The 128,284-nt window shown below is 42.8% G+C and overlaps 2 protein-coding genes, 3 long non-coding RNA genes and 1 other non-coding gene across 9 annotated transcripts; 2 read left to right on the top strand and 4 right to left on the bottom strand.

The window, feature by feature from the left end:
* Nucleotides 1–2,486: 2,486 nt before the first annotated feature.
* LOC118351963 (uncharacterized) lies at nt 2,487–7,359 on the bottom strand. The gene is made up of 2 exons (XR_004808287.2): nt 7,229–7,359; nt 2,487–3,461 (listed from the first exon to the last, which is right to left on the bottom strand). It is a non-coding gene; the product is annotated as an uncharacterized LOC118351963 (long non-coding RNA).
* Nucleotides 7,360–9,711: 2,352 nt separating this feature from the next.
* On the top strand, nt 9,712–23,035 carry LOC112678756 (uncharacterized). Its single transcript, XR_003147818.3, has 3 exons — nt 9,712–9,875; nt 17,136–17,266; nt 21,411–23,035. It is a non-coding gene; the product is annotated as an uncharacterized LOC112678756 (long non-coding RNA).
* On the bottom strand, nt 12,929–13,030 carry LOC112678962 (U6 spliceosomal RNA). Its single transcript, XR_003148030.1, has one exon. It is a non-coding gene; the product is annotated as a U6 spliceosomal RNA (small nuclear RNA).
* An 11,021-nt stretch (nt 23,036–34,056) lies between the features above and the next one.
* LOC118351950 (uncharacterized) lies at nt 34,057–37,632 on the bottom strand. The gene is made up of 2 exons (XR_004808233.2): nt 37,329–37,632; nt 34,057–36,264 (listed from the first exon to the last, which is right to left on the bottom strand). It is a non-coding gene; the product is annotated as an uncharacterized LOC118351950 (long non-coding RNA).
* A 5,583-nt stretch (nt 37,633–43,215) lies between these two features.
* On the top strand, nt 43,216–100,499 carry MED4 (mediator complex subunit 4). Of its 4 annotated transcripts, none has more exons than XM_049099231.1 (8): nt 43,216–43,370; nt 43,599–43,711; nt 88,399–88,465; nt 92,370–92,540; nt 94,650–94,707; nt 96,352–96,438; nt 97,906–98,037; nt 99,608–100,499. In XM_049099231.1, exons 2-8 carry the CDS (start codon nt 43,689–43,691, stop codon nt 99,778–99,780), a joined length of 711 nt encoding a protein of 236 aa, XP_048955188.1. In that variant the 5' UTR covers nt 43,216–43,370; nt 43,599–43,688; the 3' UTR covers nt 99,781–100,499. The 4 variants fall into 4 exon arrangements, with proteins under 4 accessions (XP_048955188.1, XP_048955189.1, XP_025334095.1 ...); XM_025478310.3 differs by lacking the exons at nt 43,216–43,370; nt 43,599–43,711 and adding exons at nt 53,056–53,234; nt 53,686–53,755; XM_049099232.1 differs by lacking the exon at nt 43,599–43,711 and having other exon boundaries at nt 43,254–43,370.
* A 3,311-nt stretch (nt 100,500–103,810) lies between these two features.
* NUDT15 (nudix hydrolase 15) lies at nt 103,811–114,053 on the bottom strand. Its single transcript, XM_025478312.2, has 3 exons — nt 113,701–114,053; nt 110,764–110,960; nt 103,811–106,555 (listed from the first exon to the last, which is right to left on the bottom strand). Exons 1-3 carry the CDS (start codon nt 113,856–113,858, stop codon nt 106,413–106,415), a joined length of 498 nt encoding a protein of 165 aa, XP_025334097.1. The 5' UTR covers nt 113,859–114,053; the 3' UTR covers nt 103,811–106,412.
* Nucleotides 114,054–128,284: the final 14,231 nt, after the last annotated feature.

Below are 128,284 nucleotides of genomic sequence, written 5' to 3' on the forward strand. Positions count from 1 at the left end.
TGGATTAACACCCACCCCGATGACCTCTTTTCAATTTGGTTACCTCTTCAAAGACTCTATCTCCAAATCCAGCCACTTTCTGAGGGGTCAGTCACAGGTACTGGTGGTTTAGAACTTTGACGTGTATTTGGAGGAGGCAAAACTTAGCCCATCCCATAGTAATTAAACAACACTCGCGTCAAGAAGAAAAATGGAGGGGCACCCGGGGGGCTCAGTATTTGAGCATCTGCCTTTGGCCCAGGGCATGATCCTGGAGTCCCGGGATCGAGTCCCACATGGGGCTCCCTGCATGGAGCCTGCTTCTCCCTCTGCCTGTATCTCTGCCTCTTTCTCTGTGTCTCTCATGCATAAATAGATAAAATATTTTTTTAAGAAAACAGAAAGCCAAGGACTGGATAGGCTGAGATCAAAGACTAGACTCTGCGCTCGAAGCACGCCTGGTCGTCTCTAGGCAGCGACACTGTGTTCACCGCGCTCCAATGCTTGCTACCTGCAGTCTTCCTTTTCAGTGCTTTGGTATGTTTTGTGGCTTCTTCATTTAACAGGTTGACAGGAAGAAAACAAATTTCCATCTAGTTAGGATGAGATGCAACTGACATTTTAAATTTATCTTCTCTTCAGAGTGTCAGAAAATGAATATTTATTCTCTGATGCCTGATATTACGAAGTCATTCATTATCTTTCAGGGAACAGATTGGGTTGTGCATTGATACCTGCTGAGTTCCCAGATGAGCATATGTCACAATTCCCAAAAAAGGGCTCAGCTGCTTCTAAGTCTCCAGAGCAGTAAACACACCCCGGTCGGGGGAATGAACTCTGTCCGGCCTCATTACTTCTCTGTGACTCATTTTTGATGATTTTCAAAATTCGGAACAATTTTTACAGGGCCCTATGTAGACTCTACCTAATTTACCTAATTGACAATCCGCTTCCTCTAAACCTGTATCCGTTCTGGTCGCCAATCCTTCACGCCACGTGGCAGGCCGTACGTAAATTCATTAAATTCGTTTTAAATGGATAAAACTAAAACAGATTCTTGAAGCTGGATAGACCACAGTCACAAAGTGTTTGTTCCATTGCGTTCCTACCCCTCATCGCCCCCGCTCTGTTCCAGGACCAGACAGAAATTTATACAGTGACTTGACAAGCAATACAGGATTGGTATCACCTGGTGGTGAGGGGCCTGGCCTGCAGGGCGGCAGCCCCACCTTCCACCCCCCTGCAGGATCATGCAGGGGGACCCACTGAACCCCTAGGAGGCCCTTAGAACAAGGCCCGGCACCCAGTGACACACACGACGTATATTGTGAGAGCTGCTCTTATTATTAGACTTCGCAGGGCAGACTTTCCCGTGGATGGGCCCTTGCCCTCTCACCCCCCTCCGACAGGACCAGTGCTCTACGACGACCTTGAGCGCTTCTGTTACATCTTAATAAGATAAACACTTGACCTCTTAACTATGTGAAATCCACTACCTGTGCTTAGCTGGATCCACCCAACTGCAGCGACTCCCTTTTCTATGACCAGTAAAGTTAGAATTTGTGTAACTTTATCTTATTTTATTTTAGATTTTATTTATTTATTCATGAGACACAGAGAGAGAGAGGCAGAGACACAGGCAGAGGGAGAAGCAAGCTCCTTGCAGGGAGCCCAATGCGGTACTCGATCCCGGGATGCTGGGGTCACGGCCTGGGCCAAAGGCAGCCACTCAACCCCTGAGCCACCCAGGGACCTCCAAACAATAACCTCTTACTCCATTCATACTGCAGCCCCTGCCAACCGCCATTCTACTTCCTCTCTCTATGAATTTGACTACACTGGGTTTCTCATTATGTAAGTGGAACCTTACAGTACTGGTCCCTTTGTCTCTGGCTTATTTCACTCGGCATGTCTTCAAGGTTCATCCATGTTGCAGCATGTGTCAGATCACATTCCTTCTTAGGGCTAAGACCAACTTTTTTATTTTAGTGGTTGCAAAACATTCCCTTTCTGTTGTTGTAGTTTTAGGTGTTTCCCCCTTTTTAACGACTCCGCCAATGAACGTTGGGCTCCGTATTTAAATGTCCCCAAGTTTTTTGAGGCCTACCGTAATAATGCAAGCTTGAAAAAAAAAAAAAAAAGGAAAAGTCTAATGTCCAGGAAATCTCACTAAAAACACGTCTTTTTGGTTTTATCAGACATAAATAGATTTTAAGATGCATTTCAGATTTTGTTTTAGAAGCCAGGGAAATGTTCAGATGTGTGGCTTTGTTGTCTTTCAGCAATGATTACCACATCATCTTGGCCAATATATTCACTAACCATAAAAGGAGAAAAATGTGCATTTCCTTGATAATATTGAGAATGAGTTGGCAAGTGATCCCTGAGCTCTGGGATAGGCTAAAAGGTGAAATGGAAGATGTTTCACCCTGCCAAGACTTGAGTTCAAGTCCTTAAAAATGGTTTCTTTTCCAATAATCGTTAAGACTTACAATTGCAACACTGGATGAGGAAGCTTCTGGCACGTATTTTATTTCAGACAGCAAACTATTGATGAGAAAAGCAGGGAGACATCAGATGAGAAAAACTGACAACAACCTTGGTAGTTTAAAATACATTTTTCAGTATGAATGGGGGCTCTGGTAACAAGCCTGGGCCTTCGAGGGATATGGATATCCTCTTTTTCTTTCTTTCTTTCTTTTTTTTTTTTTTTCTCTTTTTCTTATAGGGAGGGAAACTTTTCATTGGATTTTATTTTATTGTCCCAGGTAGAAGAAACATTTTTATATCCATTATTCATATATCCTGCCTAACACAAAAATTATTTAAGTAAATTGAGAGAAAATTAAAGAACATAATTTAAGAAATCTGAATATAAATTCTCTGGCTTGTTTTTTTATTGTTGAGGCATGGAACTTTCCTCTGAAGAGATGAACAGAAACTTCAACACGAACGTGAACTCTGATGACAGTGAGGAAATAACTCAGAGCTTCTCAGATGGTAGTGGCTATGTTTTGTCTACCTAGGGTGGGTCAGCTCAGTCCTCTATTGTAGTTAGGATTTTCTTGGCCCATAAATTGAGTAACCATATGCTGTAGATTTTCTGGAACAGCCTTCATTTAAAATATTCTTTCCTGGTGTTAGACCATGTGTCAGGCCATGTGTTCTGACATTTTTATGGAAAATGTGGTCAGCTTACCCATAGTTTTCAATAGTTCCCTGATGGGTCTTTCCTTCAAGGTACCCAGAGGCATCCGGGTTGGGGTGTGAGTTCTACACATTCTCCAGGAGTCAGCTGATGTCTTTGCATCTCTGTGAAGTCCAACCTGCCTTTGGCAACCATTTCCAGAAACTTTCCCTCTCCATTTCTCACACCATTTACAGAATGTCACAGCCAGCCCAGCGTTCGGTGGTACGTGGTCTTACGTTGCTGTTGTTGCTGCATGTGGTTTAGCTTCATCTCCTCGACTACCTTGTGCAGCCTGGAAGAAAGGAACACCGCCCGATTGCTCTCACAACCTCCCCAGGGCATCACACCATACTGGGCAGACGCAGCTCCAGTTTAAACAAAAAGATTCGTTGAGTTTTTTGTATCATTCAGGGAGAGGAGCCCCTTGGGAAACGTCTCTACCTGAACCCTGTGGTGAACCTGTACTTACTAGGCTATTGGTTAAACCCTCACCACATTCTTGCCAGAATTCAAATATAGATTTTTGGCACCAGATTTCTATTCCAAAGTATTCATTTGATAACAAATAAGTAAACATATATTTGAGGGAAGAGGGGAGTAGAAATCCAGCCCTTGGGTTCTCGTATGTGCTAAGTACAAGAGCTAAGGTTTACGACTTTATGATTTTGTCCGAGACATAGACATAGAATTCCATAATTTCTTTTTCAGGTGTCTCTTCTTTTTTGTCTCCTCACTCCGGAGGCCCTCCCCAACTGTGGTGCTCTATTCTGTCAACGTTTGTTCCATGGGAGTTGCTCATGAGGGAGACAGGAGATGATTGCTCCCAAATCCACATCTCTTGAAGCAGCTCTTCCCTGCGCTCCAGCCAACTGCTCACGGGCAGGTGGAGGGTGTAGGAGAGAGAGAGGGTGAAGGCCTGGGAAGCTTGGGGACACTCGGGCAGCACCAGGCATCAGGGAGCCTTTTCGAAGGATTCAGAACAGATGAGATGGAGTAGATTGGGGTGGGGACACCTGTGGCCCGGATTTCAGAGGGCGTGGGCTCCAGATCGCTTAGTCCCCATGTCCTGAGGCACCTCTGAAGGCCTTGCGTCAGCTTGTGCCTCTATCACGCCTCCTTCCCAAGACCCCATTCCTATTAGTATTAATGCTCATCTTTTTTCCAAGTAATTGGAATGTTTAAGAGAATCTAATTAGCCATATGTATACACATACTGCATTAGATTTATAAGAGTTATTTAAGTACCTGGGGAAGATTTTGCTCATTAGGTTGTAAATTTGCTCTGCAGGCATTTAACATGTGTAAAACAAGAATTGACTCTGTTAAATTTACAAATGCAGTTTAAAATGGTTAAGGGGGTGTAATTATCCAAGTTTGTAAATGATATTGATTGCTTAATTTAACTTCTTTACCATGAGCTAACCAAATATGAATCAAAGAAAAGTGAGAGAATTATTCTTAACTTGCAATATAAGATTACTAATTTGAACTCAAGGAAAACTTGATTTTTAATTCTGTAACTTTAAAGAATGAATATCAATTTGATATCCCAATAAATACAGTTTTTTCTTTAAAAAAAAAAAGATTTTATTTATTTATTCATGAGAGACACAGAGAGAGAGGCCAAGACACAGGCAGAGGGAGAAGCAGGCCCCATGCAGGGAGCCCAATGCAGGACTCGATCCAGGACCCCAGGATCATGGCCTGGGCTGAAGGGAGATGCTCAACCGCTGAGCCCCCCAGGTGCCCCAATATAGGTTTTTTTCCTACTTCTAAAGATTTCTTTTCCGTCCAAGACATAAAAAACAAACAAGCGAACCTCTGATAATATTAAAAGACAGACCCTAAATATGTTTACATGTAAATGACCCCTTATTGGCCACAGTCTCTTTTTTCTTCTTATGGGGTCCTGAAATTTCTGGAATATAAATGATCCACAAGAGCCTTCCTTACCTAAGGAAGGGAATTGTTAGCACTTTTAAACTTTCCCGTTAAACACAAATTTCCTTCAATATCAGGCATGGGATATGGAACATGTTTGCTTGATGAAATGGAATTTGCTCCTTGATTTATAAATGATCTACGTTAACCCAAGCCTATTACTAAACAAATCACGGAGACTCTTTAGAGCTAGAAAAGTATCTCAGACCTGCTACCTTCCTCTCTCCTCCTGCTTCCTCCTGCCCCCTCTTAGTTTCTCTTCTTGGGGGCAATCCACAGGAAATAAAGAATGAGGATGCCAGCAGCTTCAAACACACATGCAAAACCTAATGTCTTTGATATGGGGAAAGCTGGAACTCTACCCTGCTGCTTCTTTACTTCTGGACGGTGCACTGCTGTCTAAAACTACAAACGAGGGGTGCCTGGGTGGCTGGGGGGTGGTTAAGCATCTGCATTGGGCTCAGATTGACCTCAGGGTCCTAGGATGGGGTCCCACAGTGGGTTCCCTGCTCTGCGGCGGAGGGGGGGAGGGAGGGGGGGTGCTTCTTCCTTTCCCTCTGTCCCTGCCCCTGCTTAGGCTCTCTCTCTGTCTCTCTGAAACAAATACATCTTAAAAAAAAAAAAAAAGAAGGAAAAAAATAAAATAAAATAAAATAATAAATAAATAAAATAAAATAAAATAAAATAAATAAAATAAAATAAAATAAAATAAAATAAGGTGACAAATGAACCCACTACCATGGCACAGGTACACAATGCCTGATGAAGTGCCCGGCCAGACTCTAGAGCTCTTCCGTGTACTTGCTCTCTTCAGGCCACAGTGACCGAGTGGTGGCAGGTGGCCTACACCAGGGCCAATCACGACCACCTTACCCTCTAGACAGCTACGTACTTTTTGTTTGTTTTTGTTTTGTTTTGTTTGTTTTGTTTTGTTTTTGCTTTGGAGGCTTCTTGCTATTCATACTTGATTTTATTGAGGAAAAAAAATTCCTCTAACACTACCTTCTGGATTAGTCCAATTGAAGAGAACCCTGTCACTGCAGACAAACTATAAAATAGAAAAGCAAATGAAAATGACCATATGCAGGGACTTATCAACGCTTATCAGTGTTTCTTGCTATTATAAGACCCCAATAAAATTCACAAATGAATTAAATATTTGGATGCTAAAGCGTATACCAGATGCAGCTCTACTGCATCACCTGAGAGTTAAACCTTCTCCGTGTATTTAATCAGCCTCCTTTATCTTTTGTGTGTTATATGTTTAAAGCGATAAAATAAATTGTCCTAATAAAAAGGCCACTATTGGGATGCTTGGGTGGCTCAGGGGTTGAGCATCCGCTTTGGGCTCAGGGCATGACCCTGGGGTCCCAGGATCGAGTCCCGTGTCGGGCTCCCTGCATGGAGCCTGCTTCTTCGGCCTGTGTCTCTGCTTCTCTCTCAGTGTCTCTCATGAATAAATAAATAAAATTTAAAAACAAATAAAGGCCACTATTTTTTTTTTCTGCTTCATATATTGGGATTTCAAATGGGAGTTCATTTTTAGAAAGGATTCTCTGCTAAGGAAAGTCTGAAAAGCCACTGATTTACATCAAGCTAAAAGCCTCTTATTTTTCCTCTAGGATTTCAGTCCTCGTCCTTCCTTATCTTGTTGCACAGAAACACCACCAGCAGCGTGCTCGTTCTCCTGAAGATTTCATATTTCCTCCCTCTTCAATAATCTACAAAGGCTCCTTGTAGACTACTAAACTAAATTCGGTGTTTCTGGCCTGGCTTTCCGGGCAGAAATAATCTGACCTGACTTTAGCTTATCCAGACATGTTCTTTCCTAGCCACTCACACAGATCCCTCGAGTCTGGGAAAGGTCACTGTGTCCCCACTTCCTTGTCTGCTGCCCCTGACAGGTCCTGTTGCTCCCCCTGCTCTGGGCCACCACCCATCTGGGATGTGGCCTGAGAGAAATGAAGCCCACTTGCCATCAGCTCTTTCCTACGCCCCAGCGTCTTCTGCATCTTGGTTCATTGTGTCCCTAAATCTGAGACTCTTCCCCTCCCCCTTTCCCCTCTCCTACTTCCTCGGGATCCTTCGCAGTCCACACACCTGGAGACTCTTTATTACCTTCCTGAGTTCATGATGATCTCTTCTTCCCACAGGTTTGTGTTTAATTTTGCCTAATTTTGCTTTCTTTGTTCTATGGTCTTCCCACCAGGATCACAAACTTCTGTATTTCTTCATGAGCTTGTGATGACCAATGGGGCTTAATCCTTGAAGGGTGGGTGGAGTTCTTGGCTGCAATTACATGCCCTGTCTTAGTCCCATCTGTCACTCACTGATTCTGCGATTTTTTATTTTTTTACATTTTTAAAATTTAAATTCACTTTGCCAACATATAATAGAACACCCAGTACTCATCCCATCAAGTGCCCTTCTCAGTGCCTGTCACCCAGTTAACCCCAACCCCACACACACCCCTTCCACAACCCTTTATTTGCTCCCCAGAGTTAGGAGTCTCTCATGGTTTGTCTCCCTAATTGTTCCCACTCAGTTCCCCTCCTTTCCCTTATAATCCCTTTCATTATTTCTTATATTCCCCCTATGAGTGATTCTGCAATTTTAACCAAATCCTGTAAACTTTCAGAGTCTCATTTTCCCCTCTGTAAAATGGGAATAATGAAATCAGTTGGGCTTTAGAATACAGTTGTCACAGACGGAGTGCTCTGCCGCTGGTTTAGGCTAGCTGTCTTAGTGGAGTCACCATGGGTGAAGAAATGATTATTGAGTTGCTCTGGTTCAGAAACCCAACCTTATTAACCCACCCAGAGTTGATGGGTTGTAAGACTCTGAATCCTGAGATTATAGCTCACAAGAGACTGGTGGTTCTTTTGGCTCCTTTTCTGCATTTGCTCCCTGCGTCACTTCTCTAATCCCAAACACTGTTTTTACACACCGGTGACAGTCAAATGTTCGGGGCCCAGTCTGGATCTCTACTAAGCTTCATGGCTGTGAATCTAAAGGGCCCCTTGACATTTCCCCTGGGAGAGCTCACATGCTTCTCAAATGTCACGTGTTCAAGATGAACTCTTGTCCACTCCATAAAGTCGACATTCCCACCCAGGGCCACATCTAGTCTATGCCTCGTCCCTCCTTGCTCATTGGTGAATGGATGGCACCTCCTCAACCCAATTGCTCTTCCCCTACACACAGTCTATCAACAAGGTCTAGTAACCCTATTCCTGGGCATATGGCAACGCTGTCCCCTTCTGCCTACTGCCACCATTCTTGTCCACATCACCATTATCCCTTGACTGGATTATTGCAAAATTCTCCAACCTGGTCTCTCCATTTCTACTTCAATCCTCCCTCTCACCCATTCTTTCTATAGCAAATGGAAGGATCTTTTAGGAGCACAAACGTCATCATATCTCGTCCTAACTTTATATTTTGCATTCCAAATAATTCCAAATCATCTCTGAGTGGCCTCTGTGGCCCTTTGTGGTCTGGTCTGCCTCCCTCTCCAGGTCATTCCTTGTGGTCCTTCTCTTCCCTGACCCCATCCGATCTGTATTGGCCCTTCCGATCCTCAAACACGACAAACTCTTCACTGTCTTCTGACAGTTTTCTCTTTGGTTCCATCAGCTGGTTGACTCCCGGCTCCACGTAAAGTATCAGAAGAGCCTCTCTTACTCCTCTAGCCTGATACACACTTAGTGCAAGGTGCAGTTGTGGTTTTATTCGTGTGGTTACTTGTTTGCCCCTCTCTCCTCTGGACTGTAACACCAGGGCAGGAGCTACTTACCACTGTATGGTGCCAGCCGGATGGTAGGGGCTCCCTAAGTGTTTGCTGAATGGATACTCACTTGTTCGCTTTATAGGGATTGCTTTCCAAGTGGTTCCCTTTCCCAGTGTCTGCAAAGCTGGTCAAAAGAAAAGTACTTGTGTGATAAACATGGACAATGTGAACCAAAATATTTGCATGGTGTCAGGAGAAACTTTGGTCCGTGAACTTGACCAGTCTGGTCTCATACGGGCATCCCTCTTGATGAGATTGTGCTGGATAAACATCCTTCCCAGCTCTTCGGCTTCTCTGCCCTACTAATACGTTTTCGTGATCACAAGCAATTGCAATTTTTCAGGCGGTCAGATCACAATACCATTGATTAGGTAATAGAATTACTCTACTACTAATAATAGGAATCACAACCATAAATGTTCATATCATACTTTATGATTTTCTAAGTGCTCTTAATGGGCATTATGTCTTTAATCTTGGAGTCTGGGCCTGGAGACACATCTGCTACCTCGGTTGATTTGGATGGATCCCAAGCTCTGTCTGGAGGAAAGACTACTTCAGCTGAGTGCTGATGTGAGGCTTTTTTTATATTGACTTTGGGTGGTTCCATCTCCAGATGGTGACCTTTTGGTCACCACATCCTCAAATTCTAGAGGCTTTTACTGGATATAGTCCCCACTTTACCAATTATCATTCCTCCTGAGGTTGTTAAGGCAGATAAATGGGGTAATACTAATAATAACAAATGCTCAAGTGCTCAGTGTGCAGGGCAGTGTCCTAAGTGCTTTACACACACTCCAGTTCACTCAGTCCTGGTAGCTGCCCCAACTCACAGGACGGCCCTGGACTCATCTGCCCACTGGTGCAGGGAGGACTAAGACCCAGGAAGATGAGGTGACTAGTCCCCTTGCCAATAACTGGGGGAGCTGGGACCTGAAGCCAGCAGACGGACTCAGGACTACATGCTCACGGCAGGTAGATCTGTGAGGGCTTGTTCACTCTTCCCTGACCGAGTTCTCCAGGCACCATCATCCAGCCTCAGGAGCGCTTGCCGGGCCTCAAGGCAGCTCAAGGCAGCCACCTCGGTGGTAGGGAAGGCAGGCTCACACAGGCCTGGCCAGGGTGGGTGGGCGTGGGCCCCCTGGTCCAGGGTGGGCTGGGGTGAGCCATGTGGGTCGGGGTGGGCTGTGGTGGGTCAGGGTGAGCCACAGTGGGTCGGGGTGGCCCACGGTGGGCCAGGGATGGGGGACAGGGTGGGCCGGGGTGTGCCACCAGGGGTCGGGGTGGGTGGCGATTGGCCACACCCGGGTGGCCCAGGATGGGGGGAGCTGGGGTGGGCAGTGGTGGGGCCGGGGTGGGTCACAGTGGGTTGTGGGGCCGGGGTGGGTCCCGGTGGGCCGCGGTGGCTGGGGTGGGCCAGGATGTGCCAGGGTGTGCTGCAGTGGGCTGCGGTGGCCCGGGCTGGGCCACGTGGGTTGAGGTGGGCCGGGCTGGGTCGCAGTGGGCCGCAGTGGCTCAGGGTGGGCTGGGGTGGGCCAGCAGTGAGCCGGGCTGGGCCATGGTGGGTTGGGGTGGGTCCCGGTGGGCCACGGTAGCTCGGGGTGGGCTGCGGTGGGTCGGGGTGGGCCGCGGTGGGTCGGGGTAGGTCCCAGTGGGCCGCGGTGGGTCGGGGTGGGCCGCGGTGGGTGGCGGTGGGTCGGGGTGGGCCAGGGTGCCCTGTGCTGCGGGAATGAAGGCCCGCTGTGCCGGCCCACGCAGAGCAGGGGACCGCGGCTCCTCCTGCAGTGCGGTCAGGGAGGGCTTCCGAGACGAGGCGACGGGCCGCTGAAGCCTGGGGGGCAGGCCCAGGCGGCCCAGACCCAGGGCAGGAGCGGGGTGTCCCGCAGGGCAGAACCTGCCGCGACTCCCGACGAGCCCGGGGCAGTCCGTGTGGCGCTCCCGGAGCGGGGAGCGGGGAGCGGGGAGCGGGGAGCGGGCCCGGGGACGCTGGAGAGGCAGGGCCCAGGCCCTGGCAAGGCTCCGGGGCTTCGCCCCAAGGGCCTCGGGCCACCTGGGAAGGGGGGGCACTGCGGAGGGCAGGGAGGGGCAGGCAGAGGTCTGGGGGCTGCAGTGCTGGGGGGCGGGGGAGGGCCGGGCAGGGGGGCAGCGGGGCTGCACCGGGTCCAGGAGGGAAAAGGAGCAGGACCGTGGGCGACGCAATGCGCAGGCCGGGGTGGGGGTGCGGGGAGGGCAGGGGGCCAAGGTCTCCATTTGCGCAAGGTCTTCATGATGGAAACCGGAGTGGAGCACGGAAACTGGAGCAGGTGTGCGGCCCCGGGGGCTCCGTGGAGGAGCAGCTGCCTTGGGCCCAGGCCTGACGCCGGGCCCCGGGATCGAGTCCCGCATCGGGCTCCCCGCAGGTGCTTCTCCCTCCGCCTGGGTCTCGGCCTCTGTCTGGGTCTCTCAGAAATAAATAAATAAAATCTAAAAAAGGGGGGGAGGGAAGAAAAGATAAGAAAAGAAAAAAAGAAAGGAAAGAAAGGAAAGGAAGGAAGAAAGGAAGAAAAGAAAGAAAGATAGATTTGAGTGCGGAAATTGTCGGAGTGATGGATCGAATTTCAGGGGTGTTGACACAGAAGGGGATGTGCTGTCCACGAGGCACCTGGCTTGCACGGGTCACGGAGGAGGAATTGGGCTACAGAGTTTCTCTGACTCTGAGATGGTCGTTTTTCATATTTACTACTTCCAAAATTAGAATGTGGCTTAAAAAAAACCTGTTTGTTTGTTTTTTTAAATAGTGTTTTAACAGTGAACTATAATCGATGGTGTCTTAAAATAGACAATAGTCTGTAAAATAAGATTATTTCATAAAAACGTAACTAATATGTATTTAATGGCATTTTGAGAAATCAGAGAAGGGAAGCCTTTAAAAACACCCTTTATCTTTAAAAAAGAGAGAGAGAGAGAGAGATCATCTTTAGTGAAAGTACAATTCAGCAGCAGCACCAAATTTTGACACCATTGCCAAACTGGTAAAGTTTGAGTAATGAGGCTTTAACCACAAATCTTAGGGGCTTGAGGTGTCTGTTCTAAGTCCAGACCATTTCTTGCTCCTGTTTCTACCTGAGACAGAATTGTGCCTAGTGTTAACTTGATGAGCCACCTGTCTCCACGTTACAAAGGTTTGCTTGTCAGCCTTCCACAGAACAATGTGCTTTTGAAATTCAGTCCGTCATCCGTTTTCCCTGAGCGTAAAATGCTGAACCTTTTCCTGTAACTATGGCAGCAGAGTGTCCCTACTCACCCCACCTACCGCCCCACTCAGCCACATAGGTGGGGCAAGAGCTAAAGAAAGAGTAATGTTAGTTTAGGAGAAGAAAAAGACTTAGCAACATCCCTTTCTCAAATCCTACATCATTTAGTCTCTGAGTTGTTTTTTGGCCAAAATACTATCTTGCATTGTTAATTTAATATTCATAACTGTGTATAAAACCTTCCCGGGATCCCTGGGTGGCGCAGTGGTTTGGTGCCTGCCTTTGGCCCAGGGCACGATCCTGGAGACCCGGGATCGAATCCCACGTCAGGCTCCCGGTGCATGGAGCCTGCTTCTCCCTCTGCCTATGTCTCTGTCTCTCTCTCTCTGTGTGTGTGAGAGAAGGGGCCCAGGCCCCTTCATAAATAAATAAAATAAAATAAAAATTTTATAAATTTTTATCATAAATAAATAAAAATTAAAAAAAAAAAAACCTTCCCGATTAGATTTTTGCTTAGCAGGGGAGCAAACAACTATAGCTACTCCCTACAATCCTTGGTTCCAGAATCTTTACCTGCCTTTCTGCTTCGCTTTCACCAGATCATTCTGGAGCCTTCGATTAAGGCCTAGGTCTCACCCAGACCACCACTTAGCACGGCCAAAGCTCAAGGGAACTTTTCATTGCAGCAAAATATACATAGCATAAAATTTATCATCTTAAGCATTTTAAGTATGCAATTCAGTGGTATTAAATAGATTCCTCACACTACGCAACTATCACCCCCACCCATCTCTCAAGGAAACTTTTACAAATTTTGCAAGTCATCCTTGTGCAGAGGCCATGCTAATCTTCTCTGTTTTGTTCCAATCTTAGCACGTGTGCTGCTGAAGCAAGCACTCACCAGAAAACTTTTAAAAACAAAACTTTGCTTTCAACTTGTCTATGAGGCCGGCATTACCCTAATACCAAAACCAGATAAAAATACTACAAGAAGAAAATTACAGATCGATAGCTCTCATGAACATAGGTGCAGAAATCATTAACAAAATATTTAGCAAATTGAATCCAATAATGTCTAAAAGAATTATAGACCACGACCGTGTTGGATTTATTCCAGAAGTTCAAGGCTGGTTCTACATTTGAAAATCAACCCATGTAATCCACTATATCAGTAAAGAAAAATAATCATATGATCATATCGATCGATGCAGAAAAAGCATTCGACAAAATCTTACACTTCTCTATTACAAGAACTCTGCACAAACTAGGAATAGAGAACTTTCGCAACATGATAAAAAAAAGAAATCATCTATAAAATCCCACATCAAACATACTACTTTATTGTGAGAAACTGTATGCCTTTTTTTTAAGGTCAGGAAAAAGTCGAGATATCCTCTCTCACCGCTCCTAATTAACAACATACTAAAACCCCTAGGTCGTGCAGTAGGACAATAGAAGGAAACAAAATGTAAACAGACCAAGAAAAAGAACCAAAACAGATCTTTACTCAGAAACAAAGGTCGGCACCTCAAGTCCCTTTTAGAATTTGTAGACTTTCTTTATTGCATATCTGTCTTCTGTTTTGAAGATTTCTACACTTATTTGTATTATTGCCTTCCTTCTATTTTCTTGAGTTTCAGTTGCTGTTCTTTTTCTAGCTTCATAAGATGGAAGCTAAACTCATGTGGACTTTCAATTTTTGTTCTTCTCAAATATATACACGTAAAGCTATGAATTTCCCTTTCAGCCCTGCTTTATCTATATCCCAAATGTTTTGGTATGTCACATTTTCATTATTATTCAGTTTAAATTAATTGATTAATTAATTTATTTAAAAGATTTACCCATTTATTCATGAGAGACCCAGAGAAAGAGGCAGAGACACAGGCCAAGGGAGAAGCAGGCTCCCTGTGGGGATGAGTCCAGGACCCAGGGATCATGCCCTGAGCCAAAGGCAGGTGCTCAACCTCTGAGCCACCTAGGGGCCCTTAAAATAGTTTATAATTTTACTGCAATTTTTTTTCTTAGACCTACAAGCTATTTAGAAATGTGCTGCTTAATTTTCAAACACATGGGGGGTGTCTAGTTATCTTCCTGTTACTGATTTCTAGTTTGATTCCACTGGGGTCAGAGAACACATTTTTTTATGAGTTCACTCTTTAGGAATTGTTTGAGACTTGCTTTATGGCCTAGCAGGTGGTCCATGTTGATAAGGGTTCATATGCTCTCACAAACAGCATGTATGTGGCAATTGTTAAGTATGAAGTTCTGTAATATGTCAATTATGTCAATTTGATTATTTGTGTTGCTCAAGTTTTCTATATTTTTGCTGACTCTTTGTTTCTTTTATCAGCTATTTAAAGAGGTGCTAAAATCTCCTGTAATGATTATTGGTTTATCTATGTCTTCTTTTGGTTCTGTCAACTTTGCTTAACATATATTGAAACTATGCTACATTTTCCACAAATTAGTTATACATTATAAATTATTAGGTGCACACAAATTTGGGGCTGTTTTATCTTATGTAGACTGACGTTTTTATCATTATGAAATTTCCCTTTTTAATCTCTAGAAATAGTTCTTCCCCCAAAGTCTTTGTTGACTGATATTAATATAGCTCTACCAGCTTTCTCTTGGTTAGTGTTTATATGGCATATTATTTTCATTCTTTTTTCTTTAAATCTTTTTATTTTTATATTTAAATTGAGTCTCTAGTAAATAGCACATGGATTTTGCTTTTTTATCCAAAAGCAATTTTGGTCTTTTAATTGGAGTCTTTTAATTGGTCTTTTAATTTTGGAAATCTATTAAGATTTAATGTAATTCTTGAAATGTTTATATTTACTATCTTGTTATATGTTTCTATTTCTGTTCTTTACTGCTTTATTTCTCCTTTTTTGGTAGAAGAATCAAGTTTTTTTTTTTTTTTTAATTTTATTTTTTCCTCCTATTTTAGCTTACTGGTTATTAGCTTTTAGAGGTTCTGGGTTATTTCATCTTTTTTTCTAAAAGGAGGGCAGATGGTACAGGCCAATCACCTTAATCCTGTCAAGGGTTGTTCTAGGCTTTCTTAGGGTTGGTCCTTTTGGGTTTACCTTCATTACCAAGCTATGGTCTTCCTGGAGTCTCAGTCAGAGATTTGGGTATTGCTATCCCAAGTTGGTGAACCTTGTACTCCACCCTCAATCTGTTCAATTCCATGCTGCTGCAGAATCTTTGTACAAAGCGTTCCGTTAGCTTTCCTATAGTCATGGCTATGCTGGCTTAGTTTGGGAGTTAGCAAACACCTCAATAGGAGATTGCTCCTAGCCTCCCGGGTTCACTTGTCGGCAATTCCCCCCTATGTGAGGTTTTACCACCTAAGTCCCAGCCACTTTGGCAACTTTGAACTCCAATCTGTCTCCGCAGCCCAATCGAAGAATAGAGTAGCTACCACTTACCCTATTCCTTGCCCTGTGAATTGGGCTGGGGTGAATACAGAGCTCACCTACTCTTAGGGATTGTCTGCATTGGTTGCTCATCAGTGCCTTCAAATGCTTGTGATATGTATTCCTTTTTTTTTTTTTTTTTTGAAGATTTTATTTGTCAGAGAGAGAGAGCACAAGTGGGGGGAGCGGCAGGTAGAGGGAGAAGCAAGCTCCCTGCTGAGTCTGATGTGGGACTGGATCCCAGGATCCTGGGATCATGACTTGAGCTGAAGGGAGCCACCGACTGAGGCATCCCAGCTTGTGTTATATATTCTGTGCAGCTGATAATAGCTGTTTTCAACAGGGTAGTTGGTTCAGTACAAGCTACTCTATTATGGCTGGAATCAAAAGTGTTCCCCTATTACAATTGGATACACTCTATGTTATAAATAAAAAATCTAAAACAACTCAAGAGTTTTAAGATCTAAAAATCTAAGAGAACTATACCACCATCCTCAAGTATTTCCAACTTGGCATTCTGTTTAGATCCAATGCCCTTCCTTTCTCATCTTCAGCTTGGTTCTTTGGCCAGAGCTTTGCATTTGGACTGAGAAAATGAAGGTTTCGTTCCTAGACTTCTATATAACAATTATGTGATCCTGGACAAATCTCTTCTTTTTACCACTTCAGTTTTGTCATTGGTCAAGGAGGATAGCCATTACTGCCTGCCTACCTTAAGTCTTTTCAGGAACAAGCAGGACAAATACTTGCCCTGTCTTCCTGACAGAGATGGTATGAGATCAGCTTAATGTTGAAAGCAAGGTTCACAGGCTGCCATCCCCATACACACGTGAGAGCTTTCACAATTTTCAGCTCGTGGACAATTTCTTCTCGTGCTCTACTTTTCTTTTTCTCATCTTAATTAGAGCTGTGAATTAGACACAAATGTGATTGCTGTTTCTTCTGCCATCTGGGTCAGACTGTCCTGCCTAACCCCTACAATAAAAAAGAATGCAGGTGTTTGAGTGGGATGTTGGTTTTGGGAGAGCTGGCTGGCCAGGTGACTCTGACCAGAGACTACTTCCTAGAGACAGGCCGTGGAGGAACCCAAACTATCAGAAGGGTTTTGCTCAGCGTGGAAACAGCACATAAAACGCCATGAAACACTGAATGGCATTAAGCTTGGACAGCCAGATGGGGATGTTGTTAGAAGTGCAATTACCTTTTAGCTGGAATTTTGGGGCCTAATGAGACAAGGCTTCAGTGGCACAGCTCCATTTTGTCTCTGACTCTACTTTTTCTAGTTTTTATCCCTGACTAATCCTTTCTGGTGGGTATAGCCTCTTTTAGTTATTTTACTAAAGTCAGCCTGGTTGGTGTCTTGTTGTCCTTTCAGGGTCACCCCACATCTCTGCTCAGATGCCTTATGTGCTCTGTTTACAGGTTGGCTCTTAGAGCGTTGCTGCTTTTTGTTCCAAAATTTGGGGAAAGGACCTTATTATAACCTCTGTGTCTAGACCTATTATAACTCCAATAGGCTCTTTATATATTTGATCTTTACACCAGTCTGGAAGGTTATCACTTTCCTTTTACAGATTTGGAAACTAAGGATCATAGAAGCTAAGACATCTGCCCAAGGTCACAAAGTGGAACATTACACAGAATTTTCAAATTCAGGTCCGACCTCGAATTCAGAGTTCTGTCTGCCTTTTGGGGCTGCTGCAACGTAAGTACTATGTGGGTGAATCATTCCAAATTCTCATGTCACCTATAGAAGAAAAGAGACCTAAAAAAAAAAGTGATTGAGTCAAACAAAGAACCCTCTGGTCTAGCATATCTTTATGTCTTTCTACCTTAATCCATGTTTCTCCTTCTAGAATTCTGTTCATATCTACCGAGCACTTACGATGTGCTAAGAACACATAGTAGTACAAAGACACAAAGCCTACATTCAAGTAAGAGTTTGAATAGATATAACCTTTAGAGAAGGTAATTTAACAACATTTTTCATCTTTCAAATGTGCAGAACTTCTGACCTACTTTAGGAATTACTTATGTGCTCCTAAAGCCTACAGTGTAACTAAGAATAATGACAAATGTATAAATAAATGCAAAATATACAGTATCAAATTGATATAAGTATGTAAAGGGAAAAAAAGGACTGCTATCACTCTGGTTTCTACTAGAACCAGTAGTGTGTGTGTGTGTGTGTGTGTGCATGTGTGTATTTATTATTTATTTATTTATTTTTTTTTATTTATGATTATGAGAGAGATATTTATTACAAGGAGTTGGCTTATGCAGCTGTGGAGCTGGTTAGGCAAGTCTGAAATCTGTAGGGCAGGTCAGCAGGAAGGGAAGGCTGGAAATTTTTGATCAGGGGCTGATGCTGCAATTCCACAGCCCGAGTTTCTTTTCCCTCAGAGAAACTTTGGTTTTGCTTCTAGGGCCTTTCAACTGATTGGATGGGGCCCACTTAGATTATCAAAAAAGTATTCCCCTCCACTTAAAATCAATTTAAGTAGGTTTTAATCACATATACAAAATACCTTCACCTACATTAGTGTTTGACTGAATGACAGAGGACTATAGCCTAACTCTAGCATAAAGTGAACCAGCACAAGAGGGTAAAATATCAATAGAAATATTAAATATAGATGATCAACAAGCTATAGTCATATGCAAAAGCATTTAAAAAGATGGTTAAAGTATGTTACTAAAGCATATATTCAATGAAAAGAAACAAAAAATCTAAGTCAAAGTGTCTTGAACAATAAATTTATTAGTTTACAACATAGGAAAACCAGAAATAGGGTGGAGTGCTTTGGCTCTGGCCATCTTTTTGGCCCTCCATCCTTTGCTGACTCAGTTCTCAGGCTGCTTGATAGGGTGGCTGCAGCAGTCCCAGGCCTCGTCTGCATGAGGAAGAGAGAAATCATATCTTCCTATTACTCTTTGAAGAGTGGGAAACTTTTGAAATGCCTCCAGCAAAACTCCTCTCAAGTCTCATTGGCCTTAATTGGGTCATGGGTCCGTATTAGGGCTAGTCTAGTGATTAGTGAATACCATGCACTAATAGACTTAGCTTGAGTCGGTCAGTAGTAAGGAGAAGGGAAGGTTATAATTGCCCTAGACCAGGGCCTCCCAACCTTTTTGACAAGTAATGATGCATGTATGGCTGGCAGACTGGAATGGCTCAAAGTGAGCGCCTTGGGTCTCCAGACCTCCCCAGGGTCCTCCTGGTTGTCTCAAGAGATAAATATCTCTATACACCAATGGGAAACAACTTGCATGTTGGGTTAGACCAGTTAGGAATCACCCCCTAGGGAAAGGATCCATCCCCAAACTGTGAGACTTCTACGCAGTGGGGGAAGAGTGGACTGGTTAAGTAAGGACACAATGGGTCATAAGGAGAAGAGACAGGAAGGGTCTAGGAATCAAGTGATGGGAATATTTATGTCACAGAAACTGACAAATGCTACAAATCATTGTTTTCCTCTAGAAATCAGTTTTTAAACCTTTACCAGCACCTGAAGGGCCCCAAGACAGATACACTGGAGGAGGAACAGGCTTGGCTTTTATCTCCCTATTGGGAATCCTGCTCATTTTTTTTTTAATTGAGGTGAAATTCATAGAACATAAAATTCACCATCCTACTCATCCCTTTTGAAGTTTATTCAAGCTCATGGTTGTCGCCTCTTTATTCATTATCATATTTAATTTTTGAGAAGGTAACACGTTTACATTCAGAAGGTACAAAGAAATATCCGATGAAAAGCGTCCCTCTGTTTCTGTTCTCCAGTCATCCAGTTTTCTTTCCTTAGAGAAAACCCAGGGTAATGGATCTTTTGGTATTCTTTCTGAAAATTCTTAAATACATCAATCCTTAGACTATTTTTAAACACACACACACACACACACACAGCTCTAACCTTGTTTTTCTTCATCTAACAAAACGTATCAGGGATGGTTCTATTCCAGTACATATAGAACCTCCTTATTTTCACATTCACATACAAGCAGCTACTCTGAATGACTTTGAACATACCCCTTTTTGCATTCATGTGGATGTATCGTAGGACCAGTTATGAGTAAGGTTGCCCATCTTTTTATATGGTCATGGGCCATTTCTGTATCTTTTTTGTTTTTTGTTTTTTGTTTTTTTTTTTTTTGTAAACTATCTCCTTCGATCTTTTTCCATTTATTCTATTAGATTTTGGGGTACTTTTATTTTTTATTTTTTTAATTTTTTATATTTTTATTTATTTATGATAGTCACACACACAGAAAGAGAGAGGCAGAGACACAGGCAGAGGGAGAAGCAGGCTCCATGCACCGGGAGCCCGACGTGGGACTCGATCCCGGGTCTCCAGGATTGCGCCCTGGGCCAAAGGCAGGCGTCAAACTGCTGCGCCAACCAGGGTTCCCTTTGAGGTACTTTTAAAATTAAAATTTAGTAGTTCTTGTATCTGAAGGAAATTGTCCTCAAATACCTTTTTTTGTTTTTTTCTTCCTGTTTTGTCATTTATCTTTTGGCTTTGTTTCTGGTGGTTTTTTTTCCCATGAGGGTCTTTTTGTTTGTTTTTAAAAATTTTTAATATAATTGAATCAACCAGTTTTGTGTAGTTGAATTTTTTATGGCCTCTTGGTTTTATGTGATACTTCCTCACTCCAAAAATCATCAAAAAACTATTAAAAATGCAACCCAATTTTCTCTAGTACTTTTACATTTTCATTTTTTATATTTAAATCTCTGCTTCATATGGATTTTGTTCTACTTTCAATGTTTTTTTCTATGTGGCCATACAGTTTCCTCAATACCATGTGTTGAGCAATCCACCTTTTCCTCTGCTGTTTTGAAATGTCACCTTTAGATATTCATTTATAGAAGAGAGAATTGGAAGGGTTGGTACCTGCCATGTAGACAAAAGAGAGCCAGCCTTTGCTGTCTTTGGGAAGTGACAGTACAGGCATACAGCCACCTGCTTGACCCGATAGATTTCTGTTTGCTTTAATTTCCTATTTAGAATTTTGTGTAGTTGCACCTGAGTGGCTCAGTGGTTGAGCATCTACCTTCGGTCCAGGGTGTGATCCCGGGGTCTTAGATCGAGTCCTGCATCAGGCTCCTTGTGTGGAGCCTGCTTCTCCCTCTGCCTGTGTCTCTGCCTCTCTCTCTGTGTCTCTCATGAATAAATAAATAAATAAATAAATAAATAAATAAATAAATAAATAAATATCTTTAAAAAAAAACATCTTTGTGTGTGGAGGGGATGGGGCAGGTAACACACAAGTTCTTAGGACAATTGGGAAACAGATATATATATATTTATATTTATATATATATTTATATTCTTGTCTTCTGAGGAGGAGGGGGTCATACAAATGAGAGCAGAAACTGCAGAACTAAGCCATTTTTTGCTTTCAACTACTTGGTTACTTCCTCCCTTTATCAAGAAGTTCTGTGTCTACTTCTTGGGTAACATCGATTTTGCTATTATTATAACTGCAGAGAACAAAAACAGGAATGGTGAATAACATATTAAATAATCTCTTTCAGAGAAAGTAAATTTCCTACACATAAAGAAAACATTTTGACCATGGTTTTGGAGGCTGGAAGGGTTCCTCCTAGCCAAAGCTAATCTTGGCTGGGGATCTATAGACGGTGACACTGTCAACGGTCATTGTTTATGAGGTCAGGAAAAGAAAAAAAAAGGAGGAACTGCAGATAGCTGACGGAGTGGCCAGAGATTGTGACTCGGTCACATGCTGGTCTCCAGAAGTGGTCTCAGACCAGCGCACAAGGCCCTGTTGGTCTGTGGGGGTGAACGGCCCGGGCAGTTTGCTTATTCTTTGTTGCATCTTCTCCACAGAATGGGGTCCTGAGCTGCTGAGCAGAACTTGGAGGGGACAGGCGGCCTATTGGCATCCCCACATCGGGGGGAAGAAGGCTTGGCCAGCCAGGGCTTGAAAATACAAGTAACTCGAACACCCAAAGCGCTCCTCAGTACCTGGAGAACCTGGGGTGGCCTTCCCCCTTCTGTCCACATACTCTGCTGATGTGGCACCTGAGTCAGTTCTTAATCCCTTGTGGGGTCCTTGGTGTTAAAATTTCAGTTTGATTTCACTTACTCCTGTTTGGGTGGGATAAGGGAGGCCAGCCAATAGGAGAGGCTCACTGTGTTGTCCCAAACCCACAGAGTGACTCTGGGCTCCGTTTTACATCGTCTCCCACAGGGGAAATCTCAGGGCGAGTAAAAATAGAGAGCAACCTATGGCATCTTTGGTTGCTGTGTCCCCATGGTAGGTTATTGATCAGGACTGATTTTAGCCTAATAGAAACTTATCGTTGGAGGAGGTAGAGAAATCTTGTCCTTGGTCTTGTTTTCTCCAAACCCCAACTCACCTCTTACTGCCTTCTCACACTTAATCATTACTTGTCAAAAGGTCTTGTGGTCCTTAGCACTTGACGCACAATTCCATCACTCTTAGGGTCATGAGACGGGGGTCAAGACCTTTTCTCCTGTCATAGCTACTAGTCCATCAAGTAAAAATGGCAAACATGCTGGCTTTAAGTAAAATATTAAATCTAGTTATGTAAGGAAAAGATAGGGGCACCTGGGTGGCTCAGTCAGTTAAGTGTCTGCCTTCAGCTCAGGTCATGATGGGGGTGGGGGTTGGCAGGCAGGGGGTATTCTGGAATTGAGTCCTGTGTCGGGCCCCCTGCTCAGTGGGGAGTCTGCTCCTCCCTCTCCCTCTGCTCCTCCTCCTCCTCCCTGCTCATGCTCTCTCTCTCTCTCTCTCACTTACTGTCTCTCAAATAAATTTTAAAAATCTTTAAAAAAAGAGACAAACCATTAAGCATAGTATAAACACAAATAGCATTCTTAAATGCTGGCTTCTTGAAGAGGAGAAGAAGGGGAATGTATTAGCAGAGGAAGGGGGGAGAAAAGAAAGACGGGATATAAGAGGAGGCCACGGATTCAGTGGACAAAAGCAACAGTGTTGGCTCTTGTATATGCTCTCCTTTGAAGTGTCAAAATATTAAAACAACTATTTCCAGTTTTCCATTGCTTTCATTCTTAACTGTTGGTTTCGACTGTGGGAACCAAATCAACCTCCTCAATGAAATCATTTTCTAACCACAAAGGCAAGAAGAACTAAAGTTAACTACCGAAAAGTCGTGTCAGAAGCCAGGTGTTAAGGGCTGATGCCCCAAATTCATACACTATAGCCCTGATCCCCAGTGCGATGGTGTTGGGAGGTAGGGCCTTTGGGAGATAAATACGTTAGATGCGGTAATGAGGCCGGAAGCTTTATGATGGGATAAGTATCTTTATAGGAAGAGGAACACAGGCAGCTTACTCTCTCCCTGTGTACACCTCAAAAAAGAAAAAAAGGCCCTATGAAGTCACAGTGAGAAAGTGGTCATCTACAAGGTAGGAAGGGTTCTTAGCAGAAACCGAGCCTGTTGGCACCTGCATCTTGGACTTTCACCCTTCAGAACTGCGAAAAATAAATGTCTATTGGTTAAGTCACCCAGTCTATGGTATTTTGTCATAGCCACCTGAGGTGACTAAGATACCAGAGAATTGGACAACCACCTATTGGCTAAAGGTCATGGTCATAGTAGGGTTGGGGGGATGGACTATGTGTGTTTGCTCGGATTCTTCATGTGAAAGTCCTCTCAAGGATTCTGACTGTATCCGCATTTTGACATAGGCCTCTTAAATGCCAGGTTGCCTGTAATACGCAAAGGAATGAGTCACTAATGATGGAAGGTCAGGTTCCACACCACGTAAGAAATCTGTTTCTCTGTGGGGAAGGAAGAAATTTTCCATTTCTTTTTTGTCTGTTTGTTTCGACTCTGCCACAGGCCAGAGATTCTCTTCCTATGAGAGATCCTTTGTGGACATATTTGCATCAAAATATCTCTCCCTCCATTTCTCACCTCCTTTCTGACCTTGTACACATGGTTAAGTGCTGCTTATCAAGCAGCTGTTGCTGGGAAAAGGGAGAGGTTGTGTTGGGGGGGCCCTCCCTCTCCTCAGCTATCATGAGCTTCTCTGGCTCTGCTTCTGCAGGATGACAGGGAGTGTCCCACCCACTGTGACTAACACTTCTGTTGAAGCACTTAATTGCTGTCCTTCTGACAAGTCTTCAGAGCATAAGCACAAGTACGCTACACCCCACTGCAACAGATAGCTGATAAGCTGCTGCTGGGGCTTGGGTGAACAATTCACTTTCTACTTCTTTTTTAGAACCTTCCACAGCAGAATGCCTTTAAAGAGCTGGCTATTGCAACCTCTCATAGTCAATGGAGCCAATGACAATCTCATCCCCAAGAACATTGTTGGTTTGGGGGCAATGCTTTGCATTTAATGAAGACAATAACTTTCCACAACTTCTAGAAAACACAGTTTGGCTCTATGGTGGTGGCAAGTGCTTATTTTCCTTCATATCAGCCCAAAGAAGTTTTCAAAGTTCAGAGATTTTCCTCACTAACAGCTGGTTAATAACTACAGATGGAAATTTCTTTGGCAGCAGGCTGAGGAGCCCGGAGAGGGTAACCAGCGCTCAGAGGACTCTTGCCACCTTGCCACCAAGCAAGAGGAACTGGTTTTCTGCAACTGGTTTTATGACACCAGTGGGGAAACTGATTACCCTCCAGTGGAAGTGCTGCAGCTGGTTTGTTCCATATCATCATTTGCCTCCTTCTCAGTCCCTGCCTTGTGTCAACTATAGTTCCACCTTCCTCAGTTTCAATTTCAGAAATGCAATTTCCCTGAAATGGCTTTTCTCTGACAACCTGGGCTGGTGGCTGCCTCTGGCCACACCTTACCTCCAAGGCAAACAAGCACCTTTAATTTGGGCTCCCAAGTGGAAATAACAGATAGTCATCAAGAACAGAGGGCTCTTGCCTGGGCTTGCTCAGAAAATCCCCTTTGCAGAGGGGGTGCAGCTGTCTCCCCAGCTCCCTAGTTACGTGTCCCTCATCAAATTGTCAGGACATTGAATTCTGTCAAATATTAACCCTTGTCCTTGGTTGCTTTAGTGAAGAGAGATGAGGGTGGAAGGTAAAAGAGAAAGGGCATGTAGAAATCAGAGTGAGAGACACTAAGGGAGGACCGGAAGGAGGAAGGGAAAGAATGAGAGTGGGGGACCCAGCAGGTCCTCTGGGCACAGAGAGCCGCCAGCCTCACTACCTACTTTGGCCATTCGCATTGGGGGTCAGGGCTCTCACCACAGTTCATTGCTCCAGTTGGAGCTTTTGTTCTTATTGTTATGAAAAAATATGTAATTACCAAGTGGGGAATAAAACAGTGAGGCTAAAAGCTGCATGTGCAGTAAGATTCCCCCTTTGAAGTATTTGTTGGCATAAAGGTTTGGAAGGCCATAGATAGAAATTTTAAGTGTTATCTTGGAAAGGTAGGATTATAGATGAGGCTTTCTGTTCTTTTTGCTAATCTCTACTTTCTACAATGGGTGACTATTGTTTACAATAGAAAAGTTAAAGTCATACTAAAAAGGGAAGGAAGAGGCAGACATAGAGGAAGAAACAGTGGAGTCGAGGGAAGAAGATAAAGTTTTGTGAGGCATGTGATAATGCGGGCATTTAATCAAGCTATGCATTTCCCGGTTTTAATTGCCTGTTCTTTACACTCAGGGTACGCATTTGACTACTATTTACAGTTTTTTAAGAGCTCTAATTTTTAAATCTGTAGAGCTGTATTTCTTAAGCAGAGGCGCACATGGGAATCAGCAGGGAAATTCTTTCAACATGTCCTTGCCCGGGTCCCACGCTCAGAAGTTCTAATTCAGAATACCCATACGGCCTGGGTAGGAGGTTTTTGAAAAACATTCCCAGGTGTTCTGATCCTCATCCTTGTTGAGATCCACAGTGTGCAAGACAATTCACTGAAAGGAAATATTACAACTTCTAATTTCATTGATTTTCTATGGCATCCTTTAAAGATTTCTACTTGTATGTGTATTAATGCTATATATAATAATATTGATATCATAAGACATGCATAATTTGCAAATAAATGTACATATTTGAGGGTGGGTTAAAGACATTTTTCTTATAAGGATGCACAATAAAAAAAAAATGGAGACAACTGCTTCAGAGAAGTAAATATAAGTGGGATAACTCAAGTGTCCAACCAAATTAGAAATTTTTCTCCAGCCCGAGATAGAGAAATGTCTCACTGCAGATGCTGACTCATTTTGACCTACTTTGTTTCCTTCTTAGAGATGCATTACTATTTACTGGTCCTGGGTCATCATTTGTGGCGTATGATCTTCCCCAGGTAGGCTGCAGCTGTGTCCTTGGTAAATGCACATGCATATACATGCCCCAAGTACAGACGTCAGCATTTGGACGCTCTCAAAGCCTTCAAAAAGCTGATCATTATTTCGTGGTTCCTACTTGCTAAACTCTTATAGCTGCTTTGAAAAAAAGCAACTAGATTGTCTTAGCATAAAAAGAAAAGCCATTAATAATAATTAACAAATAAATATTGATTTAAAGATAAAACTATAGGAAAAAGAGTGGGAAGTAAATCTTCTGGATAAAGATAGGGAATTGAATATGCACATGTCTCCTTCTGCTTTTTTGTGTAACCTCAGTAAAATGATGGTAAATTAATTTTTCAAAGGGAAGAAATAATAGCAATTTAAAACATTTTTAACTCCTCATAGTAACAAAAATTTTGAAATTGAAAAGTAAGAAATGTGGCCAATGACACAGCAGACAGGAAAACTGAATCCTAAGTTAGCAGTGGGGAAACTCAAGAAACTAACCAGAATGTCCTAAAGACTCAGGAATTGGCAGCACTAATTGGCAGTGATGTGGGGGTCATATAAAACCACAAGGAGTGGTTCAAACTCCCTTTAGAAAACAATGAGTCTCCCAGATCCACACCCCTCTCTGCAGAATCAGGCCTGTACTCCTTTCCCCACTGCAGAGAGACTGGATCAGGGGTCTGTAGACTGGAGGAAATCAGGCAGAGATGAGGACAAGTGCTTTAGGGAAAGCAGAGGGATGAAGTGGATAGACAGAGACATGGCTCCTTCCCTGCTCTGCTCCCTTGGTGCTGGAAGTTGGAATGATGTCTCTGGGGATAAGCCCTCAAGAGTTCTCTCTGGGCATTTTGGTCCCCCCAAGAGGCAAAAAAAGGCACTGATTTTGGGGTCCTCCAAGCAAACAGCCCAGCCTCTGATCAATAACCCCTAAGATTCAGAACTTCCACTTAGCTGTTCAACCCCCATTCTTAAGTAGTAGCAAACAGTCAAGATTTCCCAGACATTTAGGAGAGCTTCTTACGTGAAATACAGAGACCAAAATGAATAGAAGAAAGCAACCTAGAGGAAAGAGAGACCATGCAAGTTGAAGAAAACATCTAATACCTTTTGACTAATATCCTCAGAGCTAAGATATGTAACCATCAAATAAGTATATGACATTAGAAAAAGGAACATGTGGGGAAAAAATAAGACCTGTTGGAAATTAGAAATAGGATGATAAAAATTAAAATTCAATAAAAAGGTTAGTAACTTAGGAAGAGTAAATCTCTGAAATTAGAGCAAAAAAGAAAGAAATGAAAGATAAGAACAAAGAGGAATCCATAACTGAAGATCTAATACATGAAAATACAATTTCTGAAAAGAGAGAACAGAGAAACCAGAGAAGAGGCAATCATTAAGGACATAATTCAAAAATATTTCCCACCACAGAGGAGCATGTGTTTCTGGAACAAAAGGGCTACCAAATGCCTACACAAAGATTGAAAATAGACCCATACCAAGACACACCAGTGTGAAATCTCAGTACAAGGAGGACAATGAAAAGATACCACAAGCTTCCAAAAAGGAGGAGAAAATAGCTCCTATGTAGACAATGATGAATCAGAATGATTTCAGGCTTCTTTATAGCAACCCTAGAGGCCAGATGGCAACAGCCTTCAAAATTCTCCAAGAAAATGATTTCCAGTTTAGAATTCTATACCCAGCCCAAACTATCTATCAAGTGTCAGGGTAGATTAAAAATGTTTCAGGCATGTAAATTCTCAAGAATTTATCTTCCACGCCCCTACCTCAGGAAGTCCCCAGCACATGTGTCAAAACATGAAGCAAATAAGAAAAGAGGACACCAGAGCTAACCCAGGAGGAAAGCACCCTGGGGTGACTGTAAAGGGAGATCCCAGGATGAGAGCTCTGCCTCAGATCCAGGTTGCAGTGCATTAGAGGGATTTGGGAGAGAAATTGTTAGAGTACCTAATATCCTAAAGATTCTGGATGTCTTGAGAGCAGACATTGGCAGGTGGCAAATATAAAGGTGTAGAAAATGAAACAAACAAAAAATAAGAGATTTATTGGCCCCAAGGACAACAACAAGGTGTCCGGGAAAGGAAGTCAGCATGATTTACAGCAGTTCAGCTGTGAATAGTGTTTTACAGTCACCCTAACACAAACACTGACAGATGAAAGCATCATGGAACTGAGAGAATGGAGAAGGGGGACAGATGAACGTATATGGTGGGAGCAGCAGGAGGAAAGACATCAAATCCTATCTTCTATCCTGGAGACAAATCAGAAAATGGCTAACGTTGAAAGGGCAAAACACATTTCAAGCTTGTTAATTTGGAGACCTGGAGATAAATATCAAAAGAAAAAGGTTTAAGTGTGGGAAATGGTAAAGAGGGATGGGGACTGCTGTTTCTCATGACAAGCCTTGTAGAACTAACACTATAGATTATGGGTATGTACAACTGACTCTTGGGGATGAAGAACAAAACAAAACAAAACAAAACCTATTAATATTTTCTTCAAGAAAACCAGAGTCCATCTCCTCTCCTTTCTGGATTCTAATTCCCACAGCTCTGCTTGCTAGAGACCTTCCCTGTTCCCTGTGAGCTTCTCCAAAAATATTCTACAGCTGTACACTTATGCTTGCCTCATACCCTGTAGTCCTGATCCAATCTTGTGATCCACCATGATCTTGATAAGAGACATTCAGTTTTTGAGGCTCCCAATATATCAGAAAAGGGGAAGTTGCAAAAATGGGATTTAAAACTGTGGGTGAGCTTTACATGTTTACATTAATAAAGAAATTCCTTTATCGGATACCAAAGTGCTGCCAGAATTCTAAATTTCAGGGCCAATGAGAATGTGAGGCCCAGGCCAAGCTGCCTCCTGCCCCGCACCTCCCCTCACCCCAGCATTGCTCCCCACCCCGCCCCTAATTTCGGGCTCAGCCTTATCCAGGGATCCATTTCTAATTTTACCATCTTCCCTTGCCCCGCCTGTCATTGTGCTATTTCCTTCCCTTCCACAGAATGTATATTATTCTGTATTTGTCTTCACTGAGCTTCATTGAGTTCTGAGCAATTCCTCTGGCACTTCCTCACCCTGCTGTCACCTGTCCTTTGAATCAATATGCTCTCCATCCTAACAACCCTCATTAATTAATTAAAATGCCCTCCTCTGCCTGTTTTCCATTTTGGTACCACATTCACATTTAATGAGCATGCTCACCATTCCATTATTCAGGTCACTGATGAAATGTTACATCACCAGCCCCGATCTCTGTGGACACCACATTTGTTATGTCCTCCCAGGTTAATAATAATCCACTGTACTCATTCTCTAGGCATGCAGCCACTCGTAATTATGTGGTTTAGAATTTAAATTTTAGACCAGTGGTTTGAAAACCTGGCTGCATGCTAGAGACACCGAAGGAGATTTTAAAAATATGGATCCTGGATCCTACAAAAACCCTGTCACACTGTGTTAAAAACTTGGCCCAACAAGTGAGCCTGGTCACCTTAGATACAGAATCTTCTTTGCCTCTTTGAAGAGAAGTTACATATTAGAGATGGTTTGCAGGACCTTGTAATAATAAAAGCGGTGGCAGGCCATCAGATTTTAAGTTCTAGTTTTCCTTTTCTTGACTCTGAAGGGAAAAAAATATTGTTAAATTTGGTCATGGCTGCTGCCTTAATTTCCTATTTCTGTTGCAAACAACTGTAGTGGCTTAAAATAATATAAACTGATTATCATACAATTCTGGAAGCCAGAAGTCTGACGTGAGTCTCACTGGGCTAAAATCAAGGTGTCAGCAGGGCCGTGTTCCATTCTGGCTCTACTCCTTACTTTTTCCAGCTTCTAGAGGCCACCCACATTCCTTGGCTCGTGGCCCCATTTTTCTAGCAATGTGAAGTCCTACTCATGCTGTTAGCTCTCTGGCTCTCTTTCTCTCTTACCTCCCTCTTTCTGCTTTTAAGGAAATTTATGATTCTGTTGGCCCTGCCCAGATAATCCAAGGTAATCTCTGTATCTCAAGGTCAGCTGATTAGAAATCATTTGTTTTTGGAGAGCCTGAGTAGCTCAGTCAGTGGGGGGGTCTCAACTCTTGATCTCAGTTTAGATCTCAATCTCATGATTGTGAGGTCAAGCCCCTCGTTGGGCTCCATACTGGGTGTGGAGCCCTGTTTTTGCCAAGTAGCCTAACATGATCACAATTTGGGGGAGTAGGACATGGACGTTATTATGGGTGGGGATATTATTCTACTTACCACAGGAGCGTATTTAGTTTTCTCCTAATAATTTTTAGATAAGATATAAGTGGATATAAAGCTCCTCAGCTAGAATTCTATATGAAGCTCATAGCCCCCTGGACACAATGGCACATCCTGCCTCCTCCCTAAAGGCCGATTCCCAGAGCCCAGGGACCAGCTGTGACCAGGGCCTTCCATATCAGACTGCAGAGCAATTGCCCACCCTTTGGCTCTGGAGACCACCTCATTAGGCCAGTAGCCCCCAGGAGGGGATCACTGTGTTCAGTATAAGCTGGAGATCTCTTTCCCACAGACACTGGGGGAGGGTGGGCCTGGAGCAGAAGCAATACAGTCATCCCTAGGGTAACCTCAATCCGTTCTCAATCTCTATGGCTGCACAAAGGATTCTAAGCCATCAATTTCCATTGGGAAGTCCCTGGCACCTTCCTATGTTCCCCATTGAGTCAGAAGCTCAAGAGGTGGGGCCCAGGAATCCGTTCTTTAAGACTTCTGGTTTAATTCTGTGTACAGTCAGGTTTACTGGTTTTGACCATACTTTTTAGTTTAATGAATATATTGTAAGGATTAAAACTGAAACCTTGCTAAAATTAAAACGTATTAGCATTAGCATCTATTACTTTTTTAGAAATGTCAGATTCTTATATATTAACATATATACATGTACTTATGTATAACATATATAATATGTTAATATATGCTAATATATAATAACATTAATAACATATAAGTGTTATTCTTATATATTACTCTCTGATAGAAAAAAAATCAGATTAAATGGATGTTCTACTTAAGAAAATCCAATGGGAAAAAAAAAAAAAAAAAAAAAAAAAAAAAAAAACAAAAAAAAAAAAAAAAAAAGAAAAGAAAATCCAATGGGTTGAAACCAGATTTACAAATAATAATAATTAGGGGTAATATTTTATATTGCAAAGTAATTCATTGTATTATTTCCTTTCAACAACAAATCCCACTAGGTCTCTTAAAATATCAGACAATGCACAAAAATTCAGTTTTTATATTGCTTTCCAGGAGAATTTCTAGTGCATCAAGCCCATGGACCTGAACCCTGATGAAGCTGGGCTTTCAGTTTGAGGAATCTCAGTGGAAGGATAAACAAAGAAGTTGACTGACTGGTCTATAGACTCTGTTGTCCAGGTCTTCCTCTCGGAGGTGGGTTAGCACCAGTTGTGCTATTGGCCGCACCCTTGTCTGTGGTCCTGCCTACCTGGCCCCACCTTGAGGCTCAGCCCTGCACTCATCCCTGGGAGGAATCCTGAGGTCACAGGAGTTTTAGCTCAGCACTGAGAACAAGCATCAGATAACCCTGATCTTAGTCCTCACTTTTGATAATTGGGATCTTGGCTTTCCTCACCAAGTATTGGCCTATAGCTCGAGCTTCTGCTTGAGGTGTCTGCTTTCTTTGGAGGCTTTTTTTTTTTTTTGAGTGGTGGAGGTGCCAAGGGAGAGGGAGAAAGAGAATCTTAAGCAGGTTCCACGCCCAGTGCAGAGCTTGGCTCTGGGCTTGATCTCATGATCCTAAGATATGATCTGAGCTGAAATCAAAAGTCAGGTGCTTAATTGACTGAGTCACCCAGGTGCCCTCTTCCTCAAAGCTTTTTTCTGCTTCTCTGAATGGCAGGCTTTCGGACTTTTAAGCTGAAACCTTAGCCATGTGCAGAACCGGAGCTGGTACCTGAAGAGATAGGTTCAGATCCACCAACCAGTGGCTTGACAATGATTTGTTCTCCTGAGCTAGGATTCTCTGATGGCCTGGCCACCTCACCCCCTTTGCTATGGACTCTCTCAAATACCCATGACATTGTAGCACATAGCTGTGTACCTGGGCTTTCTTCTTTTGGGCTCTGACTCCTGGGTCTGTTTGTAGCCTTAAACTGGGCCCTGGCCTGCTTCTATGAAGTCTTAATTCTGTTCTAATATATGCATTTCTTCTGATTAAGGGTTACATCCCATTCTCTATATCTCCAGCTGCTTGTTGAATCCTGCTCCAAACCAAACAGATCCTCTGGATCCACTTTAATGGAACAAGATCTCCCCCAAGATGAAAGTCCCTTAGATCTCAACACCTGCCCAGAATAGCCTCAGCAACTCTGAGCATAGTTGTTTGTTCTGTTGTCCATCCTTTGTAAGACCTGCCATGAGATAGGTCAGCCTTCCATCTGGCCCTCTGGTATCATGTAGTTATTTGAGTCTCAATTCTGAGATCCTGAAGTTTGATTCACTTATTTGATCCTTAATAGATTTTATAGATTTCTTCCCATCTAAATGAGCTAATCTACTCCATATGGTAGTTGTGGAATAAGGCATGTAGAGTGCCTTGTGCTTGGCCTATGGTAGGGCGATCTCACTATTTCTTCTTTCTTACTTGTCCCCTAGTGATTACTGCTCTGTGTGGCTAAAAGCTTCACATATTTCATGGCCAAACAGGTCCAGAAACTCTTATCTGGATGACCTATCTCATCTCTACTTCCTTAGAAGTCAAGAAAAGCCTGAGTCACTTGCAATTTTTGAATCTCTTTGTATATAAATAAATCTTAAAAGAATGAAAAACCAAGACACAGACCAAAGAAAATATTTGCAAAACACACATCTGATCAAGGACTTAAGTCGAAGATAAAGTAAAAAAATAAAAACAAAAACTTAAACCCTCTTAAAACAAGGAAACAAACAACCCAATTTAAAGGTGGGCTAAAGATCCAAACAGATACCTCACCAAAGAAGATATATAGTTGGCAAACACTCATATGAAAAGATCCTTAGCATAATTATGTCATTAGGAAATTACAAATTAAAATGAGATGTCCTACTACATGCCTATGAGAATGGCTAAAATCCAGAACATTGGCAACACCAAATGCTGGTAAGGGCTTGGAGCAAAAGCAACTCCTTCATTGCTGATGAAATGCAAAATGGTACAGCTACTTCAGAAAACGATTTGGTGGTTTCTTCAAAACTGCACATACGCTTACCATATGATCCAGAATTTTCACTCCTTGACTTTACCCAAAGGAGTTGGAAATGTATGTTTACACAAAAACTTGGACATGGTTGTTGTTAGCAGGGTTGTTCATAATTGCTAAAACTTGGAAGCCACCAAGCGACCCATCGCTAGATGAAGGGATACATAAATTGTGGTACCTCTGGACAATGAAACATTATTCTGTGTTAGAAAAAAATGAAACATGAACCAGAAAAGGACATAGAGGAGCCTTAAGTGTGTGTTGCCAAGTGAGAGAAGTCAGTCTGAAAAGGGTACATACTGTGTGATTCCACCTCCATGACCTTCTGGAAAAGATCAGTGGTTACCAAGGGCCCAAGGCTTGAGGAATGAGAAAGGGACAGGAAAACACGGGATTTTTAAAGCAACAAAGCTAGTCTGTAGGATACTGTGATGGTGCACATACGACCTTGCGGGTTTCCTAAAACCTGAGATCTGTGCAATGCGAAGAGTGAACCACAATGTACATTGTGGACTTCAGTTAAAAATCACGTGTCAACATTGATTCAATAACTGTGGCAAATGTACTACCAATATACTCTAACACAAAATATTAATAATAGGAAAAACTGCATGTGCGGGTGGGGGAGGGGAGGATATGGGCGCTCTCTACTATCTGCTCCGCTTTTCCATAAATCTAGAACTGTTCCAGGGAGGCCTGGGTGGCTCAATGGGTTAAACATCTGCTTTTGGTTGAGGTCATGATCTCAGGGTCCTGGGATTGAGCCCCACATCGTCCATCGGGCTCCCTGCTCAGTGGGGAGTCTACATCTCCCTCTCCATTTGCCTCTTCTCTCGTTCATGCTCTCTTTCACTCACTCTCTCTCTCAAATAAAGAAACAAAATCTTTAAAAAAAAATCCAAACTGTTCTAAGAAGTAAAGTCTATTCATTACAAAAATAAAGAAATACTAAAACAGGGTTCGTTTTAAATGTGGTTTATTTTAAATATCTCCATTTAAAAACCCAGTGCTTTTTAAACAAACACTAATATAATGCGATATAATTGTGCTGCTCATAAGGTAATTGTGGGATTATAAATATCTTTTTTTTAATTCCAGTATAATTAGGGATTATAAATATCGTAATGCATAATGCATGACAGATGAATGGTCTGGTAATGGGGGCATGTTCCAAGCTGCATGATGAGAGCTCTCTTCCTTCAGTCCTCGGAGTGCATCTCTGTTAATGTACATGAAACTTCACTTGGCAATAACCAGCATGGGGCTCCCTTACTGGGAAGCCTCTGAGAGATGGAGCAGCGGGATGGGCCCTACTGGGACTTAGCTTGGTCTTCCTGAACCCACCTCCGACCCTACCAGTTCCACTTTTGAACTGGAGCTGGCCAGCTGCTTGCAGGTTGGCATGTCTAGTGCTAACTGCATATCTACCTAAACTTCCAAGGCTCTCCTGCTTGTGATGTCCCATGCCTACCTCCTGAGCCTGGCCCCATATAGAACAATATAGAACTGTATAGAACAGTGACTGTACCATTGCGTGTTGCCTACCAGAATGCTTGTGGTTAGTAGATCTCAACAAAGAGGGGACTTGAGATTTAAAAAGAAGGAGGAATATTTCTTCACGCGTAAGGCCCTCCTGCAGGGTCACTTCTGGGTCTAACTGCCTTGGCTGCACTTCCTCTATCCCTGGGGGCAAGCTTAGTCCCAGACAGATAGAAATGAACAGACTTGTTGATTTTACTTTTCTTTCATGTTTTTCAGGTTTTTCTAATTATGACAGGAGTGAGTACTCCTAGAAAATTTGCAAGTCACAGAAATGCATAAAGAAGCACAGAAAGAAAAAAAAAATCAGCCCAAATTACCCAGAGGCAACCATTTATATATGTGTTTAATTTTATGTGTGTGTGTGTTTAGCTCCACAGTCCTTCCTGAACCTCACACAATCAGATTTCGCTCCTCCATTTTCCTGGAACTGTTCTCCCGTGGGTCGATGTCTGTCAACCTCCCTGGTGTGGTCTGGATTCCATCTCGTCTTCCTTCTCCAGGACTTGACTTCCACAATTCTTCACCTTCGCCCACATTATCCATTCTTCCCTTTAGTGGATCGCTCCTATCAGTCTGCAGACCTGCCTTACATCGCACATCTTACACTTTTCCTTGAACCCATTGCCTCCTCCCCAACCCTCTTTATAGCAAAACATCTTAAAAGAGACATCTAGATTTGCCTCCTCTACCTTCTCCCCTCCCGTACTCTTCAATTTGCTTCAGTAGGGCTGTCTTCGCTCTACTGAAAGGACTCTCACCAAGATCATCAGTGGCTCCTAGTTTGCTACATCTAATGGTCGATTCTCTGTCCTTATCTTCACTTCTCAGTAGTGTTTGATATAGCTCAGTCTCCTTCCTTCCAGAAATAATTTAGACTCTTGGCCTTTATTGACATCACACTCTCCTGGTTTTCCACTTATTTCACTCTTCCTTGTAGCTCTTTTTTTGGTCCCGCCTTCTATGTCTGACTTGGAAATGTTGACTGATTTCAGGCCTTCTCTCTACAACCTCTACTTGGTAATCTCACCAATCCCACTGTTTTAAATACCATTTCTATGATATGGACTCTCAAATCAATGTCTCTAGTTTTGGCCCTTAGGATTAGTTTCACATGAGGTTGCATGTTATCAGGAAAAGCCCAAATAATAGTGCTTAAACAAAATAAAAGTTTGTAATTTTTTTCAATGCTTATGAAAATTCATTATATAAGAATACTTATTCAATATATAAGGAAATATATTTGATGTATAAGCTTGAAGGAAAGCAAACTAGGACTTGCATGGTGGCTTAATCACCATCAGAGACCCAGGGAACTTCCCTTTATCTGTTTTATTATCCCAGATCTTGGCTTCCATCCTCAGGGCATGTCATTATTTCAAGTTGGCTACTGGACATCCAGCCATTTCATACACATTCCAGACTGCGATAGGAGAAAAGTGGAAGACAAAAGTGTTCACTTTCCAGTGGACTCAATTCCCTTTAAGGAGGCTTTCTCGTTTCTTCACAAAATGTCCACTTACATCTTGTTATCCAAAACAGAGTCATATGGCCAGGCCTGGCTGCCAGGAAGGCTGGGAAATAGTCTTTATTTCAGATAGCAGTAGAGCCAGCTAAATACCAGGGTTCTGTTACAGAGGAAGAAGAGGAGAGTGAGTCTAGAACATCTCCATTTGGATGCCTATTGGGCTTTTCATACCAAACTTGGACAAACCTCTTGATTCTCTTCACCCTCAAACCTGCTCCTCCCAACCTTTTCCATTTCAGACTAAAAACCTAAAGTGGTCAAAAAACAAAACAAGGGCAGCCCCGGTGGCTCAGCAGTTTAGTGCTGCCTTCAGCCCAGGGCATGATACTGGAGACCCGGGATCAAGTCCCACATGGGGCTCCCTGTGTTGAGCCTGCTTCTCCCTGTACCTGTGCCTTTCTCTCTCTCTCTTTCTGTGTGTGTGTGTGTGTGTGTGTGTCTCTCTCATGAATAAATGAATAAAATCTTTTTTTTTTTAAATCTTTTGTTAGGAAAACTCAAACATCCTGAAAAGTAGAGCAAATAGTCTAATAAATACCAATAGGTCCAGCATCTACCATGCTTATTTCACCTACTTTTTTGAACTGAAGTATTTTTAAAGTATAGTCATTGTGACATTGAACTCAAATTCTTCAGTTTGCGACTCTAAAACCTAAAGGCATTTTTGTGCATATCTGTGATACTATCACCACTCTTATCAAAATGAACAAACCTTGATTCCTCTCTTCTGCATCTTTTGCAGCAGGTCGATCCCCAAGTGATGTCAGCTCTCAGCCACTCCTTACTCTCTGCAATGCCACCTCATTCCATCACCCATCACCCCTAGACTTCTGCTCTAGATTCTTCCTTCTCTTTTTTTTGCACACAGTACCAAGATGGCCTTTTAAAAACTCAAACTGCATTGTAATCTTCCCTTGATTAAAACCCTCCAGGGATTTTACCCTTGTGATTAGAATAAAACCCAGGCTTCCTTGAGACCTACTTGATCTGACCCCTGCCTGCCCTTCTAAGTGCTCCTCCTCCTCCCCCCTCACTCCTGCCTTGTCTTGTATCTTCAAATACCGGAGCAATTCCTGCCTGGCTCCAGTATTTGCTGTACCTTTTGCCTGGAAGATTTTCCCCAGGTCTTTGGATGGCTGGTTCCTTTTCATCCTCAAGTCTTACCTCAAATGTCACCTCCTCACAGAAGCTCCTCTGCTCATCCTCTCTGGAACAATGCCCCCGTTCCATCTTCAATCAAGGCATAGGCTGTTCTCCTCTTCTAGTTCATGTGGCCTTTATTCCTCTTTTAAATTATATTATTTGTTTACCTATTGATGGCCTGTCTTCCACTTGTGAATGTAAGCTCCATGAAAGTATCTAGAACAATGCAAGATGCAAAATATATGAACAACAAATGATGTTGGAGAATAAATCCATAAACTGATTCCTGGATTCAAAGATGTTGCTTTGAATTTCAGCTCCACGACTTACCAGATGTAGTGGGAAAGTTGCTTAGTTTGGCATTGGAATACCAATGTCACAGAACAATCATAAAAGTTAAGGGGGATAATTATGTAAAGCACTTAGTATATACAGCATTTGATGCATAGTAAGCCCTCAAATATGATAGCTGCTATTATTATTACTGCTATTAATCATTACCTATGTGTGCCGCATATGATCCCTGTGAACATTGCCTCCTTAAGACTCTCCTTTTTTGCCCTTTTGATGCCATATACTACTGTTTTGCTACCCCTGGAATGCCTCCGGGTACCTTCTGTGACACAACCCCCACCTGATGACTGCATAATAATTCTTTCCATGCCAGGTGCCATGTGTTGCTTGCTCACAACTGCCTGGACACGAGACGAGCACCCGATTGATCTCAAGGCAGCATCTGTTGGTTGGCCTTGGTGCTACTCTGGCTCAAGAGCTCCAACCAAGTGTTCTCTATGGAGGGTGATAACCAACTAAATAAATGAGCTCATTTCTTATGAGGAATGTGGACAGAGAGTGAGAGGGAGCATGAGAGAGAGATATTGTATCAAGGGCAGGAGAAGCAGGGGCAGAGAGAACTTGACTACAAGGACGCCTGAGCTGGGCAGATGAACACGTAACCTAGTCACAACAACTTCACTGTATCCTGATGACCTTTCAGGCCCCATGAGTCTTGCTGCTATTTGAGAATGTCTTCTGGGGGTGCCTGGGTGGCTTAGCTGGTGAGCATCTGACTCTTGGTTTTGGCTCAGGTCAGGGTTTCATGGGTTGTGAGACTGAGCCCTGCATAGGGCTCTGTGCTTAGCAGGCAGGGAGTCTGCTGCAGATTTCCTGCCTCCCCACCCCTGCCTTCCCTGCCACTCACTCACGCATGCATTTGTATTCTCTCTCTCTCTCTTTCTAAAATAATTCTTAAAAAAAAAAAAAAAAAAAAGCAAAGAATGTCTTCTGGCTTTCTGTGCAACTTCACAATACCTCTATATCCGAGGTCACTTATCTGTTCCTCACATGACGAAGATCCTAACCAACACCCTCCCTGAGCCGTTTCACTGGGTTGATTTAACAACCATTTATTAGCATTTGCCATTGCTCACTGCTCATCCATTCTCATAACTTGAGGACTCCTCTCTCTGTTGGTAATTCACCAATTGCATCTCCAATCTGACTGCTATTATTATTACCTATTTGTGCTGCAGAGGTTCCAACTCAAACTTCTGGGGCCCCACAGGCACTTAAAAGAACTACCTTCCAAACAAACTTAAAATTTGTCCCCTTTCTCTCCTCTCATGCCCTCGGTGGCGCAAATATGTCCTTCCTCTTCTGTTCCCTGTCTTGGCTGATGACACTGCGCCTACTCCCAGTCACTTGGGCTAAAGATCTTGGAATGATCTTTGCAAAATCTGTTTTTATTACCTTCCACAGCTAATCAGCATCTGCTGATGCATCTGTCCCCTTTCTTCTTTTACGATGCCCTTCAAGACTGTAGCTGATGTGGCCCTTCCCCATTACCTCTCTTCCTTCACGACTCTCCCTTTTGGTCACCTGCTCCCAGGCCACTGACCTCCTTGCTTGTCCCTGAACAGGACAGAGACAATCCTGCTCCAGGGCTTTTACATCTGCTGTTCCCTTTGCCCGGAACCCTTTTCCTGAGCTCTACTCTATGTGTTCTTCATATTTCTGCTCAGATCCTTGTGTCACCTTTCCTAATCTCTTTGTTTATGCTCTAAAAACCCGCCAACTGACTCTCTTTAATCCCTTCCACTGTTTTATTTTCTCCATAGCTCTTGAACATGCTACATAATTTACTTCTTCTTTTCATTTGTTGTATTCCCCTCTCCTACTTTGTAACCCTACCTGGTTGAATATGTGCACCCTGGGAGCAGGAATTAATATCCGCAAGGCTCACTACAGTGCCTGGCAAATAGTAAACCCTCAATAACTTAGTGCTTAATCCATTAATTGATTACTCAATCTCTCCCTGCCACCATTGTTTGTTTGTTTTCTTTTTGAACAAACATTTTTCAAGATCCGTTATTATTAAAATGGGTCACGATTCTAACCTTTTGGCCCATTCGGCCACTATACATGCTTGCTCAGCAGCTGAAGGGCATACTTTAGTAGCATGTGTGAAAAGTGAATAAAATTCAAATGAAAAATATTCAAATAGTTTTCATAGGCTGCGTTCTTGTAGTCTTGCTACAATGCCAATGCTACATCCTGGGCATATGTTTCTGACCCACATGGAAAAATTATAAATCTGGCCAGTTGGAACTGCCATCTGGAATAGCACTAGATTTTTCTAATAAGCTCGGTGTCTTGGCCATTCTCAGCCATTAAGGGCTTAGAACTGTCAGAGTGGTGGTGTTCCCAGCTACCCCAACTGTGCTTTGTCCTTGCTACAAAACGCAGTATCCTGTACCTTCTGGAAAAACAGAGACCCATCTGGTTCCCCCAGGAATATAGTGGAGACTGAATCCTGCAAGAATCTATGATGTTTTTCTTTTAGTTTTCTACTTGCACTGAAGTCTTGGTCCTTCCCTCTTTTTCAATAAGTAAGTATTTTTAGAATATTTAGAATAGACTGATTAATTTTGTCTAAAAGCCATGTTATATTCTGCTTCTATTTTTTAAAGTTGTTTCTCATTATAAAAACAACATATGCACATTTCATTAAAAAATGTAAATATGGGGAAAATCATCCAAAGGTTTTTGGTATAATCACTATTCATAGTTTGCCATGTTTCTTTCTATGAATATTCTTCTAATGAATATATACTTCTTGCTTTTTTTCCAATTAAGATTACATATAACAATATGCCAATGTTAATACAAAACTCTTTATATGCATAATTCTGAATAAATAAGTAACTTAATTTAGGTAACTTCCTTTTTTTTTTCTTTTAAAAATCATTCTCCTACATTTGGACACATATTTCCAATTTCTTACATTAAACTGAAGTTGAGATTAACTTCTTTGTACATATGGCTTTCCTGACTTTGGGATGATTATCTTGGACTGAGGTTCCAGAGAGCAGTTACTCATTCATGGAGCCTGAATGATTATAAAGTGCTTGATATACAACCTAACTTCTTTTCAGAGCTGTTTTCCTTAAGCTCCTTTGGATGCAAAGAGTCACTCAGGTCACTTCAGTCACTGAGAAGTTTATGGGAATGACAATTGGAGAAATATTCAGGACAGGAATGCAGGCCGTAAAGCCAAGCCTCATGTAATGTCACAGAATGAAAAAGAATTAGCTGAGCCGTGCAGGCTGTAACTGAAGGTCATTCAGGATGCAGGGAGCTCTGAGGACTGGTTGTCACCTTGTTACCCTCCAACAGTCACAGCTCAGGATGCTCTGCCCTAGAGATCCACCATTAACAACTGGTCTGTTTTATCTTCTGTTCCTATCACCAACTCCTCAACTCTTATTTTTTTAGATTTTATTTATTTATTCATGAGAGACACCAAGAGAGAGGCAGAGACATAGGCAGAGGGAGAAGAAGGTTCCCCCCCCCAAAAAAAAATAAATAATAAATAAATAAAATAAAAAAAGAAAGAAAGAGAGAAGAAGGCTCCCTGTAGGAAGCCCAATGTGAGACTTGATCCCAGATCCCAGGATCATGCCCTGAGCCAAAGGCAGACGCTCAACCGCTGAGCCACCCAGGTGTCCCTCCTCAACTCTTCCTTATTTTCAGCTCATTTTCACCACAGAAGTAATCTGATTGGCTCAGCCAATAGTCATTATGCTTATTTAGACTGAATTTTTACTTCAGGCCCTGTAATTGGTCACTTGGACAGATTATCTTTGGCTATTCTTGGCCAAGAACCCATTTCTGTCTCAATTTTTTATGGGGCTCAGGAAAACAGAACATGACTTTCTTACATTAATCTTGTGGTAATTTGCTTGTCATTATTTTTTTTAAATAATTCTCCTTATTTATTTATTTATTATTTATTTATTTATTTATTTATTATTAATGATAGTCACAGAGAGAGAGAGAGAGGCAGAGACACAGGCAGAGGGAGAAGCAGGCTCTATGCACCAGGAGCCCGATGTGGGATTCGATCCCGGGTCTCCAGGATCGCGCCCTGGGCCAAAGGCAGGCGCCAAACCACTGCGCCACCCAGGGATCCCTGCTTGTCATTATTAAAAATATTTTGCCACCAGTGGCTGAGGCACTGATGAGTCAGTCCCAGCCAAAGCACCATGATGGAGTATCCCTGTCAGTTACCATCTCTAGATGAGGAACCAGCAGGCTTGGTACCAGTTTACATGTCCATCAAAAAGGTAAGAAATCATAGCAGCACTACTCACAATTGCCAAAAAGTGGAAACAACCCGTGTCCATCAATAAATGAATGCATAAATCAAAATGTGGCATATCCATATAGTGGAGTAGTATTCATCCATAAAAAAGAAATGAAATATTGATACAAGCTACAATGTGTATAAGCCTTGAAAACGTCATTCTAAGCGAAAGAAGCTAGACACAAAGGACCACATGTTGTACGATTCCATTCACTTGAAATACCTAGAATAGGTAAATCCATAGAGACAGAAAGGAGATTGTTGGTTTGTCAGGGGCCGGGGGAATGAGGAGCAGCTGCTTAATGAGTAATGGGATTTCTTTTTGGAAGGTTGAAAATGGATTTGGAACTAGATAGAGGTGGTGCTTGTGCAACACTGTAAATGTACTAAACACCACTGAATTGTTCACTTTACGATGGTTAATTTGATGGTATATGAATTTCACCACCACCACCACCCCCCCCCCCAAAAAAAAAAAAACCCAGCAATCCTTCTCTGGGTATATATATGCAAAAGAATTGAAACCACGATCTCAAAGAGATACTTGCACGCTCATGTCCATAGCAACATTATTCACAATACCAAGAAATAGAAGCAACCCAAATATCCACTGATGGAGGAGTGGAGAAATGAAAGGTAGCATATACATGTAATGGAAAATTATACAGCCTTAAAAAGGAAGGAGATCCTGTTGTATGCTCCAACACGCATGCAACCCGAGGACGTTATACTAAATGAAATAAGTCAGTCACAAAAAGACAAATCCTGTAGGATTCCACTTATATGAGGTATCTAAAGCAGTCAATTTCATAGAAGCAGAAAGTAGAATGGTTGTTACCAGGGGCTAGAGAATGAGGGAAATGAAGAGTGATTGTTTAATGGGTACATAGTTTCAGTGTTGCACGATGAAAAACTTTGAGATCTATTGCACAACAGTGCGAATATACTTAACACTACTGAACTATACATTTCAAAATGGTTAAGATTGTAAATTTTGCATTGAGTTTTTACCACTTTTTTTTAAAGGTAGAAGGGTGCTGAATATCTGTAATGAGAAGTAGACACTGGCTTTCCTTTTTAATTTCTACCAATTTTATAGGTTAAATCAGTATGTAGTTCTGAGGTCCCTATCTTCTTTTATTATCAGTAATGTTCATTCATTTGTTCAACAAATGTGTAAATGTTGTCCCAGCCATCAGACAGCATGCTTGGTGCTGCGGTAATGAGGTCACAAAGGACAGTTGCTGCCCTGGTAGAGTCATTGGTAGGGGCAGTCCCTACCGACTCGCACTTCTGACACAGTGAATTAGAATTAAACCTGTGTTAAGCACCAGGAAGCTGCCGCATGGGTGTTTCTCAGATTTGTATCAGGGTCCTGGCCTAGTCTGGGAGTTCTCCTTGAGAAAATGAGCTTTCAGGTAAGATCTGAAGGGTGAGCAAACATTGACTAACTCACGGGAATGGATGGATGGGATACGGTGGGGGGAAGGGTACATCACTGTTTAAAGCCCTTGAAATGAGAAGGATCCTTAAGGGATCTTGATCTTCACCTTTTTTAAGCAATGGAAGGTCAGGAAAGGGTCTTAATGGTGTGTGGAGTTGAGATATAATTAGATTAGTCTTTTAAAAATGATATCTCTGTGCAGAGAATGCAATGAAGAAGAGCTACAGAGAGTGCAAGGAGCCCACTTAAGGGGTGCTGCACTAGTCTTAACCTTAATTAGGGTGATGAGAGGATGATGGTGAAGACACTTAGCAGGTAAGATTGACACTATTTTGCAATATATTAGATATGGAGTTGCAGGAGAGGGTGAAACTAATGATGGCTTCCTACTTTAATCTTTTTATGTTTTTTTTCTCCTTTTCTGACTGAAATATTCCTGTCCATTGTTCATACTTAATTTTGAGAGCTTCCTTTTGCTTTATATGAATGGGATATTAAGGACAATAAAACCCATTTTTGCCTTTGTTTCTTTTCAAGTAAGCTAATTTTAAATTTTTCTTATAATTAAATATTTTCATTGGTATTATGCAATTTTTTGAATGTTTATAGTAACTTCAGTCAGGTTGTTGTCACAATTCCTTTGGTTGTAGGCTGACTATGTATAAATAATGCTAAAATGAATAGGTATGAATTTAAAGCTGAAGGCTAATGAGCAACTAAATTAGTATTTCAAAGAGGTGTCAAAAGATGACCCTTGCCCATTCCCCACCCCATAAGTGTGGCCAAAGTGAAAGTCAGTATCTTAAAGTTTACCTTCAGAAAGTTATTAACATCTCTCATATAGAGGTAAACGGTGAGCAAATCTCACTCCCTCTTCTGTGTCCATTCCACTCAATGCTCCCTCCTTGCAATCACTTTTATTAATTTTCAGAACCTACTTCCTCAAAGGTAAATATATGATTCCATTCTTCCTGCTTATTTTTAAAATAAAAAGTAGCATACTACACACATCGTCCTGACCCATGGTTTATTCATTGAACAGTACGTCACATAGCCCTTTTCATATCAGAATATAGAGTGTGTCTTCATTTTTCAGAGTTGTGTAGTATTACATTTTGTGCCTGTACGCCATAATCTGCTCAAACTATTGAGTTCAACCCTTTTTTTATTACAAACAATTTGGCTCTGAATAATCATACACACATCATTTCACACATGTGAAGAACAACTGTAAGATAAATTCCCACACTTAAGATTTTCTGGGGTTTGGGTAAACTACAAAGATGGATTCAGGTTGTATGGAGCCTGAAGATAATTTTGTGGGCCTTCACTAAGAAAAAGGATACAAAATTATCTAATTCAAAGTAGGTACAAAATGAATATTTTTTGAATATGAAAGCAAATAAATATTTATATAGAATATGAAAGAAAATCACAATAGATTTTTAAATTTTAAAAAGCTGAAAAATGCCATGAATATCACAGAATCTTGAAAAATAACATAAAATCTGTACTAAAGAACTGCCTGGCATATCCCTATAATGCCTTTCTCACTCCCACCCCCCCTTTTTTGGCTGCATACACAAATTACCTCTTCTATGGCCACAGTTTTGTGATATCATTTCAGAGCAGAAAGCAGAAAGATAACTCAGTCTTCTCTTTAGCATGGTTGGCTGAAAATTTTTTTAAAAAATTTTTGACAGTTGGGATTCATAAGGCATTCAATTTCACACAAACATGCTTGCGATGTGTGGTGCTGCTACAAATTTGTGTCCTACAACTCAGGAATGCTGATCAATTCTATTTCATGCGATTCCCATTTTTAAAAAGATTATAAATATCTGGTGCATTTATAATCTCTACATAATCAAGTATATCCTGGCAGGCAAAAATATCCATTTTGACCAGATATCTGTAAAAAGTAAGCATCCTGCTTATAATTTTACATACCTAATGATTAAAATAATTTCCCACAGATCGGTTTCTGGCTCCATTTATATCAAGCTTCGTTTCTTTTCCACTACCTACATGATTCTAATACCAGGCACCAGAAGACATATTCATATTTCTGTAGCAGCTGGTAGTCAGCCTAGCAGGTGGTTGGCAAAGGGAGTAGTAGAAGTATCTGTGGAAACCGGTCCAATCCCAGGATGCCTAGCAGTAACCTGGCTCTCAGGGAAGTGACTGCACAGCACATAAATATTTCCTACTAAATCTAAGCTGAATGTCCCTCCAAGTCGGCTTCCTTTACCTGATTTGAGGAGCTCCTGATGCCATTCCAATGCTATCCTTCACAAAGGAAAGCAGATGGAGAGGAAGTCTGAGTGGAAAGAGAACAATGGCTTTAACCAATTGTGATTAAAATACCTTATTTTGCAAAGTTCTCAAAAACACCATAACACATTAAAAAATTGTTGGGACTCTTCCCAGGGCCTCAAAGGGGGCCTGTGCAAGTGAGGAGTCCTGACGTTTATACTTCATTCGTTCCATAGCAAATCTCCCAAATTGCCCTTCGTGGAGGTTATACCAAATTACTGTTCTACCCATAATGCAAAGGCTTCCTTTCCCAAGGTCTTGAATGCGGAGCGTGTTATCAAATTTGGAGATTTTTGCCAATCTGATGGGGAGGGCAAAAACAACTTAAAACAGTTGCATTTTCACAAATTAGGAGTTAAATTGAGCGTTTTTTTCTTAGGCTTAAGAGCTATATGTGTTGCTTTTTCTGTGAACTCTTAGTTCATTTTCCCCCCTCTTGTTTCTGTTGGATCATTGGTCGTTTTCTTATCAATTGCTGGGAACTTCTTATACATTAGTAGATGCATTTTGATCTTGATATGAATTACAAGTCTTTTTTATCTGTTTGTTCTTATTTATTATTATCTCTTAGCCTCCTTATTATTATTCTTTGAGGTATAATTGACCTCTAACATTATATTAGTTTCAAGTATACAACATAATGATTTGATATTTGTAAACATTTGCAAAGTGATCACTACAACTAGTCTAGTTAATACCTGTTGCCCTACATTGTGACAAAAATTGTTTTTCCCTTGTGATGAGGACTTTCGAGATCTACTCTCTTAGCAACTTTCAAATATACAATACAGTATTACTAACTAGAGTCACGATGCTGTACATGACATCCCTGAGGCTTCTTTATTTTATAACTGCAAGTTTATAAACTTTGAGAACTTTCATCCATTTTTTTTCCTTATTTTGTATGTTTTTGTTGCTCTTGTTGCCACACTGAAATTTTTAATTATTATAGTGTTAACTCTATCATGATTTCATTTTTTTCTATTTGAATCTTTGATCTACATGGTATGGAAAGTGTTTTTTTTAAAAGTTGATGGTTTATATGAAGAATCTAGCATCTGTAGAAGATGGAGACATTCTTTTTTTTTTTTTTTTTTTTTGAAGATGGAGACATTCATCAAGGAAAGAGTACTGTTCCCAAGTCTCACTTAAAAAAAAAAAAAAAAAAACTATACTTCTAATCAAAGCTTAAATAATAATATGCTTCCTTCAACAAGTTAATATTTATTGAACACCCATTTCGTGCTAAATCTTTACATTTCTCTCGTTGAAAAATGCAACTCCGGGCATGAGAAAGAGTTCCAAATAAAGAAAGTAAGGACTCATTACTCTCAGAAATAGGAATAAGAAATAAGTACAGTGCTCTGTGGCCAGAAATAAACATTGTTCATGCTTCCCAGACATCTCAACATTTATAGTATTATAGATGGTTCTGTCCTTTCTTCATGGTTGGTGCCACTTGCTTCCTGTGTCCCTCTGTGGGGACGAGCAAGCTTCCTTTGTAGTGCAGGTAGTTATTTTCCAAGAAAAGATCAAATGCTCCTCTCAGCTGGAAACACCCACTCTCCGTGTTGTTTCAAAGGGTTTCTCACTCCTGCATTCCAGACATGTCCAAACTAAACCCTGGTCAGAAAAAGACCTGGCCCTGAGTTTCAAGGCAACTTGTCTTTTACTCTGGAATTAGATCAGAAAAATGTGCGTATCCTTCACTTACGATGATAATGGATTAATTACATAATAACTTTACACGAGTACTTTTTTTTTTTTTTTTTTTTTTTTTTTTAAAATGTTTTTAATTTTTTTTTTTTTTTTTTTTATTTATTTACTTATGATAGTCACAGAGAGAGAGAGAGAGGCAGAGACACAGGCAGAGGGAGAAGCAGGCTCCATGCACCGGGAGCCCGATATGGGACTCGATCCCGGGTCTCCAGGATCGCGCCCTGGGCCAAAGGCAGGCGCCAAACCGCTGCGCCACCCAGGGATCCCTTTACACGAGTACTTATTCAATATTCATCATTAACAAAAGTAGTCTTTATTCTTCTCTTGTGTTCAAAGGTGAATCACAACCTGGATTCATTTAACATTCAGTTCTGCGGTTCTCCCCTCACTGCTTAACAGAGTTCTTTGAGCAAATTTAGGGAATCAGAACCTACTTATTTTTGAAGGAAAGGGCCATTCTTTTTTTTTTTTTTTTTTTTTTTTTTTTAAAGATTTTATTTATTTATTCATGATAGTCACAGAGAGAGAGAGAGAGAGAGGCAGAGACACAGGCAGAGGGAGAAGCGGGCTCCATGCACCGGGAGCCCGACGTGGGATTTGATCCCGGGTCTCCAGGATCGCGCCCTGGGCCAAAGGCAGGCGCCAAACCGCTGCGCCACCCAGGGATCCCGGAAAGGGCCATTCTACGGCAAAATCAGGAACTAAAAGACACGCATTAGAACTGAGAGGTGCCTCTGAAATCTCTTGGTTCAATCCCTTCGTTTTAAAGACAGGGAAGTAAAGACCCAGAAAACGCTGAGTTTAATGACATGTTTCTTGTATTTATCCCAAGTCAGCACGCCCATAAACAATGCCTTCTTTATTTTTATTTGATTAATTCATGTGGTTAGTATGTGAGTTCGATTCCTTTTAAAATGCATGAAGTAAATGTTGGAGAGGATGTGGAGAAAGGGGAACCCTCTTGCACTGTTGCTGGAAATGTGACCTGGTACAGCCACTCTGGAAAACTGTGTGGAGGTTCCTCAAAGAGTTAAAAATAAATCTGCCCTACAACCCAGCAATTGCACTGCTGGGGATTTACCCCAAAGATACAGATGTAATGAAATACCAGGACACCTGCACCCCAATGTTTAAAGCAGCAATGTCCACAATAGCCCAACTGTGGAAGGAGCCTCGGTGTCCATCGAAAGATGAATGGATAAAGAAGATGTGGTTTATGTGTACAGTGGAATATTCCTCAGCCATAAGAAATGACAAATACCCACCATTTGCTTCTATGTGGATGGACCTGGAGGGTATGATGCTGAGTGAAATAAGTCAATCGGAGAAGGACAAACATTATATGGTCTCATTCATTTGGGGAATATAAAAAATAGTGAAAGGGAATAAAGGGGAAAGGAGAAAAAATGAGTGGGAAATATCAGAAAGGGAGACAGAACATGAGAGACTCCTAACTCTGGGAAACGAACTAGGGGTGGTGGAAGGGGAGGTGGGCGGGGGGTGGGGGTGACTGGGTGACGGGCACTGAGGGGGGCACTTGATGGGATGAGCACTGGGTGTTATTCTATATGTTGACAAATTGAACACCAATAAAAAAATAAATTAAAATAAAAAAATAAAATGCATGAAGTATAAAAAGTTGGGAGAAAAAAATAAATCATCCCAAATCTCTCTACTGAGGGACAGTGACTGTTGACAGGCAGCATGACTGTCACTAAGGGAACAGGCTTTGGACCCAGACAGAACTTCATCATTTAACCTTTCTGAGTTTCCGTGTCTTTATGGCTACACGGGAGATGACAACAGTCACCTCTCGATGAAGATGAGAGTGTCTTGCATGGGTAAAGCACTGAGGCCAGCAAGCGAGACGATCGTATTCAATTCCTATTAGCAACTACTACCAGTACAGTTGAGAGAACGCTCCATACATTTTTGTACCATGCTTTTCCTCACTTACTCTATCACCTGCATTTTCCAGGTCATCAAAGAACCTTTATGAATATAGATCTTTCACGTCATGACCCCCCTTTGTGGAGAAAAAAAAAAAAAAAGGAGTTATTTTCCATTCCAAAGCCAAGGTTGCATATACCTTCTCCTCGAAAGAAGTAACGCTGAATCAGCAACTGCCAACAAAGGGGAAAGGAAACAAGGGTTAATTAAGAGGAACTATTTTGGAATAAACAGCTGGATTCACAAGGGTGTGCATGAGAATGCTTTGATGCGTGCATTTAGAGAGTGAAGGATATGGAATAATTGATGGCTCTATTGGCAGATCAAAGTGTCTCAAGGGCATCACAGGCTGCGGAGTTAAACCGTTTGCACTTTTCCTGCATTTAGTGTGTGTATTTTGTGAGCATAATAATAATTTGTACGCACACAGAAGCTTTCATCTGGGGAGGAGCTCAAAGCACTTTGAAGATGTTAATAAGAAAAAGACCTGCTAATTAAGATTGCTTAAAAATAAAAACTCTCCCTTCAGCATGTTTACGTGGTTGCCGGGAGGATTCTGACTTAAAGAGATTTGTTATCACAAGTGAGTTAGTCCACGTTTTCTTTTTAAAACACATTGTTGGATTTAGTGTACTGATAAAAGGTCTTTTTCTGGACAGTCACGCCACACGTAACGAGAATAATTCAGCAGATTATGACGTGCCTGATTTGGAGAACATACTTTCACCCAGAAAATTTTGAGGTAGGGCAAAAAAGCAGTACCGTGTGGCTTATTTGGAGTGAGTTTCCAGTTTCAGACTAAACCCAGCAAAATAAGCTTAGAAGGAGGACAAAGCACTCCCAGGCCTTTCTGAAAATTATATTTGCTGAAGGAAATTCAGACAGCAAAAATCGTATGTCAGTGCATGGTGAAAAGGATGACTTTGTTAAGAATTCTACAAGCTTCTACCTCAACTTCCCTGCATCGAATACACTGAAGCAAATCTCCACACAGATGAAGTCCACTCATGAAACCTCTCCTAATCCAGCTATTAGAACTGGATGCTTCCCTTCCCTGCTCCCTGGGCAGGGAATGTTATTGGTTTAAAATATTATTTGCATAATGACTTAGTATTTGAGTCTTTTTTTTTTCATACGTCAGGTATTTATAGTTTTCCCCACTAGAGGGTAAACTCCAAGTAGGCAACAATATATTTTATTTGTCTTGCTATCTGATAGAGGGCTTAGCACAATGTATGATCCTTAACACAACATACCCATTCATAATAATTTCTTTTAATTAAGAATTTATTAGAGCAGTTTTGTAATAGAAAAAGAAATTGGGGGAAAAAAAGAAATTGAGGGGCAGCCCAGGTGGCTCAACGGTTTAGCACCGCCTTCAGCCCAGGGCCTGACCCTGGAGACCTGGGATCAAGTCCCACGGCAGGCTCCCTGCCTTGAGCCTGCTTCTCCCTCTGCCTGTGTCTCTGCCTCTCTCTCTCTGTGTCTCTCATGAATAAATATATGAAATCTTAAAAAAAAAGAAGAAGAAAGAAAGAAAGAAAGAAAGAAAGAAAGAAAGAAAGAAAGAAAGAAAGAAAGAAAGAAAGAAAGAAATTGGAACCAGCATAAATGTCCATCAATAGCTCAAGGATGAAATAAAATCATGGGACATCTGTACAATGGGACACTGTGTCGCTATTGAAAAGAATGAGATAGATGGAAAAACTCAGTGATCTGTGGAGTGAACAACTCAAGAAGAAGAATATATATGTTAGTGCCTCCTTTTTTGCAAAAATAAGATGGAATCAGATGGGCGGTTGAGAGATGCGTGGGATGGATAGATGGAGAGATAGATAAACTGATCAATCTTTTTTTTATTATTATTTGTAGAAACTGGAGGCCCTGAGAACTATGAGCAAATCACCAACAGTGAATACTCCTGGCAAGTGGGACTGGGGGGAGTGGGCCGGCTGTGAGAGGGAAGTCCCTCACTTGTTACTCGGTCCTCTGTATTGTCTGAAGTTTTCACGATGAACAAGTATTAGGAAAATGGAAATTATCTATCGACCTGAAGTGTGGATTTGTTGGATTTGCCTTCGGCGGGGCGGATGACCTAATATCCCATATTTCTGTACTTGCAGCCGGTCTCCCGGACAGAGCCTCTGGCACTGAGCGGGCTGCAGGGGACAAAGCCTTCCTTTTTCCAGAGTAAGCATTTAGCCGGATTCAATCTGACTCCCTTGGGCATCTTGCTGGGGCACCTTTCCAGGGCCCAGCTTTCTAAATTCAGCAGACTAATGGGCTGGGACAGATTCCCTGGCTGACTTTGGAAGTTGTCAGAATCTCTGGTAACTTTCCTAGGCTTTTGGTTCTCTAACGAGAGGCCAGGGGACCTTTTTCAGTTGTAAATCAGCTTCCATCAAAATTCAAGCAGGAGGCCAGGCTGGCCCTGAAATCCCTCCTGCTCAGTCCCCCAGCCGCTGAGCTCCCCTGAAACTCCTGCCTCGAGAGATGATCAGAAATACCCACTGGGCTCATTTCCTAAGTGGCCATCCTCTTGTTTTGACCCAGCAAGAGGGGTGTGATCTGTTTTCCACATACAGTTTGTGTGGGTTGGCTTGCTGCCAAGCGTGAGTCTCTCAACATAGAGAAAACTGAACTCTCTCTAAAGCGGGAGGACAAGAGGGAATTTATGGGAATATTACAGATTAATCCACTTTGCTGTGATCTGGCCTGGCCCATTTTTTTAGTGGGGGCTGGTGGAGGGTTAGTCTCTGGTTACATAAACAGGCCAACCATCCGGAAGAGGAAACAATACCCTCTGGTGGTAAGATTACATCCTGCACCATGTACCCTAAATTTCAGCTCTAGGCCAAGCTGCCTTCCCTACTCGTGTGCCACAGGACGCGGGAACATTTTTAGTCACAGAAATCTAGACTTTCTTTTTTTTTTTTTTTAAGTTTTATTATTATTATTATTTTTTTTACTAATCTCTACACCCTACGTGAGGTTCGAACTCACAACCCTGAGATCAAGAGTTGCATGAGCTACAGACCGAGCCAGCCAGGCGCCCCCAGAAATCTATACTTAAATAAGTCAACTCCACCTTTATCTTGAGTGTTAGTGTAGAGATACAAAGAGTAGAATTCCCATTTCCCAATTTTGTTCTTATTGTTCCGAGTTGCTGCATTAAACATGACGCAGATGAAAATGATGATGTTTGCTTTTCATTCTACTATGGAAGAAAATTCCCAGCATTCTGCAAACCACAGAGCTGACGTTGATTTTTGAATATACACCATTGTTTACGGTGCAGTTATTGTTATGCTCATTGGAGGTCCCTTTTGGCTTTCCCAACGTGTCTATTGTGCGATAAGGAGCTTTGTGGCTCCGCATATATTACTACTCTCTGCTCCGTGTGACAACATTCAGATGTGCTCATAATCATAGGTTCCGGGTTTTCTTGTTAATGTATCCACTCGAATTGTCACAGTTGGGTTGATTGCAAGGGAACATTATCACACCAGCTGCTCTGGCTCTGCAATTAGCAGGCCTGGTATGGAATGTTCTGTGTAAGCTGGAGTTCCTGTGGACTCTGGACATTTGCCTTCCTGAGTCTCTCTGCCTTTGACTTTCCCTTTGGGAATCATGCCATAAAGGTCACAGTTTCCTGTTCCAAATATTCCTTTTAGTTTCTGTTTTGTGAGAACTTTGTGTAAAGCTTTTTCCCTTGACCATTTGTCCTCCCAGGCCTCAGACTGCTTCTGAAGTGGAGAGCATTGAATAAACCCAGGATTCCTTCCTGGGAACTGGGTACTTGTCTTCGAAGAGTAGAGCGTCTTTGCAGAAGCCCATGGAACTAGGATTTGAGGTGAGAGAAGAGAAAGGGGGCTCAGCCCATTGTTTAAAACTTTGCTTCTTGTCAAAATGCTCCTTGGCCAGCTGGTAGGTGACTGACTGTGCTGGTTTGTCTGGGATTGAGGGGTTGTCCGGGACGTGGGACTTCCAGTGGTAGAACTGGATCAGTTGGTCATACCAGTGTGGGTTTAGGACTGTATGGATCCTTTCTTTGTTCCTGTCACTCTCTCTAGGTACTTGTTCTTCCTTTGACAGCACATCGGCTGAGTGTTGTTTCTTATGCACCCTAATAAAACCCATGCTGTCTGAAAATGACTACATGTTAAGGATTTAGGATATTTCAAATATCTTAACCTTGGAAAACCTTTCATTGGAGTTTTAAAATTACATAAAAATCACATGGACATGAACTTGAGACGGGCATGCTTACACCTGTCTAAATAACAACTTATCATCACTTCTAGGCACAGAGTGAAGGTTGGCTGCTAGGTGCCAAGCCTGATGCTGGCAATGGGGAGCTGAATGGATAAACAGGTAAATGCCACAGAATTACCAGCGCTAGGCGAGTGGTGTGGGAGGCTGAAAAACAAAGTGATCACTGTGGGCTGGGATACTGGGAGCGGCTTAAAACAGGAAGTGGGATGTGGAGACAGCTGCAGAAGCATCCAGAAGAAAAGGTAGACTCTAGATGAGGGGAAGGCTTTTCTAGGCAGCGGAAATGGCTGCCTAGAGATTCAGAAATCCCTACGTGGGGCCTGCATAGGCGAGCCGCCCTGAAGCTGGGTTTTCAAACGGGTGATGGGTTTGAAGACGGTGTGTGGGACAATTCTTGTATTTCTGTACCGCTGCGTTGGCAATTACTCTAGACCCAGTGAGCCCGTCTTTACCAAACAGAGGGAGCCCTTTCTCCTCCTGTCCCTCTGCCAGCTTTTGTAGGCTAGGCCCGGCATCTCTAAAGAATGACCCAACTGTCTCAGTAAATATTTGGGGTGCAAAGAACTGGAGCATTGTCAAAATTCTGTGTGCCTACTCCACCCTCCTCCTATCGAGTCCAGGACAGAGTAGGGCGGCTTGCGGACCGTGGCCAAGGAAGCTATCCTTCACCTCCTTGTAAACAAGCTTTGGCTTGGAGACTTGGAGCATCGGCCCCTGCGCCCCAGTTGTCAGCAAAAGCAGTGAACGTTTGTATGTGCAATGGCTACTGGCCCCCCTTACTCTGCCCTGCTCTTTAGTGGGTTTTCAATGACCTTATCATCGATTGGACATAGCAAACCACCATGGCACCATTTTACCGAAATGACCTTTTCCTTACACAAATCCCATTGTGGTTTTTTTGTTTGTTTGTTTTTTATGTTTTTTTTTGTTTTGTTTTGTTTTGTTTTGTTGGAAGGAAACTCTTTCAATATGGGCAAAGACAACGGGAAGATGAGTCTGTGAACCAGATAACAACCATCGTCATAAATGGGACCACGGAAGACAGAGGCAAAACCAGAAACGTGCCTTCAGTGAGATGTGGGAGAAGGGGCGGGCGGAAGGTTCTCGTGCCTCTTCCACAAGCTTTCCATCTAAAACTTCCTTCTCGTGGAAAGATGAGCTTTAGCTTGTAAATTCTCCTGGGAAGTTGATACCTGTCTTTACTCTCACACTAATGAATCCACATCAGTATTTTCCCTTTTGTGAGGCATGAGGAGAGCCTTGAGTGCCTCAAGAGTAAGTGTCTGCAGATATGAGAAAATGCTGCCAAAATAGAAAGCATAGCATCTTAAAATCAAATTTATTGCACCTAAATTTTTTTGGAAATTTGTTATAGATTTTATCTGAGATGGCTTGAATCACAACAGCAATCTGTAGAACTGTCTTTTATTTTCCTTCTTTTGGATTTGTAGTTTCTCAATACCGTATGGTCTTGACCGTCCACCACCTTCCTTTCGTTGTTCGGTGTCCTTCCTTTGCTCTCAGACTCTTTTGAAAACTATTTTAAGCTGCCCCATTTCTGCTCCTGAATGTCCCCCCCTTGATTCCCGCTGGTCGTGTTTATTTATTAGCTCACAATGATTGCTTCCTTTCTCAGGTCTGGAGGGGCATGACTGTGCTCAGGTATGACTCTGCCCCTTAAAAAACATGAACACAAGGCATGAATATCATTGAGTTGATGACTGTATCTATTAAAAATATCATGAATCACTGTTCCGCTATCATTTATTTGAAAACATAGGTTGACAACTAATACGTCTATGCTGTAAAAAATGGGAGGGAAATTCCATTAGACAGTATTAATCAGGCACATTTTTTCTTTTTAGAAAACCCTACCTTTATATTTCTTTTTGTGCCTGTTGGTCCTAATCATAGCTACACCCGAGACTCCTTCTTTCCCCATTCTTCTAGTCTCTGGTATCTCCTTACCCACATCTCTTTGTAAATCGTTATTATTATTTATTATTTCTTTAGTTTGCAACTGGTTCTGCCCTTGGTGGTGTCAGTTAGATCACTCTCCTTTGAATTAAGTGCTAAGGTATGGTGTTTGCAATTAGGTTAAATGTTTCCTTGGAGCGGGTCCAGTTCTTTTTATCTTTTTTGATAAGCAGTGGCTTTCAAGGTCCAGGCTGGAAGATTGTTATTTTGAATTAGGAATCCTTATCTCTACATAATTTGAATGATCCCAGACTACAGGGGATTGCCCAGGTCCACCAGACGGCTCTCTGTTAGCGCCGTTCAGCGTGAAAGTCTAGAGAAGAACTAAGGCTGCCAGGGTGGACCGGCCGGCTTGCCCGAGAACAGCCAAAGAAGCTACTCGGAGAATATTCTATCATTTATGCCAACTTAAATACCACTGCCAAGTCATACTGTTCTCTAAAAATTCAGTTAGTCCTGGTTTATGGCTCAAAGCACTTTGCATGTATCAGCCCATTAGGCCTCTGCATTCCTCTGAGTCAGAGAGCTGGCAAGTGGAAATAACCCAGTTTCCGAATGTGGACTCAGAGGCACAGACGCTGCAATAACCGCACCAGGATCACTAATTCAGGCCGCTGAACAGTGTACACGTGGGACCGAGAGGGTGTCACCGTGTTCCATAGGACTAAGCCTAGTAACCTCTGCTGGTCTTCCTGTAAGTGGCGGATCTACAACCTCTGGACACCTTGTCCCTGACCCTTGGGAGGGCATAAGCTGACCTCAGGGAACATCAGTCACATAGGAGAGTTCTGTTTTCTGGGCCATCTTCTCTCTGAGTCAGTTTTCTTTCAGCCATGGCCAAGTGTCTGGACACTAGGACTAGAAATGCTGGAATTCAAACCTCGGCCCTACCAGTATGACCCTAGGCAACTTCCCTAACCTCTCCGTGACTCAGTGTCCTCATCTGTAAATCGATGATTAGTCATAGTGTGTCCCTCAGACAGGGTGATGTGGGGACTGAACACGTTAATTCACGCAAAGCGCTTAGAACAAGAACCTGACACATAAGGATGCCATAACCATGAGTTGCTTCTCTTGTTCTTCCTCTTCTTTGGGAAGCCTTTTCAAGCTTGGGCCTCCTTCCCAAGGAGAAGTTCTCGTAGTTCCTCTTCCTATCAAAATAGCAAAGGACCCAGTAGCAGCTATTAACATTTTAGTGAGAAAGAGATTTATGTTACCTCTGCCAGCTGGTCTGCTTCTCAAGCATCATCTCCAATTGTGGAATGAAAAACTTGATTCCCTGCTTAAGGAAGTTGGGGCACCGTACACGTTTTGAGGGCGTAGGGGGAGGTGGGAGATGAGAACAAGAAAACTCTCAATTGGCCTTAAAAATATCTGAAGGAACCTCCGAAGTATTTACAAGGATCATCTTTTGCTTAAGAACAAGCCCACCTACTTGACCAGAGCCCCTTCCTTCTTTTTTAGTTTTTTATTTTATTTTATTATTTTTTTTTAGCCCTTTCCTTCTTTGAAAAGCCCTCTCCATCCATCCCTATCCTGCTCCTTCCCATCTCAACGTGAACAATGATTCCTTTACTCACCCTTAGGAATTTTTTTTGTTTTAAGATTTTATTTATTCATGAGAGATACACAGAGAGAGGCAGAGACACAGGCAGAGGGAGAAGCAGGCTCCATGCAGGGAGTCTGATGTGGGACTCGATCCCGGGTCTCCAGGGTCAGGCCCTGAGCCTAAGGCAAGTGCTCAATCGCTGAGCCCCCCAGGCATCTCTCACCCTTAGGATTTTATCCTTCTTTCCTCTCCTTCTAGAGCAAGCCCTTTCACTGCCAGGAATGTGGGGCCTGTTTTCATGTGTCTTCTGCTCCATCAGCCAATTCTGGCCTTGGTTCTCTTTGCCCCAACCCTGCTTTGCCTTGATGACACTGCTGTGTAGACCAAAAGTGAGAAGATTTAAACCATGAAAGTATAATTTGCATGTGCCACTTATGCCTGGTTGTCTATCAGCATAATAATATAGAATTTATGTTATTAAATACATAAAACATTGCCTTTATTAGTCTGTATTCGGAAATAACGAAAGTGTTCTCATATGCTTGGCGTTCTTAATTAGTCGCTGTCTGTAGCCTTATCATTTGATCACAGCCTTGTCCACGGTGTTTTTCCTGCCAGGCATGTGTAATTAAATACATGAAACTCAACTCCTAACCCTTTGCGACGTGGGGGAGACAAAGGTAAGGAACGGAGAGGGGAAAGGACCCGCAGGGGAGGGTAGATGTGAGACAAAGAACTCCCAGAGGCCAGAGATTACTTTCCCCTTGGGCCTTTCCCTCAACGTCACCACCAAGGCCGTAAAAATTAATGATTCTCAGATTTAAGCTTGAGTTAACTTTGAATGACAATCGATCTTTCAAAGCCCCCCCCCCCCCCACCTTTAAACAGAAACAGAAATTACAGTTCGTGTAGTTGTTTTAAATGACCTAAATAACTTAACAAAAACCCTGGCCAGTTCTTCTAACTGCCCTGGGCAAATCGGAGGTGGTTGCTAATTTCTTAGTCAATGTTTTCTAACTTGCCCATTATCTTTTTGTGCCCTTTGTTTAAAACATTATTATTTGTATTAGTATATGAAATTCACAGGCACTTAAATTTTTATTCACCATCTCACCGAAGTCCTATTATACGTGTTTTAGTGGCCTCTGTGTGTATTCACACACTGTAACCCCAAATAACAGATTTTTAGTTCCTCTAAGCTGATCTGTTAAATGTTTTCCCTGGCATTGTCAACCATAAACTCTTTAAATAAAAATCAAGATCACACCTGTTGGCACAGGCACCAAATGTTGAAAGGAATGTCTTTAGTGGGCCCAACTTTAAAAGTTGCCTCTGGTTATGCTAACACGAGTGGGCCGTATACCTGACCTCACTGTAATCGGTTTAGGATATATATATATTGTGTGTGGGTGTGTGTTTAAGATTCTATTTTTTAAGATATCTCTACACCCAATGTGGGCCTCGAGACCACAACCCCAAGATCAAGAGTCACATGCTCCACCAACTGAGCCACCCAGGTGCCCCTAGGATATATAGCTTTTAATTTTGGTCCAATATGGTTTCCAAACTATGTTCCATAAATACTTGAGATCCACAGCAGACTTTCAAAAAGATTTTATTTATTTATTTTGAGAGAGGGAGAGTGAGGGGCGGGGAGACAGAGGGAGAAGGAGAAGCAGACTCCCCACTGAGCAGGGAGCCCAATGCAGCTCAATGCCAGGACCCTTGGGGCTCATGACCTGAGCCAAAGGTAGACACCTCACCGACTGAGCCACCCAGTCGCCCTTCAACAAGGGATTTTTGAGTGTCTTAGAAAAAAAGAGCATACACGGAATATGCTTTTGATTCATGCCCGGGTTCATTCTCTCTCGTCACCATTCCATAACCAACTACTGTTCTACGGGCAATTATGTAGGAATCTTGCCTGTGTTTGGACACATAAGATATGATTCACATTCACAAACCAGGTCATGCTTTAATGTACGTTAATATTTGCCAAGTCCTTATTATGTGTCAGCATTGACTCGGATTATTTACACTAGTCTTCCTAACCCACTCTGAGATGCAGGTGTGCTTATTAACCTGATGAAGTAGTAGACCTAGGAGATGAGGAAATCCACTCAAAGTCTCAGAGTAAAAGAAATCAAGAGAAGATTGAAGCCCTAGTATTTGGCTCCCAAGTCCATGCCCTTAAACACCCAGGTCCACTATCTCTCTAACAGCAGCAATTGCTGCAGAACAGTCTTCCAGGAATCAAGTTTTCCCTTCGTACAGTATGTTTGGCCCCCACTTCCAACATACCCACCTTGATGAATGCGTTGTCTGATGACCATGCTTGGGCTACCACCTCTTCCCAAAGGTCGGCAAAGCTCGGGGAGGCCAACTGCAGACCCCTGCATCCCCCCAGCTCCTTCAGTTCCTAGGCGTGCTGTCTACAACTGGCTGCTTCTATGTCTGCAAGGGCCTTCAATAGGGGGCCATTCCTTCAGTTTTTGGAAGGGGTCAATGGATCCTGAGCTCTTATTATTCCATCTTGTCAGTCTTAGCTGAGTTGCCCTGGGGCAGGGGAGATGGATTTTGCTGTGGGTGCCCTGTGGTGCTGACTGACCACATCCCTCAACCCCAAATATGGTTCACCACTGCCACTCTGAAGTCTGCAAGCAAGACCACACTGACTCCATTCCTCAAGCTCCTCTGCCCCTCACTTCCCCACGGTCTATCTGTCATGAGGACTGCTCAGTCGTCCCAGAAACCCACACCCCAGTCTCCTTCAGGTAGATGGTGCCCTTGCCTCTCAGGATTGCTCCTCCATGGACACAAATGAGATAGACAGGCTTTCTGCCCTTCTCAGAAAGTCCTGACACCCTTACTCGTTCTTGGGCCTCACAAGGTATCCTATTTATCCAATAGCAGCTTGGTCTACTGGAGGGACAGAGCAGACTTTTGGGGCAATGAGTTAGGAGAAACTACGGGGAAAATTAACCCAAGTTGTCTTCTTCCCAATAACTCTAGGATTAGATCCCTCATCAGTGATTCTTACCATTCTAAGTCAATCAGCCTATCTTGTCCTCCTTTTGCTTCAACAGCATTTCCTGTCTTTTAGGTCACTTTTCTTTGGGACCAGACACCTCTCCCTCCCTCCCTCCCACCCTCCTTCCCTCCTTTCCTCCATTCTTTGATCCACTCACTGTAAAGCATTTACTGAGCCTCTCCTCTAAGGGTCTTTTCAAGCACTTGGGATTACAATGATTAATAATACATAGTGTCTGCCCTTAAGGGGCTTTTAATCTACTGAGAAAGGTTCAAAGATAAATAGGCGGTTACAGTTATCACATATCAAAATGAGTAATGTAGCCTTGCTGAGCACTGAAGGGGGTACATGTAAATGGCCTTAATCTTCCCCCTTTTCTCTTTGGGAATCAGGCATATTCCATCTCACTGTGACTTCTGACCAACCTCATTAGGCTTTTCAAGGTCTGGACTAAAGTTCAATTTATAAAAGGGAAGTGGAAAATGCTGGACTCTTTGATAATGAAACCAGCTCACTTCAGAAGCAAAAGTAACACTGAGAGAAAACATGTTTTCCAGCCTGTGTCAGCTTTTCTTCCTTTCTTTTTTCAAATGACTTATTTGGAGCACTGGAAAGAGCTAATATCTGAGTTATCAAGGCCCTTCCCCTGTCAATTCAGAATATTTATCCTGAGTTGCAAATTCACTTTTCAGGCTTCAGTGGTGGGTGCATTGCAGTGTTTACAGAGAAGGATGTCTCCGAAGTACAATTATTTTGTCATGCACCTTAACTCTGAACATGTTGATGAAGCAAACTACCTTGTAGTTCTTTCTAAATGTTCTAGACCCAGTAGGGCATTCATATTTCCAATGGATCTTCACTTGGAGCACCCCTGCTGCTTCATTGTACCCTCCACAGGTTTCCCAGAATACCCTTGACTCAGACATGCTTCACTCTCCCAAAAGCAGCATTTTGTCTTTCGTCCTACTGCTTCGAAATTGTACTAAGTTAAAAGTCTTTTGGGATGCCTGGGTGGTTCAGTGGTTGAGCATCTGCCTCAGCTCAGCATATGACCCCAGGGTCCTGGGATCGAGTCCCACATCGGGCTCCCTGCAGGGAGCCTGCCTCTCCCTCTGCCTGTGTCTCTGCCTTTCTGTGTGTGTCTCTCATGAATAAATACTTTTATTTTATTTTATTTTATTTTATTTTATTTTATTTATTTTATTTTATTTTCTAATTGAATTTATTTTTTTGTTTTTTTAAATTTTATTTTAATTTATTTTTTATTGGTGTTCAATTTGCCAACATATAGAATAACACCCAGTGCTCATCCTCACCCCATCAAGTGCCCCCCTCAGTGCCCGTCACCCAGTCAACCCCACCCCCTGCCCACCTCCCTTTCTACCACCCCTTGTTCGTTTCCCAGAGTTAGGAGTCTCTCATGTGCTGTCTCCTTTTCTGACATTTCCCACTCATTTTTTTCTCCTTTCCCCTTTTAAATACATTTAAAAAACAAAAAGAAATAAAAGTCTTTTCATTCTTGGACCCCCAATTGAGTCCGCTTGCTCGCTCTGCGAAACACCCTGATGTTTATAACAGACACCCTGAGTGTCTTGGCTCATTGTTGGCCTGACCCAGTAATGGTTCAAATACCCCCCCCAATACTCTTGGATAGAAGAATGAATACAATTAGCACCTGAGAGATTCTAGACATTATGCTATTTTCACTTATGTCATTTCATTTAATTCTCAAAATAATATTAGAAGGCAGGTTGAACAGTGCCTGATGCACAGTGGACGCTCATAGAACGCTTGTTGAATGAATGAAGAAATGACAGCTCCTATCTTACAGTCTAGAAGCCCACAGATGAAAGAGGTCATGTCATTTCAAGACCCCTTGGGGGCCAAGCAGGTCGGTGCGCCTCTTCCTTGTCCATGCTCGCTGTAGCGCGTGCCTTTGGACCAGTAACTCATGAAATATCCTCTCTAAGGAGGCTTATGTTGCGTCACCATCTGACGCCCTAAGGATTTTCTAAATCATGGTAATCAACACTTCCTAAGCCCCCTCAAGTAATCGAAATCTTTTAATCCTCAAATGTGAAAGCTTTAGCTTTGTGTCTGTGTTAGATAAAAGTCTCTCCCGAACCTCATTGGTCTTGGATATCAATTATCCAAAGAAGTGTAGAGAAATTCTCGGGAAAATTCAAGGGCCAAAATTAATTTTAATGGCTTTGATTCACGTCAGGGCTATGAAGGAACTCTAGCTTCCTGACACAATCTTTGCCACATCGCCCTTTGTCTGCCTTATTGAACTCCAACAACTTTTTGGGCTTCATGTTCTTTCTCTCCCGCCCCCCGGCTCCCTAGCGTGTCCCTCTGTTTCCTGAGCCTTCCACCGCTTCCTGTCAGCTTATTCTTATTTGTGGGCCATCCTTTATGATCCATCCTGCACCTGCAAGACTTCTATGTCTCCCCATGACCTGTGTGTGTGTGTGTGTGTGTGTGTGTGTCTCCATGACTTATTAAAAAGCAAGGCCTTCTCCCATTTCACTTACAGTCCTGACTCCTTTTCTAAGAGCGGACATTTGCTTTAGTGGACATTTGTGGCACTGGGTGGATAGTCTTTACTTAGTCTTGTCTTGCCAACTGGATTGGACATTTTCCCCCCATCTAAAGATACTCCTAAACATGCCTTAAGTGTTCCTGGGTGTAAGAGGTAGGTGGTGTTAAGTCCTATTAGATACTATTGATAAGCCACTCTCATCCTCTACTAGGCATCAAATAGAAGAGGAACCCGGATACTTCCCCATCTTTCATGGCCTTAGTTCTGAATTTCTTCTACAAAATAGGATAATCTTTCTGGTAGTATCAACCCACAGTTTTCTTTGTCTCCTTAAACTGGATTATCTGCTGTGTTCCTCAAATCCAACAGCCCAAAGATGAGCTCCCCGTTTCTCTAGACCTGTTCCTTTTTTTTTTTTTTTTAAGATTTTATTTATTTATTCATGAGTGACACACACAGAGAGGCAGAGACAGGCAGAGGGAGAAGCAGGTTCCATGTAGGGAGCCGGATGTGGGACTCGATCCAGGACCCCAGGATCATGCCCTGGGCCAAAGGCAGATGCTCAACCGTTGAGCCACCCAGGCCTCCCTAGACCTGTTCCTTCTTGTGTCTTTGTCATCTAAATTAATGACACTACCTCTACTATGTCACCACCTAATTTAATAATTTAATTCTTCTCCATCTCCCCACCCCCATTTCTCTTTCTCCTAAATGCAATCAGTCAGGCACTCCTTGTTATTTATCTACTGAGTATATTTTAAACTGTCTACGCTTTCCATTTCCCACTACTTGTATTTTGATTCAGACCCACATTATTTCTTGCTGGGACTGTTGCAATATTTCTTTATCTCTTTTCCCTCCTCCCGTCTCTCCTAACTGCCCTCCAACCCATTTGCTAAATGGTTGTGTCACTCTCTTGCTTAAAATTCTTTCACTGACTTCTTATAAAACCAAACCCAATTTTATTATGATTTCTAGCTTAATTGAATCTAATCAGAAAAAGATCGATAAAGATCTCTATGGAAGATACCTTGCTAAGATTTTCTTTGTAGTTAAATACATGAGCAATATTAGTAGATGCTTCATCTACTCTAGTTCACAGAAACGTCTATATTCCCTATTTGTAGTGTCCATATCCTGTTTCTACTAAATTGAGTTTGATTATGTTTTTCAATAGAATGTGATCTTGTGTTTATTTGATATTTGGAGTTCAAAAATTGATTTACCGGGCAGCCCAGGTGGCTCAGCGGTTTAGCACTGTCTTCAGCCCAGGGTGTGATCCTGGAGACCCAGGATCGAGTCCCACGTCGGGCTCCCTGCGGAGCCTGCTTCTCCCTCTGCCTGTGTCTCTGCCTCTCTCTCTCTCTCTCTCTCTGTCTCTCATGAATAAATAAATTAAAAATCTTAAAAAAAAAACAAAAAAAATCTATTTACCAATGGCTATGTTATAATGATGTTTTGTCAGTTTCCTTATACTTCTGGTTTGTTGGTTTGCTTTTGTTTCTTAGTTGGAATATATATTTCAAGCATTCATTTTTGCAACTGGGGAAACTTCTTTGTTGAAAAAATTTTTACCGTTATTTATTTTTTTAAACAGTCTTGGAAATAAAAATGTCTTCTATGATATGACTTCCCTTTAACTCTCCAGGCTTTTCTTCTGCTATTCCCTACTTTTCTCTTTACGTACCACTCCAATAGCCTGCTTCTTGTGCTTCAGCTCCTTCCAAATATACTTACAATTATGCTCTTCCTGACATTCCTACATAACTATGACTTGATTTTCATATTGAGCTCAACTGTTACATCTTGAACTTCTTTGTAAACGCTTAGCATCTGTACTTACCTGTCTTCTCACTTCCTACCTTATGTTATCTGTGTACATGTCTATGTTTTTCACTAGCATTAAGTCCTTTAAGAACATGGGCCAGATTTCTTTTTTTCTCCCACACAAGGCCTAAAACATGGTAGGTTGCTTAGTTTTCTTGTACTGTACCCAGCTAAACTGAACTCCCAATGGTCATTGCGCTTGGAGCCTTGTCCCATTCTAACTCATCCTTCTCAAGTCCAACATGATTGATCATCTTGGGTTTCCATCATAACCTTCACTTGGATGTTTGACCTGACTTCTCCAGTATAAACTGGAGTGCTTCTTAACCAAGATGTAGCTTCTTTTCCAGGTTCTTTTGTCTCATCTTCCTTGAGTAACCACCTGAGAGTTTGTGATCTCTTGCCTCAGAAGTGGTTTCTTGTAATTCAGTATCACCCCTTAGAGACTGAGTGGCAGAGAGACGAGTCCTTCAGACATCGTGGTCATTCAATACTTTTTGTTATGAATCTTTGCTCTTCAAGCCACTTTTTGATTGTCGTTGGACTTAGTATATTTAAAAGTAGTTGATCCACACACATGAGCATCTATCTATGATCACTCAGAAGTTATATTTTTCATTATAACTTCATTCATCTGTATTCCATGTTAATTAAAACTTCTTGAATAATTAGGTGTTTAAAAATTTTTTTTTCTTAATTTATGAGAGAGAGACAGAGTGTAATAGGGGGAGGAGCAGAGGGAGAGGGATAAGCAGACTCTGCACAGAGTGTGGAGCCTGATTCAGGGCCAGATCCCAGGACTCCAAGATCATTACCTGAGCTGAAACCAAGAGTCTGATGCTCTGCTGACTGAGTCATCCAGGCACCCCCTGAAGAATTAGTTTATATAACCATTAATGTTTTATTCAGATTCCTTAAGTTGCAAGAACTGAAACTCAGTCAAATTAGCTTGTGTGTGGATCAGGGGGACAATCATTTAGGTGCAACAGTAAGGGAGACAGAGATCGTGAGGATTCATGAACGGAGCTTATTATAAAGCTGAACCTTTTGGGAACTGAATCAGGAAAGCTGTCAGGAACTGGGGTGGCCCTCTCTCCCTCTCTCATGGGCCACGTGTACTCTTCTTTCCTATTACCCCTTTCTTTCCCTATACTTTGCATATCTTTCCTTTTCCTCACAGCATCTACATATTTTTACTGCTTTATAATTTGCTTACACAATCTATCACAGCCTCTTCAGTTTTTCTCTGTGGTGATTTCTCTCTCTCCCTTTCTCTCCCTTTCTCTGTCTGTCTGTCTCTCTCCTCCTCTCCCTAATTTTTCAGAAAGAGAGTTAGTGCCAGGTTCTTCCTAAGCTATGGATAAATGTATCTGTAATTTGTTAACTTTGCTCCATCTCCATGGCTACTATTTTGGTCAAATGACTATCATTTCTCATGTGAATTAGTACAATGATTTTCCTACCACCATCTTCCTCCACTCCCAATTCATCTTCCATACCCTTTGGATATTTCCCATTGCCATGTTAAAGCATCCTTAACATCCTTATAACATCCTTATAAGACACCTCATGTTCTAGCCTCATGACCTGGTGCCTAGGTACCTTACCAGCCTCATTTCTTCTCAATACTGTACTCTGGCTCCTATCACACTGAAATTACGTAAGTTGCCTAAAACATGCTGTGTTTCCTCTTATGTCGGGTTATATGCTCTTCCTTCCATCTGGAAACTCTTCCTCTTCTACAACTGGCCTTCTCTGAGTCTTCAGCTCTCAGCTTAAACATCACTTTTCCAGGACGTCTTCCTTGGTCAGGTTACTTGACTATGGTGCTATATGCTCCCATAGCACTGTATTTTCCCCACCATCACAGAACAATTAATGTTTGTGTATTTAATTGTCAGTCTTTCTAGGTAGAGTGTAAGACTTATGAGAGCAAGGAAAACGTCTGTTTTGCTTACCATTGTATTCCTGGTATATAACAGTCACTTAATAAATATTCAGTAAAGGAGTGTAGGCCCTTTCCTAGGTAACTGATACTATTAGTTATTGGGAGCAGGGTCAATTAGGAACATATGGATCTACCTTTATTCTAACTAATATATCTTTTTTTATTTTTAATTTTTATTTATTTATGATAGAGAGAGAGAGAGAGAGAGAGGCAGAGACACAGGCAGAGGGAGAAGCAGGCTCCATGCACCGGGAGCCCGATATGGGATTTGATCCCGGGTCTCCGGGATCGTGCCCTGGGCCAAAGGCAGGCGCCAAACCGCTGCGCCACCCAGGGATCCCTAACTAATATATCTTTAGCACGTATGTGAGGACAGAGGTTTCCCTTAGTAGGGGCTGTGGTCCTGTTAGGCAACACAACTGAAACATTTAACACACGTTACCCAAAATCTGATTTGTCTTTGTGACCAGGAAGATTGAACGACTACTAGGTTGTGGGAATCCTGTGAAGCTCAACCCAAAGCAATTTAGTGACTGCCCTCTGCACTCCCATTGTAACAAAATGAAAATCCCAGCTCCTTGCCATGACCTGTAAGCATTCACATGATGAGGCCTCTCTGTGGCACTCTCAGCTCACCCCATTCACTGTTTCTCTCACTATGCTCCAGCCTCCTCAAGCCCTCAAATAACCCCAGGTGTTTCCTATCTCAGGGTCTTTGCACTTGCTGTTCATTCTGCTTGGAACTCTCTTCTCTAGATCATTGCACAGTGAGGTCTCCCTTTACATCCTTTGGTTCTTATCGAAAACAAAACTCTCTTCTGAGAGGCCTTCCCTATAAAACGGCCTATGTAATATGGTCCCCATTCCTTCATAATATTTTTTTTCCTTCATAATATTTATCACAAACTAAAATTATCTGGTATGTTCCCTTGTTAATTCTCTGCCAGCCCCCTTGAGAAGGTAAGCTCTAGAAGGGCAGAGAACTTATTTGATTCATCCTCTGCTTACAATTCTTACAATACTGTAAGAATCTAGAACAGTATTTATGACAGCAGTTGCTCAATAAATCACTGAATGGATGAATGGATGAATAAATGAATAGGAAGGCTTGGGCTGAGAGTTGACGTAGGGTTTTTGTCATCTGAGCCCTCTTCAGCCTTCCACTGCTATACTGTTTCCTGAAAGAAACCCAAGAAGGAGACAGTCTCGCCAAATGTATGCCAACTATCCCTGACAGAAGCCTAGGTACCAACTGCTCTTCCCTGCAGACTCCTCCAGGATCCCTCATCTTTCCCTGACCCATTCCTGACCTTGACCTTTTGTCCTGACAGCCCAGGGCAGTGTCAAACCTCAGCGGTCTCTTTTCTCCTGTTGGCTGGGGCCGTTTGGAGGAATACCCAGGTTCCTATGGTGCATGTGCAGCAGAAGCTACATGAATATCAAATAATACTTAGAATCAGAAAGAGGGTTAGTTAGAGCTTTATAGTCCCTGGACTTCTTCCCATCTCACTGTCCTTGATGCACACACATGGGCCAGATTCCTCATTAGTACCGTGGATGTAAAGTCGACTAATATCTCAGGATGCAAATAACCCAAAAAGGTACGATTTTGCAAAAAGATTTAAATATGCCTGTGTCAGAATGGTCCACTTGTCACATGCTTATGCACCACCATTCCACCGCTTCGTCTCTAAATCCGGCATTAAACCCACTCCAGGGGTGGGGTCTCCAGGCCCAGCGAAGAGCCACCGATGCAGCCAAAACCAAATGATCTGAATTCCCTTTGAAATTGTAAGGCCTTTGCTGAGGAATGACGTGGTGGTCCCGCCAGAACCCGAGAAATACCTTTGGGGCGCTTTGCACACAGCACACGGGCCAGGCAGGAGCATTGTGTACAGGTCGATCTTGGAAACGGATTGCCTGGTCATCCAGCAAGTGAAGCACTCTGCGTTTGTCTGGTTGAGAAGAGATAAAAAGCATGGATTAGACAGACTGAAATGTGGCCAACATTTGGCAGGGGCTTTCCAATGAAATGAAAAGGTCCTAACAAAGAGTGGAGCTTGCATTTTCAGATCTCCTAGGAGAGAGAATTTGGTGGCTGTAATTAGAAATTTTATATCAGGTGTTAGATTCACAAAATGGGCAGGCCGCTCTCTGGAAGCCTGACTGCTGAGGACAGAGAATCACTGTGCTCCCGGCTGGCTCGGGGCGGCCCGAAGGGAGGAACCAGCGGCTTGGTCTGAGGACCAGACCTGGCTAAAGCCCAGCACGTCGAAGAGCAACAAGTTATCCAAGAAGAGGCAAGGGCCAGGCACCAGAGAATCTGAAAAGACAAAGAAGCTACTGTTCTGCCCTGATGAGCGCCAAGAAACCTCCTTTAACCTCATTGCTTGTATTTGAACATTTAGCAGTAAACTCATCCTTATGCCTTTAATAGTAAAAATCTTCTGGCCCAGGGTCGAAATCAGATAACAGGAGGATAAATGTATTTGAAAGTCAGTGGAAAAATGGGAAGGAATGATGATGTAGTTCTATTAAGAAGGCTAAATGGGCTGGGAATTTGGTGGTTTTGAGGTGGATTCAATTCTTCATTTCCTGGCACTTGGATATTTATCTCTGCCTTTGCAGGGGATACAGTGACTCATTTGCACACGGGGTCATACAGTACTTTCTGGATTATGATAAACATTCAGAGAGACAAGGTTAAGGTGATCCAAGGCCAGTTTTGCCAATTGAACTATAATATTTAGTTCATTAGGTGTTTTCCTAAATTAAATCAAATCAGTAGACATTTATCAAACATCTGCCTATCGTATGAGGGCCCAACGCACAAAAATGAACAAGATTTGAAACGCAAGGAAATGAAAAGCAAACCGGCAGCATGGAGATTGTAGCTAATCTTTTCTGAATTGTCTCCATGGTTAGAGACAGGAAGGGAACTAACTTTGTAACAGCCAGAAAGGAAATTTTTCTGGGAAATCTCCCTTCATCTAGCCAAAACAAATATTTAGATCTGGGAGAAAACAAAAGTTGAAATGAATGTAAAACTGATCTTCACGTTAAGATGCTAGGAAGGTCAACCAACATCAATAAAAATACTGAATCTTTACAATGGAGTGAGAACTAGTTCTATGAAATTAAAAAGACATGGCCAACATTCATGGAGACAAATTTAAACATATATTATTCTATGCAAAAAATGTTCTGTTGTCCTCACACTTTTTTTTCGTTGTTGTTGTTTAGGGATATTAGATATAGAAGAATGTTTAAAAATATATTGTATTTGGCAAAATCTATTATGGACTCCTTGTGTAACAACTGAAGCCATGTGGGTAATGGTATAATTAAGTGGATTTGTATTTGGTTAACTGACCATACCCCAGCAGCATTGGTTTGTTGAATAATGGCTGCTGCATCCCAGAAGATTCTTTTTTCTTTTTTTTTTTTTTTTAAAGATGTATTTATTTATTTGGGAGAAAGAGAGAGAGTGTGCATGCAAGGGAGGGAATCTCAAGCAGACTCCCCACTGAGTCCAGAGCCCAACATGCAGGGCTCCATCTCACAACCTTGAGATCATGACCAGAGCCAAATCCAAGAGTCAGACACTCAACTGACTGAACCACCCAGGCACCCCATCCCAGAAGATTATTGAAGGCATTAGGCTATTGGGGCTAACTGAAATATCACAGATCTTGGCTTTGGATTGGAATTATATTGACTCTATTCAACAAACACTAGCTGAGAAAAGCAGGAAAGGACATTTAGAGTGTATGTAATCCATTCATTCCTCCAGCTACCTTAAATCAGGTTATACCATCAGAAGACTCTATTCCAGGACATTAAGTGAGCCTCTCACAAAATTGTCTTTGTTGGCCCCAGAGGGCTCTTGGGAGGCAAGGCTTTCAGAAAAAAAGGGGTCTGAAAACTACCTGATATGTTGGAACTTTTGTAAAAATAAATGGAGAATTTTTATAAGAGGTTACAGGAAGAAAAAGAAATGGAGAGGCACCTGGGTGGCTCAGGGGTTGAGGGTCTGCCTTTAGCTCAGGGTGTGATCCTGGAGTCCCGGGATCAAGTCCCACATTGGGCTCCCAGTGGGGAGCCCTCTGCCTGTGTCTCTGTCTCTCTCTGTGTGTCTCTCATGAATAAATAAACAAAATCTTTAAAAAAAGAAAAAGAAATAGAAATTACTGGAAAAACTAAAAGCTGTGTAGGAAGGGATTATGTGATTAATATCTTTCTTGGTTCTGCTCTGAATGACAATTATATAAATTATAATATCGTTAGCATTGTTGAGCACTTAAACATACTTTAGTGGCAGTTTACCTGAAAATCATCAGAATTTTTTTTTTTTTTTTTTTTTTTTAGAGAGAGCTTGTGCACATGAGCAGGGGGAGGGGCAGAAGGAGAAGGAGAATCTTAAGCAGGCTCTACATTCAGCATGGAGCCCAACTTGGGGCTTGAACTTGAGACCCTGAGAGCATGACCCGAGCCAAAATCAAGAGTCGGACACTTAACCAACTGAGCCACTCAGGGGTCCCCAGAATTTTTAAAATAAACTTTCATTTTAGAATAGTATTAGACTAACAGAAAATACTATAGAGATAGTAGAGAGATTCCTATATGTTCCACACTAGTTTCACCTATTATTAATATCTTTTATTAGTATGGCACATTTGTCACAATTAATGAACAAATTCCGATACATTATTATTATTATTAAAGCCCATGCTTTATTCCAATTTTCTTAGTTTTTACCTTGTGTTCTTTTTCTGTTCCAGAATCCATCCAGGATACCATCTTACATTTAGTTGTCATACCTCCTAGGGCTCCTCCTGGTTATGCCAGTTTCTCAGACTTTCCTTGGTTTCGATGACCTTGACATTTTGGAGAAGTCAGCTGCTTTGTAGATGGTCCCTCAGCTGGGTTTGTTGAGTGAGATTATGAGTCTGGAGGAAGATCACAGCAGCAAAATGCCATTCTCATCACATTATATCAGGGGCATTGACTTCTTACTGCTGATATTAAATTTGATCACCTGGTTGAGATAGTATTTGTCAGATTTCTCCACCGTAAGACTTCTTCCTCCACCCTTTCTGTACTGGATTCTTTGGAAGGAAGTTACCATGAGCAACATACACTTAGGGAGCAGAGAATTTATGCACCAACTCCCTGAGGGTAGAGTACCTACATAAATTACTTAGAATTCTACCTGAGAGATTTGTCTGTTCTCCCCAATCTATTTATTTATCCAGAAATTTATTTACATCAGCATGGACTCATGGATACTTATTTTATATTTTAGGTTATAATTCAGTACTATGTTATGTATTTTGTTACTCAGATTGTTCCACCTTTCATCATTGGGAACTCTTTCAGTTGATCCTTTGACATACCGCACTCCATAGGTCTTCCCTTCCCTTCCCTTCCCTTCCCTTCCCTTCCCTTCCCTTCCCTTCCCTTCCCTTCCCTTCCCTTCCCTTCCCTTCCCTTTCCTCTCCTCTTCTTTCCAACACTTCCCTACATTCTGGCACTAAAAAAGATGCCCAGGTTCATCTTGTATGTTTCTTGTCCCAGTGCTAGAATCAGGCATTTCCCCAAGGCAATGAATAATGATATTATAAACCAAGAACCAAGAGCTAGACCCTAAGTGTGCTTGTTGCTACCAGGGGAAAAGGATCATTGCTCCCAGGCCCTGTCCAGATGATGGATCAAGGAAATACATGTGCATGTACTAATCAGAGTTTATTCACACACACACACACACACACACACACACACACCCCATATAAATATTGCTCTTTGTAACCATCTGTATCTGTTAAGTAAAAGTGAGTTCATACTGATGTGTCCAGCTCTAATCCACTACCACAGGGATTATTCTCACCTTGCTTGTTTATGACATGTTACCCCATAGTGAGAAACCAGGCTCCCATATCTTCATCTACTTACTTACCTGTTCAATTCCTTTTCTTTTTTTTCTTTTTTTTTTTTTTTTAAGATTTTATTTATTTATTCCTGAGAGACACAGAGAGAGGCAGAGACACAGGCAGAGGGAGAAGCAGGCTCCATGCAGGGAGCCCGATGTGGGACTCAGTCCCGGGTCTCCAGGATCAAGCCCTGGGCTGAAGGCAGCACTGAACCACTGAGCCACCCTGGCTGCTCTTACCTGTTCAATTCCAATATACATGTATAGTGGTTTCAGAATTGTTGACCTATACTCCCTTGGGGGAAAAAATACTGGAATAACTAGACTACAGTGTTTATACATCATTTATTTTGCCTTTCATCTTACAGATGAAAGTTACTTAGATCAGCACCCATTATACTCACACCCTTTCAGTGTGGTTGTTTCATACATTGTAATACAGTTAGTTAGATGATTTTGTCACATTCTGCATCTCCTCCTAGGGTCTTTTGACCTCCTAAATAATTTTTTGAATTTGTAGACAATAAGGTTCACTCCTTGTTCTGTGAAGTTCTACGAGTTTTTATGAATGCATGGTGTCACATATCCACCATTGCAACACCATATAAAAAAGTTTCATCATCCTAAAAATCCTCTGTGCTTCAGCTTTCCAATCCTCCCCACTTCCTGAGCCCTTGGCAACCAGTGATGTTTTTACCATCTCAATAGTCAGCTGCTTTTGGAATGTAATAAAGTGGAATCATATAGAATGTAGCCTTTTCTGACCGGTTTCTTTCACTTAGCAATATGCATTTAAGATTCATGTCATTGAAAAAAAAAAAAAAGATTCATGTCATTGCATGGCTTGATAGCTCATTCTTTTTTATTGATGAATAGGAATATATTATGTGGATATACTAATGTTTGTTTATTCTGTTACTTATCCAACATACTGAAAGATGTATTGGTTGCTTCCACTTAAAAATTGTTTTAATAAATTGCAAACTTAAAACAAATAAGCAAAAATTACATGACTTCTGAAAAACTTACTGTTTTTCACGTTATCACGGTTATCACGTTAGTTGCTGTACAACATTGCTGTAGTGGTGAAGAACATGGGCTTTGAATTTTGGACTGTATCTCCCAAGATGTGAGCGGAGCTGCATTACCTAAATGTGCTGGGCCTCAGTTTCCTTGTTTGTAAACACGGAGAGTGATTATACCTATAGAGTATTAAACAGTACTTGCCTTGATAAGCGTTAGCTATTATTATAACCTATATTGTTTCCACACTGCATGTAACAAATATTTTAACTGTATTATTTTATGCCTTCCTCTTATGCCTTCCAACAAGCTTTCAAAGGAGTATGATTTGTAGATGGAAAACCTGAAATGCAGAGGCCATAAATCAATGGAATCAGGACTTGAACTGAGGTCCACAGTATTGCAAAGGCTCTGATCTTTTAACTTTACTATAGTGATTCTCCAGAGCATAAGAGGAGCCCCCTTTTATTCAGCTGTAGACCAACCGTACCAGGAACATCATCTTCACTTTGAGTTGCTGCATTTTAAGAAGGGCCACCTGGTGGCTCAGAGGTTGAGCATCTGCCTTCGGCTCAGGGCGTGATCCCGGGGTCCTGGGATTGAGTCCCACATCGGGCTCCCCACACAGGGAGCCTGCTTCTCCCTCTGCCTGTGTCCTGCCTATGTCTCTGCTACTCTCTGTCTCTCAAGAACGAATAAATAAAATCTTAAAAGAAAAAAAGAAGGGCCATCTAGAATATGTGAAAGAGTAATTAGAATGATGAAACATCTAGAAACTCTTTAAATGAGGTGCTACTGAAGGAACTAGGGATGATTGGTATGGAAAACAAAAAGTCGGGGAAAAAATATAGTAAAATGGTAAAAATATGTGTCTCTTAATGGTGGGTTAACAGGTAATTTTATTTTTTCTTTGTGTTTCCCAGATTTTTAAAGAAGAACATGTTTTCCTTTTGGTTTGCCTTTAATTTTTATACTTTTATAATAAAAGAAAAAACACTAACAAATCATAGTTAAAAGGAAAAATTGAGTGATGGATGTTAACTAAACTTAACCTGGTAATCATTTCATAATATATACATATATCAAATCATTATGCTCTATATGTAAGTTATACAATATGATGTCATTTGTATCTCAATAAAACTAGAACAAAATAATAGTTACATATAAATATCCAGCACAATATTTACCCTTATTTTTTAAAGATTTTATTTATTTATTTATTTATATACTTATTTATTTATTTGAGAGACAGAGAGAGAGAGAGAGAGAGAGGCAGAGACACAGGCAGAGGGAGAAGCAGGCTCCATGCTGGGAGCCCGACGTGGGACCCGATCCCAGGACCCCAGGATCATGCCCCGGGCCAAAGGCAGGCGCTGAACCACTGAGCCACCCAGGGATCCCCAAGGCCCTTTTTTAAAAAATGAGTTACTCAGGTTTTATTTGGAAATCTAAAACTGAAAATTTTGAAATGTGTATTTGAAAACATAATCATTTTTCTTGTTAATTCTATAAATACAGTGCACATTGAGAAGAAAGAGAAAGAAAGAAAGAAAAGAAAGAAAGAAAGAAAGAAAGAAAGAAAGAAAGAAAGAAAGAAAGAAAGAAAGAAAGGAAGAAACTTTAATGTGAATCTGTGAAAGACAGATTAGATGTATTATTTATGACCTCAGAAGACAGGTTAGGCCCAATGTGTGAAAAATATCCTGATGTACATTTGGGCTCAAAATAAATGAAAATGGCTGATGGGTGAGGAGGCCGGCCTTCCTGTGCCAGAAAATGTTTAATCACAGGCTGGGGTCAAACTAGAGTAGATGACCTCTTAGGACCTCTGAGATGTCTTTCAGCACTTTTTTTTTTAAGATTTTATTTATTCATGAGAAACACAGAGAGAGAGAGAGGGAGAGAGAGACAGAGACACAGGCAGGGGGAGAAGCAGGCTCCATGCAGGGAGCCCGACGTGGGACTCGATCCCAGGTCTCCGGGATCAGCTCCGGGGTGAAGGCAGCACTAAACCACTGAGCCACCCAGGCTGCCCTCTTTCGGCTTTTCTTTCATAACCTGGGCTTCTACTAATGATCACAACAGGTTTTTAACTGTTTTAGCTCACAATGCACAAATTGATGCTGCTAATATAAATGCATTTAGTTTATCGATCTTCAGGCGCCCAAAACACACTTAGCAATTTGCTTTATGTATGAGAAGAAACAAAACCCTGTTTCCTTAGAATCTAATTGAGAACATCTCATTCAAACCAGTTTGTACTGGTTGCCTAGGGCTACTGTAATTAATTGGCGCAAACCGGAGGCGCCTGGGTGGCACAGTCAGTTGAGCAACCAACTCTTGGTTTCAGCTCAGGTTGTGATCTCAGGGTTTTGAGATCAAGTCCTGCATCATGTTCTACACTCAGCACAGAATCTGCTTGTTCCTCTCCCTCTGCTCCTCCCCCACCCCCACTCTAGCTCTCTCTCTCAAAATAAATAAATAAATTAATTAATTAATTTAAAAAAAAAGAGGTTGGTGAGATACTTTAACCATTCTCTTTCTGACATTGACTCCTTCCTTATCTCTGCCAGTCTTCCTGCTCCATCTGCTTTCTTTTTTTTTTCTTTTTTTAAGATTTTATTTATTTATTCATGAGAGACACAGAGAAAGAGGCAGAGACACAGGCAGAGGGAGAAGCAGGCTCCACGCAGGGAGCCCGACGTGGGACTCATCCCGGGACCCCAGGATCAGACCCTGAGCTGAGGGCAGATGCTCCACCGCTGAGCTCCCCAAGTGTCCCTGCCCCATCTGCTTTCTTAGGAGTCTCTACTTTCACTTCCTCCAGGAAGACTTCCGACCACTGCTGTCTTGTTCACCTTTGCAGGCCCAGCATTTAGTGTGGTCCCTGGCATGTAAACAGAGCTGAATAAATATTTGTTGAAAAAAATAAATGAATCTATGAAAGGAGGCCATTAGTGTTACCCACCTTTCTTTTGGGTTACTGAGAAGTGGTTAGTTTTCAACGATGCCTGGGGAATCTCAGGAAGATGAGACTTTATTTATAGAAGGTCTGTTCATACCAGGAAACCTTTCCATTGAAACCACACCACAAATATTTAAAGAGAATGAGATGTTGAACCTAAACTGTTTTTTAATTCTCAAGGCACAGGAATGTAGGGAGTTAAAGACAAATGCCATGATTTTAATTTAATTAATGATGTTAATTTAATTAACATTGAGCAATGTTGGATGGTGGAAATTTTTGCTGTGCCATGTTTTGGAATGAGGAGGATGGAGCTCTTCAGATGGAGGCTCCATCATGTAACTAGGACAGGGGTGGGGGGGTGAAGGACATAAGAGGCTTTATTCAGACTGTTAGCTTCTCTTGCTGTACAGAAGCCCCAGCTGGATTTACCAGAGATAACCTGGCTTATTAAAAGCAGTTTAGGGGCACGTGGGTGGGTCAGTTGGTTAAGCATGTGACTTTTGATTTTCAGGCCCTAATCTCAGGGTGGTGAGACTCAGCCCCACGTTGGGCTCCATGTTCAGCACTAAGTCTGCTTGAGGTTCTCTGTCTCTCCTTCTGCCCATCCCACCACCTCTAAAAAACCCAAAATTTAGTTTAAATGGCACATTTTGAGGCTTTGCAATTCATTTAAAAATTGAAGTGTTGTCTTAAGACCTAGCTAGTTGCTGGGAAACCACCTCTTCCCCCAATAGGTTTTTGAGAGGTAATTCATGTTTTCAAAAACCGTAAATGGTGTTTTTGAGATGGAGGCTTGATCTCGAATTGAGTGTTATTTTTACCTGGGATTAGGGTCTCTGAGGCTCATGCTCTGAAGTAGAATTTCAAGGTTTTTCGCTTCTTCAAGAGAGTTAGTGGATGTATGGGGCTTGTTTTCCTCTACTGACAGCCTGACTGCTGGGAGAGAATCACCTAAACCTGACTCCCTACCCCACTCTTAGTGGGTTTGACGTTGAACAACAGTCCTCAAAAACTTACTTGGGAGAGTGGCTGGGGAAAGGAGCCTCAGGACTAGTGTTTGTTGGGTTACAAAGTAACCATGACCACCATCGATGGAATATTCCATTTCTGGTTGAGGATTTTATAAATATTTGGAGTTGCTTTTGAGAAACCCCAAGGAGAAACACGGACAGAAAAGACTGAAATTATGGTTTTACCATTTAGAGGCAAAACGACAGAAAGCTATAGTTTGTTTCCAGCGCCTCTGGTGGTTTTAGCACCTCGGTCAACAACAAACGTGGAAACACTCACCGGGGCCCAGCCTGCGGCAGGCAGCACATCAGCACCGGCCGCCTTAGTGGGCAAAGGACAAGACCAGGGACAAAGTGGAAGGCCAAGCTCGCACTCAGGGGAAGCAGTACTTAGCAAAACACGCATCAACTCACGTACAGCAAGTTAGAAGATGACGGATGCTGTGGAAAAGGGCAAAGCAGGGAAAAGAGAATGGAAGGTGGGGGTCGACTGCAGTGAGGAAAAGGGAGTCAGGGAGGCCTGGGGGGCTCAGCGGGGAGCCTCTGTCCTGGGCCCAGGCTGTGACCCTGAGGTCACGGGATCAGTCCCACGTCGGGCTCCCTACATGGGGCCTGCTTCTCCCTCTGCCTGGGTCTCTGCCTCTTTCTGTGTGTCAAGAAAGAGAAAGAAAAAAAAGAAAAGAAAAAAGAAAAGAAAAGAAAGAAAAGAAAAGAAAAAAAAGAAAAGAAGAAAAGAAAAAAGAAAAGAAAAAAAAAGAAGAAAGAAAAGGAAGGAAGGAAGGAAGGAAGGAAGGAAGGAAGGAAGGAAGGAAGGGAGAGAGCCAGGTGGGCCTGCCTGGGGAAGGGAGGCTCCTGCAGGGAGTGAGAGGGGGACTACTGGGGGCCCCCGGGGGCAGGTGGGGACAGCAGGAGGGTGCCTGAGGCCCGGGAGGCCCGCCGCAGAGGGGACAGAGGCCAGCAAGAAGGGAAGGCCAGGGGGATGCCCGGGTGGCTCAGCGGTGGAGCATCTACCTTCGGCCCAGGGTGTGACCTCGAGGTCTCAGGATCGAGTCCCGCGTCGGGCTCCCTGCATGGAGCCTGCTTCTCCCTCTGCCTGGGTCTCTGCCTCCCTCTCTCTCTCTCTTTCATGAATAAATAAATTAAAAAAAAATAAAAATAATTTTTTAAAAAGTAGGGAAAGCCAGAGGAACGGTGCCGAGGGCCTCCCCGCAGCAGCTCCGGGTGGGAGGGGAGCCCTTGCAGAGGTGGGAGGCGGCGGGGCGGCCCCCAGGACAGGCACGGGGGGGGGGGAGGGGTGCACCTGCCATCGGCCAAGGCCCGGGCGTGGCCTGCGGGCCCAGGGGGTCTCTCGGCTCCTGGACGGTGCGCGGGCGGGGGCCAAGCAGCAGGGCGTCTGCACCGGGAGCACGAAGGCACCAGCTGGGGGCGGGCGGCTAGACCCGCAGGTGGGCTGTGCCTCGGAGCCCCGCCCAGGTGGAGGCGTAACACCCCCCCCCACCGCGCTAAGGGCAGCGAGGCGCCCCCCTTGCCCTGGGGCTCGCAGGCCACCTACACCCCAGGTCAACCCCGGGCACCCGCTTCTCGGGCGCCGGGTGGACCCTCCTCTCCTGAGCCTGCTCCTGGAGCACCCAGCAGCACCCTCCAGCACCCTGTAGCACCCTCCAGCACCCTGCAACACCCTGCAGCACCCTGGAGCACCCTCCAGCACTCTGGAGCACCCTGTAGCACCCTCCAGCACTCTCTAGCACCCTGCAGCACCCTCCAGCACCCTGTAGCACCCTCCAGCACCCTGCAACACCCTGCAGCACCCTGGAGCACCCTCCAGCACCCTGGAGCACCCTGCAGCACCCTCCAGCACTCTCTAGCACCCTCCAGCACTCTCTAGCACCCTGCAGCACCCTCCAGCACCCTGCAGCACCCTCCAGCACTCTCTAGCACCCTCCAGCACCCTGCAGCCCCCCGACGGAAGGCCGGGCTCTGGGCCAGTGGGCCGGCGCCTCTGCGGCCCGCTCACCCCCTGGAGCAACTCTGCCTTCCCCCAGCCCCTGGGTCGCTCCCCAGTGGCTTCCCCCAGCGGCTCGGCTGCTCAGGCCCGCAGGTCACTAGCAGTTGTCTGGAGGTCACAGAAGCAGCCAGGAGGCTGGTCGACAAGCCTGCGTCCAGGGGTCAGGTCTGCAGGGGAGGCCATTCATGGTGGCATTCAAGGCCCCTGGCCTGGGTGACCCGACCAGGAGGGAGTGGTGGACAGGAGGACCAAGATTGGGCGCAGGCCCCTGTGTAGGCGCAGGGTGGCCAGGAGAAGGCGGCCGGAGTCACTGGGAGAGGGCAGGAGGAAGGAGCAAAACGGAGAGAGCCCGGCCGGCTGGAAATCTGGAAATTGCAGCAGAGGACTGCCCTCCAGGACGCGGGAGGACTGAGGCCCCGGCGCCCTCACCTGCAGCCACGCGCTGGTTTCCAGGGACTGTTATACCCGTGGGCTGCTGGGGAAGCCAGGGTGAAAACTAATTGCAAAAAAAAAAAGGATCCCTGGGTAGCTCAGCAGTTTAGCACCTGCCTTGGGCCCAGGCTGTGACCCTGGGGTCACGAGATCGACAATGTCGGGCTCCCTGCATGGAGCCTGCTTCTCCCTCTGCCTGTGTCTCTGCCTCTGTGTGTGTGTGTCTCAGGAATAAATAAATAAAATTAAAAAAAAAAAAGAAATAAAACTAATTGCAACAGGTCTAAGGAGAGAGCGGGATTGAGAGCAAAATACCCAGCTAAGTCTGCAGGTGTTTTGCCGCCCGGGAGCAGAGAAGCGAGGCAGTCGCTGGTGAGGCAAGTGGGGCGAGAATGGTTGAAAAGCAGGGAAGTAAGTCAGTCGGAGAAGGACAAACATTATATGTTCTCATTCATTTGGGGAATATAAATAATAGTGAAAGGGAAAATAAGGGAAGGGAGAAGAAATGTGTGGGAAATATCAGAAAGGGAGACAGAACGTAAAGACTGCTAACTCTGGGAAACAAACTAGGGGTGGTAGAAGGGGAGGAGGGCGGGGGGTGGGAGTGAATGGATGACGGGCACTGGGTGTTATTCTGTATGTTAGTAAATTGAACACCAATAAAAAAAAAAAAAAAAAAAAAAAAAAAAGAAAAGCAGGGAAGTAGCAGCAGGCCCCGATGACAGCGGGGAGGGGGTGGCCTGAGGCTGCCAGGCCTCGGATAGCTGGGGCTGCGGGGAGAGAACCTTCTGTGGCCCCCAGCAGGGGAGGAGCAGGGGAAGGGCACCCAGGGCCTGAGACAGAGGGATTCCTCCTCCTTCTCAGTGAGTTAGAAAGCAAGGTCCCAGGTTGAAAGTGGGGATGGGGGAGGGGGGGTTTGGGGGAAGGTGTTGGAGGTTTGGAGAAAGAGGAAATGGTGGGAAGGTGCGGCGAGGACAGTGGGGAGGGCGGGAACAAGGGGGCACAGCCCTGTGTGCAGCTGCAGTAGCCCCCTGTGTGGTCTGGCCCAGGGAGTGGGCCAAATCAAGGTAAGGGCAGGGAGGTCAAGGGTGTATATGCAAGGCAGTGCTTAGAAATCTCCAGATGCCCGCCTGCAACCTCTCTGTTAGTCTGCTAAAACTCTTACAACAAGATACCACAGACCGGCTTAAATGACGCACACTTACTTTCTCAGGGTTCTAGAGGCAGGAAGTCCCCAAGATCAAGGTTTGGTTTGGTTTCTTCTGAGGTTTGTCTCATTGGATTGCAGAAGGTCCCCTTCCGGCGGCTGTCATTATTCTTTTCTTTTCTTTTTAATATTTTATTTATTTGAGAGAGAGAGAGAGAGCACACAAGCTGGGGAGAGAGGCAGAGAGAGAGGGAGAAGCAGACTCTCTGAGAGCAGGGGGCCAGACATGGGGCTCCATCCCAGGACCCCCCACCGGGATCAGGACCTGAGCTGAAGGCAGACGCTTAACCAACTGAGCCACCCAGGCATCCCTGCCTTCATGTATTTCTGTAAAAACACCAATCAGATTAGATTAGAGCCACCCTAACAGCCTCATTTTAACTTACTCACTTTGAAGGCCCAAATATAGTTACATTCTGAGGTTCTGAGGAACTGGGCTGTAAGGGCCTCATGACTGCAATTTTGAGGGCACACAACTGAGCCCATAACACCCTCCATCTACGCAATGAATCCCAGAGAATCATCTCAACACAAAGTTTTATTGTACTTTAACTTTCCACCCCTAGAATACAAAACTTATATAGATCCTTCCTTTGAGGCCCTTCTGGTGGAAGGAGTTGTTTTCCTAAGGGGCAGGGTTGGCATCCTCCGTATGCTCCAATGCTTGCAAACTTTTTCAATCCACAGTAAAAATATATAATTTATATTTGACCCGGTGCACACACACATAAATATGTAACTGGAAAGTCTGCACAGAGCAGTGCAATGTGTTTCGATGTCCAAGACAAATTTCCGTCCTTTTCCATTTTATATTTCAAAACCTCTATGGAAATATCTGTTAGGCATCTCAAATAAATCACATTGACACAGTTATATGTAAATAATAGCGTAGCAAGGAAAGAATTGACTATTGATTTAACAAAAAATTGGGTTCTGTGCATTGAGAGGACAGAAGAAGGGGAATGGGGCATGGAAGAGAGATGAAATCCTTATTCAGCGCAACAGGAAAGAGATTTCTAAAAGAGTTGGAAAAAAGATATAGAATGTATGCGAATTACTTTAAAATAGGGAAACAGGGCAGGCCGGGTGGCTCAGGGGTTTGGTGCCACCTATAGCCCGGGTTGTGATCCAGGAGACCGGGAATCGAGTCCCACGTCAGGTCCCTGCTTGGAGCCTGCTTCTCCCTCTCTGTGTCTCTCATGAATAAATAAATAAAATCTTTTATAAATAAATAAATAAATAAATAAATAAATAAATAATAAGGAAAGCATAGGAGAAACCGTGAAGAATGTCGAGCGTAGCTGCCAGTAGGGAGCTGGATATCCTTCATAGTTTCTTCTACGCTTTTGAGCAGTATTTCACTTTTTGATCTTTACATATATTGCTCGGTAAAAATAAAAAAATAATTTTTAAAATGCACATAATACATGTAGCCACCTATTTTGCTTACTCTTAGGGACAGGCCAGTGGAGTTTCTTGCTGTATGCTTCCATTCCACCTCTTACCAAAAGTTTGTAAACTTCTTTTTACTCCAAATCCCAAACTCTGCATTAGAAAGTGCTTGTATTTTAGACCAGAGGTTCCCAACCCCTTTTCGATGCATGAAGATATCTCTTTCTTTAAAAACAGAGACAGTAGTTCTGCAAAAGAAGACTGTCCACTTCGTGAACTATTAAATAAAGTTCATAAAAAATAAAAATAAAAAAATTAAGAGAGAAGACAGGATAAATAACCAGTGGCTAAGAGCACAGACCTTGGAGCCAGACTCTGTTCAGATCCCAGCTTTGGCGCTTATCAGCTGTATGATTTGGGGCAAGTCTCTGAATTCCTCTGCCTCCTCAGCTTCGTTATCTGTAACATAGAGATAATAACAATACTCACCTCCAGAAGGTGTTGTGAAAATTCATGGAGTTCATTTTTTTTAAGCGCTTAGACCAGTGTCTGGCATGTTAAATACGTAAAATTTCACAAGAAGGTAGTACTTACCCTTTTGAATCGATAGATTGGGAAACTAAATTCGGAGTTACCTGGAGTTATTTATTAACTATTAAAAATATATATGATATTCCTATTAGTTATAAAATAATTCGTATTTTCTTTATCACACCAGAATCTGCAGTTTGCCATAGAGTATGCCTGTAGGAAATGTTATTTCCTGTCAGTCTATGGACAACGTTCAATACGCATATGACTTTGTGATGAATCTGAGGAGGTCTGGCATTCACAAGACACATATACTGTCCATCTACTAACCCTCCATGCCTGCAAAGTAGGACCTATAATTGGTCATTTTTAAGTGATTAGGGTTCTAACTGATTGTATGTGGAAGCTACACTAATAGGATCTCCCCACTCCCTGCACCAGAATCATGCCCAAGATGAACCTATGAGAAGAAAACCAACACAGACTACAGTTGAGCCCCTCAGAAACTTAAGAAATCACTGACCAGAGCTGCTGGCAGGTATGCTTGGAATACAAGGGTCATTAGGAAGCTTAAATCTAATGTATTCCATTGTCTGAGAATGGACCATATTTAGAGAAGGGTTTAGCCAAGAGCAGAAGTAGGGAATGGTTGGAAAACAAAAGGTGTCCTCAGGTCTCTTGCATGGTCTGGGGACACAGATATTCCAATCTCTTTACTACAAACATCCGTATGCTATGTGGATACAAATCCTGATGGTTAAAAAAAAAAAAAAAAAAAAAAATCCTGATGGTTGCATTTTTTTAAAAAATCTATATTCATTTGTTATAATCCAGGTTTACCAAGCCACATTCTGGTGATAATTGGTCTTCCTGTATAAGTTTGTCCACAAGGAAAATTGTGCTTGGCACTAATATTTTTTATTGTAAATGAATAAATCAGCATTCTGGATTGTATAGCAGTTGCTATGAATGGTTTTGTTTTGTTTTCGCATGAGTCCCTGAGGAAATCCTCAAGTCTGGGTACCCAGCAGGAAGCAGGCTAAGCACCTCCAAGAGAACAGGCCAGAGGTCAGGATGACAGAATGAAGGAGACACTCCAAGCTGTTGTCTGTAGGTGACATCTCTCCATCTCATCTTTGAAAATCACAGCTTGGCCCCATACAGAACCCGCATCCCCAGTACTGTTGCAACTTTGGGTTTTCCTGATAGGGAGAGTTTCCAACTACATTGCTCTCTCCAGGAAAAGTGAGTTGAGGCGGAGTTTGGGCTTTCATTTGGAATCTGTGTTGTATTGATTATTTAAACCATTTTCATACACTACCTCTTACCTGCTATATTTACTCATTCACTTCCAACAGGCATCTTGATCAGTGAGCAAAACACTTTGTTGGGAGATAGATGGTTATAAAGATGGATTGTGAAACCGTAGAAGCAACCCCAATGTGTGCGGATGAATGAATGGATAAGCACAATGCGATGGCTATACGTTAGGGAATATTGTCCGGCCTTAAAAAGGAGGGAAATTCTGACACGTGCTAACACAGGGATGGGAGTGGAGGACATTAGGACATTACACTAAGTCAAATGACACAGTCCCCAAAAGACGAATATTGTATGATTTCATTTATATGAGGTCCCTAGAGTAGTCAAAATTTGGAGACAGAGGGTAGAACGGTGGCTGTCAGGGGCTGGGGCAGGAAGGAAGGGGGACTTGTTGTTCAGTGGACACAGTCCCAGTTCTGCAAGATGGAAAGAGGTAATGGATGATGGTGAAAGTAGCATAACCACATGACTATGCTTAAGGCCCCTGACCCTACACTTAGCCATGGTTAACACGGTCCGTTTTAGGTTATGTGTGTTTTACAACCATAAAGAAAAAGAGGCAGATGATGGCTCTTGTCCTATGGTGCTTACAACCCCTAGGAGAGGCCAAACAGGAGGGTGGGGCTAGCACTGTAGGGATGCACACTAAAGACGGTTAATACTGAGACCAGCCCATCTCACAAAGAAACTGATAGAAGGGGGCATCTGGGGGGCTCAGCGGTGGAGCACCTGCCTCCGGCCCAGGTCGTGACCCCGGGTCACGGGTTCGAGTCCCACATCGGGCTCCCTGCAGGCAGCCTGCTTCTCCCTCTGTAAATAAAATCCTAAAAAAAGAAAAAAGAAACTGATACAAGATGTAAGTTGTTATGCAAATTTCCCGACATGCTTAAAACCCCTCCCATTGGTGCTTGAGCCCTGAGCGCCCCGAGCCTGCTCCCAGGGCTGCACAGCGCCGCCGCCCGCAGTGCACCGCCAGGCACGTAGGGGGCGCTGCGGCCCCGCCTCTGCTCCGCGCCCCCCCCGCCCCGCCTCGGTGGCCCTCACTTCCGCTTCCGGAGCCCGCCTCCGCGCGCCGGGGTCTGCGCAGTCTCCGGCTTCCGGCCCGCGAGCAGCATGGCGGCGGCCTCGGGTGGGGAGAAGGAGAAGGAGCGGCCGGGGGGCGGCGCGGGCGCGGCGGGCGGGAACAGCACGCGGGAGCGGCTGCTGTCTGCGCTGGAGGACCTGGAGGTCTTGTCGAGGTAGGGGCGTCGGGCGGGCGGCCTGGCTGGAGTCGGGGAGGCGGCGCTCCGGAGACCGCGGCGGGGTCGTGGCCTCGAGGTCGCAGCCCCACGAGACCCGGACGCGGCCTCTTCCCCCCGCACAGCCCCCGGGGGACGCTTGATAGCGGCGGTGACCCCGGGACCCCGACACTGGGAGATGGGGGGAGGGGGGACCTGGGGGGCCGCTCGGTGACCTGCAGGGACACCCGGGACCTGACACTGGGAGATGGGGGAGGGGGGACGTGGGGGGGCGCTCGGTACCTGCAGGGACACTCCGGGACCTGACACTCGGTGATGGGGGAGGGGGGACCTGGGGGAGCGCTCAGTGACCTGCAGGGACACCCCGGGACCCCGGCACTGGGAGATGGGGGGAGGGGGGACCTGGGAGGGCGCTCGGTACCTGCAGGGACACCCGGGACCTGACACTCGGAGATGGGGGGACTGGGGATCTGGGGGGGCGCTCGGTACCTGCAGGGACACTCCGGGACCTGACACTCGGTGATGGGGGAGGGGGGACCTGGGGGGCGCTCGGTGACCTGCAGGGACACCCTGGGACCTGACACTCGGAGATGGGGGAGGGGGAACCTGGGGAGCGCTCGGTGACCTGCAGGGACACCCCGGACCCCGGCACTCAGAGATAGCTGTCACCTATTTCCATGACTGTGTTCCAGCGGCTAGGACCTAGTCAAAGCAGATGCCATCCTTTGTCTACAGAAGCCACTTAACTTGATTTCCATTCTACTCCTCTTAAAATCCATTTTCCAGGTAGCTTAGCAATTGCTTAAAAACATAAATCAGGTCATGTCATTTCCATTTAAAATGATGCATCAGTGGGGCGCCTGGGTTGCTCAGTCAGTGGGGCGTCCACCTTGGGCTCAGGTGGGTGCAGGGTCCTGGATTGAGCCCTGAATCCGCTCCTTCCTCTGCCTCCCCCTCCTTCATTTTTTTTTTTCTCTCTCAAAATAAAAAAATCTTTTTAAAAAAGTTAAAATGATCCAGTCGCTTTCCATTGTACCTGGAATGAAATGCTGATTCTTTACCATGACCTGTGAGGCCCTCACACAGCCTGGCCCACCCGCCCTCCGGACCCGTCCTCATTGTGTATCCTGCTCCTCGGTACTGACTGCTGTGTCCTGGCCACCCTTCCTCAAACCCATCTTTGGGCCCCTGAACCCGGCTTTTCTCACTTATAGAAGCCCTCCCTGACTCCACCAGTGTGAGTGGCCAGACAACTCACTGACACACTCTAACACTGCTTCAGTTTCTTCCCAGCCCTTCTTCTAACTCTGGTTTGATTTACCTGCTTTCTTGGTTTTTCTCTTCTGTATTATAATTTATTTTTTTTTTTTTTAAATTATTATAATTTTATTTCATCAGTTATATATATATTTTTTAATTTTTATTTATTTATGATAGTCACACAGAGAGAGAGAGGCAGAGACACAGGCAGAAGGAGAGGCAGAGACAGAGGCAGAGGGAGAAGCAGGCTCCATGCACTGGGAGCCTGACGTGGGATTCGATCCCGGGTCTCCAGGATCACGCCCTGGGCCAAAGGCAGGCACTAAACCGCTGCGCCACCCAGGGATCCCTGTATTATAATTTAAATTCCTTTGTTCACTTTCATAAGCTAGGCATCCAGAAAGTGCCTGGCACACAGTGGAAACTTAAATGTTTAATCAGTGGGTGAATGAAGACTTTCCATTGCCATATCCACTTTATTCATTAATTAGCTAGCTAGTGCATGCATAATGGTATGAGAACCTCAAAGTGGGGAAGGTTGGGTCCAGTTGGCACCATCCAGAAAAATAGTTTGAGGCTGGCAGTAAGGAAGATGGAAATATGAAGGTGAAAATAGTCTGGCGGCCAGTGAGAAGGTACAGGCTTTACTGGGGCTGACTGGTGGTGTCCTGTTGCTAATTGTGCATCTGTACCTCTTGCATAATTTCTGGAGTCCCATCTGTCAGCAAGTTTGAAACTAGTGTATCAGGATATTACCTGATACATATTTTATACTCCTCTTTATACTAGTTTTCATAAAGGAAAATTGGCATGTCTAGTAAATAAGCATTCCAGAAAGATAGGACTTTATTATACATTAGAATCCCTTAGTTGATACCTGTTTGGTTAATTAAAAATTTCAGTTCACATAGAAAATCATTTAAAAAATGATTCATCTACTCCTTAATTTAGGGGGTTTTCTTGCATAAACCACCCATAATGCCTTGTCCACCAATTTCTAGTGTGTTTCGTTAAAGTGAAATGAGGGGTGCCTGACTGGCTCAGGCAGTAGAGTATGCGACTTGATCTATGGGTTGTGAATTTGAGCCCCACCTTGGGCATAGAGATTACTTTAAAAAAAAAAAAAGTAAATAAACTTAAATGCTTATCAAGCAGTCTTAGGGTAGACTTGCTGAATTTTCATGACTTTGCAGTTCTTTGCAGGCAGCTGTTGAGTCTTTCCCAAGTATTCAGTTTAGGTTTTTATGGAAATTACTCTTTTCTGTTGACAGTCATATTTCGTTGGTATTTATGAAATGGATATTTAATATATTTAACTATACTAGTAAAGTAAAACTTGCATAACTGGATCTGGTAACAGACATAACTGAGTCTTGGTGAGAGAGTACCGCTTAGCTGATGAGAGCCCAAGCGCACGGTCACTGGGCAGGGGCTCTGAATACTCAGCATGCTGTGGGTGCCATGAATCTAGCAAGTCAGTTAGGTAGAGATCAGTTAATAAAGCTTCTGTTGTATTTTGCAAAGATGTTTTTGTTTTTCTTTTTTAGAGAACTTATAGAAATGCTGGCAATTTCAAGAAACCAAAAGTTGTTGCCGCCTGATGAGGAAAACCAGGTAAGTGGTTTCTTTTTATATTACAAACAAGAAATCCCCATTATTTGTGCAATTTCCCTATTTACATTTACTTTGTGTGAGAACAGGAAGATTGGATTCTGTTAAATTATAGATTACAATTTTTAAATTGATACTTCGAATCACTTACATAGGGTAACACTGCTTGAGAAGAAAAAAGTCTAAAGGTTTAGCAGTATTGTTTTTTCTTCTAGTTACACATTTATTCGTTTTTGTCTTTTGAATTAACCAACTAATAAACTTGTTAAATGGAGGTTAAAACAATATTTGAAATAAAAAAAGTTAATGCTGTCATAAACTACCTTTTATTATATAGACCTGGTTCCCCTAATGCAACTTGAGAAGTAATAGAAATTAAAGAGCATACAACTGTTAACAGAAGTTATTTTGTGGAGGTTAAATTTACATGTTTTTATTTTCTTTATTCCTTTCTGTGCTTTGTAATTTTCTACGGTGAGCAGATTTTTTTTTCTGATCCAAAACCTTTTTTAAATTAATTAATTTGTATTATTTATTTACTCATGAGAGACACAGGCAGAGGGAGAAGTAGGTCCTCTGTGGGGAGCCCGATGTGGGACTCGATCCCAGGACCCCGGGATCACAGCCTGAGCTGAAGGCAGACACTCAGCCACTAAGCCACCCAGGAATGATCCAAAAACTTTTTAAAGTTAAGAGGGCAAATGTCATTTTATGTGTTTTCTACTGTAATTTAAAAAAAAAAAAAAAGTTTTTTTAAAAGAAAACAGCTGGGAAAGATTAACCTTTTTAGTAACAGGAGACATCTCATAGATCTCTTCTCCCTCCTCTCTGCCCTATTATTATCTTAGTTTTATTTTATGATATGTTTTGAGGGCAGAGAAATTCAATTGACTGATAATAGAGAAGTATCATAAAACTTGTTTTCTTCAACGATTAATCCCTTCAGGTGGAGAGGGGGAATTAGATACGCTACAAGTAGTAAAAGCTGGGACTTTGGGGGAGATTAAAGTTGTTTTTAGTATGTTGTTTGTTTTTAGGAAAAGCTTATAGAGAAAAATGCTAATAGAGGAATGCCAGTCTCAGATACTTTATTGATAAATACATGTAAAATTAAGTAAGTACTTACTACAAAATGAAATATAGGTTTTGACTTTACTTCCCAGGCACACAGATTATTCAATAGGTCATAACCAAGACCTGCCTGGTCAGCACTAACTTTTCTTATACTTTTTAAGGACTAGCAGTTCTGTCCCTAAAAAATAACAGTACCTTGTCACATAAAGTTGTTGTGAGGATTTACGATACTGCATGTTAAGTACAAATAAGGAGAGCTCAGTAATGGATAATTGTCATCGTCACTACCCAGGGAAAGAATTAAACTTTATACTTAGTGTTGTGAATTCCTGTATAATTTTCAACGAAAGTACTAAATATTAGTTTGGATGTGCCCATATGAAAATTTATTTTTGGAAATTGCTCTTTTTTAAACCATCTTCATCATAAAACAATAGTATGCATGACATCACAGGTCTAATATGAGTTATGTATTTTCTTGAACATAATAGCAAAAATGTGCAACTGTAAAAGTTTTTTTAAGTATCAGACATTTATCATAATAGTATTTCTGCAGTCAGCTTAACTCTGAGACAGCCATAATGAAGCATTTACTTAATTATATTGTCAAGTTTCCTTATATAGTTTAATATTTTACTCATTTATTTGCTATATTTATTTATTTATTATATTATTATTATTATTTATTTTATAGTTGATTATATACAATTTTGTGACTTTAAAAAATGTACATTTTGTCATGTCTTTGCATCGTGTTTAGCACTTCAGGCTTTTAAATTTTTTTCTACTCTTATTGAGATAACAGTAGAAATATAACATCGCATTAGTTTAAGATATGCGACAATGATTTGATACATGTATGTATTGTGAAATGATTATCACAGTAAGTTTAGTTAATTTACGTTACCTCACATACTTAAAATTTTTTTTTCTTAAGAACTTTTAAGAAGATGTCAGGGAAACTGTGGCACCTTTTCATGTACCTGTTGGTGATTTGGGTGCCTTTGGAAAAATTTCTATTCTGTTTCTCTGTACATTTTTAAGAACTTTCTTAAAGTTGCTAAAATTTACTGTCTTAGCAACTTTCAAATATACAATGCAGTATTGTTAACTGTACTCACCATTTCTGTACATTACATTTCCGGAACTTATCTTATAGCTGGAAGTTTGTACCTTTTGATCATCTTCACCCATTTTGCCCTGGCAACCACCAATCTGATTTGTTATTCTTTGAATTTGGCTCTTGTAGATTCCACATGTAAGTGAGATCATGCAGTATTTGCCTTTCTCTGACTTATTTGACCTAATATAATGGCCTGAGGGTTCATCCATGTTGTCACAAATGACAAGATTTCATTCTTTTTTATGGCTGAATAATATTTCTGTGTGTGTGTGTGTGTGTGTATACATTCCACATTTTCTACTAGTTCGAAGGGATACAGGTACCCAATGTTTTTAGCAGTATTATCAGCAATAGCCAAATTATGGGAAAAGCCCAAATGTTCATCAGCTAATGAATGGGTAAGAAGAGGTGGTGTATAGAGGTGCTTACACACACACACACACACACACACACACACACACACTAGAATATTACTCATAAAAAAATAATGAAATCCTGCCATTTGCAGCAATGTGGATGGAGCTACAAAGTATTAGGCTAAGTGAAATAAGTCAGAAAAAGACAAATACCATATAATTTCATTCATGTGGAATTTAAGAAACAAAACAAGTGATCATAGGGGAAAAAAGAGGGAAATCAAGAAACAGACTCTTAACTATAGAGAACAAATTGATGGTTACCAGAGGGGAGGTGTTTAGGAGAATGGGTGAATATAGGTGATGGGGACTAAGGAGTGTACTTGTGATCAGCGAGTATGATGTATGTATTGTACACTTGAAACTAATATTACACTGTATTGCTACTAACTGGAATTTAAATAAGAACTAAAAAAAAAAAATACCACATTTTCTTTATCCATCCATATATTGATAGATTGTTAGTTTGCTTTCAGTCCTGGCTATTGTAAATAATGCAGCAGTGAACACACGGGTGTAAATATGTTTTTGAGATGATAATTTCATTTTCTTCAGATAGGTACCCAGAAGTGAAATTGCTAGATCATATGGTAGTTCTATTTTAAATTTTTTTAAGTAACTTCCATACTGTTTTCCATGGTGGTTGCACTAGTTAACATTCCTACCATCAGTGCACGAGGGTTCCCTTTTCTCCACATCCTCACCAACACTTACCTCTTGTTTTTTTGATTACAGCCTTTGTAACTGGTATGAGGTGATACCCAATTGTGGTTTTGATTTGCATTTCCCTGATAAGTTAGTGATGTTGAGCACCATTGCATGTACCTCGTTTATATGTCTTTGGAAAAATGTTCAGTTTCTTTGCCCATTTTTAATCAGACTATTTGTTTTGTACAAATTTTTTTTTGTACGAATTTTTTAAAGTTCCTGGTGTCATCTAAAATAATCTCAAATACTAAAATTGGGGGGAACCTCCATTACATTATATTTTTAAGGATAAACTTTAAAATTTTTATTTTTACCGGGAAATGAATAAACCTCATTTTGGCATGTTGGAAGTTTGAAGACTTGTTTTGTATGAAAGAATAGCATATAATCAGAAAAAAAAGTTTTGATACTAATTTGTTTTCTAAAATAATCATAGGCTATTTTTATTCTTAACATTGATTAGAGTAATACATTGAAGGTGCTAAAATTTTATAGCCTGGCCAATTCACATGTAGAGTCTTTGTTTCATTGGAATGTCATTTTTTCAGTATTCTGCTGTCTGCTTTAATCAACTGTTACCTGATAGGTCCTGGAGTTGTTAATTCATAGAGATGGGGAATTTCAAGAACTGATGAAGTTGGCACTTAATCAGGGAAAAATCCATCATGAAATGCAAGTTTTAGAAAAGGAAGTGGAGAAGAGGGACAGTGATATTCAGCAACTACAGAAACAGCTAAAGGAAGCAGAGCAAATACTGGTAAGTTGATAGAAGGAAGATAAAAAAGGATATTGTTTAATCTGTTTCTGAAAAAGAAAGCCATTTTAAAGTTTATTTAGATTTCCACAGGACTGGATTAATAGAACTGGGAACTTGTACTTTTATCCTGTCCTGTTAGAAGTTTTCAGTTATTAGTAGCCTAAATCTTTACTTCAGCTTTAAAAATATTTTGAAATCGGTAGAAATATGTACCAATTTTAAAAATTGATTAAAATTTATATTAACTGGGACAACCTGGGTGGCTCAGTGGTTGAGCTTCTGCCTTCGGCTCAGGTTGTGGTCCCGAGGTCCTGGGATTGAGTCCCACATCCGGCTCCCCGCGGGGAGCCTGCTTCTCCTTCTGCCTGTGTCTCTGCCTCTCTGTCTCTGTATCTCTCAGGAAAAAATCAATGAACTCTTAAAAAAAAAAGTTTATAATAACTTATTTAGTCTTCCATTCTAAACTAGGTGGAATTTGGGCATATGTCAACTACTCTAGTTTTTTTTTTTTTTTTTTTTCTTGCTCTTGGCTACTATTTCAAAAAAAACAATTTCTTTGCTGTTATTTGCCCAGTTGTTTTACTAAATAACTGACTAATGAAATTGTTATATGGTGGTATCACAGCAGTAGCTGAGTCTGAGTCTCAAATGGAGCAGATATTGCTGGAATCCTTATCCCTAATGAATCTTCCAAATGTGTCACAATGGGCTTTAGTAAAAAGAAACCTCAGTGGTTCAGGATACTTTAACCACTCCTGCTGAAGAAATGACCCCAAGTAAATGCTTTTTAAAAAAATATATAATAAAATTATTTTCCATTAGGAAAGTAATACTTGCCAAAAGATATTCAGAAAATAGAGAAAGTAGAAAGAAGAGGAAAACATTGTCTTTAGTCCCTCTGTTCAGATTACCATTATTCTTAGTTTTGTGCATTTCATTTCAGTGCCAGATGTATTTTTTTTTTTTTAATTTTCCTGTAGGCTTATAGTTGATTTTTAAATTGAAGTCTGATTGACACACGGTGTTACAGAGGTTTCAGGTATACAAACTTTTTTTTTTTTCCCAGAAGTTTTCATTTTTTATGTCATAATTAATAGGATACTAACCGGCTTTCTATTACTGTTTATTAAAACTTAAGTGTTTTTCATATATCCTTTGTTTAGTTTTCCAACTTTCTGTTATAAAGAATGCTTTGAGTATCATTGCAAAAAAGTTCTTTTTCTCTTCTGCATTTCAGATTGTATTCTTTAGATTTGATTTCCAAAAATGTAATTATTAAATTAAAGACAGTTAATGCAAGGACCATAAAAAGATGGAATTTTATGACTTAGGTATAGCAACTATCATTTATTGGGCACTGTGCATCAGGCCTTGTGCTTATTTGCAATTTACATGTATTATCTCAGTCTTCTTAACAGTTACTCTAGGTTAGTATTTTACAGATGAAGAAACCCAAGATTTTAAATTTTTTAAATTAACGACTTTGCCCAGGAAGAGTGAAAAGTAGAGAGATGGAACTTAAACCTAGTTCTCTCTGACTCCATATTCTTAACTACTGTTCTAGTTGAGGATGCATATACTAGCTTAACTTCATTTTACCCTTTAATGGAGCAGGATTGAGGGGGGAACTTGGGGATGTTTTCATTATAGCAATCATTAAGCATGGAGGTAATGGTATTGTATAAGTGAGTAAGACTGTCAATCCAAGAATGTATCTTGAAATTAGAAAAAAAAAATATTTTGGTATTTTCTCTTTGAACAAGAAGAGATAAACGCAAGAATAGGATGTTTTATGAGTCATATGTGATCTGGTTATCTTATGCATATCTGTGATAGAAGGCATAAAGAAATGTTAGTAAACAATCTAATTTATACTTTATTTCTAACAACTAATGAATGAAGACTGATTCATGAATACATATTTCTTTTATTAACCAACTGATATAAATGATTCCCAAGTGGTGTTTCAGAATATTGCAAATAAATTATGGGGATTTCCAAATTTTGCATATTGTTCCTGTGGGATTAATCATTTTGTGAATGAAGGTAAACATTCTGCTTGATAAAGTTAAGAATAAACCATATTTCTTTTTTTAATGTTCAAATTAGGCAACAGCTGTTTACCAAGCAAAAGAAAAACTCAAATCAATAGAAAAGGCAAGAAAAGGTTAGTACTATTGGGAACATGAATGACTTTCTGTGTAAAATCCAAGTTTTGGTTTCAAGAAATGGATGAGAGTATTACTGGTAATCATTTGTTGCTATTGAAATGATTCCAATAAATTTTTATTGTAAAGTGTCTGCTAGGCTCTAGTACTATATGCTATGTATTGTTAGGGAGATACACCTTTTTCAGGTTCTGAGAAGCAATAATATAAGGGAAGTTATGGCTTTGTATCTGAATGTGCAGTAGACAGGTTTATAAAGTTGTTGGGAAAAAGGAAGAGAACTGCAAGCTGGAAGCAAGTGGCATGTGAGTTGGATCTTTTTTTTTTTTGTTTTTTTGTTTTTTTGTTTTATGATAGTCACAGAGAGAGAATGAGAGGCGCAGAGACACAGGCAGAGGGAGAAGCAGGCTCCATGCACCGGGAGCCTGATGTGGGATTCGATCCCGGGTCTCCAGGATCACGCCCTGGGCCAAAGGCAGGCGCCAAACTGCTGCGCCACCCAGGGATCCCTGAGTTGGATCTTAAAAGACAGGATAGAGAGTGAAAGAAAATGTGCAGTGGGCGACTGAAGTGAAACGAGAGTGTCCTGAAGTCAGAAGTAGATGTGGCTTTGGGATGTGTGCACATTTAATGGTGCAACCCCAGCATGCCTCCTTTTTTTTTTTTTTTTTTAAGATTTTATTTATTTATTCATGAGAAACACACAGAGAGAGAGAGGCAGAGACACAGGCAGAGGGAGAAGCAGGCTCCAGGCAGGGAGCCTGACTTGGGACTCGATCCTGGGACTCCCCGATCTGCTGAGCCACCCAGGGATCCCCCTGGTTTATAGATTATTTACCTATAATCACCTCAGAGTTATCTAACTTTCCTCCTCTTTTCCTATTTCAGATAACCACTGTTAATGTTTAGTGTGTGTCCATTTTTTAGGTGTTTAATGCAAATACATATATATACATATATTCTAAAACAAAAACCAGGTCATGCTGTATGTATTATTTAGCAGCTTACTTTTTTTTTTTTTTTTTAAGATTTTTTTTGAGTGGGGGGAGAGAGCACAAGGAATGGGGAGGGGTAGAAGGAGAAGCAGACCCACTGAGCAGGGAGCCCAGTGTGAGACACCATCACAGGGCCCTGGGATCACGACCTGAACCAAAGGCAAATGTTTAACCAACTGAGCCACCCAGGCATCGAGCAGCTTAGTTTTTAAATCTAATGAGTATATTGTGGACATGTTTCTACTTGGGTCTACTTCTTTCCTTAGGGTCACGTTAAGTCACAATTGAGTGGTGTAGTATGAGCTGCTGCTTTAATAGCTAAGCTGTTAATGCAAGACAAAACACCCTTTCCTGTGTCTTATTTGTGTTCACTGTTGCTTTCAGAACAGTAGGAATGTTTAATGGTAGTTAGAAATCAAGGTCAGTGGGCATTATCATGCTAATGTCCCAAATATGATGCTTTATCAGCTGTATTTTCTAGATGTCTTGTTCTTTAGTTGGGAAATCTTATATGATTTAACAATATACATATTAGTTTTTATTAGGGAAGGTAGGTAACTCGGATTATCCTATTTTCAGGTAATTTAAAATTTAGTAAGTGACTTGTAAGTTACTAGACTAACATGTTACTCTCTCTTCTTGACTCAGGTGCCATCTCCTCTGAAGAAATAATTAAATATGCACATAGAATAAGTGCAAGTAATGCTGTGTGTGCTCCACTGACCTGGGTTCCAGGTAAAAACACTTCTCTTTTTATTAGGTATATATGGTTTTGAAAATTCTTAGGTAACTATACTTAAAAATAGGAAAAAAGATTTAAATATAGGATATATTTATCCTTAGAAACATCCTCCGTATATTTTCATATCTTTAATATCTTACAAGTAATAATTTGGGTTATGGGTTTATCAGTTTGGTTTTCTGCAAACCTTTTGCCATAGAGACTGTGTTTTTGTCCTTTTTAAAGAAAAATCATAAATTGATGTTTAAAAGTACGAGATGATATGTAATGATTCTAAGCTGTAGATTTATATGTCTGTAATACCCAGGCTGGCCAGAAGCCCACTTCTTAGAACCATTGGGATTTCGTCAAGGGTTCTGGCCTTGGGATCCCTGGGTGGCGCAGCGGTTTGGCGCCTGCCTTTGGCCCAGGGCGCGATCCTGGAGACCTGGGATCGAATCCCACATCGGGCTCCTGGTGCGTGGAGCCTGCTTCTCCCTCTGCCTGTGTCTCTGCCTCTCTCTCTTTCTCTCTGTGTGACTATCATAAATAAATAAAAATTTAAAAAAAAAATTAAAAAAAAAAAAAAAAGGGTTCTGGCCTTGGAAACGAGACAGTCCCAGATCTTCAGTGATACAGTGAAGCACTGAGTGCTCACAAACAAACACATGGGACTGGAAAGAGCTGGAATAATTAGAAACAACAAAAAAGGGTAACAAACTACAACATACATTGACAGCACATAAAACATTTATAAGACAGGGACCTGCGGTAGAGCAGTAATCTTCTGGGAGGAGTGGGAGAGTATCTCAGCATCAGAATCTCATGATGGTGGCATTTCACCATACTAAAAACACTAAGATTAACTGCAGTTTTGGAGGTGAGTGATCTGGAGTAAGAAATATTACTAAAAAGTTGGTCCAAATCTGCCAAGTTTTCATTATCCCAAAACTATCATGATTAGAAATGAAAGCTCCTGATAAACCTCCACTGGAAAGTTCTAGGAATTAATCTCTAAATGACAAGATCAAAGAGGTTGATTAGAAAAAGTTTTAATTTAGGTAGTCCTTCAAATAAGCAGTCCTTTCTGTCTTGTAAAAAAAAAAACAAAAAAAACAAAACACCATATATTTATTCTCCTTCAGAGTATGTATCATTTGTTCTTACTAGGAAATGTGGGTAACTTAGAAGACTCAAGATCATTATTATTTTCTTAATTTGTCATCTAGAATTGCTAAAATGACACTTTTTTTTTTTGTATGGAGAATAGTATATTTCTGTGCAGATTCAGAGAAGAAATGCATGTATTTTTAAATTTAATATATTATGCTCTTAATCACAATTGATAAGATGACCTTCCTGTATGAAAATTGAAAATATATTTCTGAGTTTTTCAAAGAGAACCAAGGAAAATCAATACTTCAGAGAAGGTATTGCTGCTTATTTTGCATAAGATTCAATTAAAAGCAGTCTTTTTTTAGGGGACCCACGGAGACCATACCCAACTGATTTAGAGATGAGAAGTGGATTATTGGGTCAAATGAACAATCCTTCCACGAATGGTGTAAATGGTCATTTACCAGGGGATGCACTTGCAGCAGGCAGATTGCCAGGTAATACTAATCAGAATGGGGTTTTCAAACACACCAAAGTTTTTAAGACATGACTGTCTGGCTGTTGAACAAGTTTGAGAGTCTAGACCCAACTCGTTTTAATAGCTAGGTTTTTTGCCAGTTATCCTGCTCTGTAGATCAAAAACTGTTCTAGTTGGAGTTTATGAAATTAGAACAAATTTTCTCTGTCATTTATTGATGGTTTATTTGCCTTGGCATTAGGCCTTTAATTATTAAAATCTAAACAGCTTTTTAAATAAAATTGTGAAATATACTGTACCAACAGAATAAGAAATATAAATGTTCATTTTAAAGAATACAAAGTGAAATCACTCTTGAAAAACTCCCAAGTTAACAAAACAAGTAACAACTTTTTACTTTTGAATAACTAAATAGCACTTCTGTGAGACTTGGGCTGTTTTGAATTTCAGCCTTCCTCAAGTTTTACATGTAGTTTTGCGTTATTACATTTATTTTGTTTCCCACCTTTTATCTTCTGTAGGTGACTTGTTTTGATTTGGTAGAACATTTAAAAAGTTTTTTAAAACTGCTTAAAGGACAAACTGAGAGCTCACTGTGCATTAGTTTCCTTTGATATCTTTGCCTTTTTCTCATTTGGGTTATTCCATATCCTGCCAGTCACAGGCCAGTCAGGAGGCAGAAACCACATAGTAATATGAACAAGGAAAATTTAAAGAAAATTTGGTACTGACTACTAAAGGGTAAAGAGAGCTGTTTTTAAAAAATAGAGCACTAACAGATGCGGGAAGCATCTGTGGCCCACGGGATGGCAGAGAGGCTGGAGGGGGTGTTCCCAGGCTGCAGCCGGCAGGCAGGGATCCATCCACCAGCCTTCAGGTTCCTGGGAGCCCGGCTGGGAAGCCGCCTTGAGGGTGAGGGTGAGACTTCAATGCCCCTGAAACTTGCGAGGGAGTGAGCACCGCTTGAGGTGCTTGATGTCCCTGCGCAGCCGGCACCACAGGCCTGAGAAGGAAAACTACATACAGATCCCTAGGCCTGGTCCCCTTGCACAGTCCCTCCAGTGCCCTCTGCTGACGAAGATTAACATGGTGGCTGCTGGCAAAGGAGAAACGTTTTCAGTGGATTCAAAGCTTAGGCAGTTTAAACTTGTAATACTTAGTATAGCACATGTTAGCTATTTAAAATGTGTAGAGAGAATACTATATACGACCTAATACATATCTGTGTATAGTTTACATTGACACGTATAAGACACATTTGATGGGTCATCGTGAACGTCTTACAAAAGAAAAATTAGGTCAGCTGATTATATAAAGTTACCTAGATGGAAGCATGATTTTTAAAAAAATAAAACACAGGTTCTGGTTATTAAACACCATGCTTTTTCTTTTTTTTTTTTTTTTTTTTTTTTAACACCATGCTTTTTCTTGATAACTTTGATCTTCATTAATTTTGCCAAATGTATGTTTTGATTCCTGGCCTTAAAAAAATACTGGCTTCAGATTCTGTGCATGAAGGGAAGTGTAGTTAAGTAGTAAATTAATTACTGGTAGAAGTGTTGTTACATATACTTCTTTCTTTTCTCCAGATGTCCTTGCTCCGCAGTACCCATGGCAGTCAAATGACATGTCAATGAATATGTTACCACCAAATCACAGTAATGACTTCTTGTTGGAACCTCCGGGGCATAATAAAGAAAATGAAGATGATGTAGAAGTTATGTCAACAGACTCCTCGAGCAGTAGCAGTGACTCTGATTAAAAACATAAAAGACACAATTCATACAGAATTGAATACCATGGGGAGCACTTGGGTGGCTCGGCTGAGTGTCAGACTCTTGATTTTGGCTCAGGTCGTGATCTCAGGGTTGTGAGGTTGAGCCCCGTATCTGGCTCTGTGCTGGGCATGGAGTCTGCTGAAGATTCTCTGAAGATTCCCCCTGCCTCTCTCCCTCTCTAAAAACCAAACAAAACAGAATTGAATGCTGTGGAATTCTGTTTTCTAAAACTATTGTAAACCTGTAAAAAATAGCCGGGTAATACTGGCTATAGCGGAATGGTGCGGCCCATCAAGAATCACTGGACTTTTCTTTTAAAAGCCAAAAATCATGGTTTCAGTTCTAAACCACTAAATGAATATTTAAAGAATAATCAAAATTTATTGTTGGGAAAAAAATTACTCAGTGCTGTTCTACGCCATTATATTCCAGTTATGTTGGACTTGTACATAGTAGGTCTGGAAATACACGTTGAGGGAAGTGACCGCTGTACATACACTAATCAGCCCCTGGAATTAGTTAGAAAAGCATTTTAAATAAGGGCAGTGGATCACTGAATGTCTATCATATCTCAGAATAACAAAACCCTCATTTTAAAGTGAAGGCTGGTAGCTTCGGTCACAGTAACGGGGGAAATTGTCTCAATTTGTACTATCTGTAATTATTGTAAGTTTTGTAAATAAACTCTCTTGTTTGTACTCTGTATGCTTTTTTCTTTTAATTGAAATATGTCGTCAGTGAAAGTAAATTATTTCTGTAAATCCAGTTGCATTTTATATGCACTAAAGTAGAATTCGGGAGTGTGAATGAACATGATGTACTGCATACAGCTGAACTAGTAGTCACAACTGGTAGGTCTCACAAAGGCCCATACTGACCTTAGAAGAAATATAATGAAGTTGGTTCTTGTGGGTTTTTTTTGTTTTTTTCCATTAGTCTTCCCACTTGTTTTTTGTTGTTGTTTTTTTTTTTTTTAATAATTTTAAAAAGCTTACATAATGTCTGATCTTAAGAGTGACATTGAAAGGTTTTAGAATGGGAAGCATGCCTCTTGCCTTCACCTTCCGTTTCACTGCAGTTCCCAGAGGGAATCACTTAACCACTTTTAACTTCTAATGGTTAACCTCCATGTTTAAATAATATGCTTATACAGTTACAATTTATTTTAGTGTACTTTTAAATTTTTTTTCAGGTTGCAAAAGTAACAACATCCATAGTGGAGCATTTAGCAAATAGAGTAAATTACATAGGAGAAAATGAAACGTATTCTACCAAGAGATCCTGTCAACATTTTTGGGTAGGTTTTTTGATCTGTTTTAAAGATCCACATGTATACACTTTTTAAAATGAGAATGTGTATTTCCTGAGATGCTATAATAGTTTTTAGTAATCTACATCCTTGCAACTCTTTTTCCTTTTTAGTATTTAAATGAAGACCTGTAGAAAAACATTTGTCTTCCAACTTCAGCAATTACCCTGGAAATGAAATTACATTTTTAGATTGGAATCTTGAATAATACAAGGAACAAAGTGTGAGTGTCCTGGTTTGGGATTCTAACAAAATACAAATTATCTCAGTTCAATGTCTTTACTTTTAATGTGGATTCATCGGCATGCCACAGTCACGGGTATGTGGCATGGTAAAATATTGGTTGCCTAATTAAAAAATATACGTGCATATATACTATAGCCAAGGGAAAGGAGGTGGAAAGGAGTGAGCTGAAACGAGGCAAAATCAGTGCTTTTCTGAGTGTAGGGTATATGGAAGTTCACTGTACTATTTTCTGCTTCTGGTATGTTTGAAAATTTTTCATGTTAACATTTTGTTTTCTGCATCAAGTGTTAATTCTATTCCAATTTTATTCTGTTTTAAAATGCCAAGGAAAGGGAAAAGCTTGGACTCTTCAGTAAGATGGCTTTGATGCTGAAGCTCCACTTCAGGGATGGCAGACCCACAATAGCAAACGTTGGTTGTTTCGGTTCCAGTTCCTTAAGCCCTGATACTTAGGCCACCTGTTGGGTCAGTCTGTTAGGTGAGCTGTAACAAAAGAACAGACTCAGGTCTTGAGCAGGAATTTTCAGAGTTCTGGATTTTAGAAGTCCCAAGATGAGGGTGTTGGGAGGTTTGGCAAGTCTCGTGGCTTGCCTTCTTGCCGTGTCCTCACATGACGTTTTCTCTGAACACATACCTCCCCCTCCCCAGTCCTAGTGTCTCTGTGGATCCAAATTTTCTAAAGACTGTAGGCAGACCAGATTAGGGTTCACCCTAATGGCCTCAGTTTAGTCATCCCTTTAAAGATCTCTCCAAATGCAGTCACATTCTGAGGTATTGGGGTTTAGGCCTTCCACACTGGAATTTTGGGTTCTGATACCAGTCCCAACGTGTGTGGTGGGAGGGGGTGGTTCCCTGCACCCCCAACAACAAGCAATCTGGACAACAGCAAGAGGCCCTACAATTCAGTTCTGATACTACCTGGCTATAGGATCTGGTTCCTCCCTCCACTTGGCCAAGCTGGTGATGCCAGTCGCATGCCCAGGTTGTCGTTACCTGTATTTCTGACTGACTGGCTATAAATCCGAACTTCCCCGCACTCCTTCCTGAGGTTTGATTAATGTGCTAGAATGGCCCACAGGACTCAGGAAAGCTATTTATGCACTAGATTACTGATCTGTTATAAAAGGATACAAGTCAGCAACATCCAGATGCTCAAGATGAACTGGGCAAGAATAGGGAACAAGCTGAGCTTCCATGCCCTCCCCAGGCATGCCACCCTCCCCAGATGGCCAACCCAGAATTCTCTGATCTCTGCCCTTCAGGGTTTTTATGATTACATTGTTGTCCTTTGGTGATTACTTCAGCCCGTAGGCCCCTCCCCTCTGCAGAGGAGGTGTGCAAGGCCCGATCCTCTAATCACCCTACTCACTTAGGTGGCTCCATTGGCAACCAGCCTTCATTCTGGGCCCTTTCCCAAAGCCGCATTAACGAAAGACACTTTTTTATCACTCTCCATACTGCGGAAATTACAAGGGTTTTGGAAGCTGTAAGCCAGGAACTGTGGACAAAAGCCAAATAGATCTATGAGAAATTCGGATGACCAAAGTCACAATATTGTATGGGGACACAGATCGGCCCATTACATCACCCAGGAGACTGGATAAGCTTTATGAAGTAAATGTTTAATGGTCTGGTAACGTATTTGCTTTTTTAATCTTATATTCAATTTGGCATATGTGAGGTCCTTTCTAAGGTCCCTTGCATAATCAATACATACACTTAAGACCATTTTACTGAATTTGGTTAGTATTTTCAATGAACTATTTTGTTGTATCATCATTTTAACACAAATTTTTTTTCAGCAGTTTGTATGAGACCAAACCTTTGGCCAGCATGTATCTCCCTAATTATAACATTTACCTGGTAAAATGATTTTCTTTGTAACAATTGACTTCAAGGCCATTTAAGTGAATTCTGTTGCCACAAAATGGGTACTTTTATTTCTTAAATAACTATATTGTCTTCTAAATCTTTTGCTGAAACCTCCCTTTTAAATGTCTTAGCTACTTTACTTTCTAAGGAACTTGCTGGTTGCCTGCTGACTGGAGATCTGGGTGAGGCCTTCCACCCAGTTTGAGCATCAGACCCTAAAGCCTTTCGGGGACCCATCTAAGACTATTAGCATTAGTGATCATGCAGAACAGATTTCCACTAGGTTCACCTCCCAGTGACAGGTGCTGGCTGCCGTATCGAAGGCCTCCTAGGCCGACGTGGGGTCAGTGAGAAGCAATATTTGCCATTCACAGTGTCGATCTCGAGCCCCCGTAGCTAAGTCCCCCTCCCCTTTATCCCGTCCTTTGCTTTCCCTTTCCTTCCTTATGTGTTTGAGCATCTTCCAAGTGCTGAGGGTACAGTGAGGAATAAGACAGAGGCTGCAGGGCAGGGGAGGGCCAGATAATACGCACACGACCCAAACACCAAGACAAATCCAAATAGTGGCAAGCACAATAAAACACAGGGACAGTTCAAAACTTCAACATTTATTGCAACAATGACTTCTAAGAAGGTAAAAACAAAACAAAACAAAACAAAACAACTTCCCAAGAGTTGTGGCATGGAGCAGAAGGTCTTCAAAAATCAATAAATACACATATGAGTATTAATTTAAAGACATTAGTATCAAAGACATCATGACTAAAAATGTCATAATCGAACACTTGGGTCTCCTGAGGTACAATCCAAAGTTTGCATCAATTTTTTATTATCTTTTTTAAAGACTTATTTATCAGAGAGAGAGAGAGGGAGAGAGAGAATGAGCAGGGGGGAGGGGCAGAGCGAGAGGGAGAGAATCTCAAGCAGATTCCGTGCTGTGCACAAGCAGCCTGACATGGGGCCCAGTCCCACGACCCTGAGACCATGACCTGAACAGAAACTGAGTCAGATGCTCGACCAACTGTGCCACCCGGGCACCTCAAAAGTTTGCATAAATTTTTAAACAACCCCCCACCCCCACCCCCAAAAAAGTCATGCTTTTGGATTGCTGCTTTTCCTGTACTGGAAAGTTCACTCCTTGATCCTGACGCAAGTACCTGAGACTCATGTACGTGGGACCCTTGTTAAAGTGAGCGTCTCCGACGTGGGAGCAGAAAGCTTTCCCCTTCTTCTAGGTTCTTTGGCTGGTCTAATTGCTAAATCGACATGGAGTCACAGGAAGAGAAATCTAATTTTGTATATACGGGAGCCCATACGAATATGAAAATCAACGAAGTGCCCGGCACAGGCATCTTTTATACCTTTTAGATGAAGGAACGATGCATTCGTGAAGAACTGACAAAACCAAAGGGGTCTGAGCTTGGGGTGGTTAATCAGTGAAGAAGTAACGATATCTCAGTCTTCTTGTTGCTAAATCCCCTATCTCTGGGGATAACCGTGTCTCTCTTCCTCCTGGTGCATATGGAGGGTGCCTTTCACGTGGGAGATTTATTTCCCGCTTTCAGGAACACAGAGGATGCCTTCTTGCACTGGCTATTTCTTCAGTAACCTTAATTAAAATTAATCAATATGCCAAAATGGCCCATTTAAGGGTGGCATATTCCCCTTTACCTAATAGCGCTCATTTCTCTGTCACTGAAAACCCGGTTGCCACAGGTTTGGTATGAAAACATCCTCAGGAATCACTGCTTAGTGCTCTAAGAATGGGCTTTTCCAGAATCCCCTCTGCTCAATTTTTTTCTAACCTGCATACCAGAACATTCCGTGCTCTCGTCTCTACTGTGCAACAATAGGGTTTCACTTTGATTAAGTGTCAACAGTAATGTTGATATTTGGTCTGATTTATTACAATGGGATTCCACTCAAAGTGTCCAAGGTTTAAAATTAGTATCCTACAGCTGCCTTTCCTATATTAAGGATGTTAGGTTTGTGCAAAGCACAACGGCCACATTGGTTACACGGCCAAGTGCCTGGAACGCAGTGTTTCTCCAAATGTGGCTACATTCAAGCGTTTCAGAGTCACGGAGAGGCTGTGGGAAGGCGGCCTGGAGAAGTTGCCCGCTGCCTGCTGCCTGGAGACCTGGGTGGGGCCTTCCACTCAAGTTTGAGCATCCGGCCCTACAGCCTTTTGGGACCCGTTTCAGGCACTGCATCACGGTTCAAGGGTCTTAGTACCTCTTCCCTCCAGGAAGCTTGTGGTTGCACTCACAGACCAACACAGACAAAATGACAACAAATAAACCCAAACAGAAAAACAAAGAGGACTAAGGAACATAGATTCCTTATGAAGGTTCATGGGACAGACGATTAAAAAAGAAAAGGGAGGGACACTCGGGGTGGGGGGCGCTCAGCAGCTGAGCATCTGCCTTCGGCCCAGGGCGTGATCCCGGGGTTCCGGGATCGAGTCCTGCATCGGGCTCCCCGCAGGGAACCTGCTTCTCCCTCTGCCTCGGTCTCTGCCTCTTTGTGTCTCTCATAAATAAAAAAAATAAAATAAAATAAAAAATTTTTAAAGATTTTATTTATTTATTCATGAGAGACACAGAGTGAGAGAGGGAGGCAGAGACACAGGCAGAGGGAGGAGCAGGCTCCATGCAGGGAGCCTGACGTGGGACTCGATCCCGGGTCTCCAGGATCACGTCCTACGGCAGGTGCGTTTTAAACCATGGAGCTATCCAGGGATCCCCTGAAATTTTTGTTTTAAATAAAACAGGAAAATCAACATACGTGACAAATGCTGCAGCAGGCATGCATGTCAGCATCTGAACGAGGATCTCTATTTGAAGGGACACAGGGAGGCTGTTCTATTGCCGTCCCCTCCATGCAGCGGGTAACGGCAAACTGCACAGTAAATATCACAGAAGAGTACAGGATGCAGAATTGCCACAATATCACCATTTATCACACTTTCTGAGTCTCAGTCTCACATGACCTAACTGACCTAATGCCAGAAAATGTTTCACAAGTCCTGGCTGAGAGGGTGGTGGGTATATGAAGAGACAGCAAATAAATTGACAATCATATGGAAACTTTTAGATAGAATGCAGTTGTTCTGAAATGTGGGTTATTTTTCATTCTCTAACAGGACCTCATTTTGTCTTTTCAAAATAAATCACGTTATCTTCTTGCCTAGAGATGATGATGGCCTTTGTACCCCACCAGATGATCCAAGTCCTCTTTAAATGGATTGTAGCCTTGTTCCTTTAAACATCGCAGTACCCAGAAAAGCTGGTCCAGGGTAGGAAATTCTTCCCAGGGAACCCACTCCCAACCTAGAAAAGAAGATACCAAATCAATTTATTTAGCTGGAAGGAACAGAGAATATTTATGTTGGCAAGTTAATCTACACTTAGAAAAAAAAATTAAATTTAAAAATGACTTGCTAATAACAGCATGCTACTAATCACAGTGGGGCTATGCATTAGCTCCGCTGTGCCAACATAATTTGCGTTTAGGATGATCTTAACAGAACAGTGATCGTTTAAAACATGCTGCTATGTCATCGTGAAGCCGAGCTTATAAAGGCCCCATATGGTAAAACCCAGACTAAGGACCACTCAATTTTTGCTTGAATATTTGGCTAAACAAAACGCACAGAACTTTATATACTATAGGTTACAACACTACATTAAAATAGACCAGTTACCTCACCTATAGAACAGGTAATCATGAAATTCCTCAGCTATCCTCCACCTTTTTTTTTAGTATGTATGTATGTATGTATGTATTCATTCATTCATTCATTCATTCATGAGAGACACAGAGAGGGGTAGAGACACAGGCAGAGGGAGAAGCAGGCTCCCTGCGGGGAGCCCGATGCAGGACTCGATCCCAGGACCTCAGGGTCACGATCTGAGCCAAAGGCAGACTGTCAACCACTGAGCCCCCCAGGCAATGGAAACTGTGCAGAGAATAAAAAGTATTCTTCTTGGTGTACTTTAGATAGACAGTATGGATGGGACTGAATTACAAAAAAATCCATTGGAAGAGGAAAGATTTACAGACGCCTGCGTGGCTCAGTGGAGGAGCATCGGCCTTTGGCTCCTGGGGTCCGGAGATCGAGTCCTGCATCGGGCTCCCTACATGGAGCCTGCTTCTCCCTCTGCCTGTGTCTCATGAATAAATAAAATCTTTAAAAAAAAGAAAAAAAGAGGAGAAGCTGTTACAAAGCAGGGCAGGGTAGGCTGGGTATGAGGGAACCCCATCCCTCTCATCCCCTCCTTCCTTCAACATATTCTGAGCAACGTACTCTATGAACAGGAGCGGGGCAAAGGTGAATGAGCCTACGTATCTGCTTTTGTGTATTCACAGTTCAGGAGAGGACGACTTGAAGCTGAACCCTTGAACTGAACCCGAGGTGCCTTCTGAACGTCAGGGGAGAACGCAGGCCTGCAGCGTGGGGCAGGACGGGAAGTCCCTGTGCACCAGGGCTCGGCCATGCACACCCCTGCCAATCCCCGCAGAGGCCAGGTGAGCGGGGCCCTGGGAGACACAGGCTGCTGGCCGGGGACTGGCCAGAGCTGGGGGGACAGTCGGTCCCTTGGGTGCTTTCTCCTCAGCCCTTCTCTACAAATGAACACTTCCTATGTCTGCTTCTTGAGGACGTGAGGTATGCAAAACCAAACCATTTCATCATTTTGTCTCAGGTTTGTTTTTTTGCCTGTATTAGAGATAAAAATTAGGAAATGGTCATTCCTCCTCAAGTTTAGGGTTTTTAAGATAACAGTCGGGGACACCTGGGTGGCTCAGCGGTTGAGCGTCTGCCTTTGGCCCAGGCCGTGATCCTGGAGTCCCGAGATCGAGTCCCACATCGGGCTCCCTGCATGCAGCCTACTTCTCCCTCTGCCTGTGTCTCTGCCTCCCTCTCTCTGTCTCTCATTGATGGATAAATAAAATCTTAAAAAAAAAAAAAAGATAACAGTAATTGGTGCATATTACCTGAATAAAAGAAACCTCAGACTGATTTTTAAAAAATTGTTATATGAATTATATTTTGCTTTGTAAAGGGAAAAAAGTAAACTGAGTCCCAAGAAAGGTATTAAAGTGGAAACCTGCATATTTACACCTCAATTTAATATTAAAAAGACAAGTAATCAACTGCTCCTCCCTGCAGCTTCAGGATGTCAAGACTCTTTTTTGTTTCCACTGTTACGGTCCTCAATTCACCCAGGACAGTTAGGGGTGGGAGAGAGTGCCGAACTCGTAGTGGGCTCCCCCAGCGAACCTGGTGCGTTTCTCACCTACCTCTCCTGCTTTCCCGTTTTGGAGCATGAATGATTTCAGCTGTACTCTAGGCCAATTGAGTCCCTTTGGATACTTTTTGGGTGTTTGTGTATGTGTTACTGTGATATAAGAAATACGTATCTGGCCTTCCTCCCTGTTCCCTGGCACAGAGCTCCTGAGACCTTTGTAATTTTCCGAGTGACAGAGGTGAGAGCAGCATCACTTGTCATCCAAAAGGAGCCCCCTTCAGGGGCTGACCTGAGTTTATGTTAATAAGCTGATGGGTCCTTGGGGTTCCCTACATAGCTTCAGCCTGGGGGCTGGTGACCAGAAGGACTTTGCACCACCCACATCCCACCGGAAGGGAAGGGAGAAGAGCTGGAGATTGAGTTAATCGCCAGCAGACAATGATTTAATAAATTACAGCAATAATAGTATGTAATGATCCCATTCCATAGGCACCTCCGTGAAAACCCTACAAGAGCCTCCCGGTTGGTGACTGCATCAAGGTGCCAGGAGGGCGTCCTGCTCGTCCAGAGTGTGGAAGCTCTGCGTCCCTCTCCCCACCAACCTGGCCCAGTGCCCCTCTTCCATTTGGCTCTCCTTGAGTTGTTTCCTTTATAATAACCTGGTAACATCAGCAAAGTGCTTTCCTCAGTTGGGCAGGCCCGTTCTAGCAAATAAGGAACCTAAAGAGGAGGTTGTGGGCAGTCAGGAGTACAGGAGGCTGGGACTTGCGACTGGTGTTTGGAGTGGGGGCAGTCCTGTGGGGCGGAGCTCCTTAAGTTTTGGGATCCGACACGGACTCCAGACAGTGTAATCCTAAGACCCTAACGGATGTCTGGAGAACTGTGTGGTGTGAGGAGAAAAGCTGCACATCTGGCGTGAGAGTGCAGTGAGTAAAAACAGCTCAGACTCTGCAGCTCACTGTAGAGGGATTCGAGGAGCTGCTTTATGAAAAATCGTCTCGGAGTCAACAGGCCTTTGGGTGGAACATGCCTTTCTGTTCATGCAAGCAGTTCGGTCTGCAAAACACTTCAGCGGTGATTCATTCATTCCAGAGACATCACTGCCTCCAGGCCTAGGCATCTCCGCCCGCCCCCCCCCCCCCCCCAGCCCTCCCTGACCACCCTACCTGATGCGGTACCCAAGTGTCCCTGTTTTTCTTCTTATTCCTCACCGTTGGATTTTAAAACACCTGTTAATTCCTTGCCTTCCCCAACCCACCCCTAAAACGTAAAGTCTGAGAGGGCAGGGGCTTTGCTCTACCCACCAGGATTCCTTTAGTGCCTAGAACAGTGTCTGGCACACGGTACTTGGTGAGTAACATTAGAGAATAAATGAAATGTTCCCAGGGGGAGGTCCAGTACATAAGACACACCTGGGTAAGGTTTCCGATGGCAAATAGTATGTTTGAGAAGTTTGAGATTTTATTCTTTCTCGTGGAGCTTTACGAAATTTCAAGTGAGGTGAGACATGCAAAGCCCCCAGAACAATGCTTAGCATTCGGCAAATGTCAATTGTTGTTAAAGCTTTCGGAGCACTGGACTCAACACAGAGGATTAGCGGTTTTGTCAGGTTCATCACTTGCTTTTCGGGAAATTAATTAATTAATTAATTATATTTGGGAAATCAATTAATTAATTTATAGATTTTACTTATTTATTCATGAGAGACACAGAGACACAGGTAGAGGGAAAAGCAGGCTCCATGCAGGGAGCCTGATGTGGGACTCGATCCTGAGTCCCCGGGATCACGCCCTGGGACGAAGGCAGGTGCTAAATCACTGAGCACCCGGGCATCCCTATTCGGGAAATTTATACCTTTCTTGCACAGGTGAGAACACTGAGGGTGGCCCCTTAAATGTTTCGCTGAGAATCAGTTTGAAACAAAATTAAACACTAACAATAAAACTAAGATTTCCTGAGCACTTGTGGTGTCCACTTGGTTCTTTATACGTGTTAACTCATTCCATCCCTATAACCACCCACCTGAGGTGGTTACTTGTATCACAGAGGAGAAAAGAGGCCCAGAGACCTTATATAACTTGCCCGAGGTGACACATCTCTAGTGGGGAAAACCAGGATGTGAGTCAGGAGGTATGTCTGCGGAGCCAGTTCTCTTTCCTGCTGTGTCCTTATGTCCCCGAGGGGGGGGTGGGGAGGAGGGTATATTTATATTTCCATATGAAGAGACTCTAATTCTCTTTCCGTGATATGCTGCTCTAAGAAGGTGCATGATTATAGAATTATCTTACTTTCATTTTTTTCAGGCTCTGTGTTCTTTGGCTCTGGGTTGTGAGTCAGATCCACCTCTCCTTTCATTAGTATGGTCACATAATGGTAATTTTCTTTCTTGAAGAAGGAATTCACAACTGAGGCAAAGCGAACATTTTTCAGGTGAAGAGCTGCTTCTTCCCAAGTCTCCCTTTGAGCACATTCTTCCCACGTTTCCCTGGAACACAGAAGCACGCCACTGTATTCAATTCCGTTTACCTACTTTACTATTTTTTTTTGCTATGAAATTCTTGGCTAGGAATTTCTAGTGTAAAGCAAAAAGAACCGGCTCATGCTTTAAAACAATCAACAACCCAGCTTTTGATACTCTTCTTATCTGGGTTATAAGGTATCTGAAGTTATCGGAAGACCAGAAGGACTTCCTATGGAGTAAAAAAAAAAAAAATTATTAAACATTCAGCCAATTCAGCACCAGGTCACGTGCCTGGAGGCCGTATGTCACCAGGAGACAGTTTAGCATACCAGGTAAAGAGCACAGGCTTTGGAACCAGCTAGACCTAGCTTTGATTTCAAAGTCCATTACTTTCTACCTTGGACAAATAAAAAGAGATAAGCCACCCCCTCACTGGGTTGTACGTGTATCAAGGAGTGAATGATGTCTTTTCCTATAGCTCAGATTTTTTTTTTTTAAAGATTGATTGATTGATTGATTGATTGATTTATATGAGCAAGGAGAAAGGGCAATCGCAAAGGCATTTCCACTGCAAATTTCCTCTGGGCCCACTGCAAATTTCCTCTGGGCCCAGCAGATACTACAGGAGACCACCAGGGGCGGGGGGGTCTGCCTGTGTCTCTGCCTCTCTCTCTGTGTGACTATCATAAATAAAAAAAAAAAAAAAAAAAAAAAGACAATGGAAGAGGACGCCTAGGTGGCTCAGCGGTTGAGCATCTGCCTTCGGCTCGGCACGTGACCCCGGGGGTCCTGGGATCGAGTCCCACCTCAGGCTCCCTGCATGGAGCCTGCTTCTCCCTCTGCCTGTGTCACTGCCTCTCTCTTTCTGTCTCTCATGTATAAATAAATAAAAATCTTAAAAAAAAAAAAGTGAAAGCACACATGTGAAGAGCTTAGCATAATATCCAGCACTTAGTAAAAAGCTCACTAAAGTTCAATTCTGGCTCTTATCATTGCATATCTGAGTGAAGATTCCAACACTTCATTGTGTAATTATTACTTTTAGCCATTGCTCCAGTACTTATATATTTTAACTAGTGCTTAGTTTGTGACCTAACACTTACTATCAACAAGGTACAATATAGTGTGTCCGTCTGGGCAATGTGATGCTCAACCTAAAAATTGTATGACTTATTAACTGACGGCTTATATCAATTATCTAAAAATGATAAACATTTTTTTCTTAAGATTTATTTATTCATGAGAGACACAGAGGGAGAGGCAGAGACACAGGCAGAGGGAGAAGCAGGCTTCAGGCAGGGAGCCCGAGGTGGGACTCAATCCCGGGACCCCAGGGTCACAACCTGAGCCTGAGGCAGGTGCTCAACTGCTAAGCCTCCCAAGCCTGCCTAAAAATGATAGGCTTATTGATGCTTTTTAAAATCCTGAAGACCAGAGATTCCTGGGTGGCTCAACGGTTCTGCGCCTGCCTTCAGCCCAGGGCGTGACCCTGGAGGCCCGCGATCAAGTCCTGCATCAGGTCCCCTGCATGGAGCCTGCTTCTCCCTCTGCCTGTGTCTCTGCCTCTCTTTGTGTCTCTCGTGAATACATAAAGAACATCTTTAAATAAAATCCTGAAGACCTTTTAAAAAACTCCATGTGCTGAAGGATCGCAAGAACTCCATGTTTCATAAAAGACAAAGTCTGATTAAACGGAGCTGGGACAAATAAATAAATAATAATAATAAAAACAAAAAACGGAGCTGGGACAAGGCTCCACGCCTAACGAGCACTTTGGAACAGATGGATTAGGAGAATATAGTCAGAAGGTACCAAGTTCTCCATATGACCCAGATTCTTCACCAGGGCACGGAAAGAAAGGGAAAGTGTGTGTGTGTGTGTGTGTGGGGGGGGGTGTTACTGTTGGATTTGGAGATTTAAGAAATTCATCAACCGTAAAATACATGTAATTTTTTTTAAAGATTTTATTTATTTCTTCAAGAGACACACACAGAGAGAGGCAGGGACCCAGGCAGAGGGAGAAGCGGGCTCCCTGCGGGAGCGGATGCAGGACTCGATCCCTGGACCTTGCGGTCATGCCCTGGGCCGAAAGCAGGCGCTCCCCGGGCGCCCAATATATGTGATTTGTGCTCTTCTTCGCTCCCGATCGGTACAATAGAAAGGCATTTTCAAGACAATTTGGGGAAACAGTACAGACCGAGCAGCACAGCTTGTTCAAGAGTTATCTCGCTGGGGTGAGGAAACGGCACGTTGTCAAGGTGGGAACGCACGTGTCCGTTTTCTAGAAACCTGCCCCCGGCACGTGCCCGCCCTCGAGGGCTGCGATAATACATATCGGAGTCGCCCAGCAGCCGGGTCCGCACGGCAGGGGCGGCGGGCGTCTGTCGGGTGACGGGGCCCCACGGACAGCCGGGCGACCTCGAGGCCGCTGCAAAGCCCCGAGCTGGCTCCGACCAAGGCTTGGCCGCTGCTTCCCCGCGCTCGGCCCCCAGCTCGCGGGCACCGGATGCAGCTGGCACAGGTGCAGAGGCCCAGCCGGCCACCCCGCCCGCTCGAGGTTAGAGACCCACCGCCCCGCCCCCCGCAGCTGAGCACCCCACGGCGCAGGCGCGGCAGGCACCGGGCCAGGGGGCGGGGCGCAGCAGCCCGAGGGGCGGCGGGCGACCCCGAGGCGACGCAGCGTCAGCACGCACGCACGCACGCACGGCGCGCGCCCGTCCCCCGCACCTGGGGCTCTCCCGGGGTATATCCTGTGGCCGCTCACCCGAACTCCAAGTGGCCCCCCGGAAGTTGAAAACTGCCGGCTCCGAAGGACCCCTTCCTCTTGCCCAGGAGGACACAGCGCGGGTGCCTGCTGCTCGTCACCACCACGCCGACCCCGACCCCAGGCCGCCGCCCCGCAGCCTCCGGGAGGGCGACCATCGCGCGGGCGGGCTGCTGGCCGGAAGTGACGTCGGCCCCGCCCCCCGGGCCGCCACCAATCGCTCCCCGCGTCTGCGCCGGCGCAGAACTCAAAGCCCGAGTTCTGGGGCTTCCCTTGGAGTGCGGCGTCTCTGCTTCACGTGGGCCGGGGGCGGGGCTGGGGAGCCAGTGGCGCACCCAGGCCGGCCGGTCGGGGCTCTAGGGAGGCCTCTTAACCGCCGCGCTTGCCGCGTTGCCGTATCTGATGTGGGAAAGGAGGGCAACAACATTGTGAATTTCCTTACTGTGTGTAGACCATCGGTGACTCGTGGAAAGGGGCACAGTGACCTTCCTCTGGGAGCCCAGCCGCCTCCGGGTTAATACTTTCCTTTCCAGGCAACCTGAGCCTGATCCCTGTAGGACCCTGTAAGCCTTCTTTAATTTGTAAAAATTCCTTTGGAAATTTCCCCTTATCTCTATCCTCCAAGATAGATGTTGGGAATCATCCCCCAAGCCTGTGGCCCACTGATACACATCCGAAGGGTCTCGTGCCTGAGTTTTTATTAAACAGGAATAAATGACCTTATTTTCCCCTAATGGTAGGCCCCTCAGGATCCAGAAACCTTGTTTCCAAAATATCTTGGAGGCTTGTACTGTCCCTAACCTCCTCCCAACTTGAAAGGATATAATAATCTTCACTCTGGGAAACAAACAGGGTTGCCGAAGGGGAGGTGGGTAGGGGGATGGGATAACTGGGTGATGGGAGGAGCCCTGGGTGTTAGAGCAACTGACTAATTATTGAAATCTACATCGGAAAGTAATAATGTACTATATGTTGGCAAATTGAATTTAAAGAAATGAAACAAAAAGAAAGCATGTGATCAGTCACCTGTCACAACCCCAGTGCAGTTCTTTCTGCCCGCGGGTCCTGTCCCCATGCTTTAATAAAACCACCTTTTTTTGCAGCAAAGATGTCTCAGGAAATCTTTCTTAACCACTTGTTCCAAACCCCAACAATTTCTATATTAATATCTACTCTCAGATTCATCCAAACCCTGCATTTATCAGCCACCTGCTTTTATAATCCTCTGTGCCTTGCACATCCTATTTCTTTTTTTGTTTGTTTGGATGAATTTCTCCACCACAGGAAATTCATTGTAGCTACAGCTCAAATCAGTGTGGTACCAGGGCAAGGACAAATGATATAGAAACAACCTGGTATAAATAATTCAGAGTATTAACACAACATGGAAAAAAGTTAAACACAATCAATACATTGTGCTGGAAGGAGTTACTAGGTATCTGGGAGGAAGGAGAACCTGTTTGAGTTGTTCACACTATGCACCACCAAAAAAAAAAAAAAAAAAAAAGTCCCAGCTCAATCAGAGTTGTAATGAAAACAAACTAAAAACAAACAAATGACTAGTCTCTGGATGGGGAAGATTTACTTTTTTCCATTACTATAAATTAAATTTGACTTCTATCAAAGTAATGTGCATATAATCTAAAAACATTGAAAAACGAGGACGAATGGGGATGACTGTATGCACCAGTCTTGCTTTCATTCACTTTTAGCTCTTTGAACTGTTATTTCTGATATTTGCCTACATATTTCAAAGTAATATGTTTATTCTTCATGTTCTTTTTTTTATTCTTCGTGTTCTGATAAATGACTAAACATTTGTGCATCTCTCCTTCCACCGACAAATACGTCCTTTAATAGGTTATGCACCCCAAAGATGTTCTATGATATTTTCTCAAATAAAAATTGGCAACAGGGATCCCTGGGTGGCGCAGCGGTTTGGCGCCTGCCTTTGGCCCAGGGCGTGATCCTGGAGACCCGGGATCAAATCCCACGTCGGGCTCCCGGTGCATGGAGCCTGCTTCTCCCTCTGCCTGTGTCTCTGCCTCTCTCTCTCTCTCTCTCTCTCTCTGTGTGACTATCATAAATAAATAAAAAAAAATTTTAAAAAATGGCAACATATAAGAAAGGATAATACATCATGACTGAATGGAGTTATTACAGAACTACAAAGTGGGCTTAATATTTGAGAAATCAATCAATAGAATTTATTATATTAAAAAAGAAAAAAGGAACACATATAATCATCTTAATAGATGTAGAAAAAAACGAGAAAATTCAGCACTTATTAATGATTTTAGAAAGTTAAGCAAACTAGAAATAAAGGAATTTTAACAACCTGATTTAGGACATTTACAAAGACCTACAACCAACATCATAATTAATGGTTGTTATGGACTGAGTTACACCCCCTTCCTCAAATTTGTGTGTTGAAATCCTAACCCCCTGATACTTCAGAATATAACTATTGTAGAGATAGAGCCTTCATAGAGGTAATTAAGTTAAAATGGAGTCATTAGGATGCGTCCTAATCCAATATGAATGATGTCCTTAAAGAAGGGAAGATTAAAGCAAACACAGAGGAAAAATCCATGTAAAAACACAGGGAGAAGATAGCCATCTGCAAGCTAAGGAGAGAGGCCTCAAAAAGCCAACCCCACCGACACCTTGATCTTAGACTTCTAGACTCCAGAATTACATGAAAATAAATGCTATTTAAATCACCTAGTCTGGTACTTCCTTATGGCAGCCCTAGGAGACCAATGCAATGATGAAAGACTAAGATTTAAGAGAAGCAAGGATATCACTTTAAGTCATCACATCGCTGGAGGTTCTAGATAGTGCAACCAATAAAATCAAGAAATATCAGTGAAAGTTACATTGGAAAGGGAGAAGTGTCTTTATTCGCAGACAATCCTAAGGAATCCACAAAAAGCTACTAAAACAAATAAGTTTAGCAAGTTCATAGAATTCAAGGTCAATATACAAAATCAATTATATTTCCATATACAGATAGTGCCCAAATTATGAGGTTCTATTTATAGTTTTTTGACTCTATGGTAGTGTGAGATCAGCATACATTCTGTAGAAACCATCATTTGAATTTTGAATTTTTATGTTTTCCCAGGGTAGCGATATGCAATGTGGTACTCTCTTGTGTTGCTGTCCAGGGGCAGTGAGATACAGCTCCCTGTACCTTTACAACCATTCAGTTTTTTATGTTCAGTGGAGTATTCAAAAAATTACATGAGATATTCAATGCTTTATTATAAAGTAATAGTAAATAATATTTAATAAATTCAGAAACTGAATCTGAAAAGCAACATCGTGGAAAATATAAAATATTAAGGGATAAATTTAGCAAAAGATGTGTAAAATCTGTACAATGAAAACTATTAGACATTCCTGATGGAAATTAACTAAAAGAGAAATACCATGATTTTGGATCAGAAGACTCCATATGGTTAAGTTGTCAAATCTCTTCATTTTTTAAAAGATTTTATTTATGTATTTGTGAGAGACACAGAGAGAAAGACAGAGACACAGGCAGGGGGAGAAGCAGGTCCCATGCAGGGAGCCTGATGTGGGACTCGATCCCAGGATCCTGGGATCATACCCTGAGCCGAAGGCAGATGCTCAACTGCTGAGCCACCCAGGTGCCCCCCTCTTCATTTTTTCAATTAAATTTAATTTTTTTAGATTTTATTTATTTATTTATTTATTTATTTATTTATGTAAGAGAGAAAGCACATGAGAGAGAGAGAGAGAGAGAAAGAGAGCGCGCATGGCAGTTGGGAGGGGCAGAGGGAGAGGGAGAAGCAGATGCCCTGCTGAGCAGAGAGTCCAATGTGAGGCTCCATCCCAGGATCCCAGGATCATGACCTGGGCTGACAGCAGATGATTAACCAACTGAGCTACCCAGGCACCCCTGTCAAATCTCTTCAAATTGATTTACAGGGATTCAATGATATTCCAACAAAAATGCCAGAAGGCTTTTTTTTTTTTCCCAGTAAAAATTGACAGTCTAATTTTAAAATTTATATAGCGATGAAAAGGAATTGAATATTTAAAACAACTTTTAAAAAGGAAAAACTTAGAGGATTCATATTACCTGATTTCAAGACCCAGGATAGGGACTCCTGGGTGGCTCCGTGGTTGAGCATCTGCCTTCAGCTCAGGGTGTGATCCCGGGGTCCTGGAATCAAGTCCCACATCAGGCTCCCTGCATGGATCCTGCTTCTCCCTCTGCCTGTGTCTCTGCCTCCCTTTCTGTGTCTCTCCTGAATAAATAATATCTTGGAAAAAAAAAAGACCCAGGATAATGCCACACTAATCAAGAGAGTGTGGTTTATTTGTTGATTTATTTATTTAAGAAAGAGAACAAGCACTAGGGGGGAAGGGCAAGGAAGGGGGAGAGATAGAGAGTCCTAAGCAGGGTTCATGCCTAGCATGGAGCATGATGTGGGACTTGAACCCAGGGCCCTGAGATCATGACCTGAGCCAACACCTAGAGTCAGATGCCGACTGAGCCACCCAGGCACCTGCAGACTGTGGTATTTATTAAAGCATAGGCACATAGACCAATGGAACAGAATGGAGAAGCCAGAGATAGACCTTTTTTAACAGATGGTGCTAGAACATCATCAACAACAACATATCATTTATACTTGGCGCCACGTATAACAGTTCATCAAAATGGACTGTTCCTCAATAAAAATACCTAAAAAAGTATACATTTTCTCTAAGAAAATGTAAGACAATATCTTTGTGATCTAGGTTAGGCATAGATTTCCTCTATATGACACCAAAGGCATGATTTGTTAAAACAACTGATAATGTGGACTTCAACAAAACTTAGAAATTATTCTTGTTGAGAGACACCATTAGGGACTGCATTGTATTTCACTCCTCCCCAAATTCATACGATGAAGTCCTCTCTCCTCAAATATTTTTTATTATGAGGACTTTGGGAGGTAATTAGACTTAGATGAGGTCATAAATGTAGGGTCCTCATAATGGGACTAGTGCCCTTACAAGAGACCAGAGAGCTTGATCTTTCTTTCTCCAACATGTGAGGAGAATTTAAGAAGGTAGCTGTCTGCACACCAGAAAGAGGGCTCTCACAAGGAATCAAATCTGTTGGCACATTGATCTTGGTATTCCCAGCCTCCAGAACTGAGAAACAAATGTCTGGCATATCTGGTATTTTATTATAGAAACCTGAACAAAGCAAGTTATAAACTATTTTTCAAAATGGAAAGACAAGCTACAAACTTAGGAGAAAAATGTGCAAAGCACATTTCTGATAAAGGACTTGGATCTGGAATACGTAAGGAATCCTCAAAACCCAACAATAAAGTGAAACAACCCAGTAAATAAATGGGCAAAATTACTGAACTGAGATTTCACCAAAAAGAGGTATGGGTGGCAAATAAACACATGCATGTGTTCAACATGGTGAGTCATTAAAAATTTAAGCTACACAGAGGCATACCTGTATACATGTATTATAATAATATATATATTATATATATATTTATATATTTCTTAACCACAAGGACCTATAATACCAAGTCCTGGGAGTTCAGTTAGAACTCTCACACATTCTTGGAAATGCGAAATGGTACGGCCACTTTGGTAAACAATTTACCATTTTGTATAATGTTAAGCATAGGTTTATCGTACAACTCAGCAATCCCAGTCTTAGATATTTACCCAGAAGAAATGAAAACTTATGTTTATTCAGGACCTGGATGCAAATACTTTAGTGGTTTTATTTATAATTAACAAAAGGGCAGCCCCGGGTGGCTCAGCGGTTTAGCGCCACCTTCAGCCCAGGGTGTGATGCTGGAGACCCAGGATCGAGTCCCACGTCGGGCTCCCAGGGTGTGATGCTGGAGATCCAGGATCGAGTCCCACGTCGGGCTCCCTGCGTGGAGCCTGCTTCTCCCTCTGCCTGTGTCTCTGCCTCTCTCTCTCCTCTCTCTCTCTCTCTCTGTGTCTTTCATGAATAAATACAGAAATAAATCTTAAAAAAAAAACCGTAAATAACTGAAAGGGTCTCCAGCTGGCGAAGGGATTAATCAGCTGTAGAACAGTCATACAGTGAGGTAAATTCATACAATAAAAAACTATTCAGCAATATAAAGGAACAAACTTCTGATACATTTAACATGGATAAACTTACGTTATAGTAAGTGAAAGAAATCAGATGTAAAAAGCTACCACGTGTATGATTTATTTATTTATTTATTTATTTATTTATTTATTTATTTATTTATTATGATTTCTTTTATATGACATTCTGGAACAGGCAAAACTATAGTCATAGGCAAAAGGTCAATTTTGCCTGGGGCTGAGCATGTGAGGAGGGCTCAAAGGGCGCGAGCTGTGGGTGAAGGAGCTGTTCTACATCTTGATTGTGGCAGTGATAACACAATATGTGTTTGTCAAAACTCATTGAACCCTTCACTAACATGGGTGAATTTTACTATATGTATATTGTACCTCAATAATCTGACTTTTAAAACAGGCAAAAAAGAAAAGATGCAATGTGGACCTGCAGAAAGAAAAGGTGGATTGGCAATTCAGCAGTAGAGAGCTTCAGGGCAGACCAGAGCTAAACTGCTCTATTTTACCAAAGTTAAGAGTTTTCATTCTTGTTTGTGGAGTTGTCCTTTGGAGATTATTGTGTTTCCTGGGAGCTAGCCTTGGGCTGGAGCCTGAACTGGGGTGGGAGGGGGAGGGTGTTGGGGGGATATGTTCAAGGTCACAAGCATCCTGTTAAGGAGGGTGGGCTACTCCCTACGCTTAGTAGAGAATCAGGGGCTAAAGGGAGTGATGGTTGGGGGGGGCACCTGGGTGGCTCACTCAGTGAAGCGTCCAACTGTGGTTTCAGCTCAGGTCATGATCTCAGGGTTGTGAGACTGAGCCCCATGCATGGTGCAGAGTTGGCTTGAGATTCTCTCCCTCTTACACTGCCCCTCCACCTGCTTATACTCTCTTACTCTCAAATAAATAAATCTTTGAAAAAAAAATAAAAGGAGTGGTGGGTGAGGACAGCCTGTGACATTCAGGAGTCACATTTAGTAGCCAGGTTAAAGTTTTCCTTTATTGGGTTTATAATTCCGTTTTACTATCCTGAAGTCTTCAATAAAGTCTGGTTACCTGTTACAGCCTGGTCTTACCTATGCTCTGAAGAGTTGTGTAAAGATATGAAAAAAGAACAGCATCAGGCCAGAGAAGCGCTGAGGTCAAGGAGAGTATCTTTGATCTCAGTTTCCTGGGGACTTGGGAGTAGTGACTGAAATGGAAGTGCCCTACAGATGAATACTGGAACAGAAGCTTCTCTCCTCCTTATTGATGTGGAGAATGAAGGCAAAAGAAAAGAAATTAAACTTCCTGATAACTTACAGCCCGTTGACAAGTGTCTGGGACAGGCAGTGTGACCTTCCCCCAGGAACTCAAGTGCCTCAATGTTCATACTTTGCTAAAGGCAAAAGGCAACCTTAGCTTGACATCAGGCTGACCTCCAGGATCCTGTGAGTCTACTTAAACATATGAAAATCCCTCTGGAAACTCCCTTTATCTCTACCTGCCCTCCTCCCCACGATATATGTTAGCAATCCCCCTCCAAGCATACGGCCCACTGATACACATCTGAAAAGTCTCATGATTAGGGCTTTACCAGACAGTAGTAATGACCTTATCCCAACAGCAGCTAGCTTTTCAAGGTCCTAGAAACCTTGCTTCCAAATTCCTTAGAGACTCACGCTATCCCTAATCCTCTCCTAACTTGAGAGCATGTCATCAGCCTCTCCTTATAACCCCAGGACAGCTCTTTCTGCTCAGGGGTCCTGTCCCTGCGCTTTAATAAAACCACCCTTTTTGCACCAAAGATGTATCAAGAATTCTTTCTTGACCGTTCGCTCCCAAACCCCAACATTTCATATTAATTACCAGTGTAGCAAACTAATATCAATGCATTTAAGCAAATCAGAAAACGATGTTTTTCTTGAAATATTTATGCATATGTAAAAAGGTGGCATGATTCACATGAAATACAAATAGTTATGAAGGGAAAGAGACACCAAGCTGATGTTCTTGAATCATATAAGAGAAGTGTGAATCAACCCACTTTGTTGTCACTTACTCTATTCTAGAGAATCCACATACCACAATTCCCTTCGGCGGGGTTCCCAACTAGTTGAACGAGGTATACCAGTAGTTACTGCAGCATTAGAAGCTAACAGAGCTTCTCTCTCTCTCTCTCTCAAGATTTTATTTATTTATTCATGAGAGACACAGGCAGAGGGAGAAGCAGGCTCCTTGTGGGACTCGACCCCAGCACCCTGGCATCCAACCCTGAGCCAAAGGAGGATGCTCAACCGCTGAGCCACCAGGCGGCCCCTAACAGAGCTTCTTATTGCCACATCGCCTTCCTAGTTTATCCAGGTTCCCAGGTGAAGGTACCAGGCACAAGAGCCCCTCCCTTGCTCAATTCCAGCACTTTACGGGGAGAGCATTGTTCTCCTCCCAGTCTGTCCAGTGTTTGATATTCAAAGCTGTATATAACTCAAGCATCCACCTTACGGTTTTAGTATGGTATTGTACGCATGATGGCAAAATTTGAAGTTAATAAATTTAACTCACATCACAACTCAGATGTACAAAAATAATGGCTTTCTTTCTCTTTCTCCTTCCCTTCCTTCCTTCCTTTCATTTTTCTCCCCAAATCCTTTGTCCCTATTGGCATTTGGCTCTGTAGAAAATTCATTAAATATTCAATCTGGTTCAAAACAGTCCAGTTTAATAATTTAGTCAGGCCCGGGCAGCCCCGGTGGCTCAGCGGTTTAGTGCTGCTTACAGCCCAGGGTGTGATCCTGGAGACCCTGGATCGCGTCCCACATCGGGCTCCCTGTGTGGAGCCTGCTTCTCCCTCTGCCTGTGTCTCTGCCTCTCTCTCTGTGTGTGTCTCTATGAATAAATAAATAAAATCTTTAAAAAAATAATTTAGTCAGGCCCCTTAAATCACAGTCTCTCTTGTTTTATTTATTTATTTATTTTTCATTTTAAAAAATATTTTATTTATTTATTCCTGAGAGACCCAGAGAGAGGCAGAGACACAGGCAGAAGGAGAAGCAGGCTTCTTGTGGGGAGCCCCATGTAAGACTCCATCCCAGGACCCCGGGGTCACGCCCTGAACCAAAGGCAGATGCTCAACCGCTGAGCCCCCTGGGCGTCCTGAGTGTCTCTTGGTTTAAACACCTGAGTTTATCTTTCTCCTCATTTTTTACTTAAGATATCCAAATGTATGAAGCCCTGTGTGTGACTTGTGACATATTGTAACACTTTTGGAAGACAGTTTCCTTGAATCCATGTGGACTTACCATGTGCCCAGGGACCAGGCAGGTAAGAAATCTGGAGTCCTCCCAGAACAACCAAGGGTGGCCGAAAGCCCCCCTCCGTCTGACTATCCCATGTTACCAAGCGGGGCCTGGTTCAGGAGATTCTTCAAGGCAACCTCCTTCCAAGGGCCTCAAAATGTTAGTGTGACGAGGCTGGGGCAAGACAGATCTGCCTTCAACATTGTTCCCAGTGGAGCAGTGATGCCAAGTTCATTCCATATTTCTTATGTAGGAGACATAGGACTATTTTTGTACATCTGAAGTTTAATTCTATTATTAACCTTATTACATTGAGTGCTAGGAACTTCGCCTCTGGTGCATCAAGATCTATCTCCCACCCTCCTCCTCCTTAGATCCAGGAGGTAAATGCAGTGACAGATGAGCAGGGGCCATCTAGCCTTTGGCATTGTTAGCTAACTAAGCTGACATTTATTGTCACAGCACGCTTCCCATATGCTCTGCGTCATTGTTCTTCACAGTCTATCCTTCCATGTTTCCACCTGCTGTCTCTCCATGCTTGTCTACAGAGCTGTCAAGGGTTCTGGAAGCCCCTGCAGGCTTACCCAGCTTTGGTGCAGTGGGTACAAATCCTGGGAATATGATTCGACTCCATCTGCAGGTGTACACCAGCCTGCCGGAGGTTCCCACTCCTCTGCCACCACTGGGCTCAGGGGATTTTGCGTCTCCTTCCAATATTCCTTGTTTTAGATTTCCAAATTATTTGGGGGATGGAAAAACCCTCCATCTTGGACACAGTGGGCTTGGAGAGTATACAACACAGGGGCCTCCTCGGAACCACCAGGGTATCTGGCTTTCCTCCCACTTTCTCCGCTCCATCCTCTCTACGGGTGAGGTAATTCCAATTCTGTTTCCGAGGCATAAACTTTCCTCGAGTCCTTCTTGGTCCTGGCTTTTGAAACTTGAAGTCCAGTCTCCTGCCAATCCCAAATCCTTGCATTTGCATCTTACAACGTGTCCTCCACTGCTCTGCACCATCATTCTTTCCTTTAGGTGGTGTATACTGTTAACTAAGTGGAGTGAAAGGTAAAAGGTTAAAGAAAATGATAAGATGATACGAATCTTGTTATCTCAAATTCTCATCTTGACGTACAGAATTGGGTTCAGATGTTGTGCTGGAACAATCAAGTAAACGCTGTGACTCTGGGCAATTTACTTGGTTTCTGAGACTTCATTTTCCCTTCTGTAAGATGCAAGATTGTGAGGATTACTAAGAAGATGTGTATCTTTGTCCTTTGCCCTTGCCATTCTAGGGTCGTCTAGATAAGTGTTCCTACTATTATTTCTGAGGCTTTAAGAGAACAAAGAGCAACGTTGTGTAAACTTACAGGTGTCTATCCTGTGTTACACATCTTCCTTCACCCCTAAACTTTAGTTCAAGTGCCTATATAAATCTGGCAACTGTTTCTTTCTCTGGCAGGGGATTGGATGGGTAAAATGGAATAAGATGAAAACCAGGGAATTATGAAAAGTTTTCCCGGCAAAATAAAGGATAGGAGGAAAAATGTATATAAGGATCTGACGCTAAAAACCAGGTGTTCAGTAAATAACTATTATTCACTCAGCCATCAATAGAAGTTCAGGGTAAGCAGATATATTGAAAGTTGTTTCTACAGCACTTTGTAATTCTGTTAATTCTATAGTTGACAACAGCACAATTTATTTTTTTTGAGGATTTCAAGGGCTTCATTTCACTGTAAAAAATTTCGCAAGAGTAATTTGAACTGCATTTCAAACTCGCCTCCTTGTATGACTTCCAGTTCAAACCAAGCGTTTTTTTTTTCCTGTGCCTTGGTTGGGTTGTAATACTTGTTTCTAAGTTTGAATCAGTCTCCACCATTTCATCCATTGCATTTTCAAAGTCGTACAAGATAGCCACTTTTCTCATCTGTGTCGACGAGTTTGCAGTCATTAACTGGCTGTGTATCTAGAGCCTCTCGAGTCTAGATAGCGTTAACATGGATTGGCAGTGCTAACATTTCCAAGTTCTCTTCTATGACTCCATTTACATTTGATTCAAATACTTCAAAGTTATTTGTAAAGTGAGGTAAAAGATTTAAAAAAATTTATTTTAATTCCAGTTGTTAACATAGAGTGTTATATTAGTTTTAGGCATACAATATAGTGATTTAACACTTCCATATATCACCCAGTGCTCATCACAGCAAGTGTGCTCCTTAATCCCCATCACCTAACCAACTGGACAGTTTTCATAAGGCTTCGCTCTGGACAACAAAATGTGGAGGGCATAAAAAGTTTAATCATTTTAAGGGATTGTGAAAAAAAAATTAAAGTCTTTCCCCCAGGAAATTTCTTTCCCCTTTTCCTGCATACCACCTGCACCATTAATCTGCAAGTAGAAGGCAGGGACAAAGTGGGAGACTATTTCATTTTTTAAAAAGTCTGAGTGCCTAATGGTGAAGCAAGGTTAGCAGGTAGGAGTCCCATCATTTTACCTCACTGAATTATTTTATCAAGACTCACAGAGCTCTGAGCACAATCAAGAAGTGCTGAGGCAGGAGTGCACCTCTGCCCCTCGCTTGGGCTTCCAAAGGAGCCAGCCCCACAAGATCTGCACATTCTCCTTCTCACTCCTTGGCTTAGTCCATATTTCTGCTGTTGCTTTTCCTGTTAAGAGAGTATCGAAGACATGCCAGGAGAGATGTTTAATAGATCACCCGTGACCTAGACTTGAAAGTACATTATTAGTACATTGACTTCTTCTTTTTTTTTTAAGATTTTATTTACTTATTCATGAGAGACAGAGAAAGAGAGAGAGAGAGAGAGAGAGAGAGGCAGAGACACAGGCCAAGGGAGAAGCAGGCTCCATGCAGGGAGCCTGAGGCAGGACTCCATCCCGGGACTCCAGGATCACACCCTGAGTTTACCCATGTGCCCTTTAAATAACTGTCCTTGGACTCAGTCGGTTTGTTGTACCTGGTAACGTGACAACTGTGTTTATTAGCAATTAAAAAAAAAAAGACTTGAAGATAAGTATGTCTTACTCAGTCTGATGGGATATGTGTTCCTAATAGAAACTGGAAGGTCTGAGCCCCAGCTTTTTGGACAGAATTTTTTTTTTGGACAGATTACCCAGATCTTAATTGATTGGCAGTGATGGGCAGGAGATGCAAGAGGCACTTGAACACCAATGTCTGTTTCCCTCCCCTCTGTTTCTAACCTTACCTAACTAACTAACACCTCTTAGTGATGAAGGGAACCTTGAGGACGGTCCTCCGTGAGTGCCAATGAAATTAAAAAGTCCTTGACAAAGTCTTGCCTTTAAGAGGTCAGAGATTTGGGGGGCTGCAAAAAGCCCCTCTCCGTTCCCTAAGCTGACACGCTGCTTGTTTTAGATTCATTCTTTTCTTTATACATTGCTGTTCTGTGCATCGGGCCACTGGGCTTCAGAAGCAGGTGCCGCAGCCTGTACAACGCTTGCCAGCCACTCCCATCTATCTGTTCCTGGGTTAGCATCTTGTACACTGAAAACTCTTGGGCACATTTTAAAGCTAGCTATCCAGGGGGGCCTCGGCGCCCAGTCGCCTGCCCAGTGGCCAGGTCTGGATGGGGCACATGTCATCTAGGCCTTCTCTTTACTTTCTTTCTTTTCTTTTCTTTCTTTTTTTTTTTTTTAAGGGATCCACTAGGAAGTGGGCCCATTTATTTAAACAATTTTTTAAGATTTCATTTATTTATTCATGAGACAGAGACAGAGGCAGAGAGAGAAGCACCTGATCCCAGGACCCCAGGATCTCGCCCTGAGCCTCCCAGGCGTCCCCAGCTCAGGGTTTTCAGGGCTCAAGGTGCGCATCTCATTCCCCTTGAGAACTCCAAGAAATACCCATGTCCTGACTCCACTCCTCGGAGGATGTGTCTGGGGAAGGGAATTTTTCGGAACTGTCCTAGGTGATTGTGAGTCATCTGGATTGGTAACTGGTGGCGGATTTCTTTTCTTTTCTCTTTTCCTTTTCTCTTTCCTTTCCTCTTTCCTTTCCTCTTTCTTCTTTTCTTTTTCTTTTTCTTTTTCTTTTTCTTTTTTCTTTCTTTTTGGAAGACTGAACAGCTCGGTGTTATTCACCGCCGCGGGCACGCACCTGGCACAGCGCAGACGCTGAGAACGCGTGAACACCCCGCGCCCCGCAGGTGCGGCCCCCGGCTCCGAGCAAGCAGCCCCGACCCCCTCCTTCCGGAGCGCGTCGCCCCAGGGGGCGTGCAGGTGGCCCGGCCGCCGCGGAGCTCCACGGGGCAAGGTCCGCGGGCCGGAGCGGGCGCGGCGGGCTCCGGGGCCCGGCACAGGGAACCCACGCCCCCCGCGCCCCCGCGCAAGGAACCCGCGCCCCCGCACAGGTCACCCGCCCCCCCCGCGTCCCCGCGCAGGGAACCCGGGCACCCCGCGCCCCCGCACAGGTACCCACGCCCCCGCGCCCCCCGCACAACTCACCCGCCCCCCACCCCCGCGCACCCGCACAGGTCACCCGCGCCCCCGCGCCCCCCGCACAGGTACCCACGCCCCCGCGCCCCCCGCACAGGTCACCCGCGCCCCCCGCGCCCCCGCACAGGTCACCGGCCCCCCCCACCCCCGCGCACCCGCACAGGTCACCCGCGTCCCCGCGCCCCCGCACAGGTACCCACGACCCCGCGCCCCCGCACAGGTACCCACGCCCCCGCGCCCCCCGCACAACTCACCCGCCCCCCACCCCCGCGCACCCGCACAGGTCACCCGCGCCCCCGCGCCCCCCGCACAGGTACCCACGCCCCCGCGCCCCCCGCACAGGTCACCCGCGCCCCCCGCGCCCCCGCACAGGTCACCGGCCCCCCCCCACCCCCGCGCACCCGCACAGGTCACCCGCGTCCCCGCGCCCCCCGCACAGGTACCCACGACCCCGCGCCCCCGCACAGGTACCCACGCCCCCGCGCCCCCCGCACAGGTCACCCGCGCCCCCCGCGCCCCCGCACAGGTCACCGGCCCCCCCCCCCCCCCCGCGCACCCGCACAGGTCACCGGCGCCCCCGCGCAGGTCACCCGCCCCCCCCCCCGCGCACCCGCACAGGTCACCCGCGCCCCCGCGCCCCCCGGCGCAGGGACCCTGGGACCCCGCGCCCCCGTTCAGGGAACCTGCCCCCTCCGCGCCCTCGCGCAAGGAACCCGCGCCCCCG

Source organism: Canis lupus, chromosome 22 (genome assembly GCF_003254725.2).
Source record: "Canis lupus dingo isolate Sandy chromosome 22, ASM325472v2, whole genome shotgun sequence".
NCBI lineage: Eukaryota > Metazoa > Chordata > Mammalia > Carnivora > Canidae > Canis > Canis lupus.

Excerpts from the sequence above, each read along its gene's own strand:
- MED4 (XM_025478306.3), top strand. The coding sequence starts at position 85,467 with ATGGCGGCGGCCTCGGGTGGGGAGAAGGAGAAGGAGCGGCCGGGGGGC. Across the intron at positions 88,466-92,369 it reads CGCCTGATGAGGAAAACCAG|GTCCTGGAGTTGTTAATTCA; the intron begins GTAAGTGGTTTC and ends GTTACCTGATAG. Across the intron at positions 96,439-97,905 it reads TCCACTGACCTGGGTTCCAG|GGGACCCACGGAGACCATAC; the intron begins GTAAAAACACTT and ends GTCTTTTTTTAG.
- NUDT15 (XM_025478312.2), bottom strand. The coding sequence starts at position 113,858 with ATGGTCGCCCTCCCGGAGGCTGCGGGGCGGCGGCCTGGGGTCGGGGTC. Across the intron at positions 110,961-113,700 it reads GGGGGCCACTTGGAGTTCGG|GGAAACGTGGGAAGAATGTG; the intron begins GTGAGCGGCCAC and ends TCTGTGTTCCAG. Across the intron at positions 106,556-110,763 it reads AGAGCCTGAAAAAAATGAAA|GTTGGGAGTGGGTTCCCTGG; the intron begins GTAAGATAATTC and ends CTTCTTTTCTAG.